At 34.9% G+C, this 116,402-nt stretch overlaps 2 protein-coding genes across 2 annotated transcripts in view; both read left to right on the top strand.

Moving 5' to 3' along the window:
- LOC111502180 (uncharacterized) overlaps positions 1 to 827 on the top strand; it is a 13,356-nt gene extending 12,529 nt beyond the window's left edge. Inside the window, exon 5 of the mRNA XM_023156192.2 lies at positions 263 to 827. Within this exon, the coding sequence (XP_023011960.2) occupies positions 263 to 696 (434 nt within the window). The 3' untranslated portion in view covers positions 697 to 827. The remainder of the gene's footprint in view (positions 1 to 262) is intronic.
- A 23,452-nt stretch (positions 828 to 24,279) lies between these two features.
- LOC111502191 (fatty acid synthase) lies at positions 24,280 to 116,099 on the top strand. Its single transcript, XM_074182216.1, has 17 exons — positions 24,280 to 24,492; positions 34,149 to 34,337; positions 44,549 to 45,112; positions 51,441 to 51,676; positions 58,450 to 58,730; positions 59,421 to 59,767; positions 69,274 to 69,916; positions 81,340 to 81,592; positions 90,770 to 91,301; positions 94,784 to 95,759; positions 100,905 to 101,190; positions 105,411 to 105,609; positions 107,468 to 107,755; positions 107,810 to 108,250; positions 112,999 to 113,330; positions 114,296 to 114,476; positions 115,812 to 116,099. Exons 1-17 carry the CDS (start codon positions 24,357 to 24,359, stop codon positions 115,985 to 115,987), a joined length of 6,060 nt encoding a protein of 2,019 aa, XP_074038317.1. The 5' UTR covers positions 24,280 to 24,356; the 3' UTR covers positions 115,988 to 116,099.
- Positions 116,100 to 116,402: the final 303 nt, after the last annotated feature.

Below are 116,402 nucleotides of genomic sequence, written 5' to 3'. Positions count from 1 at the left end.
AAATCGTTAACTTTGAATTTGAACATTTTTTACAGATAATTTATTACAAAATGTGTACCATACAAAAACTTGACACTATATGTATCCTAAATATAAGCTTACATCGACAAAAAATCCTTGTGTAGAATATATGAACCTGTTAAACATATCCAATAAACTACCTAGCAGATTCAAAACAATGAGTAACCTTGAGGAATTCAAACATCTGGTTTTCAAACACATCCTAGAAATAGAAATGTTTCAAATGACATTACTTTTTCAGGTTTCAGCTGTGGCATATGCGAAAAGTGGTTTCCAACAAGATCGGCTCTTGTTCGTCATGAACGTATCCATACAGGTGAACGACCTTTCCAGTGTGAAGTATGCCAAAAGAGTTTCGCTCAAAAGGAGATCCTCTTTAGGCACCTGATGACACACACAGGCCAAAAACCGTACTCCTGTCCCCAATGCAACAAGGGATTCACGCAGAAAGAACCTCTTCGAGCCCACATGCGGACTCACTCTGCAAACGGAGCTTCTGAAATAATTTTGCACTACTGCTCTCTATGTCCCAAAGTTTTTTGCCATGCTTCTGGTCTGAGCAGACATCTAGTAACGCATACTGGGAAAACATTCAAGTGCAGAGACTGTGATAAATCATTCACCGATAAAAGTTCTTTAAGGCGACATCATTGGCAAACAAACCATCAGCCATAAAGCTCAGTCTAAATCTATATGTATATGTATGTATATATTTAAATATGTGCATATATGCCTATTTGTATGTAAGTGTGTATATAGTTCATTCATTCACAAATTGGGCTTGAAATAAAGCTTGTACAGGGCGATTCGTATTTTAGTTTCCTCGCCTACTCACAAGATATGGCGACATCTATTTTTTTTCATCGAAATATGTTGGAATATTTATGAATGAATAGGTATATATGAATTATTAATTTAATTATATTATTATATTTCTCAGAGTTCAACTATACCACATATATCATAGTAACACTTTAGTATATTGACTATAAAAGATACTAATGTTCACAATTCACAACATTTATTTGATTATTTATTTTGCAATGAAAATAAAGTGAGTAGTAAAGAGAAACAAATAACAAATTTACTCTCGAATTCAGTTAATTGACAATATCTCATGTCCAATGAATTTGTGTGTTACATTGGCAACACCTTCGGTGTAATCAGTTCAGAGTGAAATAATGAGTGTCCTAATTGAAAAAGAGTAATGATTATAATAACGTTACCTGTACAAAAATAAACAACAAAATGGTATTATGAATTATATGTACCCCATATTTGAGAAACAACCTTTATGCCAATTCCTCTACACAGTTCCAAAATTTCCCCATCGTTATCATCACTAAATGAATTTTGGGGTGTACATTGCCTCATTGTGCTCGATGCTCTCTGTGTTTCCATGAGAGTCGATGTATCTTGAGAATTTTTTTTATCTAGAATCGACTTCGGATTTGTAATTCAAATTGAAAAAAAAACTGAGATCAACACAAGGAAACGAAGGAAAAATCTTTTAAAAAATGGTTTGCAAATATTTTAACTGTATTGTTATATCAGACAATGCTCTGTGTCATTGTAGGAAAATGGAAAAAATTCCAACTACAGCATCAAGGATATCTGAAATTCAAGACTTGCCAAGTTCTAAAAGTGGAACTTTTAACATTGATGAAATGGCTAAGGCTCAATAAAAAATTGTTTTAAGGCTACCACCATATCACTGCGAACTTAGTCCCATCGAGTTGATTTGGGACACAAAGAAATTTTTTTGCAGAGCATGATACTACATTTGAATTTGTTGAAACATCTGGGAAAACATCTATAATGCGATATCTTCTATTGCGTCAGAAAAGTGAAATAATGCATTGATCAGATGCAGCAAAGCAAAAATGTGAAAATCAGACAATATTATGAAACAACGAATTGAACAATCTGTAATGAATGTAAATGATGATACATCTTATGACGAACTAGAATGGCAACAGTAAATAAAAAAATCGTTACGCAATATAAATATTTGTGGGAAAGAAAGTTTTTGGCCGTCTACTTCCTCTATCTTGATACAAAAAACGTGGGAATCTTCCAAAGGAAAAAAAAGATTCATTTTCAAAAAATTAACTCTAGATCATGCAAAGAAGTAACTTTCAGACACAAACTAGAAAAAAGCCCTCTCGAAACAGCTATTTTCATATAAACATTGAATTACACGAAAGAAAAATACTTTTGAAACAAATACTTTTATATGAACGATGAATTATGCAAAAAACACTTTTTTCCATTCCATTTGTATTTATTTCACTTCTAAGATTAAAAATTCCTTTTTGTTATTTATTTGTCAATGGCTAAATCATTACCTTTTAACCCAAGGAATTAAATAAAACCATAACGACACATTTATATGTCATAGAGACTTTAAAACTGTTTAAAGACAGTGTACTGCACTTAGTAGTATTTACAATTTTTATAAACATACTTAATAAGTTCCTGACAAACATCTTGATTTAAATTTTTTTATTTTATACCATCAGATTATTTTTATATGTACTTTTGCGTCATCTTGTATAATATGTTTAATATATTTTTTTCAAATTTCCGATGAAATTAAGGTGGTAAAAATGCAATACTTTAAATATTTCAAAAATTCTTAATTTGAATACATTCTAATTCCAATTGGTATTCCAATTTTTGTCCTGATTGCGGCCTTGGTATACAGTTTAGGTCACTTTGTTGCATCATCGCCTTTGATAATGTCTACCTCGGTCGTGGATTGAACGTCAGGCATAAAAACTTGCAGATGAAACCCGTAAAAAGCTTCAACACTATCAGTATCAACAGGCTTTTTTAAAAAACTCGAACGAACTATAATTCAATGAAACACTTTTCAATACAGAATAGACGTTTACATCTTGTTTTCCTCTTTCTTACTTGATGCCATATAATAGGTCAAAAACTGGAGTTCTGGAAAAGTTCAGTTAGTTGCTCTTCCTAATCCTTCTTAAAATAATAATATCAATTGCAATGCACTACTGAACACTCAGAAAGTTACCTCATCAAAAAACTATCCTGTTCAGTACCATGATGCTGAAAACCATACTATAATCCCATTGTTAACTACATATCTATAGGAAAGTTATAGAAGGATATGAACATACTGTTTGACTGCTTGGTTGTTTAATAATTGTATTTTTTTTAAATCACCAAATATGTCAGTTAAAATTATTTCGTTGGTTTACTTTGCTTTCTATCAGTTCAGTATCTTGAACTAAACTGACCGGTCTCGGCGTTCGAAACCATTAAATAGCCTCTATATTAATTTTTAAGCTCCAGAATGATTTATCTTTGTTGCAAGTACATTTTGGCACATATTTTCGTCCTAAAGATTCAATACTGATAATTGATGAGTACTACCCAATTCAAATAATTTTCATTTAGGTGTAACCTCTTTCGGTACAATAATTTGGTTTACTTAAGTCACACCTGTGTGGACCTAGTATAGCAAATAAGTTACTTTGTCTTTCAAAAAGATGAAGCAATAATTAATTCATTTCAGTTAATTTGACAATTTAATTGATCTCACAATGCATTGAAAATTGCCTGTAAAACCAAACAAAATGATCTTGACTTGAAAGAGAACTGAAGATGATCCTTTGAATGAAAATATAGGTACCAACCGGTTCTTATGAATATATCTACATTTCTTCAAGTTTAAGAATTTTTTAAGTATATAGATGTTGCAGTTCCAAAGTTGAATTTTTTGAGCATTTCCTCATACCAATTCAAACGAGCCTACTTTTCACATTTAAATGTTTATGCAAAATCTATGGTATGTAAAAGAATGCTTTTATCTTATGGTTTATTACAGGCTGATCTTCACTCTACAAACCAGTTACAAATAGTCTTTTCTGGTGCTTCATTACCACAAGTTGAACTAAACGATTCTATACATATGTATAAATTGATATGTGATAAAAATGCAATACTATAAATCATAAGACTCATTTGAATGAAAAGTATACAATTTTTCATCCCCGACAGAAACTAAGACAACTTAATTCTTTTTAACAAGTAGGTAGCCCCGATATTTCATAACGATTTATCTCAGCAGGACGAAGTTCCTCAGAAAATGTCCAAAAAACCTAAAGGAGTATTTGTATGAAAGTTCGGATGTAGAATCTTCACCAAATACACAGTCGAAGCATGTTACATGAACTTTCCACTAGAATTTTGAGGTAAAGGTGTGGACTGATCAAAAAATGTTTCATATAAAAGTTTCAGATGTCAAAGCGTTCAGACGGAAGCGTTGTCAAGAACTATTACCACTATTCGCATCCAAATTTGGGATCAATGTGTTTTCAAACTATTACTCGAAAATATTAGCTTCCATATTCTTATGATAGTTAACATTGCAGTGCTCAAGTTTTTTCCACATAGTTTCAAAGAATTCGGAACCCATCTTTTACCTCCTCCGCAATGCAGAATGATTAGTCGCGATCCTTTGTTTGCAGGCATGATAGGCGTACACATTCTCGAACCATCAGTCCACCCTTTCGTAACTGTGTCGTGAGTGTCATACCAAGTTTCGTCCAAATAGAAAATTTGCCGTTGTTCTCGTCTATATTTAGTTATTTGTTCTAAGATTTTGTTACGCAATTCCACTATTCTTCTGCTTTTTATAACTGCTTGACGTTTGTTTATTATTTTAAATCTAAATCCTAGTTTCTTTATCCAATTCTGAAGAGTTTTGTTACAGCAGCTCACGTTATGGCCAGAAGTATTCAATTTCTTTCTTATGATTTCAGTTATAGGAATCTCATTGCTTTTGTAACAGTCGTATATTGCTTTTTTCAATGATTTTATTAGATGAACATCTAAAGGTTTTGGTCATCCTGTATCACATCGCTTCTTGTGTTCATCAAGTTTGTTTTTGACTATTTCACGTACAGTTGAGAAAGGAATTTCGGTCAAATCTGATGTTGCTTGTAATAGTTTGTTTCCCTCGAATCAATATTCAAATGCATCCGAATCTCTTTCACTGGTATCTTTTTTTCGCATTGTTCATCATCGCTATTGGAATCACTACACTGGAAAAAGTCTGCGTTGTTATCACAGTCGTTATTACTATTAGTACTTGTCCAAGGACGCCACATTTTAAATAGATAACAAAAAATTTAAGTAATTATAACTGCACCAATATCGAATTTCAACATTCAAATCGCGTTCAGATCCTGAAATGAATACGACGGCGAAAACATTCCCCGATTTCCCAGCATTCTATTTGTCACCGTAACATGACTTCAAATTTAATTTTATGACTCTTCAGCCAATCATGAAACTCTATTAGTAAAAATTATCCAATACGAACCGCCAAGTCTACAGTCCACGTGGACTAGTTCGCTGCCGGTTCGTTTCTATGTATTGGTTTTTTTAGCCTTTGTGAATGCCGCCAACTTTAACTGTGCACAATATCGTTTACTTTGACTATACTTGGTGGAGTTTTTGAGAATCATAAATAGGGAAAGATTGAGTTGCTTTTATTCACTCGATTATCATGGCCGTGACAAAAAATGTTAAATGGTATCAAATTTTACGATCAAAACTTGATATAAAAATACAGGTCTGTAATTGAAATTTCAAAGTTAGGAGTGCTACAAGTCGGGTGAACCCTGTTTGAAAACTTGACATTCAATTTTTGATTAATCCCATGATAGTTGCTGCGGCAAAGTGTCAAGAGATTTCCAGTATCTGCAAATAAAGACGATATAGTAGGAAACTTCATTTCGAAATTTTCGGGTTTTTCCGAATATTCCCGGAAACAAAAAACTGGGGTAAATTTGTCGCTATCATTCAACAGTACCCAAAAATCGTCAAGTTTACCAGAACTCAACCTTCTCTCTATCTCTTGCCGTATATACAATCGAATTTGATTAACCTTGTAAGCGGTGAATTGGCGTAGTGTCAGTGCATCCGACTTGAACCATGAAACAGGAGTAACAAGACGACTTTGAGCTCAAGTATACAGGGCGATCAACTTTAATGTATATTAAAAAACAGAAATGACCACCATACCGTAGTCGATACTTTTAGTGAACATGATGCAAACTATCTTACATATACCTGCCAGAGGACGAAACACGCGCTTCTGTCCTCAGGGGGCTGGATGCTAAATCACTAGTCGACGACGATCTGGAGGAAAAACACCACATCCAAGTGGAAAATATACTTATATAAAATGAGGACTGAAGGGAGGCTCTCATATTTAATTATCACAAATTAGGATATTACCTTGAACCACATGTTACTAGCATAATGTGACAAATTAAAAAAATTACTGTCTTGAACAAATTAATTTCCAACAATATTTCACTATCATAAACTAATTTATTCACACTCAGCAACTAACGCGTACTTTATTTCCACTATTTGAATTCCTTGTTTAACCGCTCGATTCACTTTCTGAACTCAACTGCCCTCTTGGGACGAGAAGCCGGCCATATATATCGGTAACGATCGTTCTAGAATTCTATAGTCGTTTCGGTACTCAACTAGAGTTTAATCGGCGGTTTCGTTACAATACTATACATGCGAGTTAAATGGGAGCTCTGTAATAACACTAGGAAACTTTACCAATGTCACCGATGCCAACTTTGGTGACATGCTACCTCCAACTATAACAGGAAGTGTACATGCCTTAAATGCGCTGACTATCACCCGACGATGTACGAATGTATATACCAAAAAAAAAACAAAAAGTGAAAACTTCAGGGAGGAGTCAGCGCAGTGCCTTAAATGTGCAAGTCGACATCCCGCTCCGGCACTACAACGTGAAGCGTGGTGTGAGGGAATTCCACTCAGCAAATCTGTTGCGTTCACCCAATCCGAACAGATGGAGACAGGAGAGCAACCTGCTCCCGAGCAAACGGGACATCAACACTCACGCAAATTAAGGATCACCACCTGTACCAATAATACCCTCCAGAACAAGTCGAGTCATCGGAACCCTTTCGAAATGGCTGAACATGGGGGAGAGATCTCCCAGGGTTTTAAAAAGTTGGTTCATTAATTAACATGAACGAGATGTTGAGATCGATCAACGATCTCATTCGGCTGCTGGAGGATACTACGAGACCTCTGAAAAAATGGAGAGCTTTTGTGGAGTTTCTCCAAAACATTGATAATTACAATTTATAAGATTGTCCACAAGCTCTGTTTCGAAGAGACGACAAAATCGTATCTCCAAAAGCGCCTGCTAAATCAGATAATCACAACTTAATATCGAAAGTTTTAACCCGGTTTTTTATCGTCCGCTTTTTCCGGGAGTCTCTGTCACAAATCTTATCATCAGCGAATGTAATCTTTGATAGACTTCAATATCAACCTCAGGATAAGTGGTACATAAGCTTTAGGCAGGAGGTGCCAGAAGAAACTACAGCCGACTGAAAGTCTATATCACAACTGGCGAGTTCTCACTACCATACTACCATCGTGAGAGACGCTCTCCACTGTCTCGACGGGGTCGTGAGGGCGAGTCTTGTTCAGAGTTTCCCCTTCCCTTCCCTTCCCTCTCCACTCCCTAGGATTATCTACAGTTGTATTATACATAGATGCAATGTATACAGTGCATTTCTTTGATGTCCCCCCCCTTTTATTTTTTGAACGGGCCAACTCACAAAATAGAAATTTGGGATAATGAAATTAATGCATGAATACTTTATTTTGAAGTGAAATAGACAGATGAAACTTTCAAGATGGAAAGGTGGTAATTGGAAAGGTGGGTCTTGTAACACATCTTTTTGAAGCTCCTGAGAAATGCTTTACAACCCTAGAATATAATGGCAATATCTTCAACTACTACAAAATGGCGGAACTTTTAATAATTTTCTGAATATCGATATTTCTAGAAATATTCCTTTTTATTTGTCATATGGCAATTCCAAAAACCCGATAAGGTTTGTTAAGTTATTTTTTGTTTATAAAAACGACAAAAAAATGTCAGTACGACAATGAACATCATTATTCAGTAAGAATATTCTCATTTAGTTTTTGGTTTTACTAGTACAAAGGTATCACGTCAAAAATCTCCAAAATGGTAAATTCTCGTTCTCGTCCATTTGAAGAAAAAATTGAAGTGATTTTTATTTACGGGGCGACGCGTAACTTTCACGAGATCGAAAGGATTTTCGATGTACGTTTTCCGAATCTTCCTATCTATAGAAAAAATTTGAGGGAACTTGTATCCAAATTCAGAACTACCGGTAGTGTACATAACAAAAAGCCCCAGGTCATCCGTCCATTCCGGAAGAACAGCAAGTGCAAATAATTGGTGAGATGGTGGTAAATCATGAACAGTCTTACTTATTCCGTCGCGAATGTTTGTGAGGTGCACTATATTAACTGAAGATGACCCTGATCGAAGAACAGAATTCTGCGAAATCATGACGGAAATGCAAGGCATCCTATCTATGTCCACAATATTTGTTTTAGTGACGAATGTACTTTTTTTTCAAACGGCAATGTTCACAAACAAAATTGCCGTTATTGGAGTGACACCAACTTCCACGTTTTCCAGGAAACACATACCCAATATCCAGAAAAAATTAACGTTCGGGCAGGAATATTGGGAAACCATATGGCAGGACCTCTATTTATTGATCAATATTCAACTGTATTTGAATTTGCTGGAAATTCTGTTGACCCTCTCATCACTGAAATCGTCGAAGCGAATCCAAATGAATTCGATATGGATTTTGTTTTCCAAAAAGATGGAGCACCACCACATTACTCCAGACAAGTAAGAAACTATTTGGATACTACTTTTCCTGGTCGTTGAATTGGCCGTCGAGGTCCTACAAAATTGACAGCCCGCTCGCCAGATTTGACACCTTTGCACTTTTTTATGGGCCGATTTGAAGCAAAAGGTGTACGAAACCGAGCCTGCTTCAATATTGGATATACGGCAGATAATAATGAATATTTGTTGAGAGATTGACGTTACTGTGTTCGAAAATGTTCGGCGTAAAATATCGAATAAGCTGTTCATATGTCAAGAAGTTCAAGGCAACCATTTCGAGCATCTTCTGAACTGACCTCAATCTTATTACCTCATATTGTGTAGTTAAATGTCAATGTATTCAGGCAATTATTAAAAGTTCCGCCATTTTGTAGTAGTTGAAGATATTGCCATTATATTCTAGGGTTGTGAAGCATTTCTCAGGAGCTTCAAAAAGATGTATCACAAGACCCACCTTTCCATTAAATGTTTTTTCCCAGATGGCGCCCAGTCGCCATCTTGAAAGTTTCATCTGTCAATTTCACTTCAAAATAAAGTATTCATGCATTAATTTCATTATCCCAAATTTCAATATTTTGAGTTGACCCATTCAAAAAATAAAAGGGGGGACATTAAAGAAAAGCACTGTATATTAACTTTGTAAATGAATATTTTTTATTTTGGTTTTCATTTTGACTCATGATCAAAAAAAACCTTGACCAGTTTATTTCTGGAGATAACTTATCTAGTCGAAGTTGGTTTGATTCTGCACTAGGTGGCTCGGGATGTTATCAACATTGTCTGCCTAGAACACAACGTTAATGACCAAGCAGCCAATGCCATTGACACTCATGTAAAAAAAACCTTGTACATGGACAACCTTTTTAACTTATCAGGAAATACACACAAATTTAATAGGTTATAGGCGTGATAGGTTCGGATAGTATAAAGTCATTTTCAATGAAGTAAACATCCAGATATTAGTGGAGAGCCTCACTCTTTAGCAGGGGAGCATACGATGCAAAATGGGGATTTACTCGAGCGTCATTGAGACATATTAGGTTACAAAGCTTAAATGATAAGAAGAAAAAAATGTTATATAATATAGACCTTTTCATCGGTGGGGGAAGCGGCTATAGATTTTTAAATATGTGAAAAAATACTGTTTCGTGGGCATACTCGAGCGCGTCAGATATTGATAGCATCAATGTCCTACGTATTTTTAATAATGTTGGTGTGTTAATCTGATCGTTTGCATGATGTGGGTGGTTGTACGTAAGGGTTAAAAGTGAAAAGAAAAAAATGTAATCGAGCGCGTCAGATTTTCTAAGGGGGTGTTAAGTGCAACAAAAAAAGCTCTCAGTCAATAATCTGACGATTTCGATCTGACGCAAACTCGCAGCCATTATTATAATGTGCAAAAAAAATCGCCATTTTTAAATACTCAAGCGCGTCAGATTAAGATATATATGGTTCATCTTTATGTTTTAGACGTGTTGTCTCATAATCTGACGATTATCTAGAGGGATTCGCTTAATCTGACAAAAACAATATTTTATTTAATTTTTTTGAAATTCATTGAACTTAATTAATTGAAAAGCTCAGGAAATAGCATGCAAATAAATAAGTATATGTTTTTTAAGTAGAATACTTGTATTTATTAGAAAATAATTTTAAAAAAATGCTCAAAAAAATTTAATTTTTTATAATCAATTGATTAATTAATGAAGAAAAGAGAAATGAAACTTTCTATGTTTTTTACCACTTTTATTTGTAACTAACGTTACTGCAGTTTCGTTCTATAAGGACATTTTCAAACTTATAGATTGTATAAGTTTGAAAATATTTATAGGACGAAACTGCGGTAACGTTAGTTACAAATCTGTTTAAATCTGTTTAAAATCTGTTTTACCGTTAATCAGCTGCCGCCCCCATACGAACGACAACTCTCAGAAGTTGAGAAACTTGTGCGAGCTAAGGACTAACGAGGTCTTACCTTTAAACGTGTGATTCCTAACACGGTTGCAGAATCATTCCAGCTTCAACCAGATAAATTCTCTCGAGAAAAATATCTGGTCGAAGCGGGAATCGAACACACGACCTTCCGATCGTGAGTCGGACGCACTACCAACGCGGCCAATTCCACAACAAACACAACAAATAAAAGTGGTAAAAAAAAGAAAGTTTAATTTCTCTTTTCTTCATTATGATTTCCTACCACGTAGTAATGGCTACATCCATCAATCAATTGATTAATGAATCATCATCTAATAGATAGAGAAAAAGTGAATAGAGGAATAGAAACTTGGAGAGGGAAATATAGGTATCACACAGCTGCACGCATTAAACTTTATTGACGAATTTTTGTTATTTCAGCTTGCGGAAATCGTCAGATTATATATTTTTCGTTATCCTTGAATTATTTCTTTCAAAATAAAAAAAAATTAGCTACGCTCGAGAATGTCGAAATTACGTTATTTTTTACAACTTTGCTGCCCTTCCCTTTCTTTACGTCACTCTCAAATTGTCAGATTACTGGAATATACACTTTTTAGCAGGTAATTAACTCACCCTACCTTAATCTGACGCGCTCAAGAATTTCTGATGATCAATTTTTTTTTACTAATATGATCCTTTATCCCTCTAAGGTGGCCTTATATATGGGCCTTATATTTGGTGGAGGTACTTAACGGGTACAAAGTATCCCCCTGTATATTAATCTGCCGCGCTTTAGTAAATCCCGAAATTCCCACTTGGGCTCCCCTATTACTTGGGAATGGTGAATTTTTGTTAGAGTAGGTTGAATTGCAATGAATAGACCTATATTGCTTTCATTGTATACCTTCATATGCCAGAAAACAAAGTTTCCTAAAGGTGATACTGAATAAATTATTCACGACTTTCATTGTTTTTTGGAATAATTATCTACTGACGAATTAGATTTTGCAAATATATGAATATTGCATGTTTACGTAAATATGTTTTGTAATTTGATAGTGTTCAGAAAATACTAGCAAAATATTGTCAGGAATATCGAAAGTACTTGATTTGAATAAAAATTATGAAAATATTCAAGTACAAACAAATGAACATAAAAATGTAGTCTTCCAAATAATTGTTTAACATTTTTAAAAAAAATATCTTCGAAATATCTACAAAATTTATTCAAAACAACAAATTTCAGAATATGGATCCATATACACAAGTTAGTGAAATGTATTCATTAATGGACATACTGCGCATGTTTCTGAGCAGAAAAATAACTTAGGTATTATATTATTTGGTAGATAGGGTGAATCTCCAGAAACTGCATCGATCGATTGTGGAAAAATTACAATTAGAAAGAATCTGAAAATTTGTCAATATACTAAAGTCGATGGGGGATCTCGGTTAAAATATTTTCAAAATGGCGGCACTTCAGGTTATACTGGAAGTAGCTGTCAACTTCGTTATTTTAAATGGAACATCCTATATATTATTACTTTTTTTTATTCTACATCAGAATCTCAATACTTTTTGTGTATTATGTTCTTTATCTGCGTCTAACGGGTTTTGACATATATATGTCAAAACCCGTTATCACTTTTTTCCTATAAGGAAACCCTATCATTATGTTTTGTAGAGGGGAACCAAATTCAATAGACTGTAAGAAATTTCTATAATTATTAATACAGGGTGATTAAGAAAGAATAATATGAATGAAATTTATTAAACCGTCTAAAGTAACTTTTTTCAAATGGGAACCCTCAATTTTCATGATTTTATTGTATTGAACTTTAAAAATAAGCGTAATTTTGTATGAGGATACCTATTCCGGAAATTACTACTTTTTGAAATATTTGCAATTTAATATTTTTCTATCGACATAATGTTTACTATACGGTTTCTAAATCCTGTCAGTTGGCCATGACGGCGTGGCATTAAAAAACAATCAATTGATACGATAATGTCAGTACTTGTTATTTGCAAATTGTCAATAAAGCATGCCGGGACGATTAAATTATACAAACAGTTGGCCGCGCCGTCACGGCCAACTGACAAAATTTAGAAACCGTATAGTATAAGTATTCTGTCTATAGAAAAATATTAAATTGCAAATATTCCAAAAAATACTAATTTTCGGAATAGGTATCATTTTACAAAGTTACCCTTATTTTCAATGCTTAATACGATTAAATCATAGAAATGGAGGGTTTCCATTTGAAAAATGTCACTTTGAACGGCTTTTTAAATATCATTTATATTCTTTTTTTTGACCACCCTATATTGATAATTATGGAAATTTCATATAAAGTTTATTTAATTTGGTTCTACTCCATAAGGAACCCGACCAAAACATTGGAGACAGGACCCGACCACGTGCGACCTTGGGGGAAAATAATAATAAAGTTGCTAAAGAGATGTTTATTAGTAGGAAAAGAACAAAGTTCGTTACAATAAAAATGAATCATTGGAGAGGTCCAGTTCATTTGTTTGTGACACTAAATGTCTGTTCTTCCACCTAGCCTTCACGAACTGTTTTTTGTGCAACTGTCCTATTTTCATAGTAAAATAGATAAAAACACATTTTGACATCTCTTGTCAGTTAACAATTTTCATGTTATCGCATTTGCTGTGAGTTGGCCGTGTCAGGTGACGCCGAATCACGGGGTTACCAAGAAACAGTATTGTTTACAGCTCACGCGTTTTATTTAAAGTCACATTTAAGGCTCTTGCTGGTGTTTAATGTCTTCCTCAGTAGTAAGAAATTGTGTGTTCCTGACGATATTGAAGAGGCTGCAAAAAAAACTTCAATTGAATTGTTACCAAAAAAATCGGCTCAGCAGTACGACATCGCATATTCTAATTTTCTTAGCTGGTGACTTAGAAACGTCGAAGGAAATTTCAGCAAAACCGTCTTCTTATCTTATCTAGAAGAGAAATCAAAAATATGGAACTCGTCAACTTTGTTGAGCAAATTTTCAATGATAAAGTCGAGTGCGCTCGTTAAAAATAGTGTTACTACAAGCAAATATTTCAAGTTAATAGCATTCTTAAAGCGGAAAAATGAAGGTTGTAGGCCCAAAAAATCAAAAACTCTTACGTTTGAATAAGTCCAGAGGTTTATAAATGAGGCGCCAGATGAAAAATATTTGAAGATAAAAGTTGCTACACTTTTAGGAATATGTGGAGCCTGCCGGCGTGAAGGGCTGTGCCATTTATTAATAAAAGGCATTAAAATAAACGAATAAATCATTGTTTGTTCAAATTTCAAATACAAACACGAAAATAGGTCGTTCTTTTTGCATTGTTGGAAAAAACATTGACTATTTTAATAAATACGTTGCACTAAGCCCTTTTTGTTATCAATCATCAACGTTTTTTCCTGAAATACAGAATTATGAATGCAGTGTCAACCCAGCTGGTATAAACACGTTTGGGAAAATTCCCTCTACTATTGCTGAGTTTCTGAACATGCCGGAACCAAAGGAATATACAGGTCACTGCTCCTTTGCTAGCAGAATCAGGAGCAAATATAACAGATATTGAGAAGCACGGAGGATGGAAGTCTACAATAGTAGCTGAGGGTTACATTGGTCTATCTATTTCTTATAAAAAGGCTAATGCTGAAAGAATAATCCCAACAGCTAGCTCCAGCTCTACAGAATCGTTCTCTTCACTTCAAGAATTAAATATTCAACGAAAGTCATTTTTTGTGGAGGAAAATCAGTTTTTCATCGAACTTTTTTGGGTATTTGTTACCTTCTACAATCTGAAAAATATGAAAATTATAATGGAGAACTTTATACAAGTGTAGAAAGGGCAAACTTTTTAGTTTACCCCGATAAGTTACTGCGTAAAATCAAAGTATTTTTCACAATGAAAAATGTTCTATTTATCAGTAAATTGTCTTATTTAACAATTTTGCCTACCAAAAAGGAATAACTGCAAATATCTTAGAATTTTTTTGTCCATTTCTGAAGACGGGGGCAGATTTTGGCATCCGAAACGTAAATATAAGTATTGTATTATTTCTTAGCAAAGTTTTTTGATAGGCAAAATTATTAAATACGACAAGTTACTGATGAATAGAACATTTTTCTTTGTGAAAAATACTTCGATTTTACGCAGTAACTTATCGGGGTAAACTAAGAAGTTTGCCTTTTCTACACTTGTATAAAGTTCTTCATTATAATTTTTATAATTTTCAGATTGTGGAAGGTAACAAATACCCAAAAAAGTTCGATGAAAAAAGAATTAAATGTTAATGCCCATGAAATTATCAACTCAGTTTAAATATATTACAAGGCTCTTCAACATGGCAAGGTATTAATATCAGCAGTTGTTCTAATTGTACTTTTCATAAATAATAATAATAATGTAACTGATGTCCATGATGAATCTTCCTTGAAAATTAAATGATTATGTTTTGTTTATTGCTATTGGGTCGAAAACAATCGTGTTGAAATACTCTTAACACTAGTGTTAAAATTATTTTTTACAGGCTTCTTCATAAACATCATCTTTCAATACTCTTGACAACCATTAAAATATCACTTTCAATGACAGTTGTAAGAAATAGCTATTTATGATATGAGTGCTAAAAGTAAGGTTTTATTTTTACACAAATATCATACAAAATTGTTGTACAACTGCCCTGTATTCATAATAAAATAGATAAATTTAATATTTCTATAAAAACACAGTTTGACATCTCTTGTCAGTTAACTATTTTCATGTTATCGCATTTGCTTTGAAGTGGCCGTATCAGGTGATGCCGAATCAACTGGACGAAAGAGTTCTCAAATAGTCCACAGTCCGTCTCGTATTTCTGATATGTACCGCTCTTGGTGGAATCAAATGCGCCAAGTCACTTGAATACTTCCCTTTCTTCGATGTTCCAGGCTATCAAGATTGCACGTGATGTTCGCGTCTCCAATCAGGCGGATAGCTCTTTTCTGGATGGAATCCAGCAACTCCAAAGAAGGTCTGATCTGAGCTTTATAAAGCATCAAAAGTTGCTGAGATGTGCACAGTTTTCTGGTTCGGATCCTCATTAAGATATGCAACCTCCTGCTGCCGGTGAAGATGTGCCTCCGTAGACGATGTCCAGGAATCCAAATGGAATGACGGAATGGAATGCTGTGTCAGCGTCAGCAAAGCAATATTTTGGATTCTTGGTTTTTTCTAATGTATCGTTGATATACAATAAAAAGAGGGTTTGAGACAATATGGATTCCTAGGGAACACCAGCGTTTATGGTAAAAGTATTCGAAAGATATCCATCGACGGACACTTGCAGGAAACGTTTTTTCAGGAAGCTGAAGAGCCATACACAAAAATGATCCGACAAGCCATAGCATCGAAGTTTGGCCAGAAAACCCTCATGCTACACACGGTCAAAGGCCTTAGAAATATCAAGCGAAATAGCTCTTCATTCTTCATGTTTCTCGATTGCGTTATTCCAAATATGGATGACATACGATAGAAGGTTGCCTGTTGATCTTTGTTTCCGAAATCCATATTGATGTTCGCTCAAAATGTTGAAGCCTTCCAAATATTTGAGGATATGGTGGCTTACGACTTTCTCCATGATTTTTAATATCACTGATAGCAAAGCGACTGGTCTATAGTTATCTTCCAACAAGAAGGAAAAACCCCTTTCTCATAGAGACAGGTTGAGAAGTGCAAAATACTGGTTCGGGTTCATTTGCGCTCTTTTCAAGTACAATGACGGGCATTTCGTCATGGCCAGACACCTTGTTGATATTGAGCTATTTCAAAATTCGTCCGACTAGACGCTGTCGAAAAGTAATTTTCGGAATTGTGGATTCTTATTTGGGAATAGTGGGTGGTGCCATTCCCAGGTAATCGACTGTGGAGTAGGACGCAAATTGTTCAGCTAGTAGATTTGCTTTCTTATAGCAGGGGAGCCCACGATGCAAAATGGGGATTAACTCGAGTGTCATTGAGACGCTTGAGATGATAAGAAGAAAAAAATGTTATATAATATATACCTTTTCATCGGTGGGGGAAGCGGCTATAGATTTTTAAATATGTGAAAAAAAAATTCTGGCACTCCTCCTTTGAGGAGTGCCAGAAGATGACAGTACTACCAACTGTCGAAAGTGCTCGCAGATAATTAATAGAAGACATAAAGCTTCAAATCCTTTTTGTAGAATTTAATATTGAAATACTCAAAATAAAGGAAAATTAAGTACTTGATAAAAATAGCTGCGTAAAGTACTTTCTTGGTTTTTTCTCATTTTGTCTTCAATCGAGGACCGCCTGCCCGGTACTGACGATGCCCAATAGGCTGAAACAGCTGTATACCGGTGGCTCTTAAATTGAAATCAATATGGGAATGATCAAAGAGTACTTATCTATTTATTTTTTGATTTTCATGGAATTATTTTCCAGCAGCTTGACTGCATTAACCTTTCTAGATTTCATATCATTTCTAGAAACATGTGGATTCGTTTTCCGATGGCATTTCAGGTTAGCTTCTCAAATTTCTGCTACCGCAGTTGTCGGTTGATTGGTCAAACCACCAACACTGACATAAAAACTTGGCAAGTTGACTTGGGTGTCACACCAATAGGTGGTTCCACTTATGTTTCGCTTGCGTTTACGCAGCTATTTTTATCAAGTACTTTCTTGGTTTTTTCTCATTTTGTCTTCAATCGAGGACCGCCTGCCCGGTACTGACGATGCCCAATAGGCTGAAACAGCTGTATACCGGTGGCTCTTAAATTGAAATCAATATGGGAATGATCAAAGAGTACTTATCTATTTATTTTTTGATTTTCATGGAATTATTTTCCAGCAGCTTGACTGCATTAACCTTTCTAGATTTCATATATATATATATATATATATATATATATATATATATATATATATATATATATATATATTGTATAATATAAAATAAATAAATAAAAGTGGTAAAAAACATAGAAAGTTTCATTTCTCTTTTCTTCATTATGATTTCCTACCACGTAGTAACGGCTACATCCATCAATAAATTGATTAATTAATCATCAAATTGATGGATGTAACCGTTACTATGTGGTAGGAGATCATGATGAAAAGAGAAATGAAAATTTCTATTTTTTTTACCATTTTATTTTGTAACTAACGTTAATGCAGTTTCGTCCTATATGGACATTTTCAAACTTAAACAATAAAGTTTAAGTTTGAAAATGTCCATATAGGACAAAACTGCAGTAACGTTAGTTACAAATAAACAATAAAGTTTAAGTTTGAAAATGTCCATATAGGACGAAACGTTAGTTACAAATAAAAGTGGTAAGAAACATAGAAATTTTCATTTCTCTTTTAATTAATCATCATCTTCATCACGAACGAGTCTCTGTGATCAGCTGTGATGGCATCATGGCAACCAAATTCATAGTGGGGACGGAATGAGAGAGTAATAGATAGAGAAAAAGTGAATAGAGAATAGAGGAATAGAAACTTGGAGAGGGAAATATAGGTATCACACAGCTGCACGCATTAAACTTTATCGACGAATTTTTCTTATTTCGGCTTGCGAAAATCGTCAGATTATATATTTTTCGTTATCCTTGAATTATTTCCTTCAAAATAAAAAAAAATTAGTACGCTCGAGAATGTCGAAATGACGTTATTTTTTTACAACTTTGCTGCCCTTTCCTTTCTTTACGTCACTCTCAAATTGTCAGATTACTGGAATATACACTTTTTAGCAGGTAATTAACTCACCCTACCTTAATCTGACGCGCTCGAGAATTTCTGATGATCAATTTTTTTTACTAATCTTAACCTTTATCCCTCACAGGCGGTCTTATATATGGAGCTCATATTTGGTGGAGGTACTTAACCGGGTACAAGGTATCCCCCTGTATATTAATCTGCCGCGCTTTAGTAAATCCCGAAATCCCCGCTTGGGCTCCCCTATTATTATGGCTGTTGTTGCAATTGAACAATCTGCTTATGTTAGTGGTGGAATTGCGGATTTTGTAAAGTTCTGATTAACAGCTTTAGCTACGGATCAGAACGATCTAGACCCATTGGGCATTGGCAAGCAGTTTATCCCTAATTCTACAGTGTCACCGATAAAGTCCGCATCAAATGGGAAACTTTTTTATTTATCGTTTTATGTGAAATTTGATTTTGGCAGTAGATTTTGCTTAAGAAATGATGTCAAATGGCGTCTACAAAATAGGTCACGTGATTTCCTTAACCTGTCAAAATTGACATTTAAAAAAAGGAACATCGAAAAATGACATTATTCTTCAAAATATCCAAAAATATCAAAGGATAAAAACATTTTCTTTTGTAATTTTGTACCCACACACCAAGTTTCAAACCCATAATAAGTATTTTATATTTTCACTATTTTTCCGCATTCCTGCTTTTTCTACTTATCAAAATTTAAGCACACCTGTACTAAATCATTTATTTTAACTAAACTCGTCACCGAATTTCTTTTTTTGTAATATAATTATATTTTAAGAGCCTTTTTGATGTTAAAAACAAATTTTGAAAAATAAAAGTTGTCAAACTTGATGCAAAGTTCATCTAGTTTCAACGGGGCTTTCCAAACTATACAGTACTTGAGTTTTTTAATGAGCAAATGACCTCATAATATGAATTAGAACAAAACGGAACATTATTGTTTTTTTAACAAAAAATACAGTGGAATTTAATCTCAATTAAAAGGAACTGAAAATAAACATGTACCTATATCTAATCGCAAAAAAACACGAAAAAAAGACTCACGACATTAAATACACTACATTTCTGTATGTCTTCCATCGCGTTCTATGCAGATAATTGTCCTTCTTGATACATCTTTTATTGAGTTGCTGATACTCACAGGGTTTATGTTTGAAATAGAGTTTCTAATAACAGTTTCTAGGTGATTTACGTCACGAAAAGGTCTTTGTTTATAAACGATTTGTTTTAAGTAACCCCACAAGAAAAAATCTAATGGGGTTAAATCTGGCGACCTAGGCGGCCATAATTGCTCCATATTTCCCCCAATAACTTTGCCCCTAAACATTTCTAATAGTTTCTCTTTGAGTTGTCTTGAACTATGAATAGGAGCCCCGTCACATTGATACCACAGACTGTGTCTTATTTCAACCGGCATATTGTCCACTATATCACTGATCTCAGTATTTAGAAATTGCAAATAATCCTGAGAAGTTAAATTGTGTCTAAAAAAGAATGGTCCCATTACCTGATTATTTAAAACACCGCACCACACATTTGTTTTAAATGAATATTGGTCCCGGCATTCTATCACAAAATGAGGATTTTCCTGAGCCCACCACCTACAATTCTGGGAACTGACTACGCCGTTCGATGTGAAGGTAGCTTCGTCGGTCCATAGGATTTTGTAAGGAAATTTTCTGTTTAATTCTACTTCTCCTTGGTACCAGAAAGAGAAATCTAGTCGAACATCGAAATCTCTTTCCTTTAAGGTATTTATAAATTTGGGTTTGTAGGGTTTGAATTTATTTTTATGTAAAATTGCTCTTACGCTTTCTCTTTTAACGCCAGTTCTATCTACAATATTGGTAATACTTGATTTTCCCTGTTCGATAACATCCAGGCAGACAGCCAACTGAACCTCATCATTATTGCGTGATGGATTATGACGTTTTTTAAAAGTATTTTCAACTGAACCAGTTAGTTTAATTTTTTTTAAAATCCTACTTACAGTGGATTGCTGTACATGTCTACCAGGATGTCTTGCGTTAAAAATATCAGCCACTTGTCGATGCGATGTGTTTTCACCACAAATTAGCACAATTTCAATTTTTTCTTGTAAAGATAACATATTATTTTCATTTTCATACATTACATTGAACGTTTTCTAAAACACATTATGTAGTTTCATATTTTTTCACAGCCTACCCAGTTTTTTTAAATTAGTGTTGTTAGCGGAGTAGGTAAATGTAAATACTATGAGTTTTTTTCTTTTATTGAATGGGCTTCAAGAATCACGAAATGATGTTTCCTAATGTTCCGTTTTGTTCTAATTCATATTGTGAGGCCATTTGCTCATTAAAAAACTCAAGTACTGTATAGTTTTGAAAGCCCCGTTGAAACTAGATAAACTTTGCATCAAGTTTGACAACTTTTATTTTTCAAAATTTGTTTTTAACATCAAAGAGGCTCTTAAAATATTATTATATTACAAAAAAAGAAATTCGGTGACGAGTTTAGTTAAAATAAATGATTTAGTACAGGTGTGCTTAAATTTTGATAAGTAGAAAAAGCAGGAGTGCGGAAAAATAGTGAAAATATAAAATACTTATTATGGGTTTGAAACTTGGTGTGTGGGTATAAAATTACAAAAGAAAATGTTTTTATCCTTTGATATTTTTGGATATTTTGAAGAATAATGTCATTTTTCGATGTTCCTTTTTTTAAATGGCAATTTTGACAGGTTAAGGAAATCACGTGACCTATTTTGTAGACGCCATTTGACATCATTTCTTAAGCAAAATCTACTGCCAAAATCAAATTTCACACAAAACGATAAATAAAAAAGTTTCCCATTTGATGCGGACTTTATCGGTGACACTGTATATATTTCTTGCACACTGCATTTTCGCTGGAAAGATGCATGTGTATTGAATGACATATGACATACATTTGAAAAAAAGAAAATAATACAAATAATGAAACAAAAACAAACATTAATTGGCGCTCCGGGGCGACTTGATTGATTCCTGAGGAGCATTTGCATTTTCAGCTACAGGAAATTGGTTAAAAAACTACAAGAGAAAAAAAATTAATTATTATCAAGATCATTTCACAAATACTACTCCAAAAGTACTGTGGAATGGTATAAAATCACTGTTACACAACAGAAGTAATATCAATAATAGTCAAAATATAAAAAATATAAGTTTTGAATAAGCATAAAACTGACGATTTATCTGAAATTTGCGAAATAATGAGTGATCATTTTGTTGCAATTGGAAAAAATTATCTTTCGCCATTCCAAATATTTCAAAACGATCTAAAAAACATTCAAGTATCTCATCTATGTTTTTAGACAATTAGGTTCAGCTGAAATTGAAGAAATAATAGAATATTTGAAACCAAGAAAAGCATCTGGGTTTGACGATATTAGTATAAATACTGTTGAAGCAGTCAAAACTGAAATGTCACCAATTTTATTCTTCATTTTTTTAAATCTTTTGAAAATGGTGAAATACCTAACATAACCTATTTATAAGAATGGCAAAAAATATGCTTACATAGATAATCCTTATAACTACGGACCAATCTCGGTATTATCAGCTTTTTCCAAAATTCCGATTATTTGGAAAACCATAATCTTTTATATAGTGATCACTTTGGTTTTCACAGGTCTAGAGACACAAAGGAAGCACCATTGGATATCATTTCAAAAATTCAAACTGAAATTGACAATAATAAAAAATGTTGCCTCTTGGCTTTAGATTTGTGTGAAGCATTTGATACTGTACACCATAATATATTGATCTCAGAACTGAACAATTTTGGCATTACAGGGATTATCCTTAATTGGTTTGTGATTTATATAAGTGATTAACATAAGAAAAATAAATTTTGGGGTACCGCAAGGATCTATTCTTGGCCCAGTCCTTTTTGTAAATATACATAAACTCATTTACAAATATACCTCTGAAGGGATCAGTTAAATTATTTGCCGATGATACAACAATTCGGATAACTTTTACAAAATTCATGATGATATAAAAACAGACTTGAAAACCATTTTAGGATAGCTTCAAGAAAATAAATCAACTCCAAATTTCCAAAAATCTTAGTATATGAATATTTCTAAAAGATTATTGAACAGTTGTACCAATCCTATAATTATTGATAATAAATCAATAAGTTAGTTATACCAATTCTATTGAATTCCTAGGATCATATACTGATGAAAATTCATCGTGGACAAAACATATTGAAATTATTCGAAAAAAAGTAGCACCCCTCATTGGTGCTCTATTCAAAATAAATGAGGAACTATATTCCTCTCATATACTCAGTCACATTATCTAATTCCTATTTGGAGATCAGCCAATAAATCCACAAAAAAACGTTTGAAATCTTTACAAAATAAAACTATTAAATGCATAGATACATTATTATCGTACTCAGAACCAACGGTGAATTTGTATAAACCAAAAAAATTATTAGAGCCGAACACAATATGCAAACTAAAATTTTGTTGTTTCATTCATTCAGTAATAAATAAATCAAAAGTTTCAGACATACATTTCATAGAAATCAATAATATGCATAGACAAACAAAATATTATCGGTTAGTAATATTAAATCTAATTTTGGACAGAAATCAATTTATCATGATGGAGTTATAATATGTAATACAATTCCTGAAAAAATAAAAAATCTAAAACTGCTCTCAAATTCAAAAATCAATTGAAGAAGTATTCAACGAATAAAAATAAAAAAACAGGATATATAAAGCCAGATTCATCCAAATATGTATTTTCATATCAATTATGGAAAATATCACATTTGACTGTTGGGCCATATTGATTGTTCAATTATTCATAATTTTTTATATTTTAGTTTTCAATATCTATAAACAAATGTAATCTTCACTGCTCACATTAATTCCTTGTGTTTTCTTGTTTGATATTTCATTATTTTGTTAAATTTATATCTTTAGTTAATTAAGTTAATCCCTATTCATGAACATCTAATGTTTCTTGGGGTAATAAAGACAATAACTACAACTAGTTTGCGGCATATGGTCAAAAACCAACATTTTATTGACTACCAAATAAAAAGTATGGTTATAAGTTTGAGCTTTCCACGGTTTGTGTGATTAACCGAGAGGTTAATGAACATGTTTAATGTTCGTTCTTTCGTATACTCCGAAATGTGTTTTCTCATATAGCTCGTTGAATTTTCCGTTCTGAATTGGAGCACTCTAAACTCCTCCGATGTTTCAATATGGTTTTCATTGTTCACATTATCCCCAAACAGACAGGTTTTTGCATCCTGCTCACTTTGTTAATAGCAGGAGCGTGTTTTATCTTTGCCGAGCAAACCAAAACAGCAAATGTTTTTATTCTAGCAGCACTCCTGGCCCAGAAGACGTAGTAATTAAACCATTTCAAGACCCCATAATAGTGAATTCAAGTTCACTAGTGTTAATCCCATACCTAATGGTGGTGTATAGCAATCTTTATCGTCGATTGGATGATTGTTTCTACAGAATCTCTTAGTACCGAGCAATACATCACCGTTATTGAATACGCCAACGAAAAAAATTGATATTATTACAGTTTCAGTTTTTGCTGCGTTTGCATTTGAATTTCCATAAAGGAATAAAGAACATGCCAACTTATTAGATAATACCCCCTCCTATCAGTTATCACTATGTCCTGTATAATTACGAACAACAATAGAGGTTAGCTATTTTTCATTTATTAATATTGATAACAGTCAACTGAATAAACACAATCCATAATTATTTGTTGAATTTGCGTCTTATATCCGTCATTTCGTAACTTTTGGCAGAACCGAAGTGGTGTTACACAGTGTTTCTCACAGCATTGCAGACACCATGAAGTACACTGGGAATATTGTGATATCGGGAATTTCAGGTCGATTTCCTGAATGCGAAAATGTCGAACAATTCAAGGAAGCCCTCTTTCAGGGAGTCGATTTGATCAGTGAAGACGACAGAAGATATCCAGCAGGTAGGTTTATTTTTAGTTACTACACGAGTACATGCAAAGACGGGCACTTCGTTTTAAAGAAATCGTCAGCGTCATTAATGGCATACGTCACTAGATACCTCTTATTATGAAAAACGTGACTCGACGATTACTCTTAGAAAAAACGACCTTTCTCATGAAGGAGGAAAATTATATTGTATTGTGAAAGAAAGTTTTTGGCTTTCTACTACTCCATCTGATACAAAAAAAGGGATGAGAGAATCTTCCAAAGAAAGGAAGGAAGTAATCAATTTGAAACTCTATACATGAATGTGTAGATCATACAAAGAAGTAACTTTCAGACACAAACTGAAAGAAAGTCCTCCTGAAACAGCTACTTTCATATAAACATTGAATTACACGAAAGAAAATAATTCTTTCGAAACAAATACTTCTATATGAACACTGAATTATACAGAAGATACTTTTCTCTGTTCAGTTTGTATTTCAAACATTTGTTGTGGAATAAGAATCAGATATCATTCACATGAGTTCTACTTTGAATAAATGGTAATAAATTGTACTCACATAGAACACTGTCACCCTCACTGGTATACACCGATGTTTCGCCTTAAGACACTTGCCCTAAGGCTCTTCAGTACCAAATTGGATAACTGGTATACATCGGTGTATACCAGTGAGGGTGACAGTGTTCTATGTGAGTACAATTTATTACCATTTATTCAAAGTAGAACTCATGTGAATGGTATCTGATTTTTATTCTACAACAAATGTTTGAAATACAAACTGAATAGAGAAAAGTATCTTCTGTATAATTCAGTGTTCATATAGAAGTATTTGTTTCGAAAGAATTATTTTCTTTCGTGTAATTCAATGTTTATATGAAAGTAGCTGTTTCAGGAGGACTTTCTTTCAGTTTGTGTCTGAAAGCTACTTCTTTGTATGATCTACACATTCATGTATAGAGTTTCAAATTGATTACTTCCTTCCTTTCTTTGGAAGATTCTCTCATCCCTTTTTTTGTATCAGATGGAGTAGTAGAAAGCCAAAAACTTTCTTTCCCAAAAAATTAATCACTCCTAAAAATATAACCCCTTCAATTCATATATTGTATTGATTCTGAGATTCTAACATGAGAACTTAAAAAACCCCAATACACCTGGAACTCAGCTTTTGAAGAAGTCATCTTTCACCAAAAATTGATTAAGGAAAATAATATCAAAAACGTTCTATGCAAAGCTGGAACTTTATCACAATATATGACTATTCAAAGAGTTGGTGTCAAAAAAGATCAACCATCACCGAGTCAAGTTCCCTTGAAGCTTTTACATTACATTTTAGTGCTTTCAGGATCAAACCAATAGCTAATGGAAAATGAGTCAGATTCTAATTCATTAGAATCTACAGGGTGTTTCTTAAGTAGGGTACGAATCTTCAGAGGGAGATTCGTTAGGTCGGTTTAAGAAAAAAAGTTTCTATGCACATATGTCCGGAGTTGCTACGTTTCTGAGATACAGGGCGTTGAAGTTTGAAAAAACGGTATTTAAGAAAGATCATAAATATCCTTACAACGATATGGTTGAAATTTGCTACAGTTATTTGAAGTAATAAGGTACTTATTTTCACCCTTTGAAGTTTCGTACCCTAGTTAGGAAACACCCTGTGTAATAAAATCCACAGATATTATACCAGCTGGGTAACTGGTTACAACATCTACCAGGCTTATGCAAGCTAAACAGATTTTTGTTCAAGAATCTTTCAAACGAGGTCCTAGTGTTTCTCTTCACTAGCGAATTATCGAAAATATAGTGTTATTAGAGCACACTTTCTCGCTTGCTACTGCCCTTTTATTTCCTCTACAAAGACTACCTTTCGACTATATAATAGTAATAAAAGAGAATGAGAAGGGTGCTACCAGCAAGACGAGAGAACCAATATCTCCTTACTTTAATTGGAATCTTTCCACATAAAAGAGTAATTCTGGCAATAGAAACTTGATATATTAGGTCAAAAACTTGATATTCTGTCATCTAAGTTACAACTTCAGTAAAATTGAAAGATCGTGCAATGGGAGCGATATGTCGCTACTGCTGAACTCTTGCTTTTCGAGTGCTTAGCTCTTGTGTTTAGTATCTTGAAGAATTGTCTAACAAAGAGTAACAGATGTCATGAGGGACTTGATGTTTTGTTAAGGAGAAAGCATATAGCTCTTTCCCTAGACCAGAACGTTTCTGTAGATTATATTGAAAGGATTATATTTTTAGGAGTGATTAATTTTTGGGAAAGAAAGTTTTTGGCTTTCTACTACTCCATCTGTAGACTCTCGAAGAGCTACTTCAAGATAGGATTAAGATGTTTGAAACTTGATCGAATTAGTCACTGTTATAATGTGCAAAAACAAGGATCGATGAAAACTTTGATTAGCCTATCGTCGACGATAATTGAAAAACTTCTGAAGGTGGATGGGAAAGCAGAATTTATATTGGTAACAGGTCTTTCAACAAAATAATGCAGCACCTTAGAGAGGGTGATGGACCAGATAGTGAGAGATTTTGCTATTAAACATGTGCCGCCGAAACTGTAGAACATTTGCTTTTCCCGGGCAAATCTCTTGTACTTATACAAAAGCCTCAAGTCTTAAAATTAATATTATAGTTCATTGACTGTTCAGTCAATGATTAATGATAATATGGAACCATGAAATCTGAAATCGCTACGCAAATTTCCATGCCCTTGATTTTTATACAACTTCGAAAGGAATTGGGAAAAGTCCTATTTTGGAAATATTTATAGATGATTTTGTAATTAGAAATACGAAACTATACAAGAGTTGAAGAAAGAAAAGATAAAAGAGATGAAAACACACTTCATTGTGATATTTTTACCGCAACATGTGTATTCCTATATAATGGCTTCTTCAAGCGCTTAACACCAATTCCAACACGAATAAAAGTCTCTAGTGCAAAAAATTACAATCTACAAATACAATATCGAGTCGAACTTTTAGTATTCATAAAATGTTCTGTCTATCTTCAATACCATTTGCTGTTAGACTATGTTAGTTGCCTACCGATCAAAATTATCGAGAATACGCCTCCCGATCGATTGCGAATTCATTCATCTTTATTAGGCCAAGGCTACTACATAAATAATTTATAGTTTCATATACCTGTATTCAAATGTTATAAAAAAGCGTTCGCTAACAATCTTAGGTCAAAGGCCAGATCAATGTCTCTATTCTTCACTTTTTTGTTTGAAGTAGTGATTATTTTCCATATCTTTTATTTATTCAATTACTTTTAGTTTTTAATAGGTATGTATTTTCAGTTCGATATTGTTAACGAACAAATGATACTCTCAAACTTTACCAATTAAGTGGCTCATCATTGACATCTTTGTTATTGGTTATGACACGAAATTATTCGAGTAGAGTTTTTTCATCCATTGAGAAACCGTAAACAAAAAACAATTGAGTAGTGTTTTTAATCACTACATTTTGCTTCTAATTTCTCTAAAACTAACCTTACTAATCAACCATGGATAATCAACGTATGACAACTAACCCTGTAAAAAATGCACAGAGTACCAACTCAATAAAAATACATGTGCTCCAAATGAAAACCTTATCTGCTATGATCCATCGGATGTGCTAATATTCATAAACTGTACATAGAAGATCAAACAAGCAGAAGGGGCATTCCGGGGCGACGCATAACCTGCCAACCTCTCCTCAAGCATGCTTGTTCTCAACATTACAAGCTTTGATGTAAAAAATCATCTCTCTGATGTTCCAGAGCTCATAAGAAGGGTTGCCAAAATTTTCAACAAAGTCTCCATATTTGGGAAGAGATCATAACCGCAAATTTGAATGCGGAGACTATACAAATTTTGGGTCTTAATATTTTCATTGAGCTCCAATTTGAAATCTATAGATGCAACTCTGTAACTACAGTAAAAGCAGGAACGCCAAAAAAATGAGAATGGGTTCACATTGATATAGTCTTCGGATATTCTAGCACGTAAACACATAACTCGAAAAGGTTTTTATGATATACACAGAAGGTTATAATCTGTTAGGTCAATCGTTAACACTTCTAGAAGTAGAGTGAAAACAGTCCTCCGAAAATGTTTCTATCCAGACATTTTTTAGGTAATTATTGCGAGGAGCATTTTTCTGTATACATAGCATAGCATCTGATGCTATGCTATGTAAAAGAAAACGTAAATTACTCATTGTTAAATAAGACAAAGCTGATAGGAACAGTCAATTAATCTTACTATGCCTATTAGTACTGACATATACCGTTAATTACATTGCTTCTCTTAAGAATATTTTTAATACCGATGTTTGATTTCATCGTTAAGAAGAGTAGGAATTTAACAATTTATCAAATTTTGGTGAATTTTCGTTTGTCAAAATTCTATTAAAATGGGCTTGGCCTGCCACGCAGAAAGTCGCGTTTTCAAAGTTTGGCAGAGTTTCGTGATATCAATATTCAATAAATGTAATCAAAATCTGACGTAATATTACCAAGACAAACAAGTTGCTGAGTCGAAGAATTGGTTGGATATCAAATCAGCATCACGTTGCTGTAGCAAAGAAAATACAGCTTGTCAATAAATATGGGAAAATATTTAGAAGTAGAAAGCTGTATACATCTTCATAAATTAAGGATCAGACAAACTGCCGTTTTTGAAGAGCACACGGGACGAATACGATTTCGTAGACCAGAAGTCTAATGTTGTTTAACATTCTTGAAGAAAGGTCATGTAATTGTTATGGCTCAAATAACCCTTGAAAAAAAGTGAGATTTGTACTTTGAGTTTACTCAAATTCACTTAATAGATCCACAAACAACAATATCTGCTAGTCTCTAACAAAAAAATTCAACATGAAAACTTCATCAACAAACATTGAAATTATTACCAAAATATTCAAAGAAGGAGAGGAACCAATTTCTGTCATCCTCTGAAACAAATTTATCAACCATAATAAAATGCAGAAGTACTCAAATAACCTTGCCAACAAAAGCTAAACAAATAAAATTGGTACAAACAAGTCCCAAATGTGAAAATCACTGCATATAATTATACCTCCTACTTGGATTCAATTGCAGTTCAAATAGTATAGAGTGGTATATACAGGGTGTCCCTGGACTTCCTCTTTTCCTCTCGGGAATGTATAGATGGGGTCAAAATATCACCAGTACTTCATATAAATTTTTTTCCTAAAATCCTTCGTTATCAAGTAACTGGCCCTCGAAGTTACAAAATGAAAAATGTTTTTCTTTGATAACTTTTCAAGTGGATATTCAAAATCATCCAAATTTTGGTAATTGACTGAACAAATGAATTCCTTCGATGAGCTTTCATGCAGGAGTCAGTTGTTTTGCTACAAAGTCAGGAACGGACTACCCCCGATGGTCCACACCCCAAAACTTTGAAATGACAGATATTTTTCAATATTTTTCAACAAATTAAGGTTACTTGGACAATTTTATGAATAAAAGTACTCGTGTGGAAAGTCGATCGGAGCAACGAGTCTTGATAAAAATGTAGTTTCACTCGACGACATCAAACCCGCTCGTCCACCATTATTTGAAATGAATAATTATCAAAGCAGAAATAATAATGATAACGTTAATTCAACAACATTTATCCTGAGATGTCTACCATTATTCGAAAATATTAGTTTTTAAGGAAAATGGAAATGATAGGTAAAATGTTCATAACGAATTTTTATAATGCAAACACGTTTAACTAACGAAACTCAAGAGCCTCAAGAGCAAACAGAAATGAAAAATCCGCTACAGAAACTGCTCGATATGACCACCTTCTCTCTCTATACATTTTCTTAGTCTGCGAAGACACCCTCTCTGTACTTGAAATAGCATTCCAGGGTCGTTTCGTATGGCTTCACAATGTAATGTTATTCTATTCAACAATGCATCTCTTGTGTGAATAGGTGTAGCGTAAACAAGGCTTTTCAGATGCCCCCACAGAAAGAAATCCAATGGATTTAAATCCGGAGACCGCGATGGCCATGAATATGGCCCACCTCTACCAATCCATCTATTGTGGAAAATATGGTTCAGATGGTCACGCACAATCAAACTAAAATGAGGAGGAGCGCCATCATGCATAAACCACATATCTCTTCGGGTTTGCAATGGAACATGTTCCAAAAGTCCATTCAAATCGTTCTGAATGAACTCCAAATAACGTTCTCCATTCAATCGGTCCTGTAGAACGAATGGTCCTATAAGATGGTTTCCTATGATACCAGCCCAAACATTCACGTTGAATTTCCGTTGGTGTTTGGTTTGCAATATCCCATGGGGATTTTCTTCGGCCCATATATGGAGATTATGAGAGTTGATAACTCCATCTCTACTGAAACCTGCTTCATCAGTGAATAAAACTCGATTAATAAAAGTCATATCCTCTCTTTGCCTATCCATGAACCAATTGGCATATTCCAGTCGTGCTGGAAAATCTTGAGGTGTCATGGCATGTACCTTCTGGATGTGAAATGGGTGGAGCAGTTGTTCCCTAATTATTCTATGAATAGTGGACTTGGATGTATGGAACTGTTCTGATAGATTTCTGATGCTCATTGAAGGATCATCAGCGACGGCTTCCAAAATATTTTCCTCCAATACAACGGTACGTACAGTCCTAGGAGCGCCCTCACCACCTCGTTTTGGCAAAACTGTACCTACAATAATATCGAAATAAAACAACGTGCTCAAATTAATTATCAATTATTACATACCTGTCTCCCTCAAGCTGCGATCGACACGCTCGAATGTTTCTCTTGACGGTACCGTTCGATTGGGAAAATACTCGGAATACAGACGACAAGCTTCTGCAGCATTACAAAATGCTCGTCCATAAAATACATGCATATCTGCATATTCATTGAATGTAAACTGTTCGGCCATATCAAAAAAATTCAAAATATCCTATAGAATATTGGCAATACAATGATAGTCATATGACAACGCACCACTCAACAAAACAAAATCGCATTCCAGTTTCTCATTTTTTATCAAAACTTTCTAAAAGGTTTTTTTGTCAACATCTGTGAAAGAAATGGAACATATTTTTCACCTGATCATGTGCAGCCGTTTTTGTAGTTCATTCGTTTGCTTTTTATTAGTATAGTAAATATTTTTTCCGATGTGCGTTTTTTCAGCTAAATTTAGATTCGTGTTAAAGAATTTCTCCCATAAAATTATAATTATCAGTGAAACTCCTCAACAGTTTAGCTGTGAAGAAGAATTTGAAACATTCGAATGTTGAGTTTCATGAGATTCAGATAACTGATCAACACGAAACGTGATTATTCCACACGTATTATGTACATACAAAATATGGAATGAATTCGATATTTCATAGTAGAGTAGCTTGTTAGTTTAAAAACACCACGAATCTACAGAACTTGATATTTCTTTTGAAAAAATATCTGCTATCACAATTGTGACTTAAACTTCCATATAGGTACTGTACTTTTTGTTTACGACTTCATTTTAGCATACTTTGTATTATTCCTGTTATAAATGTTGTTGAATTAACGTTATCATTATTATTTCTGCTTTGATAATTATTCATTTGAAATAATGGTGGACGAGCGGGTTTGATGTCGTCGAGTAGAACTACATTTTTATCAAGACTCGTTGCTCCGATCGACTTTCCACACGAGTACTTTTATTCATAAAATTGTCCAAGTAACCTTATTTTGTTGAAAAATATTGAAAATTATCTGTCATTTCAAAGTTTTGGGGTGTGGACCATCGGGGTAGTCCGTTCCTGACTTTGTAGCAAAACAACTGACTCCTGCATGAAAGCTCATCGACGGAATTCATTTGTTTAGTCAATTACCAAAATTTGGATGATTTTGAATATTCACTTGAAAAGTTATCAAAGAAAAACATTTTTCATTTTGTAACTTCGAGGGCCCGTAACTTGGTTACGAAGACTTTTAGGAAAAAAAGTTATATGAAGTACTGGTGATATTTTGACCCCATCTATACATTCACGAGAGGAAAAGAGGGAGTCCAGGGACACCCTGTATATATATATATATATATATATATATATATATATATATATATATATATATATATATATATATATATATATATATATATATATATATATATATATATATATATATATATATATATATGGAGAAATGTACGGTAAAATAGTAAAAAAGTCAAAAATCAAACTCTGCTTTGCTTAGCCAAGCTTCCGCTTCTAATGGGAAGATTCTTCAGGGCAGTAAAAATGAGCGAAAAACAATAAATTGAACATATAAATTGACGAGAAAGTTATACATGTATAGGTAAAATAAAAAATCGATCGATAAGCGATCGATTGTATATATATATATATATATATATATATATATATATATATATATATATATATACAATCGCGAACTGTTGTATATATATTATATATATATATATATATATATATATATATATATATATATATATATATATATATATATATATATATATACAATCGCGAACTGTTGTATATATATTATATATATATATATATATATATATATATATATATATATATATATATATATATATATATATATATATATATATATACAACAGTTCGCGATTGTATCTTCCATATTCCCTGTTTCACTATCACTGTCGTCATTTAAATCAATAATGAACTTTTCCACCGTTAATATGGAAGGTTCCAATCTCCATATAGTCTTTTTCAACTGAAATAACTTTTTCAATCCTTTTCTGCCAGTCTTCTTCCAAATCAACTCGATGGGATTGGAAAAACAAAAATAGGGAGGAAGTCTTAGTATGGTGTGTCCATTCTTTTCAGCAATAATCTCAAGCGCATACACTTTTTCAAATGTTTTTATCTGTAACTTTTCAAGTAGTTGGTTTTTGGTATCTTTCCTCGAATTTTTATTCGGTAGTTTGATGAGCTGTCGCGAATGATAGGAAGCGATGTCAAGAACTATTACACTATTCGCATCGAAATTTGGGATCAATGTGTTTTTAAACCATTTCACGAAAATATTAGCTTCCATGTTCTAATGTTAGTCAACATTGCAGTTCTTAAGTTTTTTTCCACATAATTTCAAAGAATTCGGACAGAATCTTTTACTTCCTCGGCAATGCACAATGATTAGTCTCGATCCATTGTTTGCAGGCATGTTAGGCATATACATTCTCGAACCGTCAGTCCACCCTTTCGTAACTGTGTCGTGAGTGTCATACCAAGTTTCGTCTAAATAGAAAATTTGCCGTTGTTCTTGTCTATATTTAGTTATTTGTTCTATGTATTTGTTACGCAATAACAGTGCACAAAATCGTTTACTATACAAGTAGTAACACTCTGAAGTCAGTGTGAAAAGTGTTTTTATTTATTCTGTTTTTCGAAATATTTGTAATGATTATTCAAATAATATTTTTCATTACCTATTTTATATAAATTCAAATAAGTACTTCTAGAAAACACCCATGTTGTAACATTGAAATATTGATTCCAAGTGAAAAAGTGAAAAACCTAACTGAGTAGCCCTCAACGACTTTTTCTTAAAAATCTAGCAATGATAATGATAATAGAAAATTATTATGAAACGTTATATTGAGTTCAACGTAACATAATTGATTGATTTGTTGCAGGTTTGGCCGGAACACCAAGAAGATTAGGAAAAATACCGGAAATCAAAAAATTCGATGCGGCCTTCTTTGGAATTCATCCAACCCAAGCTGACTTTTCCGATCCCCGTCAGAGGTTATCACTCGAAGCAGCCTACGAATGCATTATAGACGCTGGATTCAATCCAACTGAAGTGAGAGGGAGTAAAACAGGTTCGTGTTGAAAAAAAGTTTATTTCAAATATTGATTACCTCAACTTCACCAACATGTGATGGATCACTTACATTGTCGCACAGAACGATTAGACGCTAGCCTGCTTGATTTTATACGGGTCATGCAAGGTAGAGTAATATGAGAGGCCCGTTTTTATTGTCGAAACAAATTTGATTTCATATAGGCATGTCCAATGCGCATCATTGGCAACTTTCTTTTCGTTATAGAGACATTGCTCAATGGAACAAGAAGTACAGTAGAACACCGCTGATAAAATTCAAATTTTAAATGAATTAGCACGTTTTCACATCATGAGAAACGTGATGCGCATGTAATACAGGGCGTTACAACAAAAACTTTACCTCCCATGTAAGTCAGAAACGGACATGTAATCGAAAATTTCAAAGAACCCGTCAATTTTTATTTCTAGAGGGACTAATTCTGTTATGAAAATCATACCCGAAACCCAACCCCTGCAGTCAGCAACTAAACCCCTATTTTTTTCAATGGCATGGGGGGTCGAGTGATACATCATTTGAAAGATCTTTTGTCTCTATATTACCTTTGTAAATGTTTTCGAAATGTTGAACGTTTTATTTAAAAAGAACCAGAAAATTCGCTGTTGTTCATTTTAATGAAGAAATCAACAACAAAAAAATCAACGGATATACTGTTCAAAATGACCTCTACCTAGTAGTTCCATACAGTAATACAGTTTTCTCTCGAAAGCATTCCGTACATTATTTGAGTCAGCAATCGGCATTCCTGAACAATTCGTTGTCACAGGTCTTCTAGATTTGTAGGCTTAGTAGAGTACACTTTCGGATTCAGGTGTCCCTACAGAAAAAAGTCCATCGGTGTGAGATCAGGCGATCTAGCTGGCCACTCCACTGGACCCCTTCTGCCGATCCAACGCATTGGAAAACGTTCGTCCAAAAACTGTCTCACCCAAACATCAAAATGTGGGGGTGTATTATTCTGCTGGAATGTTATTTCATTTTCTACTGAATTGTTATCATTTTCCAAAATTTGTGTAATTATAGAATCTACACAGTCTTGTAATAGATTTAAGTATGTGTCTCTATTGAGATTACTTTCAATGAAGAATGGTTTAACAATATGATTACCAAGAATGCCGCCCAGATATTCAATTTTTGTGGAGTTTGTGAAAGGGTTTCCATCACCAGATGAGGATTTACATTGCTCCAATAACAACAATTATGTCTATTCACTTCACCATTCAACATGAAAAAACTTTCGTCTGAAAAACCTGTATTGTATAATAGGTTTTGGTTGTTGGTCAATTTCTCGCGCTGAACACTTCAAAAAACTGAAGTCGACGATCAGGATCATCTTCGTTTAATTCCTGAACTAACCTTATTTTGAAAGGATGGAATTTGTAGGCTTTCAAAATCCAAGAAATACTAGTAGCTGATACACCAGACTCTCTAGCTACTTGTCTGATAGATTGTCGATTATCTATTTGTACATGTCCTGAAACTGCAACTTCAACTCCGTCATTTCTGACAGGACGGGATACTTCATGTTTTCTGTTGTGAACAGAAACTAAAGTTTGAAACTTATCAAATAACTGTTTAACGTATTGATGGCTCACGTTGTGGTCTGAATGATTCATATTATAAATTCTTGCAGCAGGTTTAGCATATTCATTTTTTCGATAATGATTGCAACAATTTCTATTCTTTCTTCAGTAGAATAAACCATGTTGGAACACAGTGAACAAGAATGACTGAATAATAATTCGTGAAGTGACAGTGGCCAACTATCTACTTTTTGTTCTGCGACAACTAGATTTTACAAAAACTACCAGTGCAGAAAAAACTAATAGTGTCGTCCATTTCAAAATGTTTACTACTAATTAAACAAATTCTACAAATTCAGAAGACCTGCGACAGAGAATTGTTCGGAAATGCCGATTTATGATTCCAGATATCTTTTGAAAGTAGACTGTATTATTGTATGGAACTAGATAGATGTCATTTTGAACACTTTATTCGTTGATTGTGTTGCCGTTGATATTACTTTTGTTAATTTCCTCAGTAAAATGAACGACAGCGAATTTTCTGTTTTTTCATATATAAAACTTTCAACATTTAATTCCTGAATAACGAAACCAATTTTGAAAAAAGTTACAGAAATAAGAGAGGGACAAAAGGCCCTTCAAATGATGCATCACTCGACCCCCCATGCCATTGAAAAAAATAGGGAGGGGTAGTTGTTGACCGCAGGAGGGTGAAGTTTCCCCTAGAAATAAAAATTGACGTGTTCTTTGACATTTTCGATTACACGTCTGTTTCTGACTTACAGGGGGGTCGTTGGAAGGCCCTGTATAGTCGGCTTGTAACAGCGGAGTTTTGAAGTAATGAAAATTAATTTGAGTTAGAATTGAGTTGAGTTAGAATTTCGTACCGAAGGTTTTTAGGTTTTGCAGAAAAACTGGTACGTGATATTGTTTGACTTTGTATTTGCTGCAGATGTTGTGTCATAAAGGTGAGAAATCGTGAAATAAAAATTCATGCCAGAACACAGTGAAGCTGCGAGAGGCTGTAAGACTCGTAGAAGGAGCTATTAGGTGTAAGGTGCGAGCTGCTGCCGAATTAAAAATTCAATATAATAATGATCATAATAATAATGAAACGTCTTAGGTAGGCAAATCATCGTTTTGGGCCCCACCACCTTGCCTCTGACCCCTCCGAGCCCCTTCCTCGATTATTGGGAACCAAGTGTTGGGTCCACCGGGTGGTTAGTCCTGTGGACCCACGGCCGGCACCGGAGGGAGAATAGAGTTCTGGTGTCGCAATTCACTAAAGGCCAAGGGTGTTAGGGGCCATCCCTGCTCAATAACATTGGAGACCTTGGCTTATCAAAGCGCCTGACGTTCGCTTTTCTCAGGTCGAGTGGGCTGAAGTCGGAAACTGAGGTGTCTTCAACACCTCAGTTGATTTGATGGGTATAGAGGTTCCTGACACAAGGTGCAGGGCCTGCTGCGAGGCGCCCGAGCCCCTAATGCACTTGGTATCAGCATGTCCAGCATATGCGGTCTCGGCCTATATCCATCGACATAACGCGGCCCTAAGAGTGCTATATTACCATCTACGGCACTCTTACGGTATTGACGAGTCACCGGTGTTGCCCTACGCTACGGGGGGTATTGAATCCGTTGTGGAGAACGAAAAGTGACGAATTTATTGGAACTATTCGTTCCCCACCCTCAGGCTCATACAAGCTAATAAGCCTGATGTAGTCCTTCTCGATCACCAGAGCAAAAAGATAATTGTCGTGGAGTTTTTAGCTCCTGGCGAGACGAATATCGTCAGAAAAGAGGAGGAAAAACGGATAAAATATCGAGATTCTCTCTTCGAAGTCCGCAGACTCTATCCAGATCACTCTGTCAAGATGGTTGTTCTGATTATTGGAGTCCTTGGTGGAATGATGTCCCCTCTACTCTTGAATCTTAAAATCATACCGGCTTGCCGCACTAAGGCATAAATCTTAGCCGCACAGATGCAGAAGGCTGTCATTCTTGGCTCACTGCGCTTGCTCAGGGCACGTGATTCTCGGACCCAATGATCACTTACCCCACGGTGTGGGGAGTGGTCATTGGTTGATAATGCTGGCGCGCCCTCCCGAATGTATCGGGGCTTCGGGGAATAGTGCCTGACCAGCGCACACTACGGTGAAAAAAAAATGAAACGTCTTTATTCACCTGAAGTAAGTACATACAGAATATATAAAAAAATATTGAGGTGAATGGGCGGAGTGTTAGTAAAGCTGTTTTTGAAGGCAACTTCCGAAAAAATAAATTGAAATGAATAAAAGAAAATTACAGTACATACACACATTTTCAAAAAATAATTATTACTCGGTCACCAAATCTTTTGCGTAAACTAATGAGCTACAGTCAGTAGGAGGAAAGTGAACTACTTAAATGCTCTTTGAGAATTTTTTAAAGCTTTTCAACGTGTAGAATCTGAATTCACTGGACAGATTGTAGAATTTTACTGCGTTTAAAAACAAAAGACATGTGTTCAGGAATGACCAGCACTGACCTGTTTCTAATGGAGAAAGAATTCAATTTTCTTATTAAATACTGTGGCATTCCGGTGTTCAAGAGTTTGTGTGTGTTTGTGAGTAGGTGCAGTGTCCTGAGTTTCTCTAGTTGCAATCAACCTGATACCTTCATGACCTGTGATATGTGGTTGTATTTTCGAATGCCAAAAGAAAAACGAAAGCAACTGTTTTGGATTCTTTGAAGATGAAGGGAATCAGAATGAAGTAACGCCGGACGATAAATGCTAACGTAATGCTAAAAAGGTCGGAAAACAGAAATTGACAATTATAGGCAGATTTCGTTGATTTCATCCTTTTCAAAACTCTTTGAGAAAATAATAGGTAATAGAATTTTGATGTATATTGAACAAAATGACCTATTCTGCAATAATCAACATGGTTTTAGGAAGAGTAAATCAATTGAATCTGCATCTTATCAACTATTGAACTATATTTATGCACAAGTGGATAATAATAACCTGTTTTTTTCACTTTTTTTAGATCTATCAAAAGAATTCGATACTGTTTCTTCCAAATTTCTATTGAAAAAATTACTAGTAATGGGCTTTCCCAATAATAGAATCGTACATGGAAAACCGTAGTTTGGTGGTTAAATGTAATGGAATTACATCAGTTCCTTATGAATGAATTATGTGACAATCTGATATGAATTCAGGCAATGACTTGCCTGAATTCATATCAGATTGTCACATAACTATGTACGCTGACGATACTACAATCACTGTTTCTGGAAAAAATGAGAATGAATTATCGATGAAAATTAATTTAGTTATTGACGAATTCAGTAGTTGGTGTCAACGTAACAAACTGATTTTAAATAAATCTAAGTCAGTGCTGATGAAAACATTTGTTAGGAAGGATTTCTGTTGTAATTTAGTCACTTTGAACGACATAAAAATATCAAAAGAAGTTGATTTTCTTGGAACTATTTCAGATGAGAATCTCACCTGGAGAAGTCACAAACAAAAAGTGTGCAGTAAACTCAATTCCGCTTATTATTCGATCAAACAGTTGAAACATTGTTTAGATAGGTTTGGTTTACTAAATGTTTACTTTGCGAATGCATACTCCCACATTAGTTTCAACATAATGGCTTGGGGATGTGCAAAGGAATTTTCTAGAGTTTTCATCTCTCAAAAAACAACTGATAAGATTGATATTCAACCTGGGGTACCAAGAAAGTTGTAGACCCGTTTTCAAAAGAGAACGCTTGTTGACTGCACCCGCAATTTATATAATGAAATGTGTCATTTTTGTGCACTGGAACCTTGACTTGTATATAACGAACTTGAGCATTCACGGTCGTGATACTCGATATGCTACTGCTCTGGGGGTCCCTTCACATAAGAGTGATCACTTCAAAAAATCTCCATTATATAATGCCATAAATTTTTATAACAGACTGCCACTTTCTATAAAAAGATTGAATTCTTCAACTTTGTTCAGTAAGAAAGTTAAAAACTTATTACTGGACAAATGTTACTATAGTCATAAGGAATATTTAGAGGATTCTTTCACAGAAGGATAATAAGATATATAATCGTTCTAAATTTTCACTTGCTGTTTTGAGTTTCAGTGTTCTGACTGGTGATTTTATCGTTTTTTTTAAATATGTGTGTACATGTTTGTAAATATATGTATATATGTAAATATATACATATGTATATTTATTTGACTACGGCAAGCAAAATTGCCACATTTTTTTATTCATTTTTTAATTAGCATTTTATATATCTATATGTACCTATACCTTTGTATATGCAAATATTAATTTTTATTCAAGCTTTGATCCCATAATTTTATTCATAAGTGACGTACTGTTTTCTGTAAATAATCATTGACCTACCATATATACGCTATGTATCACAAATGGTGAATAAATATTATTATTATTAATATGAAACTTTTGAAATGATCCGTGGATCATTCCAAACAAATCAAACGGATTACCATCCGATTGATTTGTTTGGAAAGTCACGAGTTGGAAACAGTTGCCTTAAGATATAAAATGTAATACTACAGGGTAATTGATCAAATCAATCGATTTTTCTAAGTTCAGATGAAATATCTTTGAATATGTTCAATGATGACGAGATGGATCTTTCAGTGTGCACTTTTAGAACTCCAAAAGCTAAGGAATTTGTTCTAGTAAAATTCATTCAGACAAAGTGAAGAGTGTATCTTATTGCCAAATATTTACAGATATACACGAAAATATCGAATATGATAGTTATCAATTATTTGTGTCAGAGTGCGAAAACTGGGAATACCTTCTATTTTCCATTGGAATCAGATATGGGGAAAGTTATTGCTGGATATTAAACGGGTCCAAGTCTGACAGACAAGACAAAGTGACAAAGTAATATCTATTTTTGCCTAGAAATTTATCAAGCAAGTATGATTTCAGGTAATATATTTTATCTGATTTACAGGAGAGAAAGATCTAATTAGACATCCCCTGGAAGAGTGTCAGATTTTCACCGGCCAAAAACCTCTCCCCGTCACTTAGCACTCTCATTGGAATCGTTTGCACATTACTTTAGTGAGAGAGCTGTCTATCCCATGAATGGGTTTTTCAGTCGATTCTGTCTTCTCTTTCATTCATTTCAATGATGGATCTCATCACTCCATATACTTTTCTCCATCCATCTTCATACGATACCATGAATTCTAACATAGTCCTTTCTTCGAAAGGACTATGTTAGAATTGGTATTCCTGCCAAATACTATTCCATCTCATACATATGAAAAGTGTGTGCTCTGCATCATCCATTTCTTCACAGAATGGACATTCCTCACTTTCCCTCAGTCGATTAAACAAGTATTCCCTGAAGCAGCCTTGCCCAGAAATTTGCTTGTATTATGAAAAAGTCCACTTCACCATATGGGCTACACGTTCACTCACTTATATTGGTATCAACCTATATGTCCATCTACCCGTTTTTCCGTTTGTCCACAAGTTGTGTCAACGTGACATAAGGTGGCTTCTTGCGCTTATTCTATCACTGTATATTTGTCTCACCTTTCTTTAATGAGGAGTTCTATAGGGGGTATTCCAGCTATAACCCCTACTGCATACACTCAATAATGCTCTTCTTTTGGATGATCTAGCTCCTCCTATTATTGGTATGAGGGAGGACAATGCCCTCACTGTTAATTCCACTTCTTGCGAAACTCTTTTCGATGTGTTCAGCGATGGTCAGCTTAGTATCTAGCCATACTCCTAGGTATTTTACTGCAACACCGCAACACCTCAAACATCAAATTGGAGATGCCTCAGCATAGCAGTTATAAATTGTTAAATCTGACATCATAACATACGAGAAGCTATGACTACTACCATACTTTTTTAATGTAAGCTTGTTGCCTACTTTGATAGTTGTGTTTAACTTTTCGTCACAAAAAAGTCTTTTCGGTTCCTCACAGCATTCTTTTTGGGTTCGCTCATCAGAATCACCTCAGCTCCAATGGTTTTTGCAGTTGCAGGTGCTGAATTATTCTGAAAGTGTTAATTTGAAGAACTTTAACCATGATCTTGGATCGAGTTTTCTGTCGATATAGGTAGCTTAGATTTTTTTCTTACATTTTCCCACCGGACAATTCTGACTTCAGAGTGGTGGCCTTCCTCTTTGCAATAAACACAAAAAAGATTGTTTTCACAATCTGCTGCTGGATGTCCTGCTTGGCCGCATTTGATGCAGAGTTTCTCTCTGCATCAAATGTGGCCCCAGCTCCCAGCACTTGAAGCACTTATTGTTCTTTTTTTTCTCTAATACTCTTGCTCCAATGAATCCATTATAACTTTGACCTACGGTACATTAGAACAAACGAAGTGTTGTCGAAAATTGCAAAAAATGTTAGGCTACAGGTAGATTTTTGGTCAAATTTGTCTCGTCAATTATGAACTGTTTTATAAGTTCAAAATAGAGATTATAAAAATTTAAAAGACTGAAGGAAAATAAAATTATTTTTTCGTTCCATTGTACCCTAGCTGTCCCTATAACACACTGTATATCGAGCAAATTGATATTGCGTCTCAGGCAAAAGAACTACTAAAGCTGTCTGTTGTGAAGGAGCAGCCATGCTTGTTCGAATTTCGCTATTCTTCAACTCAACCACGTTTAACAAACATTACAATTATTTTTAGGTAAAATTAATTTTTAATTGAATTTCTACTATTGTCGAACGTACCTTTACTCTCCATTGGATGAATTTTTAGTAATTGCGGGGTCAAGATTGGTACAGTCATTCAATATTACAGATCCTATACTTGTAGATTCTATAACCCTAAGGTCATGATAATGACGATTACATTCAATGGAAATAAAAAAAAAATGCTGTCAAGTATTATGAATGAGTCAATTTCGGTCCCGACAAAACTAACGCTGTAAATACCCAACATTCGCAGTTACATTCAATATCTTACGTTGGTGTAGAGGCTAAGGACAATGTCTACCGCGCGGACGATCCAGGTTCGAATCTCATAACTATAAACTTTTTTTAATTAAAATCACGTGACAAGGAGGTCTGAGCGCTGATGCGGAATCCCAAGGGGGCCAAGGGCGGAGTACTAAGGGAGCTGATAGGTTAGGTGGAGTACCAAGGGGGCCGAGGGGCGGAGTTCCACGCTTGAATCGCTACGATACTCGTTTCATCCTGCGTCGATGACGTCACACGTTTCCCCCACTCCTGTTTGAACCAAAAATTGCAAAAAGTTTAGCCTCATAAGAAAATACATGGGATTTTGAGCTCGTGGTCTCTTTGTTCATCTACTGGTAGGCACGCTGAATAATTTTTCCTGTTTAACTTTTAGACTCGCCTACGGTATATTGAATGAAAACCGTAGGCGAACAATATGCGTTCTTTAACGCGAACAAGATACAAAACCACTTTAAAGTTGGGATTTGTTACAATTGAAAGAAAATGACAAAAGTTTTTCTTTGCAAATAAATCATTCCACGACCAAAATTTTCATATTTTGAATGATGACAATATCAATTGACATACATTTTCAAAAAACGATGAGGTCGTGAACCCAAGGCTCATTCATATTCAACTATACTTGATGGAATTGACAGTTACATCATGAAAATCCATAACTCATTCAAGTAACACTTTATTTTGAGATATCCACTAGACAGTTTACAAAACCGTTTACAATTCGTTGTACAATAGTTTTATGAAGCATTTTCTGTTTAAAACAGATTTCAAACAGCTTTGTTTCCATTTTCTGTTTCAGTCCTTACAGTAACTGTAAATTCTTTATTGTGATTTTCTCTTTAGAAACACATTTGGCCAAATTAAGATTAAGTGAATATCACTGGAGTTTTTTCCCAACACCAAACCGTTATTTCAACAACTCGACACGTGTTTCGATCACCAAGTGATCTTCTTCAAGAGAAAGATCAAACTGCATCACAAGTTGAGATTAAGCGTTGAATAATAAACAACCATCCAACCCTCGTAAATTTTGACACTATAAACCCTCGTTGAAAGGACACTTTCCAAGCTAGGAATGTGTTTGTTGGTTTTCATCAGCATGTAACCGACGTCATTCTATCAGGTAATGTTGAATATATTTTTTTATGAAAAGGTCTTCCAATGCTAACTATAGATTCAACAAATTCGTCAATAATAGTCGCAACAAATGTGATTTGATATTAATTAGAAGAAAATAATTGTACAGGATGGTAAATGGAAATAAGTTCTTGAACTTTCAGATAATTCAGGTCTTTGGTCAAAATTTTAACATATATACCGTTACACCCATAACACGACTGAATAGTCGAATAGTACAGAAAAAAATTGCCACTTGAACGATGTGGAGTTTTTTCCACTTGATTCTTGATCCGAAAAAATATTCACAAACGACGCAAGTGACAAAATAGATCCCCAAAAATAGACTACTATCGTATCTGACAGTCATTCTTTGTGATCCACCATTTCTCGTAATTGCATCTATAGTAATAAATAGGTAAACATAATGGTACTCTCATAACTAAACAGGGCCTTACTTTCTCCTTTCATAAAACTATCAGTTAGTGACAATAAAATTTAAAAACCATATAAAGTTTAATATTCTTACTTGCTATCGATTGATTCTGCGAATTTATTGAAGGTGTCTACTTCGCAATCGCAAACTTCACATGCTTGGAAGAAATCCGAAAACAGGAAACCAGAGGATACTCCAATATCGGCTTATGTCTAGCTATCGCGGCCAATAGATTGTCCTATTGCTTCGACTTCAAGGGTCCAAGTTATGCGCTCGATTCCACATCATCAGGTGGGCTGTATGCAATGCTGAATGCAGTGAAAGACATCAGAAACGGAATAGTCGACAGCGCGTTAGTGTGTTCCTCCCATTTAATCCTAGATCCGGAGGTGACGGTTGAATACATGAACATGAATGTTTTGTCCCCTGAAGGCAAATCAAAGGTTTTCAGCGCAGACCGAAACGGTTACGTTCGCTCTGAGACGATAGCTTGCTACTTTCTTCAGAAGGAGAGCGATTGTAGACGGATGTATGCTACGGTCCTCGGTGCTCATGGTTTGTCGGAAGGTTTCAAAAAGGGAGAGGAAATTTACCCTTCCGGTGAGGAGCAGCTGAGGTTGTTGAAAGAAGCGTATGCGGCAGCCAACTTGAGTGCCAGTGACGTTGCTTATATAGAAGCCTTCGGATTGGGTGAGTTGTTTTTCACATCATGTAATATTGGTTCTGGTATGGTGATTTCAGTATAGGATTGTAAACGCAGATAAAACAATTTTAAAATCAGGATAAAGCCGTTAATTCGTACATAAAAGATTTAAGTGGTACACCAAAACATATTTAAAGATGATATATTGAGTTTCTTCTTTTTGAAAAATCCAAAAATTATATTTTTGGATATCACAAGGATATGATCTTCTTTTCTTCCATATAAAAGAAAAGGTATTCTAACATATTACAAATTATCAAAGATAATTTTTTCTCCATAGTGTATTGTTTCTATTCAAAAACCGGCTAATAAATATTTTTTTTCAAAATCGACTCTGACTCGAAAAACTAATTAGATTTGAACCCACTATAGTTAACATAATATTCTTCGTTTCACATAACTCATAATAATTTCATGTGATGAGGTTTCCAACTATTTGAAAATAATTTAAAAAATAAATAAATGAATAAATTCTCTAATAGAAATCGGTTCATCATTATGGCATTAAAAAAAAATCAGTTTAAATAGATGTTTATCTGATTTTTTTTGGAGATATTCTGAAACCCAAACTTGAATGAATGAGATTCTGACTTAATTTGGATAATTTCAGTCGTTATCATTTACTTTTTGCACTTATATTCTTATTTGTCAAATATTCAATATTCCCGTTATACAGGCCGTTTCTTTTATCATGTGGTAACATTGCCATATTCTAAACGTAACAGATACGAAGCCGATTAAATGGGGAACGATGTAATAATAAATATTCGATAAAACGTTTCGTGTCAACATGGCCACAATCCACTTTTTTTTTAAACGGACTTGTCTTTTTTATTACAGATATTGATGAAGCGATAAATTGAAGACCTCTTTGTTGAATGCACATAAGTTGTCGGTCAAGATAATTTCTATGGCAATAATAGCTGTAATATTAATACCTGTATCTTTAATTTTTTGTTTGAGATGGTCGATATCTGTACTTGATGTTGAAAATACTTGATCTTTCATGTATAAATCTGGGTATCGTGCTGGCCAGTTAATTGGTCCATTATTTCCAATCTATTTCCTTGGGTATATTGCATCTAAATGTACCCTTACTATTGCTGCATTATGGGAAGGAGCGCCGTCTTGTTGAAAATATTGTATTTCATGGCGGATATTCAGTGGCAATTCATCTAAGTAGCCATCGAATTCATTGAATAGAAAATGAAGATACATTTCACTATTCAAATGATCATTGTAAAAGAAAGGGCCAAAGATGTTTGTTCCCACAATTCCCAACCAAATATTCATTCCGAACCTTTCTTGGAAGTTGGTTTCCCTATATAAATTCTCATTTGACGGTAAAAGAGATAAGACCTCGTTAGTTCTTAGCTCGCACAAGTTTCTCAACTTCTGAGAGTTGTCGTTCGTATTGGGGCGACAGCTGATTAACAGAAAAACAGATTTTAAACAGATTTTTTTGTACCTATTCCTATACCTAATGGATATTTCTGTTAAACCAACCATTGTTAGTGAATTTTGGTTCGTCCGTCCATATTATTTTTTTGCATATATTTCCAACTTTCCTATTTCTACGTCTCAACCATTTCGCAAATCGTAGGTACTCTCCTTCCGTAATCCCTTTCATTGAGGTGATGAACTTTGCGTATCCTGTAGCATTTAGATTTGTCCTTTTTCAAAATAGTTCTGGTGGATTTTACAGAAGTCTGCATTTTCGTGGGCAATTTTTCGCAAAGAACAATCTTGATTAGCATACTTTTTTAAACTGGCCAATCCCAAATTTTAAAAAAAATGTTTCCACTTTGTAAATTTTTATGTGGTAATATTTGCTTACCCATAAAATTTATTTGATTCCTCACACTTCCAGTAACCACACATTTTCTTGTTTTCTTTTTGTCAAATGCACCATAGTCCCTCAAATTTCTGTCTAATCGTCTAAACATTTGGATGTTTGGAATACGACAATTCGGGTATAGGTCAACATACATATTCCTTGACAAAAGATGATTTCTATTTGATTTAGCATAACTAAATAGCATATCAGTCTTTTCATCATCATTTACCATCTTAAAAGCTAATGCTTTTAAGATGGTAAATGGATTGAGATGCTATTTATTTGATCATACCAAATTATACAACAATCCAATTTTTACCAAAAACTGATATTTTCGTTACTTCCAGGATTGAGAATTATAAAAATATTACGAATTATAATTGATTAGGAAGAAATAAGCCTTGGAAGAAGTACGGCAATACAAAAATTTCCAAAACGAAAAAGTACGAGTTTTCGTTGTGTTAGGGTACCTACCAGTCAAATTTATTGGGTTGTCTGAATTATATTTTGAAGAAATCGAAACAATTTACAAGAAAAGTAACGACAGGACCGTAATTTAAAATTGTTGTCATTGATGATGGAAGTTATTTCAAATGAAACGCTATAAAAATATAAAATGTGATACATTCTTAGTTTGTGAATTTATTGCTTAATCAATATCTGTAATAAAAAAGACAGGTCCGAATTTACAAAAAAAAGTTGATGATGGCCATGCTGACACGGAACTTTTCAGCGAATATTTATTATTACATCGTCATAGTAAACTTCGAATACAATAACAGTTTCCTTTTCTATTTTTTGATATTCTCCGAAATAACAACTCCACTCGAAAAAAACAGTATTTTTGGTTTTCCCCGTATAACTCGAGAAGGGCGATAGTCCTCGTCAAGTATCTTCGACCATTTAATCGTCTTCGTATCTGTTACGGTTTAGAATATAACAATGTTACCACATGATAAAAGAAACGGCCTGTATATCTTCAGTAAGTTCGTAGACACTTCGGTCATAACGTTACCGTAGTAAATTAAAAAGGGACGTACATTTTCAGGAGAGATTAATTTTTGGGAAAGAAAGGTTTCGGCTTTCTTCTTCTTTATTTGTATACATCGATTAGATTGATAACATGGAATTATTCAAAAACATTGACTCTTCTGCAGTCAATTGCAAATGTGGCTGGGTAATAAGCTGAATCCTGATGAGTGGGGAGATTTTTGAATAATAGTTTGGAGCCTACCCTGACTTTACTTCTATCGGCTCCAGAGAAGCTGTTGAATACAATTTTTGTAATTGCAGAAAAGGCTGCACGAACAATTGCGGGTTCAGAAAAGTTTGGATGTGATTGACAAAGGTCAGTTACATCCTCATCTATTTCGGAGGAATTTTCATCTGTTGCATTTGATTGAGCATCCGTGAGAGTGTCTTTGACGATAGGTGCATTCTGCCGAATAAAACAACCCAACTTTTCTGTACCCACAATTGTTAATGCAGCCTTTTCTGCAATTACAAAAACTGTATTCAACAGTTTCTCTGAAGCAGGTGGAGAAAAGTCTGGATAGTCTTCAAAATATTATTCATCAATTTCCAGACCCAGTCATCAGGATTCAGCTCATTCCACCAATCCACAAAAATCGAGCGAGAAGTAGGAGTGGGTCACGAGAAAGAGAGCTGAGAAGAAGGAAGAGGTGATGATGAACAATTTAATTTTCTTGCTGCTTCAATTTTCATTTCTTAAATGAAAGCAAAGAACTTAGGATAATTAGGGATAAACTGCTTTCCAATCCCAACAAGTCGAGATCCTTCTGGTCGGTAGCTAAAGCTGTTAAACAAAACTTCACAAAATCCACAATTCCACTGCTAACACAAGCAGAAGGTCCAATTGCAGCAACAGTCATAGGAAAAGCAAATCTACTAGCTACTGGCTGAACAATTTGCGTCTCACTCCACTAACTCCACTCCACTTCACTCGATTTAATGAGAAAGGCACCAACCACTATTCCAACACTAGAATCCAGAATGCCGGAAATTACTTTTCGACAACGTCTAGTCAGGCCAATTTTGAAACAGCTCAATATCAACAAGGCGTCTGGTCCTGATGAAGTGCCCGTCATCGCACTTAAAAAGAGCACCAATGAACTCGCACCAGTATTTCGTAAACTTTTCAACCTGTCTTACAAGAAAGGGTTTTCTTTTCTTGTTGGAAGATTGCTCGCAATCAGCCTATTCCCAAACAATAACTACAGACCAGTCGCTTTGCTTCAACATTTTGAGAGATCATCAATACGGCTTTCGGAAACAAAGATCAACAGGCGACCTTTTATCGTATGACCCCATATTTGGAATAACGCAATCGAGAAACATGGAAAGTCAAGAGCTTTTGCGCTTGATATTTCCAAAGCCTTTGACCGTGTGTGGCATGATGGTTTGCTGGCCAAACTTTGATGCAAGTAGCCGTCGATGGATATCACTCGAATACTTTTACCATCAACACCGGTGTTCCCCAGGAATCCATATTGTTCCCAACCTTCTTTCTATTGTATATCAACAACTTATTGCTTTGCTGACGACAGCACCCTTGTCTCGTCATTCCATTTGGATTTCAAGATATTTGCTGCAGATACATATCTTCACCGGCATCAAAAGGGTGAATATCTTAATGAGGATCTACAAGTGATTTCCAATTGGGGTGAAAGTAACCAGGTTCAATTCAATGCCACGAAAACCCAGGCATCGGTTTTCTCCAAAAAGATAAATGTCTCCGAACCGGATATAATGATGTCAGGAAAGACAATTCCGCTTTGTGTTTTGATTAGCCTGTTAGGGGTTAAAATGGAAACCAATATGTCTTCGCACAATCATGTCGCTGGAATTACAAATGCTGCTTCTCAAAAGCTTGGAATACTGTTCAAAACCAGAAAACTATACACGCCTCAGCAACTTTTCATGCTTTATAAACCTCTGATCAGACCTTCTTTGGGGTATGGTTCACATGTATGGAGCTCCGCCCCCAAGCATATCCTGAAGCTGCTGATTTATAATCAGAAAATAGCCATCCGCCTGATTGTAGACACGAACGTCACTTGTAATCTTGATAGCCTGGAACATCGAAGAAATGTTGAAAGATTTGTCTCTTTCATAGATACTTTCACGGGAGGTGTTCAGGTGATTTGCACATTTGATTTCACCATGAGCGGTACATATCAGAAATACGCGACGGACTGTGGCTACTTATCGTTTTGATGTTCATCTCAGTACACGTCGAACTTCTCTATTTGAGAACTCTTCCATTTGGAAAACTGCGTTTATGTGGAATAAACTTCCTGAGAACTTCCTCAGAGGTTTTCATAGAGTGCTTATGTTTTGCCCCTAAAAAAAAGATAGAAAAATGAGAAATAAATAACTTGAAAATTTTGCTAATCGATTTTGCTCTCCTTCAGATTTTCATATTAACTCATCAGCCTCTTATAATCGAAGTCGGAGGACCGTGACTACTTTACTTTATTCAGAAATCACAGTATTCTTTCAAAGTAAAATATTGGAAAATCCACTCACATGGGCCAAAATTCTGGTTTATATACCCGCACTATTTATAGAAAGCATTTTGGTGCTATGTTTTGAAATGCCTTCACTGATTATTTTTTGCAAGTGGGAAGAATTTTAGCAGTTATATATTTCTGTATATTATTTTCCGTTACTCCTACTTTAATTCCTGAAGAGAAAAGGCAGATTTTTTATTATCAGAGTTAATTTCCCTTTGTGGTTTTTCTCTCGATTTATCCATATGCCTTTTTTTTTGTTATTGTTTGTGTTTCCTAATGTGTCACCAAGCGTTCTGTGTTTGTTTCATTGTCATTCCTAGTATGAACTTCGTAAATGAGGGATGCACTGGGTGCGCCTTTTCATTTCTTTCGTTCGTTCACAATTTCACTGAAGTGAAACTGTTTTTTTTTGAAAAGAAATATAATTATGAGTAACTCCACAGCTTGGTAATATGTAAATTTTTTCTGGACTTTTTTATCATTCCAATGTTTTCATTATTACTATTGAGGATTCATTCAAAATCATCAGTAAACCAAGCAGTTTTCGAAAATTTCAAAGACGGTGATTGTTTATAAATAAGATAAAAAACGGTTCCAGGTGTGAACCCTGTGGCTTTCTGAAGTTGTTTATTAATGTGTTGATGCCCCATATTTCAAACTATTTGTTCTGTTTTGTAGGCAACCCTTGATGAAACCGTAATTTTGTTTCAAAGTTTACTAAATAATTTCGACTAGAAAATTATCAATTGTGAAGGATTGGGAAATGATTGAAAATTAAATTCTCCACACTTTACTTTTCACCGTTTTTAATTTTTTTTTATAAATTGTATTTTGAATGAATTGAAGTATGAATTGTTATTGTGTTTTGTTTAATCTTTGAAATTAAACTTTCGAAGAATCATAGAAAAATTGGTTTGATGTTGTATTTTTTCTTGTGATCAGGCACAGTAGTTGGAGACTCACAGGAATGTTACGCTTTATCTAAATTTTGCGAAGGAAGGAAAACACCACTTCATATTGGTTCTGTCAAATCTAACATGGGAATGTCAGACACTGCATCAGGATTGGCATCCCTAACCAAAATAATCCTGGCGATGGAAGTAGGAGTTATACCTGCGAATTTACATACCCAAAATATCGACATGACGTTGCCAGGTATATCAGACAACAAACTCAAGGTAATCTCTTTTTCTGTACATATGTGCGTGTATCTCAATAATTCAAATATTGATGGAATATCGTAGATATTCGATACGAAGGATAATTGCAGAAAATAACTTTCATCATTCCTTGGCGGTATTTGTTTCTTAATTTTTCAATTGAAACAGTCTTGCGGAAAATTCAAAACATGTATGTGATGTAATGGGCTGATACTTGATGAGAATCCATGATACAGGTACGCTATACAACAGCTTCTTCAGGCGTATTCATACTGAGTATGTATCTTGTGAAAAACTCACAATAAATTGTTACTCGAATAATCCAAAATGTTTCAAATCCTGCCAAATTTTGATAAAAAGAAGATTCTATGAGATTTACAATCTTTTCTTGAATCAGCTGAGATCTGTATTACTTTATAGAAAGAAAAATGAAAATCAACTTTTTGGGCAAGAGAAAATTTTTCAAATCACATACTCATCAACTGATAATATGTAAACCCATAATTAACGAATTTCAAACCTACTGAAACCTTACTCATACTCATAATAATCATCCCAAAAATACCTTAAATCAAAATTTAAAAAGTTTCAGTCACAAGCTTTTGATTTTTGAAGTAATATTTTCTCATGGGAGGGTAAACCGCTTCATTACCTAACGCGTTACAGAGCCATGCTGTCTGGATTCCCTTACTCTCACCCATATGTCAGCAGAAGACAGGCTCCTCCTCTCTCGTCGGACAGAAGCTCAGTGTTTAGTTTGTGTTAGATATGAACTGTTGTCATTATTATAAAAATCTAACCAGCAAGCACGTAATATTCTTTTATTATGTGAAACGTGGCTCAAAAATGATGATACTAATTTGTGTATGTACATTATTAGTATCATTATTTATTCCTTCGAAAGTAACAATTTGCTTAAGGTAGCTATAATATTAAAATATTGAATGAAATATTTTATTAATAAATAACCTTTCCTTACCTTATCATATTTTTATATATAGTATAAAACTTGAGTAGTGACCTAAGCTTTTCTCAAGTTATCTCTTCTGTCGGACGTCCCAAAACGCACACGTTTTTTTTATATTTGAATATATATGACTTGGTTGATTTTGGTATTTATTAAACAAAAAAAACATGAACTAATTCCAAATTAGGATTTCGCTATACCTCAATCCCCTCAAATTATACGTTGAATTATTATTCAAAATTCTATAATGAAACTATTTGTGGTATAGTAGAAGTAAACAATATTGTGCACATTTGAAGTTAGCGGCACTTTCAAAGGCCAAAAAACCCAATACATAGAAATGAACCGGCAGCGAACTAGTCCACGTGTATTGAAGACTTGGCGGTTCGTATTGGATAATGTTTACTAACCGAGTTTTATAATTGGCTGAAGAGTCATAAAATCAAATCTGGAGTCATGTTACGGTAACGAATAGAAATCGGGGAATGCGGGGATGGTTATCGCCGTCGTATTTAGTTCAGGAACTGATCGCGATTTGAGTGTTGAAATTCGATATTGGTGCAGTTATAATTACTTGAAATTTTTGTTATCTGTTCAAAATGTGGCGTCCTTGGACAAGTACTAATAGTAATAACGAGTGTGATACCAAAGCAGACTTTTTCCAGTGTAGTGATTTCAATAGCGATGGTGAACAATGCGAATAAGATTCGGATGCATTTGAATATTGAAACACAGAGAGTATGTTTCAATGTGTATAAGGATCTTTATCTCAAGTTTGGTTTCGAAGGAAACAAACTATTACGAGTACAAGCAACATCAGATTTGACGGAAATTCCTTTCTCAACTGTAAGTAAAATAGTCAAAAACAAACCTTATGAACGCAAGGCGCGATGTGATACAGGATTACCAGAATCTTTGTATGTTCATTTATTAAAATCATTGAAAAAAAACAATATGCGACTGTTACAAAGGCAATGAGATTCCTACAACTGAAATCATAAGGAAGAAATTGAATACTTCCGGTGATAACGTGAGCTGCTGTGACAAAACTCCCCAGAATTGTTTAAAGAAACTAGGATTTAGATTTAAAATAAATAAACAAACGTCAAGCAGTTATGGAAAGCAGAAGAATAGTGGAATTGCGTAACAAATTCTTAGACCAAATAACTGAATATAGACAAGAACAACGGCAAATTTTCTATTTGGACGAAACTTGGTATGATACTCACGACACAGTCACGAAAGGTTGAACTGATGGTTCGAGAATGTGTACCCCTAACATGCCTGCAAACAAAGGATCGCGACGAATCATTGTGCATTGCGGAGGAAGTAAAGGATGGGTTCCGAATTCTTTGAAATTATGTGGAAAAAACTTGAGGACTGCAATGTTGACTATCATTAGAACATGGAACCTAATATTTTCTAGGAATGGTTTGAAAACTCATTGATCCCAAATTTGGATGCGAATAGTGTATTAATTCTTGACAACGCTTCCTATCATTCGCGACAGCTCATCAAAGTACCGAACAAAAATTAGAGGAAAGATGAAATACAAAGTTTTTTAATGGATAACAATTTGTATTTTGAAGATTACTATCCCAAAAGACAACTACTTGAAGTTTTACAAACAAAAACATTTGAAAAATTGTATGCCCTTGAGAGTATTGCTAAAGAGTATGGATACACCATACTGAGACTTCCCCATATTTTGGTGTTTTCAATCCCATCGAGTTGGTTTGGGGAAAATTGAAACAAAGCATCAGGCGCAAAAATAATTTTCTAAAGTTTGAAAAGAAGGTAATGGAAGCTAATTAGACAAGAAGTATCACCACCGAAGAAGACTGGCAGAAAAGGGGTGACACCCAAGTCAACTTGCCAAGTTTTTTTACCAGCAATATTAATTTTATTTACAAAAATGAGAAGTTGAAAAAAATTACAAAATTGAAGAAACTAAAAGTTAAACTTTCCCTCGGTTATCTTGAAGGCGGGATTTTGTTCCATCCTTTACATAAAAGAGGACGTATGCTTCTCCACTCACAAGCGACTTTGGTGAAATTGGTGACACGTGTGAATCGTTGTATTTGTGCCACGCGCTAGTATACGGGTGTCTGCAGTATGCTGTATAATGTCCTCTGTTAGTAGTCCCACTGTGATTTAAAAGTGCATATAGATTATAACAAGTAGCCACATTTTCTCCTGCAAAATTGTCCATATCCAATCCTTCTAGAGGAAATTCGATGACATCATTCAATTTGCCTCTACTTTCCGTTGGAGAGAATCTTTTTAAATGTATTACTAAAATATAGGGAAACTTGTGGATTGATAGGGACTTTATGCATTTTCTCCTTTCCTTGCATTTCGAACACGTCGGTTTTTCAATTCCATCATTTTTATGTCAGTGTTAATGGTTTGACCAATCAACCGACAACTGCGGTGTCACACCAATAGTGGTTCCACTTATGTCTCGCTTGCGTTTACGCAGTTATTTTTATCAAGTGCTTTCCTTAGTTATTCACGTTTTGTCTTCAATCGAGGATCACCTGCCCGGTACTGACGATGCCCAATAGGCTGAAACAGCTGTCTACCGGTGGCTCTTGAATTGAAATCAATATGGGAATGATCAGAATGGTACTTATTTATTTATCTTTTGATTTTCATGGAATTATTTTCCATCAGCTTGACTGCATTCACCTTTCTCGATTTATATATTTATATATATGTGAGAAAGTAGTATAGTATTGTTATTGATAGATAGATAGATAGATAGATACTTTATTCATGTTGTTACACAAAAGTGTTTATACATACGTCACATAAAACAGTTACAACAGAAAGTAAAAATGTGAAAATTACAGCGAATAATTAAGTTATTTAAAATCCATTACAATCAACACCATTTGTCAGACAATAAAAACATATTCAAACACAAATATGTATAGCTTTGTATACTTCATAAATACATAAATTCAGTTACTTGATTACAAATAGGGTATCGGATATGAAAAGTAATTGAAATACTCTTCAAAGGAGTAGAAACATTCCTCGATCAGAATACTCTTTACTTTCTTTTTGAAGTTGCTCAAACTCAACGTTTCGTTTTTCAGATTCTTAGGAAGAGCGTTAAAAAATTTTATCGATAGATACAGAGATGATTGTTTGATCTTAGTTGTTCTAGGCTTTGGCAGTCTTATATCACTTTTTTCTCTTGTGAAATATTCATGTACCTGCTCATATTTGACGGTATCACCACGAATATTTTTATTTTTTATATAAATCAAACATTCATATATGAAACAAGAGGGAAGTGTAAGTATCTTAAATTTTTTAAATAGTGGTTTGCAATGATTATTATAATCAACCCCTGCCATAATTCTTAGAACTCTTTTCTGCAGGACAAAAATTTTGGCTGTATGACTTGATGCACCCCAAACAACTATAGCATACGTCATTGCTGCGTGAAATATTGAAAAGTAAGATACCCTGATGAATTCTTCAGTTAGCTTGCCCTTCAATTGTCTAATAATAAAAGTTGCCGTCGATAACCGTTTGGATAAATGGCTAATGTGTGACAAAAAATTTAAACTGACGTCTAGATGCACTCCTAATAACTTAATATTATTATTAGCTATCGTATTGTTCAGTGTGAAAGAGATTCTTTGTGTTTTGTCCAGATTTAATGTCAGATAGTTGCTTTTGTTCCATATTTTCAGTAATTCTTCAGATTCCATTATATTTTGTTCGACAATACATTTGTCCCCGTTACAATGTATGATGGAGACATCGTCAGCATAACTAGTTACATGTATATTAGTTGGTTTGGACAAATTGAACATCATATCATCAACATAGATTATAAAAAGTAGAGGACCTAAAACAGAGCCCTGCGGAACTCCATGTTTCATTACAACAAAATCCGAGATATTGTCTTGCCACTTGACTCTTGATTTCCTATCCATAAGATAGGATTTGAATAATTCCAGTTCGTTTCCCCGCACTCCATAGTACTCCATTTTATTTATCAAAATTTTATGATTTACAGTATCAAATGCGCGGGAAAGGTCATAGAGATTTGCCATACAACATTGTTGATTCTCGAATGAGTCTAATATTTTTTCATATGCTTCGCACAAAGCAGTAATTGTCGATCTGTTTGACCTATAACCGTGTTGGAATTTTGTTAGCAAGCTATTTGTTTCAAAATAAGTCTGTTTTTTAAAATAATTTCAAAAATTTTTGCTAATATTGGAATGATTGAGACTGGTCTATAGCTGCTTGTGTCCTCAAAGTTTCCCTTTTTATGTATAGGTGTTATTTGAGAAAGTTTGAAAATTTCTGGAAATAAACCCTGTTCTATACAGGAATTCATCAGGTTTGTCAGTGGCTCGATCAGAAAATCCCTTATCAGATTTAATAATATGCTGTTCAAATTAAACACATCCATTGCTGGTGATTTTTTGAGGTTACTAATAATATCTCTAGTTTCACTGACAGTAACAGAAACAGTAACAGTAACAAAAAGATTTTTGTGTGGATGGGGCAAACTTCAAGAAATTTTGAAAATCTTGATCATTTACACCAACGAAATCTGTTAAGAGTTCTTCAATAATATTAACAAAATATTCTGAAAATTCATCCGAAGTCACGTCCGATTTGTAGTTGCTAGTCCTTTTAGTCGCTCTAAAATTGTGATTCTTATATAATCAGAAATGATTATTAAATAACGAAATCAGTTAGCAACCTAACTATATTATTGAATGGGAACTGTTGGAAGGTAGATTGCACTATATTGTTTACTTGAACTATACCTACTGAGAATATTAAATTGAGAAGGAACATGAATGAAATAGGGCTGTATAAAGGTGAGCCTGGGTCCATGCAACACAACAACAGCAATGGTTCACAGTACACAAAAGAATAACACGATAACAAAATAACGAGTAGAAAAACATATGATTCAGGATCAACCAACAATGGCAATTATAGTTAACAAATTGAGGAGAAAAAAGAAGGCATTTTCGAAACTATAATTACTTAAGAAATACAAACAGAGTGTTCTGAAGGAATAGGAAATTTGAAATGAAGAAGTCGCACTATAACTATAACTACGTTATTCATAATTATAATTTAACGCAAAACTAGGGCTCCGCACCCCCTTTACGGCATGGACACTTCGTCCCTGAAGCCAGTATTCTATATGATTTTTTTTAAAGTACTTATTGAATATCAATTTGAAAAAAGATGGATTACGGTGTTATCCGAACATAAATCCCGTCAGGAATTTTTTTCTTGATTTAAAAGTTATATTAACTATTATTAACTCCAAATTAAATTATGGTACCATAGTATTCCTTAAGTTAAGTATTATTATTATATACAGGTTGATTCACAGTTGATGGTACATTAGCCGTTTCTGGTGAATGTAACACCGAATCACTCCGAAAATTCAATGGAAAGCATATTTTATATTCGGACATTCGCTACCCAACTAAAATATTTTCGACAATGCGGTGTCGCCACTTCCATAAGAAAGTAGTAGCAACTTTTATTTTTCAAATGAAACAACATCCTGTAAATAATATCATTTCTCGAATCCACAACAATTACTCAACAACTTTTCTTGATATTTTCCTATACCTATCTGTTACCGTTTTCGAAATATTTATTAATTTCAATTTTTTTCTTTGACTTAAGGAGTACTATGGTACCACAATTCTTTCCACGATACCACGATATTATTTCTAACTACATTCCACATTTTCTTTTTGAATATTCCTTCACAATTCAAGTTCCCATTTTTCTTTTTTCAACCGATGTCATATTTTAGGTTGTAACAGAAAATCTTCCCTGGGAGGGCGGAATTGTGGGATGTAATGCATTCGGACTGTTGGGAACAAATGCTCATGTTATATTGAAATCAAACGAAATAAAAAAGAAACCGAAGATCGGCCAGAGACCCAAAAATAGATTATTTATTGCTTCCGGAAGGAACCCTGAAGCCATATCACATTTCTTCCAAGGTGTCATGAAGCATCAAGATGACGATGAATTTGCAGCCCTCGTAGACGAAATTCACCGGACTAATATTGAAGGGCATCAAGTAAGAGGGTGAGTGAAAGATAGAAAAGCCGTTAAATTATCAGAAAACTCAGACTAAAAACATTAACCGTCACACGAATGTACATATCCCTCCTTGTTGTCTACCACTTATAACGAATGAACAGGGTGTTTCATTGAGAAATGCGCATACGTTATGGGCAGATGAGCCACATCCAGACGGTTCTAAATAAACTATATTTGATGGTTGAAGAGAATAAAATCAGAGCTGTTAGGCCATGGTTCAATATAATCTGAAGTACCAAATATTTCGTCTGCTACTGTGGCAGATAAATATGAGTCGTTGCTGAGACTTTGAGATCTGATTTTCGTTCTCGCAGTCAACGCATATACCACGGATGATGTCCGCCGCAGTATATGACGAAACGTTTGGTACTTCAGGTTCCTTTTGTCCACGGCCTAACAGACCGGATCTAGCTCTCTTCAATCGTGACTCCTGCCGAGAAAGACTATGTTCTCATATTAAATGGTTCTTAGATCCCTGATAACCAAGATACAAGGTGGTTTATCAATTTTTGTTCAATGTTATTAATTTTCACGAACCTAACTCTTATATCTTTGAATTCCTGCCCTAATGGAAGATTTTTAAATATTTCATACTATGATTAGATTTGAGATATATCTTATACTGAATAGTTATTTTTTTTAATACTTAATTTATTCATTCTTTATTTTTTACAGTTATATGGTTGTAGGGGATCGTGTCGTAACTGAAATTGAGAAATTTAAAATGAAAAACCGTCCAGTCTGGTTTATTTATTCTGGAATGGGTTCCCAGTGGACGTCAATGGGCAAAGATATAATGAACAACAAAATATTCAGAAACACTTTTATGCGCTGTGCAGAAGCTTTGAAACCTTACGACATCGACCTAGAAGCTATTGTGACTAATGATTCACCAGAATTATTTGACAATATTCTCAACTGCTTCATTGCCATAACTGCCATACAGATTGGTTTAACCGATGTTTTGTTCGCATTAGGAATTCGTCCAGATGGATTTGCAGGACACTCAATGGGTGAAGTAGGTAGGGATATGGATTTTAAAGTAATATTTTTTATAGATTTTCCTTTGAAAGTTTATGTAGGCAGATTCAAATTGAACGCACATCATTGAAGGATCTGTTATTATTGAAGATACGAAATCATTCAATTTGCATTGAAAATTCAATCAACAAATAATTCTTCTTTTTTTGGAACCATTTTCAAATTTTTTTGTTTCACCTGCACTAATTTTTGTTTTATGTTTTATTTTCTCATCTTACATTTCAATTTTCGGAGCGGTTGATGTAGCAAGTATCCATATCTTTATTCATATTTATATTACAACTATGAGGTTCGTATGTATGTATGTATGTATACAGATGTAACATAAGTACGTTAAAATATTCAAGTGACGTATTCCTGAGACAATTTTAAGAAAAAAAGTTTATATGAACTTGTGTCCGAAAATGCTTCGTTTCGGAGATACGGGGGTGTTGAAATTGAATTTTTTTGTTCGCTTTTTGAAAATAACTTGCAAAAAATAAGTTATTTGCACGAAATTCGGTACCCGGGGTTTTTTGACGTGGGAAATCATAATTTAGTAATAATTTTCATGTAATATCTAGAGGGCGCTGCGTACGCTGTCATTATTTATTATGAATTGCCCTAACTTTCTTGACAGTAAACTTTTGGTACTTTTCATGAAAAATTCCCACACCTTTTCCAAGTAAAAAAGGTACATTTCCTCAACAATGCTGGAGGTGACCGTTTTCGAAATATTTACAATTTTCTATATCGATGCATATTACTTTATAGCCAAATTTGATTTCAATAATTTTTGTCACTCTCAGCTTACAAATTGAGGTAATTAAATCGAGTAGGCTATGAAATTTTGTTTATAAAAATAGAATTTCGCTCTCACATTTTTAACTATCAATTGACAAATTCACAGTTCGGAGTTTATAAAGTGATTTTTTGGTACCATGCCTGACTTTACGAATGCTGAAATGGCTGATATGGTTTTTGCATACGACTTGGCTGACGGAAATTCAAGCGAGGCCAGAGGCATCTATCAGGAAAGGTATCCCCAACGCCAGACTCCTTGTGCAGCGACATTTGCGAATCTTTTCCGGCGACTTTTCGAATCTAGAAGCTTTCAAACAAATTCTGCGGTAGGACGGCTACGGACTACAAGAACTGTAGAATTGGAGGAGGCGGTTCTCGAAGAAATTAGTGAACATCCAGAGACAAGTACAAGAAAAATTAGTCAAACTTCAAATGTGAGTCACATGACAGTTTACAGAATTTCAAAGGAACAACAATTATATCCTTATCATATTCAGCGTGTCCAGGCACTTACGCTACGTGATTTCCAACCACGTATCGAATTTGCTCAATAGCTTCAAAGAAAAGTCGAACAACATCCGCAAATTTTATCGAAAATCCTCTTCACAAATGAGGCTAATTTTTCAAGAAATGGTATCATGAACTTCCATAACAACCACATCTGGACGCAAGATAACCCACATGCGATAACGCAAACTCATTTCCAAGACAGATTCTCTTTTAATCTATGGGTAGGCATAATTGGCGATTATTTAATTGGGCCCTATTTTCTCCCCTTACGTTTGAATGGAGATGCTCACCTACATCTTTCGCAACACGAGCTTCCCCAACTTATGGAAGATGTTCCCATTGGTCTCCGAAATCACTCTTAGTTTATGCACGATGGAGCTCCTGCTCATTTCAGTGTGATAGCAAGAAAAAACTGCGTCGAATTTCTTTTAAGTCTAATCAACAGTTCGTTGGCCCTCAGACACTTCCCTAGAAGGTGGAAGCATGCGATCGTCGTCATGCTCCCAAAACAGGGTCAGAACCTGCTGTTCCCGCAGAACTATCGCCCGATCAGTCTACTCTCGTCGGCGGTAAGCTGGCTGAAAGAGTTGTACTGCAAAGACTCAACGAAGAAGTTGAGGACCGAAATGTTCTGCCTAACGAACAATTCGGCTTCAGGAGAGATCACTCCACTGAGTTACAGGCTCTAAGGTTGGTCGAAAACACCATCAGCGAGCTAAACACTAACAAAAAAGTACATATTGTGCTGTTAGACATTTCGAAGGCTTTCGACCGAGTATGGCACGAAGGTCTTCTGCACAAGCTAAACGCGTTCGACCTACCTCGGGGCCTGATCCGGTGGATCGGGTCTTTCCTGAAAGACAGAACTTTTCAGGTCAGAGTAGAGGGCTCTCTGTCTGACAGCAGAGAGATCCTCGCTGGAGTGCCACAGGGGCCGTGCTCTCTCCGACGCTGTATTCGCTCTATACCAGCGACCTGCCTAGGTCCGAACGAGTGAAGATATCCCTGTACGCCGATGACACGGCTCTTCTCTCATCTTCCATGGGTCGAGAGCTCGGCGTCGTCTACATGCAACGTGCATTGGACGACCTCGAGCGCTGGTACCTCGATTGGAAGATCCGAGTAAACCCGGAAAAGACTCAGGCGATAACCATGGGAAGATTACTATCTTCTCCGGCCAGAAAAGTGAGAATCTCTGGAAGGGAGATTGACTGGCAAGCGCGGGTAAAGTACCTCGGCCTTTTGATAGACCGTAGGCTCACTTGGAACCCGCACATTATGTACGTCAAATCTAAGATCGAGGGTCGGATAGCCAGTCTGTACCCTCTGATAAATAGAAAATCAAAGATGAGTTTAAAAAACAAAATTACGATCTGTAACACGATGTTCAAGCCTGTCATCATGTACGCTTCAGACGTCTGGGGACAAGCGGCTCCGTCCAACATTTCCATTTTGGAAAGGTTGCAAAATAAGTTAATTAGGATGATTGTGAATGCTCCTTGGTTCGTGCGGAATGAAGTCATCCGCAGAGATTTGCAGCTGCCTTCCATTCGGCAGTCCATTCAGTCGAGGAATGAGAGAGTTTTCGAAAAAACGGAAACTCATGAAAACCCGTTAGTTAGGGAAGCCACAGATTATGCTGTAGACGACCCCTCCCGATATAGAAGGCCCCGACACTCTGTCGAATGAGGCCCTCATGTCCCCCGTTAACGGATGAATAACTTTTTCATCCATCCCACCCCAGCCAGGTAGGGGTATCCCGTGAAGGGCGGCACTGATGTCTAAGGACTTCATGCCGTCATCAATTCAGTCATGAACCCATTGGTCCCTCTCAAGACCAACAATCAGCCAAAAGGGTAGGGGAGCTGGTCTCCAAACCTGGATGAAATCACGATGACATTCTGTTGATAGCAAGAAATTTTTTAGACGTAGCATATCCCTAACGATGGATAGGAAGAGGAGGCACGGATCTCAATCCCGTCGATTTTTTTCTTTTGGGGGCACCTAAAATCACTAGTTCATGCTATCCTCATTGAAAACTAGGAAATGTTGAGGAATCGCATCATAGCTTGTTGCGAAACGATAAGAAACACTCCTGACATTTTTCAACGGGTGCGGAAATCTTTGATGAGGAGAACAGAAGCTTGTATTACTGTTGGGGTCGTCACTTTGAACAGGTGTTGTAATAGTTGTTTCGTTCAATTTTTATATGTTTATTTTCCTAATAAATAACATAGTACTTCTCCGAATTGTTTTTTTTACAAACTCCGAAATGTAGCAATTTCTAATTGAATAGTTAAACCTGACAATTTTTTTTTTAATTTGTATTGAATAAGCAGTTCGATAATGCTCAGTTTAGAAGAAGTCTGTACGGGTATACTGCGTATAAAGTTTGATGAAAAGAACTAAAATTGCAAAAAACTTATGACAAAAACCTACCATGTTTTGAAAAATTTCAACAATCTGTATTTCGAAAACGTATCATTCTTCGTTAAACATTTCATAGGAGAAAGTTGTTTATTTTGACGAGATCCACTACATACTTAGTTTTTGTAAGGTTCTCAGCAACTTCACTTAGCGCCCTAGGAGCTAAATAATATGCATCGATATAGAAAATTGTAAATATCTCGAAAATGATCACCTCCAGCGTTGTTGAGGAAGTGTATATTTTTTACCTGGAAAAGGTGTGGAAATTAGGTTTTTTCATGAAAAGTACTAAAATTTTACTGTCAAAAAAGTTAGGGCAATTTGAAATAAATAATGACAGCGTGCGTAGCGCCCTCTAGATGTTACATGAAAATTAATACAAAATTATGATTTCCCACGTCAAAAAACCCCGGGAACCGAATTTCGTGCAAATAACTTATTTTTTGCAAGAGTTATTTTCAAAAAGCGAACAAAAAAATTCAATTTCAACATCCCGTATCTCCGAAACGAAGAATTTTCGGGCACAAGTTCATATAGACTTTTTTTCTTAAAATTGTCTCAGAAATACGTCACTTGAATATTTTAATGTACTTATGTTACACCCTGTATACATACACACGTACAAAAATGTGTTGTCTCATCCAGAGACATATATATTTTTCATAGTAACTTCACCAGTATTGAATAGTTAAGGTTGGTGGGTTGAAACTACTTTTGATTTCTTTGTGTCAAAAATTGCAAATACATCATTTACATATCGGATCCAAGTCCACGAAAAGTAATCTGTTTCCAGTTTTGTTCACAATTCCAATCTGCAACAGGGGGACAGTGGATTTCGCATTGCCGTGCCTTCATGCTGTCTGTAGAAGCAATCGTTACACGCAGATTTGTGTTGGTTGTATGTAGTCTTTGTAGTCTCTCCACTGAGAAGATTCCTCAAATATTCAATAGTTTTTGATAAAGGGACCCTTGGAAACAACAATGATACATCAAAGATAATTTCCGTATGAATCAAGATTCACAATGGATTAGGTGACATTTAAAAAAAAATAATATAAAAGTAGTTTTCAAGACTTTTTGCTCACTTCAACGAATTTTGAAATTCACTGAAGATCAATTCATTTATAATTATCATAGGAGGTATTTCAGGACAAACATCGAAGCAGACCAAAACGGAAAATTTGAAATGTTGCGTCTTGCATAAAGGTGCAGTAATTCATAATGAGCTGCCAACCAAGTTTAAATATAAAATATGTCCTGAAATTCAAAGTGAAAAGATTCATTAGATAAATAGTATTTACACATTTTACAATTTATCTTTGCACATTGTTGTTGCTTTTAATTAATTTTGATCACTTAGTATGTTTGTATAATCGTTCATGGTTTTTATAAAAAAAGACGATTCTGACATTGACAATAGTTTGGAAAAGATATAAAAATAAAGTTAGTGATTTTAAACGTTTGATTCCTGGTTTATTTCGACTTCAAATAAGAGTAGTTCACCGTAGGACTGACTAGTCCAAACTAGTTAAACACATGTTGAGTTTGCGTTTCCCTAATAGGTAAACAATTTAAGTGAATAACCCAAATTTTTTAATTATTGCCAGTATATCATACAGACGTATTCAAAGGTTCAAAGAATAAATTGTTCAATATGATTCGTTGATTTCTAATATTGATGATGAAGTAGCAAACATTGTTCATTTGACCGTCAGGTACTTGTGATGCACTGTTTGGCAACTTTAGTATAGTAATGAATATTACTGGAGTTTTTCCCCAACACCAAACCGTTATTTTACCACCTCGACACGTGTTTCTATCACCAAGTGATCATCTTCGTTTCGGATCTTAATAATACTACCATTTTTTTTCTGCTCATCAAAACACATATAATATATTTTTGTTGTAGATATGTTTCAGATAATCATAAAAGGTTTTCTTATTCGAAGTTCATTGTAGAACACCCTCATAGCAATGGAAAAAATATGAATAGGTACCTAAAAATGAAAAAAACTCTCAAAAAATCCCGAAATATAAAATTGAATTTAATTTCTCAGTATGACATGAACGTCTACGATTCAAAAACTACAACAAAAATACAGGTCCGTTTTAAAAATTTAAAGATGGAGGTGGCCCAAGTCAGATGACACCCTGTATAAAAGATTCATGGATATATTCTGAGAGCCCACATCAAGTGCCAATAGCAAAATGTGGACAGATTTTCAATATGTCTGCGACTAAAGAAGATATAGGCAAAAAAAGTATTTGGTATTTTTTGGTTTTTCCTGTATATCTTCAGAATCAAAAGAGCTATATTCGATTTCTTTACATCATTGAATAGGTCACAAAAATACGCAACTTTGTCATAATTTAACCGACACTCTATCTCTTATCGTTTACGAGAGCCCAATGTACAGAAACGAATTTTTGTATATATATTTATACAGGGTCCTACAACAGTGGCGCGGTGTTCCATATCTCTATATAGGAAGCAGATAGGAATCTAATTTTCTATAATATTACCTTATTGCTCGAGCTCGACAAAATAAAAATATTGGCGGTCACACAGGGTGTTCGATTTTTTCTGGGCGGATCCCAACTGTGTCTTTTTAAATGGCAACCTATATTTTTTATCGCTTTTTCGGTTTCTTCATAGAAAATAAAATAAACTTTATGTATATCTGCACTTCGAAAATATTGACGGTTTTCGAGATATCTAGCATGACAGGTTTTTTTTTCCAATATTCGTCACTCAGAATATTTGAAATTATAAAGTGGTGCCAAGTCCAGTTGAAATTTTTTTTTGGTCGAATATTCTACATTGGTAACTCTCTCAAACGATATATCTGAAATCGACCTGTGATATACAGGGTATGAAAAACCGCTTGCCAAATATTGTAAATGAAAATTTGCCAAATCTTCCTTAAATTAAATGGAACACCCTGTATATTATTGATCCATAAGAAGCGCCAACGAAACCTCTACAAATTTCATTAAGTATTCCCTATGGCTAAGTTCAATAGTTTTGCTTAAATGAGCATTTCTTTCGAAAAATGGATGGAAAATGATGGATTTCGCTTTGAAAAAATGACCATTTTTCGAAAGAAATGCTCATTTAAGAAAAACTATTGAACTTAGCCATAGGGAATACTTAATGAAATTTGTAGAGGTTTCGTTGGCGCTTCTTATGGATCAATAATATAGAGGGTGTTCTATTTAATATAAGGAAGATTTTGCAAATTTTCATTTACAATATTTGGCAAGCGGTTTTTCATACCCTGTATATCACAGATCGATTTCAGATATATCGTTTGAGAGAGTTACCAATGTAGAATATTCGACCAAAAAAAAATTTCAACTGGACTTGGCACCACTTTATAATTTCAAATATTCTGAGTGACGAATATTGGAAAAAAAAACCTGTCATGCTAGATATCTCGAAAACCATCAATATTTTCGAAGTGCAGATATACATAAAGTTTATTTTATTTTCTATGAAGAAACCGAAAAAGCGATAAAAAATATAGGTTGCCATTTAAAAAGACACAGTTGGGATCCGCCCAGAAAAAATCGAACACCCTGTGTGACCGCCAATATTTTCATTTTGTCGAGCTCGAGCAATAAGGTAATATTATAGAAAATTAGATTCCTATATAGAGATATGGAACACCGCGCCACTGTTGCAGGACCCTGTATATATATATATATATATATATATATATATATATATATATATATATATATATATATATATATATATATATATATATATATATATGTATATATATATATATAACTATATATATATATATATATATATATATATATATATATATATATATATATATATATATATATATATATATTTTGATTGATGCAACTAATTTTCCTTTATTTTGAGTATTTCAATATTTAATTCTACTAAAAGGATTTGAAGCTTTATCTCTACTAATTCTACTAATTATCTGCGAGCGCTTTCGACAGTTGGTAGTACTGTCATCTTCTAGGCCCTCCTCAAACTGAACTGGTCATCCTGTTGTCTACCTCTTTATACGGTCAGAGCGTCTTAACTCAGGTATTTCAGGTACTTTAGGTAAATTTGCCTGTATTTGTTCTACATCAGGTACTCTTCTTCGTGTTAGATCTTCTTTAGGAATGTGTATGGTTTTGTTTAATATATTGAATGTGAGATCTTGTTGTGTTTTGATTTGTACTTGTTCCTCGATAAGTGATTTATGACTGTTGAATTTATGGATGTTCAAGTTTCCCCAAATGTCCATGCGGTTTCCCTTGTTGACTTGTTTTATGAGTTTTACGTTCTCTGGTGGGGGGAAATTATGTTTGTTTTGTATGGCGTGTGTTGCAAGGTTTGATGTATATACTGTTGGATTTATGTATGCCTATTTGATTGTACCTTTGGATCACTTTTTTCTTGGTTTGGCCGATATAGAATTTGTTGCAGTCCGAGCATTGTATACTGTATAGCCCGTTTTGGTTTTTGTCTTCTTCTTTTTCATAGTTGTTTATTTTTTGTGTTATCTTCGTGTTCGCCTTGTATGTGATGTTGATGTTCAGTGGTTTGAAGATGTTTGTTAGATTTTGGTTTGGTGTCCTACGTACGTAAATGCTGTCCATCGTTGTGTTGTTTTGTCTGTTGGGGTGGCTTGATCCTTGTTCTGTATTTTTTGTTTGATTCTATTTTCTAGTTTATCTATTGTCTTTTGGGTGTATTTGTTTTCGTTCGCTATTTGGTATATGATTTTCCATTCCTTGTTTCGGGCTTCATTGCTGAGTGGTATCCTTAACATTCTATATATGAATGCGTTATAGGCAGCCATTTTGTGTGATGGTGGATGGTTTGAACTTGCGGGTATGGTGGAGCTTGTTTGTGTAGGTTTCCTGTATATTGCCATTTGAAATTGTGTTTTGTTGTGGTTATGTCCAGGTAGTTAAGTTTTGATTTGTGTTCTTCCTCAATGCTGAAACATAGTTTTTGATTTATTTCGTTAATTTCTTTTTTTATTTGATCTATTCTTATTCTATTGTTTTGTGATATGTACAGTCCATCGTCAACGTATCTGAACCATTCTCCTTTTTCATCATGTGTTTTTAATATTGTTAAGATTTTCTCATCTATGGTTTGCAGGTATATTTCGGATATAATGCTAGATAGTGGGGTTCCCATCGCTAGTCCATCTGTTTGTTTATAAATTTTCCCTTCAGATTCGAAATAATTTTGATTTAATCATAGATACCTCTTATAGGTACCGCGTCTTGAGTGTCTTGAATCAATTTCATAGTATTGCCTTATCGCTACTAGTCTTGAATTAATATTACAATGCGTTCTTATGTAATAGTCAGGTAAATTTAATAATGAATATATTATTTTAGCAAGGTATATAGTATACTATTAGATATTAGCCTACCATCGTTATTCATAATATTATTATGTTTCAATATTACTGGAGTTTTTCCCAACACCAAATCGTTTACGTAATAGTTATTACTACACCAAAGGTTCCAAACAGTGCATCACAAATTATTATGTTTACTTATTTATATTATGTCTATGGAATGGTTTTGTTGCAAAATATGATGGGCGACTGCTGATTTTTCTGGTCTTCCATATTTTAGGTGTGCTAAGTGTTCCTTATATATTATTCTAATAGATCTTTTTGTCTGACTATAATATTTTGCATAGCAGTCCTTACATTTGATTTCGTAAATTTCAGACTTTTCCGAACTCTCGTTAGTTTTTTATTTTTAGGATGCGGCTATTGTGACGGCACCTTCACACCTGAAGAGGCCATATTGATATCGTATGCCAGAGGACTAGCTAGCGTGAGCAAAAAATTACCACCTGGACTGATGGCAGCTATAGGCCTATCAAAAGAAGAGACTGAGAAGCTTCTTCCAGACGACATCTTCGTAGCTTGCCATAATAGCGCCCAAAGCGTAACAATTTCAGGACCAAAGTCTTCGGTGGAAGATTTTGTCAAAAAATTAAGTGACCAAGGAATTTTTGCCAAGCTTGTCAAGAGTGGAGGTATTGCGTACCACACTAAATATCTACACTCCATCGGGCAAGTTATGTTGGACTTTTGTAACAAGGTATTTCCGAATCCCAAACCAAGAAGTTCCAAATGGGTATCTACTTCGATTACGGGAGAACATCAACCCTGGATGGACTATAATTGTGCACAGTACCACTATAACAATTTCATGAATCCTGTCCATTTCAATGACGTTTACCAAAAAATACCAGATGGCGCTTTAGTTATTGAAATTGCGCCTCATGGTTTATTACAATCTATTTTGAAGAGGGCGCTGGGACCCGAAACAATAAATTTGAGTTTGTTGAACAGGTCTGCGGAGGATAACGAGCAATTTTTTTTGACTGCCATTGGAAAGTAAGTGATATGATTTATTATCAGATACAATTGGAAAACATCGTATATCGTTTGTAAATATTTCGAGTGATCATCAGAGGGATACAAAACATACAGTGTGGTTTATTGAATACGCAACAAATGTGTTTTTTATGTTTTACAATCAAAATATGTTCTTCGTCAAAAGTTCATATGCCTATTCTATAGATAGATACAAGCTTTATTTACCTTCAAATACAAATTTCTGTTACGAAAGCAACATCATTTGCTCATTCAAGTGAAAATCGCTGCAAAAAATCTCAAGTACCCCACATATATTTCATTCACATAAAAAATTATGAAATATGACAGATGAACACTTTCCAACACACTATACGAGGTATGTTCAAAAAATAAGGTGAATTTTAATTTTTTTCAAGAAGATAGATACAAGCTTTATTTACCTTCAAATACAAATTTCTGTTACGAAAGCAACATCATTTGCTCATTCAAGTGAAAATCGCTGCAAAAAATCTCAAGTACCCCACATATATTTCATTCACATAAAAAATTATGAAATATGACAGATGAACACTTTCCAACACACTATACGAGGTATGTTCAAAAAATAAGGTGAATTTTAATTTTTTTCAAGAAATATTTATTTGTTTTTCAATATTTTTTGCCCCCTTCAAAGTAGTTCCCTCAGATATAATACACTTGTGTCGGCGTTTTTTCAAATCCTCGAAGCAGTTCTGAAATGCACTTTCAGTATGTCCTTGAGCTCTTTCAGCGGTAAACGCCGTCCTATCATGCGTCTCTTTAATCTTGGGAAAGAAAAAAGTCTCCGGGGGCCAAATCTGGTGAATACGGTGGCTGAGGCATGATTGAGATGTTGTTTTTGGCCAAAAAATTTTGAACGGGCAATGACAAGTCAGCAGGTGCATTATCATGATGATAATAATAATAGCTTTATTGTCCAACAGTTACCCATTTACAGGGCAATATAAAATTTTATTCACAATACTTAACCATAAACGAAAAATAAAATGAACAAAATAGAAAAACTAATTCTAATTACCTACCTACTTCAAGTACACGTTAGCAATTCTAATAATTTTATGAAGGTTAATGAAGAATAAATCACCATGGGCACAAATGCTATTGAAATTTGTGCACATAACATATATTGGGGAATTGGGCATAATGTTAGTTCTTGCTCTAAGAGGTCTAAAAATGGATTGAGATCGTGAAGCTGGCCGTGGTACATTGAAGTTAATTTATTCAAGAATTTTGGGACAGTCAACTCTCTCATTCACTAACTTGAATAAAAATATGAGCGACGATGCGATGCTCTAACTAAACTAAAAAGTTCCGAACGTTCATATATGACATCATTACTGATACCTCTCTCAGGGTAAGAACCATCTACTCTGAAAATTAGAAATTCACAAAACTTTGTTTGAACTCTTTCAATGGCTATATTATGAATCCCATAGAATGGACTCCAGACGATACTTGCATATTCTATCTTCGAACGTACGTAGGTGAAATACAACAGCTTCATGGCTCTAATATTAAGAAAGTTTCTGCAATTTCTAACAATGAAACCATAAGCTCTGAGAGATCCGGAAACTTTTTGTGAAATATGTCTACCAAATGTTAATTTATGATCGAATATTACCCCTAGGTCTTTGATCTCATTACATCTCAGCAGATCTGAATCCTGTATTACATACGGGAATGTATAAACCTTTTTTTTTTCGACTATAACTCACTACTTTGAATTTATCCACATTGAGTTTCAATTTATTATTGCTACACCAAGCAACAAGAAATTCTAATTGAGATTGAAGATTTACACAATCACCTACTTTCTTAATTAAAAATCTGTTTAAAATCCGTTTTTCCGTTAATCGTCTGTCGCCCCCATACAAACGACAACTCTCAGAAGTTGAGAAACTTGTGCGAGCTAAGGACTAACGAGGTCTTACCTTTTAACGTGTGATTCTCAACACGGTTGCAGAATCATCCCAGCTTCAACCAGATAAATTCTCTCGAGAAAAATATCTGGTCGAGGCGGGAATCGAACCCACGGCCTTCCGATCGTGATCGGGTGCACTACCACCGCGTTCAATTCCACAACATGGAATGACTTGATGACTTGAAATTATTTTCTATAATTTCAAGTCAACCGCGAAACATAACCGCTCAACTTTCACATAAGTCATTATTAAACAATAAAAACAAAAGAGGACCTAGGTTGGAGCCCTGAGGCACACCAGAAGAAGTTTTATATATATATATATATATATATATATATATATATATATATATATATATATACCGCGTGTCCCACATTTTATGTGACAGGAAATATCTGGTTTGTTGAAAGAGTAGAAAAAATGTTTCATACAAAAACCGAATTTCAAAAACCAAACATGAAATGATATCAGAATTTAACGTAGCATCTGAATATGTAATGATATACAGGGCGTTCTATTTTAAAAAATGGAATTTTGGTCTGTAGCACCTACACCAAACACCCTGTATATTTAAAAATTATATCAAAATATAGCTCTCATGAACTCCTAAAACTTTTGTATGAAACATTTTTGTGTATCTCCTTCAACAAACCAGATATTGCCTGTCACATAAAATGTGGGACACCCGGTATATATATATATATATATATATATATATATATATATATATATATATATATATATATATATATATATATGATGCAAAAACCATGAATTGTTTTCCACAATACCGAGAGTTTTCTTCGTATTGCTCTTCAACTGGGACGATTGGACTTTGGTTTCGATATCATAACCATATACCCATGATTTGTCACGCATTTCATGAGCCAACAGATATGCCGACATCCTCAGCCACTTCTTTAATAGTTATTCTACGATTGTCCGTAACAATTTTCTTCACTTTCTCATCATTTTCATTGGTTGTCTATGTGTTGAGGCGTCCAGAGCGTCGTCATTCACGTCTTCTCGACCTTCTGTGAAGATGTTGTACCACTTGTAAACATTTTTCTGACTCAGAGTACAATCACCGTATGTCAGTGTCAACATTTCAAATGTTTTTGAGCACTTAATTACATTTTTCACACAGAATTTGATGTAAATTCTGTGCAAAATGGCTGAACACGCCAAACACTTTATACTTTTATGCCTCTCGCCAACAAACTAAACATGCTTAACAGCTGAAAATGTAAACATATCGAATGTAAGTATCCCGCGAAATTTGAACATTCACCTTATTTTTTAACAAACCTCGTATACCTAATATATTCCTCACTCTTCGACAGTGCCTTCTCCGACAATGTTCAGCATTTTACTTTCATTGTTAAATCTTTTTTTTTAATTACATTTATTTAATGTCGCCAATAACCTCGAGGGTTATTGGCGACAATTCAAATTTCATAGAAATATTGATTTCGTACAATAAATTTTTATATACGGTGCAGCAGCTTTATACATCGTAGGAAGGCAATTAGTTTTTCATAGTTACAATTTTGTCCTAACGCTGCTTCAATTGAAAGGGGGATGTCGTACTCGACTCTCTCGTTGTAGTAAGATGCGCACTCAGATAAAATATGTTTGACACTTATGGCACACTCACAAAATTTAATCTTCAATCATCTGTATAGAGGACAATTCTGATACGTCCATAAAGTCTAATCAATTATGGGTACGAGGAAAATTAAACCCAATATTGATCACTGTGGAATTCCATGAGTTTCTTTGTTGCTGATGATTTTGAATTATTAGAAATCGCATATTGCCTTCTATTTAAAGGTATGAAATATTCTCTTTTTTCGTTATATCATTGAATTCATTTAATAATTTTTATGATGTCTTACAGATATTTCTACTATTAGATATCCTGCGATCATATATAGTGGATTCTGTCACATTTATCTTTTTGATATAGATCGATTTCAAGTTTTTACTTTGTTTTCTACACTCCTGGTGGTCATTGCGAGAAAAAAACTATTTGAGATTATAATAATAATAATATCTATTCACACAAGAAAATAATTACAGAGTGCAATTTAACAAATGCAGCATTATTGTGAATAAACAAAAATATACCACGGAAGCAGCAGGTATAGTCTATCCATTCCCAATTGGAACGATAATAAAAATAAGAGTACAGTCATAAACATTTTTTGTCTGTGGCCCCTGGTAGCCCAGATAGTTAGTAAACGTGCTATCAAATGTAGTTGAGGAACAACACTCGGCTAGCTGGACTGACTGAATACTAATTTTTTGTCCGTTTCACAATATTTCTTTATCAGTGCCGTGTGTTCGTGGGGTTAGGTAAGGTAGTGAGTGGTTTTGCAAACCACATTTTTGAAAACTTTTTCTAGAGATCAATTACCCTAACACCAAACTGACATTTTTCCACTCGACGCGCGTTTCGCTATCAAGGTTAGCATCTTCAGGAGAAGCAAATTGATATTGAATCTAAAGACAAGGGTTAGCTGTTTATATACCTAAAGTTTTTTGGTCCGATGTGGACTTTGTTTGTTAAATGATGATTATCCTAATTGATTTTTCGGTAATTAACTAGTGGAACCACTACCTGCAAATTGATTTGTCAACAATAGATTAAAAAGCGGAAAAATTAATTTGCAGGTAGTGGTTCCACTAGTTAATTACCGAAAAATCAATTAAGATAATCATCATTTAACAAACAAAAAAACTTTAGGTATATAAACAGCTAACCCTTGTTTTTAGATTCAGTATCAATTTGCTTCTCCTGAAGATGCTAACCTTGTTAGCGAAACGCGCGTCAAGTGCAAAAATATCAGTTTGGTGTTAGGGTAATTGATCTCTAGAAAAAGTTTTCAACTTTTACACCAAAGGTTCCAATCTCATCGTTTAAACCGATTTTTGTGAAAATCTTAGTGTTTTTGAAAGAAATGATAACATTACGTGTGAGGAATCTGTGTCAATCGACAGGGATCCGGAATTTGAAAATATGGACTTACATGTTCAAGTTCAGCGAGTAATTTTGAGTATTCAAGAATGCTTGAAGAAGGAAAACTGTCACACTTCACAGAATGCTATTGTGAATAGAATATGCGAGTTAACGAAACTATCTCGTTCGACAGTTCTTCGAGTCATCAAAATAGGGGATGTCATTGACCATGCAATGAAACGAAAACAAAGGAATAAAAAATTCGCAAACGTTGATGGTGCTACAAAAGATGTGATTCGGCGAACAATTTATGGTATATAGGTACCAAAAAAATGAAGTACCAACCTTGGAAATGATTTGGTATAAATTACTCGACTATCCCGATTACAATTACAAATCTTTAGAAACTCTACGAGGTGTCTTATTGTCTTGTGGTTTCAAATATAAAAAATTGAACCATCGGATGGCCTCAAGAATATTTGAGGCGAATCAAAAGCTACCGAGAATCCAGCAGACATATAATCTACCTCGACGAAACTTGGTTTGACACCCATGATATGGCTGGGTAGACGAAACTAAGTATTGTGCTTTGAACACACCTTCTTCAAGGGGAAAACGTGTTATAATTTTGCATGCCGGGAATGGAAGTGATTTCGTACCTAACGCTTTGCTTCTGTCGGCCAAAAATATTAAAGATTCGTCTGCTGATTACCACGAAGATATGACTGCGGCTTTATTCGAAACCTGATTCAGTGAGCAGCTTCTCCCAAATATTCCTCAAAACTCGGTTATTGTTATGGATAACGCTTTGTATCATTCTCGGTTATTGCCTACAATACCAAACAATAACACAAAAAAGCAGATATTGTTGATTTCATGCGAAATCATGACATGGAAATACCTGAAAAGATTCCAACGAAAAAGGTATTACTGGTGACTATAAAACAACGTAATTTCAAAAAAGTGTGTATTATTGATTCGGCATGTGAAACGCGTTTGCCTCCATACTATTGTGTGTTCAATCCAATTGAAATGGTTTGGACCACAATGAAAGAAAGCTTGCGGAAATGTAATCAGTCACCGACTTTGAATGCTGTAGTGCTTGACAATATAAGGCGAGTGGTGAATGAAGTAGGTAATAGTGATGTGTGGAAGAACTGTATATATATATATATATATATATATATATATATATATATATATATATTCATTTTTTTTTATCGGTCAAGTACACTACAGAATTATTATAAAATCCCAAACGGTACGTCAAGAAAGTTTCAATTGTTGAAACCAGTCAAGCATTAGAGTTCAGTTATGAACCCAACAAGTAAAATCCTTAATATAACTATTATAATTGCTTAAAAATAAATAAACCTATTTATTTTTTATCAGTCCTATACACCACAAACTTTTAATAAAATACTAAATGGAACATAAAAAAAATATTAAAAAGACAAAAATAAGCTTAATGACATTCAACACTAATGAATAATTAAATTATAAAACTAAAACGTAACTATGTACATTACAGAATTGTAACAAAGTCCCAAATGTTACATCAATGTGCAAACAAACCCTAGAGTCAAGTTATTACTTCATATTAAATAAAGGTATGCATTTTCATTTGTCAAATAGTGCTTTAAGTTCAAATTAAAAAAAAATACATGTACGAATACTAGAATAAGTTATGAGTATTAAAAGAAATAATAAACGACTATTCAGAAGTTTAATGAACAATCTTTTGATGAAGTCGTCTAATTGCCATTTTTTTGAATTTTAAATATGACAAATGAAAAAGATCAAGTTCTGAAAAGTATGTATTGAAATTTTTTTGAAGGCTACAACTTATTGCCATCGAGCCATAGTTAGTCTTGTGGAATCGCAACCCAAATGAAAAAATGCGATTGCTTCTTAAGGATTTTGAGTTAACAGAAAGGCAAAGGTCATCTAAAATAGCTGAACAATTGTAGTGGAAGTTTATTATTTTATGAAGGAATAGAACCACTGCAAGTTTACGTCTGTCCTCAAGTGATAATAAATCTAATACAGACAGCCTCATTTGCGAGGTAAATCTATAGTAGGGTAGGCCAAGTTTCCAAATTATATATTTAGAAAAGCGATTTTGCACTTTTTCAAGCCTCTCTTTATGACAAGAATAAAGAGGACACCAAATTACACTATTATATTCCAAAATACTCCGAACCAGTGAAAAGTTTATTGTCTTTATAGCATCATATTCTGTAATATGCCGGGTATTCCTTTTGATGAATCCGAGCATTCTGAATGCTTTATTACAGATATTATTGATATGATCAATAAAGCTTAGATCTTTATCGAAAGTAATTCCCAAATCGCATAAGCTTTTGACAGTTTGAAGAGTTGCATCATTAATGGAGTAGTTTTCAATGACAGGCTGTCTCATTCTATAAAATCTCAACACATTACATTTCTTAATGTTAACTTTTAGACAATCAGTATTACAGTAGGTACAAAAGCTATCTAGGTCATTCTGTATACATTCAATATCATTGGTAGATTGCACTGTTTTGAAAAATTTAAGGTCGTCCGCATACAGAGAGATATTACAGTGTTTAAACACTGATTTAACATCATTAATAAAGAGTAGAAATAATATAGGACCAATGTGCGAACCTTGCGGAACCCCTGAAGTTACATGAATTGTTTCTGACACACTGTCAGCTATTCTCACATTCTGCGATCTACCGGAAAGGTAGGATTCAATAAATTTCAAGTATCTGCCCGTTATTCCAAGATTATTGAGTTTTAAAATAAATAGTACATGACAAACTGAATCGAAGGCTTTAGCAAGGTACGTGTAGATAACATCAACTTGGAACCCTTGCTCAAGCTTATTTGTGATGAAGTTTTGATAGACACCCAAATCGGTGGCAGTAGACCTTCCCTTGTAGAATCCATGTTGTTCATCTATTATGACGTGTTTGAAATTATTGAATATTTCATCCGTAATTAAAGATTCAAATACTTTGGAAATACAAGAAATTTTTGAGATACCCCTGTATTTCTGAATATCATTTCTGTTTCCACTTTTGAATACTGGAGAAAGGAAAGATTTTTTCCAAACACCTGGAAAAATCCCTGTATCAAATGATCTTTGAAAAAGTATTTTAAGGGGATGTGATAAACTGTGACAGCAATTCCTTAACAATACTGGTGGAATTCCGTCAGGACCCGCGCCCTTTGAGACATCTAGGTTTTTCAATTTATTTTCAATTACCACTTCACTGAAGGTGTGGAAAGATAACGTGTTGTTAATATCGTAATTGGTATGGACTGGTACATAATTTTGAACAGGTGAATGAATCGAAAAGCAAGATTTGAAATGTACCGCAAAAGCATCGGCAATAGTTTTAGGGGTGTTAAAGTTCAACCCATTATATGTCATAATAGTAGGTAACCCTTTATCTTTCCTCAATGAATTGAAAAATGACCAGAAATATTTGATATATATATATATATATATATATATATATATATATATATATATATATATACAAATAAATATATTTATAAATATATATATACATATATATATATATATATATATATATATATATATATATATATATATATATATATATATATATATATATATATATATATATATATATATATATATATATATATAAATATATTTATTTATACAGTGCTAGTCAAAAGTCCCCTCCCCCCTCGTATCTTTTGAACGGGTATACTTCTAATAATGAAATTTGGAGGGTGGAAATAAACGGATGTAGGCTTCTTAACTGGTCATAACAAGTGACGCAATAGTCATAAATGACGTCACAAGGCCACTGTGACCAAAAATTTTAAATGGGACCCTATGGCAAGTGACAGCTCGTTTGAAAGGTATTGAAAATACCTATTCAGTCATACCAATTTTGTTTGGGTTTCGGCTGATTTTGATTGATAAATTGAAGAAATACGAAAATTATAGTTTTGCATTTAATTAATAAAGATTTAAGAACCAGTTCTTATAATAAGTATTCAAAATGTGCTCCATCTACTTCCTGGCAGTAATGCATCCTATTGCTAAACTCTTGTCGTACTCGTCCCAGTGTGTCAGCGGAAATTGCCCTACATTCTTCAACAATTCGTTGTTTCAGAATGGCAATACTGTCAGGTGCTGTAGCGTAAACCTTAGATTTCAAGTACCCCCATAGAAAAAAATCTAATGGTGTAAGGTCCGGTGACCGAGCTGGCCATTCGATCGAACCTCGTCGTCCAATCCATCTACCACGATATTCTTCATCTAGGTAACGTCTTACTGCACCGTAATAGTGTGCAGGAGCACCATCTTGTTGAAACGTTATTTCCAAGTTGTCGAATTCATCTGGATTATCTTCTAGAATTTCAAGAATTAACGCCTCAATATCAGTTTGTAACATCTCCAGATACAATTCACCGGTTAAGTTAGCATTGAGAAAAAGAGGCCCAACTATGTGGTTTCCCAAAATACCTGCCCAAACATTTACTTTTTCTAGAAATTGAGTATGTTTTTCACGAAAGATGTGAGGATTTGTGTCACTCCAATACCTCACATTTTTTGAGTGTTAACATTTCCATTGAGAAAGAAAGTACTTTCGTCACTAAAACAAATTGTCTGTATGTAGCCTGGTTGTTGGTTCATTTTATCGGACATAGTTTCACAGAATTCTAGTCTTCGGTCGGGGTCATCATCTGAAAGTTGGTGCACCATTTTTAATTTGTATGGATGAAATTTGTTTTTAGCCAACACCCTATGTACTGTCGTTTGACTGACTTCACAGATAGACGCAACTTGGGCTGTGGAAGAAGTAGGGTTCACTACCATTTCTCCAAGTATGTCAATTTTTTTGTCATCACTAATTGTTGGTCGACCAGATCGTTTGGCATCTTGAACACTACCTGATGCTTCAAACTTCCGAAGAAGCTCCCTCAAATAAACCCTCGATATAGGGCGATCGGGGTACCTCTCATTAAACAGTCGTTCCGCTGCATGGAAATTGTTTCTACATTCACCAATTATTAAGATAGCTGCTACTTTGTCGGCTACAGTACGTACCATTTTGCCTATGTAAACACTTAAACGTCTCGTTAAACAATAGCTTAGGTAAATTTTCAAGGTATAAACACTTTTGACAAGTAAATAATTCAAACACGTCAACCTTTTTGACAATGAACCAGAGGCGTACTTTAAAATCTTCATTAATTAAATGCGAAACAATAATTTTCGTATTTCTTCAATTTATCAATCAAAATCAGCCGAAACCCAAACAAAATTGGTATGACTGAATAGGTATTTTCAATACCTTTCAAACGAGCTGTCACTTGCCATAGGGTCCCATTTAAAATTTTTGGTCACAGTTGCCTTGTGACGTCATTTATGACTATTGCGTCACCTGTTATGACCAGTTAAGAAGCCTACATCCGTTTATTTCCACCCTCCAAATTTCATTATTATAAGTATACCCGTTCCAAAGATACGATATATATATATATATATATATATATATATATATATATATATATATATATATATATATATATATATATATGTATATATATATATATATATATATATATATATATTAAACCTTCTCATACCTATACTACGAGACAAAAAAATGATTATTTAGTCATCGCGGCATCCGCCGTACACAAACTTGCAGTCGTACCCAACCACGTACACTGTCTTTTACTTTTTCTTGTACTTTTGTGGTTGCCTCAACTGCAAATATGTGGTTCGTGTACGGCCGGACTTTGGATACTACTTTTCCCGGTCGAGGCCGTCGAGGTCCTACAGAATGGCCAGCCCGCTCGCCAGATTGATTGAAGCAAAAGGCATACGAAACTGAAATTGCTTCAATATTGAATATACCTACGGCAGAGAATAATAAATATTTGGAGATGTATTGACGTTACTGTGTTCGAAAATGTTCGGCGTGAAATATCTGGCAAGGCATTTCGAGCATCTTCTGAACTGACCTCAAGTTTTTTACTTATTTATTTAATTTAAATTTTTTTGTCTGAGATGACGTTCAGTCGCCATCTTGAAAGTTTCATCTGTCAATTTCTCTTCAAAATAAAGTATTCATGCATTAATTTCACTATCCCAAATTTCAATTTTTTGAGTTGACCCGTTCAAAAAATAAAAGGGGGAACATTAAAGAAATGCACTGTATATAAATATCCTTTCATAATTTGAAATAATGTATAATATGTTTTGATTGGTTTCCGGGTTTTGCCGTGGCCTACTTTGGTTATAATCTCCAAACGTTTCAACGGCAACTGCGGCAGCCATCTTCAGTGGCGTGGTCGAAGTACTCTTTTCGACGTATCAACTGAAATGTTTAATAATTTCTCAAATATTTTTCAAATAATTTGTAAAATTTCAGCAAACTATAATTCGAAAAATCTAAAAATTGTCTACTGACATTACTGTCCAGTGTTTTGAGATACAAATTGCTTCTGTTTGACAACATTTTTACTATTTTCAGGATATATCTTGCTTGGGAACAACCAAATTTGAGAAATCTCTACCCAGGCGTAACTTTCCCTGTCAGTCGAGGAACTCCAATGTTGTCGCCTTTAGTAAAATGGGACCACGCAATAACTTGGTTCACCACTGCTTGGACACACGAAGATTATTTCGGTAATATAGTAACGGTCAACTTGTCGAATGAAAAATACTCCTACCTCGAAGGACATAACATCGATGGGAGAGTATTGATGCCTGCTACTGGATACCTGGTAAAATATTTTCCTTTTTTTCCATATTTCATTTAAAAATTTTGTTGGGTTTTTCGTGAGTTCACAAGTAATAACCGTCCAATAAAACAAATTGAAATAGCGTGGTGTTTTCGGGTTCTAACAATAAATGAAGCACTACTTTAACTCGATAACTGAGGAAAATTTTTTTTTGTCCGACTCAATTCGTGATTTCAAAAAAAGTTGAAATATTATTTCACAAACTATGCAAAAATTGGCTTCTACTCAACTTGATATTTGCCTAATTCAGTAAAGACTAAAGACGAGTGGTACATTTACTTATAATCCAGTTTTTCACACTGCCTCCTCCTTTAAGTACTTTCATTTTGTAAAACCTCTCGGTATTATCTCTCCTTGTCACTAACCTGAGAAGTGATGGCCCAGTTATCAGCTAGCTAGTTACACTCAACTCTGCGAAACTTTATTGTTATTTACATTTTACAACCCCGTATATGTAATTTTCCCAATTGAATTAGACTGGCGCCCATAAGTTATAAGCCAGTGCTCCAATAGTAAAAAGTCACGTAGACGTTTCTTGATGATTCCCCATCTGGAATTGCATTTGCAGATGTGAAATTTGCTACCCTCTGAACTCAGTTTACCATGATCCACAAAGCATTACTAATCTAACACCAGACAGCGCTATTTCAAACCGCCATCCGCAGTGCTAATTTGAATCACAATCGCGATGCTAGACCCACTGAAAGGCAATCACGGGTGAGTAAAAACGATGACATCTCCCTTTTCGAAAACGCCACCTATGGGATAGACAGAAGACTCAATCCCTGAAAATATCAATGATAAATGAGGCATATGATGGAATTGGCCGATACTTGATGACAATCCATAACTAACATATTCAAAAACACTTTTTTGTGAGATTTTCACTAAACGATTTTACAAAAACGCAACACGTGTTTCGCCATACAATGTCTTTACTGTAAAGACACGTCCGAAGAAGCCATTGTATGGCGAAACACGTGTTAAGATTTTGTAAACTTGTTTTTTTTTAATACGTTTGATAAATGAGGCTTCCCAAGGCGGTTCATTGCATCTTTTATTTTCGAGGATCAGGTCTTCTGTCGATCCCAAAGATGGCATCTTCGTAGATAGAGATGGCATCGCCTTCACTTGTTCATACTTGTCCTTTAGAGTCAGTTGAGTTTAACAATGCATTCATGTTTCAGCATAGCATCATTGATGAGCCCTATACTAGGTTGAAACAGATCGATCTGATGTTGAATATCGAATGTTTTGTTTTTGAGCTCTGATTTTCATCTAGTTGTGAAAGCTGCAGCAACAGATCGCCCTGGGGATCGCCTCGTTGATTTTTGATATTTGACCTCGGAGATGGCGTCTTGCTAATGGAAGAAGTAATGGCCTTCACGTTCATCAGCAAGGGCTTCTAAAGTTACTGAATTTATTCTGTCAGGCATGAATTCAAGTTTTTTACTTTCCAAATGAAGCGACCTTCTAACCACAAACCATACTTCAATAAAACTTGAGAGCAACTGATCACCATTGAAAGCTTTTCACAGCAGTAAATAAAATACATAGTTCCAATTAAACTGATGAAAATTTATACTATACTAGTTGAGGACCGCGGCCTCGTCCGCTTAGAATTTGGTTTGTTACATTAAGTTTCGTGACATATCATTTTAAACAAATAGTTACAATATTTTTTTATTAACCCAAAACTTCAGGTTTCCAACTCCAAAACTGACGAAATTGAATATAATCTTTGAACCACTATTTTTCCACCTGGAAATTCTCTTTCTTGATGCTTATTTTTATGATATACAAAGAACCTACCTGTATATTTCAAGATTCTAGGTTAAGTAGCTTCGGCTGTACGTTTACATAAGAGCGGGCAACAGCTAGTAATTCATATATTTACTTCAAAAATACAGTAACTAGAAAAATATGCCAACTGCACTGAGTGATGAATAGCTTCGAGAATCAAATTATGTTACCTATAAAGAAATTCGCAAAACTAACACAACTGTCAACGACGTCTGCCCGCACTCGTCTGCCCGCGTTCGGGTCGAGTTAATGGCGAACACGCTTCATTGCTTAGACGGCCACTCTACCCCCGCGCGTCGTCTTCCAGTAGACACGACGCGTAATGGCTTACTGCGTCCCGTCAAATTTACCTTATCGTGGTAACTTTTAAACGATTCGTCCAAATTTCTTAGTGTAAGAGACAAAGTTTATCTCTATTAAATACTTGAAACGACAGTTGTATCAATTATTATTAGATTTTGACAGATATTCTGAAATGTGCATTGTAAAAAAGTGTCCAACTCAATTGTATTTATGGTTTAGTATTTTGCATATAGTGGATAACACATAAGAGGTACATATATGCTGTCGCGGACTTTTATTTAGAATTATTTAGGATAAACAATCTTACGGTACATTATATGTCTTTGGTTGGTTATCCGATTATTAGCAAAATTTGCAGCCAAAAACTTGGTGAAAATTGCAGCGTTGTAAGGCTAAGCCCGTCGTGTTGAAAATATATTTTTCTGAGCTCCATTAGTGGCAATTCATCACCAAGAAGTTCAATGTTTTGCCTTAAAATTTCTAAATACTTCTGAGATGTGACAGTGCCATTATAAATGAACGCCCCCCCCTAAGTCTACCTCTGAAAATACCTGTCTACACACTAAATCAAATTTCCTTGACTTCTCCGCTCCACAGTAGAATGAGGATTGACAAAAGCTTCGTCTATCCAAATTCAAATTAACGAAAAATCAAACACTTGATTATAACTTCCCAGGAACCACTAACAAACAGACATGCGGCGTTCGAAATCTCCTGGTCTGAGTTGATGAACTCTTCTAGTACCGTATGGCTTGAATTTGTGTGACTAACATTAGTTAGTTTCAAAGATGAATCTAGCAAAACATCAAGTGTGCTACATTTTTGGAAAAGTAATTTTAAGCTCTATATTGAAATATGCAGGAACATTGAAAAAAATAGTTTTCCATCCATAACTATTGATATCTCATTTGAAAAAATAAGTTTTTTACACCATTGAATCCTACGAAAAAAGTGATTTGGAAATGTTAGAAACAGAAACAGACAGAACAGTTAGAAACAGAAACAGACAGAACAGGTAGAAACAAACATTTTGGAAAAACATGCTACAACTCAGAAACCATTATAGATATCGATATGCGGTTTTCACCATTGAGTTTGTCATAAAATTTGACCGTCAGACACAGCCACCAGTTTTCATCTATCTAGTTTGAAAACAGATTTTTCCCCTTTTAAAAGTGTCCAATTTAGCCCACTCTGTACAAGATGTGATCCAGGAACGTGAACAAAAATATGTATTGACAATATTCCAAGTTGATACAGTTGAGATAGGCCTGTCAGAACATAATTGACGATTCATAAAAGTTCTTGGAAAAAAACTCTTAATGCTCAAAAAAGGTTCTGTAATTCAATTTCTCAACATTAGCTTCGAGCGAGTTCAAGAGGGAATTTCAGCTGTATACTTGGTAATTTTTTCAAATGCGATATCATTTCTGATATTGGTACTTTCTGAAAATCATTTCTGACCATTTCACTTAATCTTTGTTATGAGCATTCTTCTATAGTGGAAAAAGTCGAGGGCAAAAAACTTTACATAAAAATTTTCAATAATGACTTGAAAAAAATGCGTATTACTGTATCGACTCTGAAAACTATCAGCGATACAAGTAAGTCTTATGATACACTGTTTGGAACCTTTGGTATAGTAATGAATTATATTGGAGTTTTTTCTCAACACCAAATCGTTATTTTTAACATCTCGAAACGTGTTTCGATCACCAAGTGATCATCTTCAAGAGAAAGATTAATCTTGCTCTTGAAGATGATCATTTGGTGATCAAATGGGTGGAAAAGACAGGCTTCTAAGGCTCTCTGAAATGGCATGGTCACATATACACATTGACTTCTAAGCTTCATAACTAGTTATACCTATTGAGACAACTCAATGTTGCTGTTTACTACAGAAAAATCCTTGAAGCCCTCTAAGAGATGTGCCTGTGCGAAAGTAGTGATTCACATTGGATTTGAATTGCTGGAGATTAAATCCATTTGGAAAAACGTTCTTAGGAAGTTTATTCCACATAAACGCAATTCTACGAATGAAACAGTGAACAGTGAAGTTCGAGGTGCACTGAGTCGATCCTCAAAACGATTAGCAGCCACAGTCCGTCCACTCTTGGTGGAATTAAATGTGCCAAGTCACTTGAACACATCTCCAGTCAGGCAGATGGTTCTTTTCTGGATGGAATCCAACAGCTTCAGGGAATACTTAGGGGCGGATCTCCATACATGAGAACAACACTCCAAAAAGGTCTCATCTGAGCTTTATAAAGCAACGAAGAATATTGAGGTGTGTACAGTTTTCTGGTTCGGAACAGTTTTCTGGTTCGGAACAGTCTTCCATGTTTTTGGGAAGCAGCTTTTGCAATTCTAGCGACATGATTGTGCCGAGACATATTGGTGTCCATTTTAACCCCCAACAAACATCGAAGCAGAAAGGGGAATTATCTGACATTTATTTTTTCGGAGAAAACCGATGCCTGGGTTTTCTGGCATTAAATTGAACCTGGTTATTTTCACCCCAATTCGAAAAAATTCGAAGATCCTCATTAAGATATGCAACCTCCTGCTTATGGTGAAGATGTGCATCCGCCAACGATGTCCTGGAATCGAAATGAAATGACGAAACATTTTATTTCATATGGAGACTTTTTTCATGAATTTAAATGTTAACGGGTTATATACATATTTCATCAGTTCGGATTTCCATTGTCTAATATAATACAAATTGATTGGATAACCCAGAAAAAAATCAAAAAGATTAACCGAAAATAACAATTTTATTAAACAAAAAACTGAAATTACCAAGAAATAACATACAAGCAGCAACCAAACAAATAAAAATTGAAATAATAATAAAAGCTGAAAAAATTGAAAAATTAAAAATATTATTAACAAAAAATGAAAAAATAAAATTAAAAGAGTTCAAATCCAGTTATGTCACAACGTTTCGATTGTTAGTATCCACAATCGTCTTCGGGTGATAACTGGACTTATTCCTCCGGGATCTGACTATTTATAGGCCATTCGAGTGCTTTCACCTATCTCCTCTTTCCGCTTCATTGGTTTTGGCGGGAGATGACCGTTTGGCGGGAGTTGGTCGTTTTTCGCTTGATTAGAGCTTTCCATATGCGAAAAACGACCAACTCCCGCCAAACGGTCATCTCCCGCCAAACGGTCACCTCCCGCCAAAACCAATGAAGCGAAAAGAGGGAAGAGAGGATACGTAAAAGCACTCGAATGACCCGAAGACGATTGTGGATACTAACAATCGAAACGTTGTGACATAACTTGGTTTGAAATCTTTTAATTTTATTTTTTTTCATTTTTTGGTAATACTATTTTTAATTTTTCAATTCTTTCAACTTTTATTGATATTTCAATTTTTATTTGTTTGGTTGTTGCTTGTATGTTATTTCTTTGTAATTTTAGTTTTTTGTTTAATAAAATTGTTATTTTCGGTTATTTTTTTTATTTTTTTCAGGGTTATCAAATCAATTTATATTATATTAGACAATGGAAGGGTGAACTGATGAAATACACCATGAAACATTGTCAACCACCTTCAAACAAACGGGTTATATATACCATTATTGAAATTTCTGTGATATCAGCATGAAAATGTCTACTGCCAGAGATATTTCAAAAATAACGTTTTTATTGCGTTTTGTGTTATTTGGATCCCATGTATAATTAATTCTCCCTTCCAATGAATTTCTCACACTTTCTTCTTAGATTTAGTTGTCGTGAGTGTGATTTTACTTTGAATCACGAATGAATCAGAAACTGTTTATATGTTTCCTGAATTTTACAATTTGGCAATGTTCATTATTTGTATTGTCCCTATTGGTCAATCGAACAAGAAGCGGGACTAGGCCCGTGACGTCACGAGCTTAGAAAATCCGATTTTTAATAATTAATTACGGGAAAACAACGCAGTTTAGAGAGCTGCAACAAAGTACACTATTTTTCAATTTGAAATTGCTATCAAATGAACTATAAACCAAAAATCATGAAACAAGTTCATTGTTCAGCTGCGTTGCTTTGAGAACAGCCTATTTTTCTCTATTCCATTCCCATATCTGTTATGGTATAAGGCTTTGGGGTAACTCCAGTCTATCTTCTAAAATTTTCAAGTGTCAATAAAATCTATACGGATAATTGCTGTTGTTGGTTTATGCGATTCTTGCAGACATTTTTTCGGTGAATTGAAAATCATGACAATGTTTTCTGTATATATCTACGAGTTTCATTTATATATTTTTAAGAATATTGCAAAATAATTATCATCTGATATTGACCCGGTTTAGGCTTTCTACATCAGTTAGTAATTCCCTTGATTTGAACTTGTTTAAAAAACTTCAAAATGAGGTGAAAAATATGAATCATAGGAAATTCAGAAAAAAACAATCAAATGATTTTTCATTAAGATCTCTTTTTAGATTCTTGACGGAAATAAACTTGGCCACCTGTACTTTTACAACAATTAGTTTTTATGTAGGTACATTTTCTCAAACTTCTAGTTTCTCATCATGTATTAGTACAAGTAAAGTTTAGCAATTATTTTTATATGTACTACGTTTAGGACAGTTTTATTATGCTTGTGATATCAGTAACTCTATTTATATATTTTTTTATCATGTTTATAAACACTGTGTACCCTCTCGCTGGGTATGTTCATGTATTACAACTTGTTACAAATGTTTTCAACATAATGTAGTCAAATAAAGTACCTATCTAATACACCCACGCGGGTCGAAGTGAATGGTTCGAAATACCCACTTATTTTAGACTTACCTTAATACCTAATTCGTGACCATTTTGTCAATTCAAATAGTTGTCGACATTGTTTTTCATTTGTTATTGGAAATGAAACTGTTTTGTCAATTTTGTCAATTGAAATAGTTGTCGACATTGTTTTTCATTTGGTATCGGAAATAAAACTGTTTCATTTTGTTGAACTATACTTATAGTAAATTAATAATAATAATATTTATTGATTTCTTTAGGACATCCTAAAAGACATACATTATTTTAAAAATATATAAATAAATAACATATGAATATCAAAAATGATGAATGATAGAAGAAAAAAAAAAAGAAACGCATTTTTCAATGATTCCAGAATGGTTTCAACATGAGGATGTACATAACAAATATATTACAAAACAGAAAAAAGAAAAGCAGGAATGAGATTTTATATAGTTCATGAGTTTTTCTTTGAATTGAAAAACATTTATTGCATCTTTCAACGAAAGTGAGAATTTGTTATACTCATTCAAACCTTTATAAAATAAAGACTTCATCGTACCAATTTAGTTCGAGGAAGGTGGAATTTTTGGGAGCTACTCGCTCTCGTTAAGTAGTTATGGATTTGAGATTTATATACAAAGAATTCTTAAAAATAAGTTGGAAGCAAGTTATGTGTTAGTTTGAAAAAGAATATCATTGCTAACTCGTACAGTCTCTGGGAAACAAGACAGCCACTGCAGTGTACTTAACATTTGTGATATACTGGTATACCTATTCACTTGTAAAATAATCCACATTCCACGATTCTGTAACTTTTGTAAGCCCGATACCTTATTTTGGTCAAGTCAAATGAGTATAAAAGACTAGCACAATAATCAAAATGGGGTTGGATTATACAATTATATAATGTAACTTTTGAGTACATCGAAAGCTGAGATGAAATTTTTGGGAAAAATATATTTGTATAGTAATTTTTTGTACATAGAATCAAAATGAGCATGAAGGGATAAACGATTATCCGCCATGAAACCTAAGTATTTGAATTCACTATTAGGAATTAAAAGGGTTATTTATTTATTTATTTCACTCTAACAGGCCTGGTGGCCTCATTACAAGGATGAATTTTAAGAAATATATATGAATATACAAGCACTTGAAATGATATAATGTAATATGGGGATGTATTATTATCTAACAAAAAGCAGTACCTCAGTACAACTCGCAACTACACAAATAAAATAAGAAATAACAAAAAAACTAAATGCTAGGACTAGGTTTTTCCTAAGTCTTTGTATTCATGCACTCTTTTTAGCGATTCGTTCTTCATGCGATAGTCAAAAGAAAGGGGATCCCTTTGGCGGGTATTTGTCATAACTTGGCATTTTTTTTAGGTTAAAATCTAACTTACATCGAACACTCCAAACCAATAAACTATTCAAATCTTTCTGTAGGGCGGAGCAATCTCTGACTGATCTCACCTGTTTCAAAATTTTACATCATCAGCAAAAAACAAACATTTGGAGTGCTCGATATAATCCAGCAAGTCATTAATAAATAACAAAAAGAATAAGGGCTATAAGTTTGAACCTTGGGGTAAACCTTGCTGTAAAAGCATAGGATTTGCCTGAGGTATTTCCATCATGGCTAACCACAAAGTATCGGTCCTGAAGATAGTTCCTAAAAAGATTCATAATATTGTCGGAGAGTCCAAATCGATATAACTTTTGCAGCAAAACACCATGGTCCACCCTGCCGAAGGCCTTGCTAAGATCCATGAATATTGTGTCCAGTTGAACCTTATTTTCTAAGGAGTTATTTGCTTCGTTGGTATATAATAGCAAATTTGTGTTGATAGATCTGTTGGACATAAACTCGTGCTGTTGCTCAACTAAGGCACCTTCTCTATATACAGCCGTACAATTTCATCGGGATTATCTTTTCAAATAGTTTACAAGGAGCATACATAATAAATATCGTTCTGTAATTTTTTATATTACGTTTGTTTCTTGTTTCATGAACTGGTGTGCAAATTGAAGTTTCCCATTGCGTCGGAAAATCAGCATTGTTGATTATGATATTAAATATGTGGAGTAGTGGGTGACGTAACCATTCATGGCAACCCTTCATTATATACGGCGGTATACCATCTACACCTGCAGATTTTTTTGGCTTTAGTTTCTTTACAGCATCATCAAAGTCAGATTTCGAAAAATCTTTCTCAGAGAAAAATATTTTTCATTAGCAATTTTTTACTTGCGAAGTTCATAAATAGTTCATACAAAATCATGACTTTGAATTTTTCAGGAAGTAGTCTGGGAAGTTTTGGCAAAAATGTTGATGAAGTCAATAGAAGAGCTCCCAGTTGTAATGGAAAATGTGAAATTCAAACGTGCCACCGTTTTGCTTCCAGATGAAGATGTCCATTTTCTCGTTAATATTGTGAAACAATCCGGCTACTTCGAAATATTCGAAGGAGGTTCAATAGTCGTTACAGGAAGCGTAAAAGTACCTGAAAATGTGCATGCGGAATTCTCCAAAATCAAACCTGAAATAGCCCATGAGGATGGTTATTCCAAAATGAGTAAAGAAGATTTGTACAAAGAATGCCACTTACGGAGGTATATGTATAAAGGCATTTTTAGAGGTATCACAGAATGCGACATCCAAGGCGTTCATGCGAAAATTGAATGGAATGGAAAATATACCAGCTTCATGGATGCAATGATACATACTAGTATTGTAGTAAGTGATAGTAGGGCTTTAGCTCTGCCTACTAGTCTGAGGCGAATTGTTATCGATCCAATCAGTCATTCAGAGATTGTCGGTAGGAATAATGGTGAGTACATGGATAATTTGTTCTAAAAGAAACCGAAACTTCCAACATTCATTTATATAACATTCACCCAAACTTTTCAACTTCGGATACTTTGAATCACAAAAAAATATTGAATAGAGACAGAATGTTCTGCGGCCTTCCTTGTTGTGTTATTTATTATAGTTCAGAAATTTGCTCGTTTATAACCGAAAGTAGGGTAGACTGGTTATGATTAAAACAGTTTAGCTTTTATAGTTAATAATTTTGTTGTTCATCAGTGATGATTATGATACGTGAAATTCAAATGTGAAGTTTTAGCTACGATATGGCTGACGTATTCAAAAAAAAACTTCATTGTGAGGTTTTCACTGAACAGTTTTACAAAAACGCAACACGTGTTTCGCCATACAAAGGCGTCTTCGGGCGTGTCTTTACTAACCATATTCTAGATATTCATTGCTTTATATACCTAATTTTACAATTTGAAGTACCTACATTTTAAATACTCGAGTTTTACCTAAGTTTGTTATGAATTAAATTACCTGAGCTTATGTGCCAGTTTCCACATTTGAAAAAATATTTAGTAATAAGAAGATATTCAATTGTAATTGGTCATTTAGTAAATTACCCGAATTCTTGAATGTATTGATTTCTAAACATTCTACCATTTTTTATTCTGGTAAGGTTAAACGGAGAGAGATATCGTCATTTTCTTGAAGAAGATTGGCATATTCCACTGGAAGTGCCGCTTAGACTACGAAATGAAATGTGGTTGATGCATGACGGGGCCCCGGCGCATTTTAGCATTCAAGCGCAAGAATTTTCAGATCAAACTTTCGGCAACCATTGTATAGGTCGGAAAGGGGCCTCAACAATGGCCTCCTAGGTCACCAGACCTTAACAGTTTGGATTTTTTCTGTGGGGATACCTAAAATCTTCAATTTATCAGACACATATCTGAAATGAAGAATTGAGAAATCAAATAACTAACTGTTGCAGATCGATTCAAGATACTCCAGAAATTTCCCATAGAGTGAGTGAATCAATGGAAAGAAGATTGGAGGCTTACTTACAGGCAGGAGGTAGACATTTCGAACATTCATTGTGATTTTGAGTTAGATTCAGATCTAGTGTTCCGTTGATTATTATTGTTTTTAAGTTGAATGAAAAAAACAATCAATATTTTTTCACTGTTCGACAAAAGCATGCATCGAATAATTTAAATCAAAATATCTCGAAAACGGCTGTTTGTAGCGAATTTTGACAAGCAATTTTTCTCTAGAAAATGTGATACATATATGTACGACAAAGTTGTAACTCCCCAAAAGAGATGAAGATCTGTAGGTGGCGCCTACATACAATTAAATGTCAAACTAAAACCAAATTAGAATTTCTCATATTAAAAAGTCCCCAAAGACCAATTTTTGTCCAAATATCGACATTATTTCAAAATTTATTCACCAGTAAATACATAATACATTTTCAACATCCTGTATCTCAAAAAAACAGGGCTTACGAACCCATGCTTGTGTGAACTTTTTACCTTATAAATAACTGAGGAATTGTCTTGTGAAATATCGGACATAACCTCAAAATGGCTCCCTCTCAAATGCATATCCGGCAGAGTGGAATGATTAACGGAAAAACAGATTTTTTTAAATGTTGAGATTTTGTTGATTATTACATTCATTTTCATAGATTCACACTTTCATATAGCCTCAAAGAAAAAATCAAAGAATTCAGATTTAGGGACGTAGTGGCCAAGACATTTTCCACCTCTTTTCATTTCCATTTTCTTTGATAGGTATTTGTTAAAAATTGCCGTACTTGGTGGCAAAATGTGGTTGAGCATCATTTGATCTTGGCAAGTTTGAAGATACTGCTTCTAGGAAGACAGTCCATAAATTAATACTGAACTAATGCTTAATGCGATCGTTTCTTACTACTCGAGGGGTTTCTACTGGTCAATCGTATGAATTGTATATAGTTGAAATGAGATACCCTGAACAAGTCATCTGTTGTTGAGACTATAAAAAATCGCTGAACTCGTTTTCAAGGTAACACATTTCTACGCAGAAATCCCTCAACCACCCCTTTCCCATAAAAACCCTCATGTCAAAACTGCAAACTAGAAATAATAGTCGAATGACACCTCATTCGACTATTATTTCCAATTCGGTATCCAAATCTGTAACATCTTTTACATTACAATTATAAAATACTTTTTCAAGTTCAAGTTTTGGAACGTGTTGACCGTAATTCATTTTTGTTATACACCTCATGTTTCTCGGTTTCCCTTACCTAATTTATCGAAATTTCCCGTAGTGGAGTGATTCATATTCCAATCTGGAAGGCAAAATTCATACCCAATGTCCTCAAACACTGTTTCGGAGTTTTGGATAACCATATCAAAGGACCGTTCTTTTTAGAAGAACACCTAAATGGCGAAAGATATTACACTTTTCTCAATAAACAAGTTATAGTGAGCATTAACAATGCCATCCAGATAGATCCTCTATTGCAAATGTAGTCTTTCAACAAGATGAGGCTACTCCTCGTTGCGTAGTACCAGTGTGACAGTTCCTCGATAACTTTCTAGATGAATTGGAAGGTGGTTCCAACAATGGCCACCCAGATCTCCCAATTTGCCTTCACTGAATATTTTCCTATCATTTACTTTTTAAATAAAGTCAACGAGGCGGAGTCAATTACTGTAGGTACATCATTATCAGGTGCTCATGGCTACATCTGATTTTCTTCAGAATGTAAGGAAACGAACAAAAACATGCTTATACCCATTATATGCAAGTTGATGGTGCTTAATAATTTTTTTTTCGCAATTTCACTTCCTAGTTTGAAATTATATATTTATTTCTCTCTAACATTCTGACGAATACAGAATCGAAAGACCTTCTAAATAAAGTGTCACTCATCAAATCAAATTAAGAAAATTCAGCTTCGACTCTTCCAAACATTTTTCTACAAAATATTACTCATGGTTGACACAAAGTGGAATAATTGCTTGAAATTAATGCTGTGGTCTATGATCTGACGGACCTATATTGCGTGTGGGATCTCCTTCACGTCACAAAAGTATTTGGTTGCCATCATAAATTGGGAGTGTTCCTTCCTGGAAGGCCTTCAAGGTATGCATTGTGTATGGTCAGGATTGTTGTCTCTATTTGGATAGCGCTAATGACCTATGGTTTTCCTTGAATCCGAGACTTACATGTATTCGGATTGAAAGTATGTTTCTTGAAGTTATGTAAATAATTTGCAAGTCACTTTTCATGGTGTTTTCGGCTTATTTGATACAATTCATATCCTAATCAATACTAATTCGGATATCAGCCACATGGCCATTCTGCAGTGTGCACAAAAATTATTTTGTTTAATTGTTCTCAATTATAACATTCAGTTCAAGTACCATTTCTTTCTCTAAAGAGTGAGAATACAACAAAACGTTTTCAACTAAGCATCACGTTTCCAATTTCTTGTTTCAGAACTTCCACTAGAAAGTAATCGTTACTGTGGCATAGTGAGAGCCGGAGGAATTGAAATAATGGGACTGAGAACCACTAAAGCGCCTAGAAGACAGCAAATTCAATCTGACCCCTGCCACGAAACCATGGACTTCATTTATTACACTTCTCCGTTGAATAAACAACTTAATCTGGACACCTCCCTGAGAATAGCCTTGCAAATAGTCATCCAAAACACTGCTGGTCTCTGTAAGTCACTGAAAATATGTCAAACCGGCCAACTTTCCACTGAAATAGATCTGCAGGCCACCATCAAAGGAATTCTGGACAAACAAGTTTTATGTCTAAGCCAATATTCACTTCAAGAACCAGCCCCCTCCTGCCAAAACCAGTTCGATATTGTTGTTACGGGAGAAGGTTTCAAACTGGATGAGGTAGTTTTGAACAGTCTCACTGATACCGGGTTCATTCTCTGGATTGGAACCATTCCCGATGAATTAGCTGATGAATTAATAGAGATATTTCAAGGGGGCTCTGATTCTGCCGCCGTACAACTACTTCGTCGAAAACGAGAACTGCCGAAGGATCGTCATATTATCAAGGTATCCAATAACGAATTGTCTTGGTTGAAGGAACTACAAGAATTATACGCTAAGGAAGACACTGTATATCTTATCAGTGAAGGAGAACCAACCAGTGGAATTGTAGGTTTGACAAGGTGTCTTCTAGCCGAACCGACCAATCTTAGTTTCCGATGTGTGTTTATTGACCAAGAGGATGTCGTTTTCTCAATGGAGGACGAAATCCATCGCAATCAGTTAGAGAAAAACCTTACTTTCAATGTGTTAAGAAACAATAATTGGGGTACTTTCGTTCATTTACCTCTTGGAGAGATCAAACCAGTGGAAACTGATAATGCGTCCATTTCGCTCGAGAATCTTGGAGATTTGTCCAGTATTAAATGGGTACAGAGGCCAGAACCAGTGCCGTTTCATGGGTGAGGGTTTTCATTTTTTTTATTCGATTACCTCCATAGGACGTATGCATTCATTTAGTGATTTTAGGATAAATATCAACCTCGAACCATCAGAGTCAGAATAACGTAATAAAACTATTAGATATGAACTGGTTCTTGCATGATTTAACATTAACCATAACATTTGTTTATAATGAGTTATTTAAGACAATTCGAATGATAATAATAACTCGACGTAAAGACCCGAAAAATGATGCATCTCTATAGGAGTTTGCATTCCAAATCGTCCTTTCCACGGTTGTACTTCCCCCAGGGAGGCCGTGAATTTTTGAGTCTATAGCCTCTACATGACAGAAAGTCGTCAGGAGTTCGGATCCCCTTCTCTGCATGGTCCATAACCATGAGAGAGCAGTAATTGGAGCATTTCTCTTTAGGGCAGCTGCCCGAGCAGCTGATGAACTAGGTATAGTTTTCGACACTGAACGAGGTGACCACAACTCTGTCACCGAGTTGGAACCCGTTCAGCAAAAAGCTCAGATAAAAGCTGCAGAGATCACCTTACTTCTGCGGAAACAGAAGGATAAGCCAATGCATGGGCTGAAGTGGGCTGAAGTCGGAAACTGAGGGGTTCATCATGGCTTGCCAGGATGGTGTCTTCAACACCTTAGTCTACCGCAGTCGCGTGATGGGTATAGAGGTATAGAGGTGCAGGGCCTGCCGCGAGGCGCCCGATACCCTAATGCACTTGCTATCAGCATGTCCAGCATACGCGGTCTCGGCCTATATCCATCGACATAACGCGGCCCTAAGAGTGCTATATTACCATCTACGGCACTCTTACGGTATTGACGAGACACCGGTGTTGTCCTACGCTCCGGGGGATATTGAATCCGTTGTGGAGAACGAGAAGTGACGAATTTAATGGAACCATTCGTTTCCCACCCTCAGGCTCATACAAGCTAATAAGCCTGATGTAGTCCTTCTCGACCACCAGAGCAAAACGATATTTGTCGTGGAGTTTTCAGCTCCTGGCGAGACGAATATCGTCAGAAAAGAGAAGTAAAAACGGATATATTTTCTCTTCGAACTCCACAGACACTATCCAGATCACTCTGTCAAGATGGCTGTTCTGATTATTGGAGTCTTTGGTGGAATGATGTCCTCTCGAATCTTAAAATCATACCGGCTCACCGCACTAAGGCAGAAGTCTTAGCCGGAAAGATGCAGAAGGCTGTCATTCTTGGCTCACTACGCTTGCTCAGGGCACATGAGTCTCGGACCCAATGATCACTTACCGCACGGTGTGGGGAGTGGTCATTGGTTGATAATGTTGGCGCGCCCTCCCGAATGTATCAGGGCTTCGGGGGATAGGGCCTAACCAGCGCACTACGGTGGAAAAAATAATAATAATAATGTCTTTTATTTTACAAGGTAAAAAAGAAAGTACATAAAGAAAAATACAATGGGTTTGGTAAAATCCCGGAGCGGAATTCAGGAAAGAAGCATGTGCAACACGCCGAATCCTGCTCTTCCATTCAACTCCTTTACAATATACAAAACTTAAAGTATTCATAAAACATATTAAGGTACAAAAAATATAGTGCCTATGTAGTAAGAGAGAGAGAGAGAGAAAAAAAAATTACAGGAATAAAAGAGGGGTAATTCATTATGATTACAGAATGACTTGAATTTTTGCATTTTATACGAGACTTTAGTTGTACGATAGCTGTTTTCATATTGCCAGTTACGAGCCTGTAGCTTGAAAAGTAGCAGTTTCAATTTTTTTAGGTGTGTGGAAAGACTATTGTAATGAGTGTAGATAGAAAAACTGAACGATCTCTTAAACAGTGCTGTACTGTGGTGGGGGGCAGTTATTGTATTTTTGTGTTGGATATTCACTTCATGTTCATTTTCACGAAATCGAACTTCATCATAAAGATATTGCGGTGATTTGTTGATGATTATATTGTGAAATAAGGTTAGAGATTGCAATAAGAAACGATTCTTCATTGACATCCATTGCGACTGAGAAAGCTTATGAGAAATATGCTGGAACTTACGGATGCTATAGATGTAGCGTAAACAGGAATTTTGGACTTTTTGTATCCTTCACAAATCTAGACTATCCAAATAGGGAAAATATACAGGTAAACAGTAGGTGCACTGTGAAAGAATGAAAGTCTGGCATATGTTGGTTTTTGTATGAGTATTTAGGTATGCTCGGTGAGGGGAAATTAATCTTAAGTTCGCGTCAGCTCTCTGGATATATAATGAAACTTGCTTTTTGAACCTGAAATTATTATCGAACATCAAGCCGAGATTTGTTGCCTCCGGTACTATATTTAGAGTTATACCATTCAGAGAAATATTTACTTGAGGTAAATAACTTTGGCATAATAACTTGGAACCAAACATAAGAATCTGCGTTTTATTAGAACTAAGTTGCAGTTCGTGTTTCACAGAAGAATCATAAATGTTTTGAAGTTCAGTATTGATGTCAGCAACAGCTGCATTCAGCAATTCTGGTTTAAACGGTACATAAAGTTGGGTATCATGAGCGTGAGCATGATATTTACAGAGATTGATCTTAGTCAGTATATTTGAGGTATATAAACTGAAAAGCAAAGGCCCAAGTATAGATCCTTGCGGAACACCGGACATTAATCTCACCGATTCAGATAGTTCGCCTTATAGTTTAACCATTTGTTGTCTTTTTGTGGAGTATTCTTGCGTCATCTTAACGGCTGTTTTAGATAAGCCAATATAATTGAGCATGGATATAAGTATTTCTGGATTCAATGAGTCGAATGCTTTACTGTAGTCCAGTAAGATCAATAACGAGATATCTGTATCTGTTGCTGCCAATATATCATCCGTTATTTTAAGCAAAGCTGTTGTACAGCTACGTAGAGGCCTAAATCCCGACTGAAAGAGATAGCTGACTTCCTTCAAGAAACATACGGGTTCTCTATAAGAGTAACTTTGGGAGGGGTACACTTAGAAAATGTAATTTTTGATCCCTCCAAGTTTTGTTCGTTATAGCAGATGTTACGAAATAGACACATCCTACTTTTAATTTTACTGACCTTCATTTCTGATATCTCCTAGAGCTTTTTCATGTCTGGCTGGTTGTGTAGAGCTATGCGGTACGTTTTTGCCGTCCGCTCTGTCGAACTGTTGGGTTGAAGACCCTACTCTACTATCATGTTGGGTCAACAAATCTCTACGTGGTGTATATTCATTGAATTCAAGGCTACCTCACGCTAAGTTTGTAAATATTGACGAACCTTCTTTCCCTCTCCTTCAAAATCGATGTGAAACTAATCTCATCGCCGTCAGGCTTTCACCAATATGAACCTGCATAAGTTCCGGTTTGACGTCTCACCGCAACACAAATTCTGTAATGCCCATTGCGACCTAGGGGTTCAAATTTGGACCTGCTGATAGCTGGAAATTGGAAGATAGAGGTGCTTCTGAATTGACGAATTGGTTAATGCTTTCGCGGTCGAGATTTTCAGTGTTACTATCTTCATTCGGGTTTGAAGACTGCTTCTGAATCATGTTTGCCCGTTTCTCTTCACTTATTATGCTTAGCCATTTTGCCGCCAAGCTTTCCTGTAGTGGAGATCCTGCTAGTACATGTTTTGAGATATCGTCTCTCAAAAGTGATAGTAGCATTAAACTCCTGTTTTCCAGTACAGTGTCTTGATTCATTTCAGGGGTACTTCTTTCGACAATACCACCACTGGGTGTTGTTTGGGGTGCGTTCAGCGCCTCTGTGAATGGAATGATGAAAATCTCTGGATCCCTTCATCCTCCCTTTATCGAGACTGCCGTAGATCGAGTATTTTTGATAAATTATTTCACCTAGGAAAGGGTTTACAGTGATGAAATCGGGTTTCATGCATCTTGATCACCATCAAGTCATGAAAAACTCCGAGCCTAAGAAAAGAAACGCTTTTTTTTGTTCGAAATTGGCTTTATTCATCAGCGTATTCTCCTTCAAGAGCCACACAATCATTCCAGCGCAGCTCTAACATTTAAGCGTCAAAGAGGCCTCAGTTTTATAGCAATAACCTCTTCATTCGAGCGAAATTTCTCACCAATGAGCATTTTTTGAGATCTGCGAACAGCCAGTAGTCGCTGGAAGCCAAATCCGGCGAATATTGTATAATATGCGGAGCATATCAAAGCCCATTTCGTGCAATTTTGCCATCTTTTTCATTGTGACACTGTGCTTTGTCTTGATGAAGCAGCACTTTCTTTTTCTTCATTTTGAGTCGTTTTTTCGCAATTTCGGCCTTCAAACGTTCTAATAACGCTATATAATATTTACTGTTGATGGTATTTCCCTTCTCAAGATAGTCGATGAATATTACACCACGCACACCCCAAAATACCGAGGCCAAAACTTCTCCAGACGATTGTTGTGCTTTCGAGGGCTCTGGAAGAGTTTCACCAGTTGCCATGTTTAAACATGGCTAAATACTGTTCAGAATAATCAAGAGTTTCTTGTTTTTGGCCAACAGTGAGCTCGCGCGGCACCCACTTTGAACAGAGCTTTCTCATAGTTAAATGCTCATGCAATATAGAGCCAACACGTTGATATCTTGTCAATGTCAGTTAACTCATGCAACTTCACTTTTCAGTTATCCAAAACGATTTTGTGAATTTTTTAATGTTTTCTGGTGTTACTGCCTCATCGGTGTCTCTACGACCACGTTTGAAATCAGCAAACCAACGTTCAATTGTTGTTTCTGATTGGAGTCCTAGTAACACTTTTCAAGCTGTTGCTTTGCTTGAACAGTATTTTTTCCCATCAAGAAGTTCTGTAAAATTAAAATACGTAGTTTTTTTGATCCATTGTTTTGAAAATAACAAAAGTAGTGTCACTTTTCTTCTTGTTTGAATTCCTTTCTTTCAAAATGTGATTTTGGTACAGCAAGAAATTTGCCTGTATCTTCTTGGTTTCTGTTATAAATCACTCTAACCACACTTTTTTACAGCTGCCGTTGGGCAACACAGTCTTATCTTGTATTCTTTATTCAATTCAATTAATTGTTCCAATAAGGAATGATATGGACTATAACTTTCTACAAGGACGTGTTTTAAAACACGTCCTTAACCGTCCTTAACCAAACTGATATTCGTTATTCAATCTTTCAGATGTAATAATCAGCCGTTGGTGCATGTTTACTACTCAGCATTGAACTTCAGAGACATAATGGTAGCGACAGGAAAGATATACTTTGACGACAAAAATCCAACCACGCCCGAGGTAAATATAGGTTTGGAATACTCTGGAGTGACTTCTTCCGGAAAAAGAGTGATGGGAATAGTTGGAGCCGAAGGGATGGCATTACAAGTGCGAGCTCATCCCACATTATTATGGGATGTACCTAAAACATGGAGCCTGGAAGAAGCTGCGACAGTCCCAGTCGTATATGCAACGGTAATTCATTTGAATTTATTATTTCGAAACAAGTGCACCAGGAAAAACTCCTATGTATTTTTTCCAAAGTAGACTTCTAAAACAGGAAAACCAACTCATGTCGCAGCCGATAATGTGTCGAATAAATTGCTTTCAAATTTATGCATATGTTCAGTTATATCACCACGCATCGAGGTTTTTGTACTGTTCTGAAGATCTGTTCCAGATACACGGATGTTCGGATTTTGTTGTTTTACTGTTATTGCTTAAACAAAACAAATATTGAGTAAGTTTCGATATATTATGAAGGTATCAAGTTTTGAAATGAGTACCGAGTTCCGAATCGATTTAAAAAAAAATTCAATGTTTCAAAACTAAATATGCCGTGTGACACAGACTTATGGTACACCCCCCTTTTTTCTTCATTCTTTCACCTATTTTTACGGAACTATTGATATTGATTATGCTTACAAAGATGCACTTTTTGACGTAATTTTTCCGGAAATCTAATCAACGTTTAATTTTCACATAGAACACCCTGTATATTATTACATTTTTGAAATCTACACAATTTTCTGAATCTAATGATACCCCATAATTGATATTTTAAGTGTTAAGACGCTCTAGACAGCCATGAAAATTATTAAGTATTTTCGCAATTTAATAAAGGTAAGTTAATGAGGTGGCTATGAATTACAAACAACTTTTGACATTTCTATTAACTGACACTGTTTGTTAATTACTGAACACATTGTTGTCAATCGGATTTCTAACAGAAATGAGTAAAAAATGCCATAAGTGTATAACAGAAACGAGAAAGTAGATATGCTATTGATTTATGGGGAATGTCGGCAAAATGCAGTTGCGGCTCACCGGGTATACTCGGAGCGATATCCCGCCGACAATGTCCGGCTAGAAATTATTTCAAGCGTCTTGAAGAGGAGTTCAAACGTGAGCCTGATCATAATGAGGGTAATGAAAATTTTATTACATCTGAAGAAATGGAAATAAATGTCCTCATGAGGTTGGAAATCGATAAAACAGTATCTCTTAGGCAGCTGGCTCTTGAGTTGGATATCAGTCGTGAAAGTGTAAGAAGAATTGTAAAAAAACACAAGTATCGATCTTTCAAATATCAACTTCATCAACATCTGTATGACGCCGATAGCGTAAGAAGGGTGGAATACTGCAGATGGGTTCTACACAATAATGTGCATCCCAATAATGAGTTTTTGAAAACAATTGTATTCTCAGATGGGTCAAGATTCACCAATCTTGGTTTCTTTAATAAACAGAATACCCAATATTGGGCACAAGAAAATCAGAATTTGTTTCGGCAGAGAAATTTCCAAAAACGTTTTGGATTCAATGTCTGGTTGGGAATCGTAGGGGTTAGGATAATTGGCCCTATAATATTTGATGGTCCTTTGAGTAGTGATGGATACCTAGGTTTTTCAGAAATGAAATAGAAGGATATTTCGAAGATTTACTGCTTAATCTGGCAAATCGACTGTTTTTTCAGCAGGATGGAGCACCTCCCCATAATTGTAGGATAATGACAGAGTACCTTCGTGATAGATTTGGGGAGCAATGGATTGGAACACATGGTCCTATAAGGTGGCTTGCTAGATCACCCGACTTAACCCCGTTGGGCTTTTTCATTTGGGGTCACTTGAAAAATATTGTCTACGCAACTTCCCCAACAACCCGCGAGGACCTGGAAGTACGAGTAAGACAAGCAATTCAGAATATAACGCCTCAACAATTGCCCAGTGTGATTCAAAATACCGCGAAAAGAGCTCGAAAATGCCTGGATGTTGACGGTCTACATTTCGAACAGCTGTTATGATTTATTTGTGTATTTTAAAAGAGTTTTGTTTCCTAAATGAATTACAATATGAGAAAATGAGTATCTAAGTTTCATTCCATACAATGATGTTGATTCGGTGTGTTGACGTAATTGAAATAATATTAATTCTTTTCACGTTCATGTCCCTCTAGATCAAAAAATAAACCGAGCGTCTTAACACTTAAAATATCAAGTATGAGGTATCATTGGATTCAGAAAATTGTGTAGATTTCAAAAATGTAATAATATACAGGGTGTTCTATTTGAAAATTAAACGTTGATAAGATTTCCGGAAGCTCTCATTTCTGTTATATTCATCATTATCATTCAATAGTGCTCGGTTTTAATATTTCCAGTAATAAAATTATGTGTTCAGGTTTACCATCTATTTTGAAATTGAAGAGAAACTTAAGAGGGTATTCTATTTTTTTCTGACATTGTTTATCGATCTATTGCTAAATATGTACCAGGCTTGTATACATAAGTGCAAAATACTTCAAATAAAATGTCATTCGATTATTTCCATATGAAATTTTCGGTATGAGGGTTGTTATTGGGAGGGAATGTAAAATATGCTCCCCTGAAACGAAAGTTTACGTGTTTCACGATTTTGTAAAGTCTCATTATCAACTAATGACCTGTTTCAATTGGAGAAAGCTGCACATCTATCTCAAGAAATGTGCATGAAACAGATCAGAAGGTGATTACCATGAGTAGACAATTCTACTCATATCCTGTTGGATTTTTTAGCTACCATTTCGATACTGGAATTACCTTTTCCTTTGTTTTCATGATCTTTTATCATGGTTCGGTTAAAACGTGTCATTCAATCCCAATCGACTGAATCTCTGGAATAGGAATATCACTATCAAATTATCACTATTGTGTTTATGGGATTGATCTCTCCTTTGGGACGATGGGTATTTATTGTGTATCGTCTGAGACGTCAATTATTTACTAGAACCTTTTTTTCTGAAAGCAATACCAGACGATTAGAAGGAGATTCTTCTCAGAATGCCTTCAAATCTGGATGATCTAATTTGCACATCAACAATATTTTTGACCTGTCTCTATATACAATATCAAAATGTCCGATTCAGTTTGCCATCAAAAATATGTTTAGAAAACGGTTTCGGTTTATCATTTTGGACTCTTTTTGATGATCTCCTTTAGAGGATTTTAAGGGAATATAATTGTATAAGAAGGAAGCTTCAATTATTTGAAAATCGCCCTAATCTCTAGAATTTCTGTTTGAACTACACCCAACTACCCATCGGGCTGATGACACGTCCTTCTTATTGAGTTCTTCTTCTTGTGAAGGGTTATCTGACCAGACTGATATCGCAGTTGCTAATATGCTTAATTACTGCGCCAGAAACGGCCTCGTACTAAATAGTAATAAATCTAATACCATTGTTTTCTCGCTTAGAGAAATGGACTGCAGTAGGTATATTGGTTAGAGCTAATACTAAATCTATTGTGCAGAAAAAATCGGTCAAATTCTTAGGGTTGAATATTGACTCCCAATTATCCTGGAATGATCATATTGACTCTATTTCTATTGAATTATCCAAGCATTGTTTCGTTATTTGGAATCTCAGAAATTCTGTCCCCATTAATATTTTATTAAGCTACTACTATGCCTATGTTTACTCAAGTCTAAATTATCGCTTAGTCTGCTACGGTAACGGCAGCAAATTGAATGATCTGTTGATTGTTCAAAAAAAGATACTAAGAACCATGTGTTTTAAAAAATATGGTGATTCTTGTAAGCAGTTATTTACTGAGTTACAAATTTTAACTGTGATATCCATGTATATTTTAAATTGTGTCATTTACATTAAGAATCATTACCATGAGTTTCAGCAAAGGGATACCAACCGCATAGCTGCTGGTTATACTCTCAAGCAATATTATAATCTGATAGTTCCTGTACACAAATTAACATCTGTATCAAACGGACCTCATGTTATGTCTATAAAGATATTCAATGAACTTCCAGCATTCATTAAAAAAATTTCAAATCTCATGAATTTCAAAAATAGCGTTAAAAATATTCTCTACAAAAATGCCTTTTATTCACTTGATGAATATTTTCAAACTGATCTGGCTGCTTGACATCACGATTGTTTGCTTGTTTACTATTCCACTGTTTATAATAAGTTTTTTTTATTTGTTTTATATAATCATCTCCTACATCTGCTATTGATTTGATTTTTGTATGTATATTGCATATTTTATCACTTGATATTTTTCAACTCCAATCTTTACTGTGTATGTGACGATTTCTATGCTTGTAAAAAAGTCTCATGGAAAATAAAGTATTGTATTGTATTGTATAAACTATTTATCAGTCATTGAACAATTTCTTCAAACATATATTATTTTTCAGTGTTACTACGGAATGATTCTAAGAGGAAAAATTAAAAAAGGAGAGTCGATTCTGATTCATGCAGGTGCAGGAGGAATAGGTATCGCCGCTATTTCAATTGCTCTTAGCTTGGAAGCTAAAGTATTCACGACAGTGAGCACCCAGGAAAAGAAAGATTGTATCATGAAAATGTTTCCAAGTCTTGAAGACAAAAATATAGGTATGTCAGGAATGGATTCATTATCTTATTTAATTTTTGTAATTTCTGTTTGAGTTTATGATAATTTTTATAAATCAAGAATTATCGGAACGTCTTACACTTTATTTAGGATATTTTTGTTCCTGTTCCTTGGTATTTGCAATATTTTCATCATAGCTACTACAATTTTGTAGTATTCGATATTTTCCCTTCGATTTTTTCAACAACTGAAATATGTGACAACACTGAGGTCACAATTAATCTAATCTTCAGTTAATAACACACTTATTAACATTTTTGGACATGTCTGAAAACTACAATAAACCTTGAAGAACAAACAAAGCTCCACTATTTCCGCAGAAAGGAAGGAACCTCTCATTACCAGAGATAAATCTTCTCATATACCTCAATTGATGGTCTTCCAAAAATACCCAAACCTAACATTCGACTTTGCTCTATCGTCAGCGCCTTTGGATTCCCCACACAGGCTTTCGTAATATACCTAACAAAAATCCAACGACCACTAATAGAACAGTCCTTTTCATACAATCATTTTATAGAAATAGCAAAATCTTTCAATATTCAATAAACAGGTACCCTCATGAGCTTTGACATGGCGTGCCTTCCATATATATTCCAATATCAGAAACATTAACCGTTTTCAAAACCAAACGTCAAATTTCCCCAATACTCTCAATTTCGACACCTACTGCATATCCAGCACATAGTTGCTTCCTCAATTCAACAAACAAGTGAAAGGCATCTGCATGGATATGTTCTGTCTGTTTTTTCGTTAACCAGCTGTTCCCCCCCTACGAACAACAACGTTGTGCGAGCTAGGGACTAACGAGGTCTTACCTTTTACATGTGATTCTTAACACGAGTTGGACGATAGGAAGTGAAAATCGATCGTCCGGCCTTGCGGTTCGAACCACCGGTTCACACAGCGGTTGATTAAGTGAGTGAGGCAAACCACCCACGTCAATCTTTCAGGCTATCCTCCCACCATTGGAAGTTTCGTCAATATCAGTAAATCTTGTCATAAAAGCCTTTGAGATCAGAGTGCCATTAACCATCTGATATTCTCAAACCCATGCGTTTGTTTCGAAATGTATATGACGTTTCGTTATGAGGTCCTATGAGTTAGATAATCTCGATACATCTATGAACTACATCAATTGCCAACACTACGATCAGAAATTCAGAGTAGGGCGTTCTAATTCCAAAATACATCAATCTGTTCTAACAGTGATTTCCAGAACCCAATTTCATTCAATGTTCTCATTCCATCCTCTATGCATACACAGGATATCAGCAAATTATCAGTGTACGTTCAAAACTCTACCACACCTCGGCGAACATAACACCTTATCAATGGTTCTCTGAAATAACGCCAGAGAGTTGGAAAGCCTAAAAGGGACTCTCAAATACTCCAATCCGGACCATGTTCTATTGGCCGATCAGCAGATGTAACTTTAGGATGAGCAATAACTTTTTCAACCGTTTTAATTTTTTAATATAAAGCACACAGCAATGTGAGTTTATATTTACACTAATTTAAATTATACTTGGTAAAAAAAAACTAAACGGCGGTAAAATTTATTAGAATTACCAGTCTTACAACATTTTATTTCATTGCCAACCCCATTACATTAAAATAATGTTGCCAACTTCAAAATATTTTAGTAGTTTAAAATGTATCTTATATATTTTGGTACATAAACTTTATTTTTACTTAATAGAGTGAAATGTGAAAAATTGGTGGGTGATACAACTGATATAGCCTTTTTATTAGTTGAATATTAGTTAATTAGTTAAACAACAACTGTGAAACAACACTCACAATTTCATAGAATTCAATTAACTTCAACTGTTGCAGGCAACTCCAGAGATAAATCCTTCGAGAAATTAATAATGACTGAAACAAAAGGTAAAGGGGTGGACCTGGTGTTGAACTCTTTGGCAGCAGATTTGTACCAAGCATCCATAAGGTGTATAGCGAGGAGGGGCCGGTTTTTGGAAATTGGAAAAGTGGATGCTGTCAATGATACTCCCATCGACTACAGTGTGTTCCTGAAGAATAGAAGTTTTCACGGTGTTCATTTGGATGGTATATTCGCTTCTGAAAACGAGGAAGCCAAAAAAATTCAAGCCTTGCTTCAAGAAGGTATTTCATGAATCTTTACCTAACAAGTAATGAACTACATTATTTTTTTTCAAGGTATCGAAAAAGGCGTTGTAAAACCATTGCCTTCTACAGTTTACAACGATCATGGTGTAGAGAGTGCTTTCAGATTCTTGTCGTCTGGAAAACATAAAGGAAAAGTTCTCATTCAAATGAGAGAAGAAGATGCAAATCAGTTGCTCACTAGGACGATTCCAGCTAGTCCAAAGGTCTACTTTGATTGTAATAAGTCGTATATTTTGGTGGGAGGTTTAGGCGGTTTCGGTTTGGAACTCGCAAACTGGATGATCAGGAGAGGCGCCACCAAAATTATTCTGAACTCCAGAAGGCAAATATGGAATGGCTACCAAGCATTACGATTGAAATATTGGTCATCATTGCCAGGAATCACCGTTAAAGTCAATACAAATGATAGCAGCGATCTAGATGGTGCTAAACGTTTAATTCTTGATGCAGAAAAGCTTGGACCAGTTGGTGGTAAGGATTAAATTCTTACTATCCTATCCTTACACATATTCAAATTCCTCTGATGCCTTAACTGTTTACGTATATTTTGGTTTTATGAGGACACATTAGGAAAGAAATAGTCAGAGACAGTCAAAACTATAACCATGTTTACACAAGTATAAGCGTATAACATTCATTGTTATAGCAGTCAAGGTTCTAACATCCACTCGCTGGAAAGTATTCACACGGATCAAGCGTAACTACACAATTACTTTTACAAACATATCCTTAACTAACATTGTTACCATTATAACGTTGTAGTGAATAACAAATGTTTACCAAAAAAGTTCAAAACAATGAAGCAAGTCATTTTCCAAAGTGAAATATATTAAAAAAATTAAGAAAATTTCACGAAGTAAGAATTGAAGTTAATTTTAAGAAACCGACATTATTCATTAGAAGACACGAAGGAAGTTAAAGCAAGATTAAAAAATACAAACCCTTCAAAAAGCATCATCGAAGTTGAATCAATTTCCACAAAATAAAAAAAATTCAAGTCATTCCACAATTAAATGGTAGAACAAAAGTTCGATTGAAATAAATGAATACAAATTGCAACAAAATTTATGCCTAAAGTTTATCATATCTGTAATTTCCTTTGATACTTTATTTTTCAAGAAAAATACCAAATTTTACTTTTTGTCATCTATTACCCTTCTGACCATCAACGACAACAACTTTTTTTAAACATTCACAGCTAAGTAAATGAAACAAAAAAAATATACTGAATAAATAATATATGAATTACATATATTTGTAAAACAAGTAGCCAAGAGAACATCTCGAGTCAGGCACATTTTTTTTATATAATGATGGAGAGGTGGGAAGCGAAAACTTTTCTTTCCCGACAATAAAATATTCTTTCAAATAATATTTGCTAACTGACTAGAACGCAAATTCAGCGACCTCCATTTGGCTCGATCAAGAAACGGAGCCACTTTGGGACGCAGCTAAATCAACAATTACTAATGTATTAGCCTATCGATTGACAAATGATTCCTATGAGGATACCGCCAATATCCTTTGAGTTGCAAGACCACCAAATTCACACTAATTAGTTGCTATCTCTGTTTTTTACTTGAATATGATCGCGCTGTCTTTTGGAAGATTCCCGAACTGTTTTGTATCAAGATGGAGAAGTTGAAAATTAAAACCTTCATTTCCCGGATCGATGATGTAATGAATTCGCCTAATTTCTTGAGGATAGCAATGTCTGGCAGATAAATAAACGTTTTTTATGTTTCACGATGTCATTAACAAAATAGTAGGGGAGAGTGTTCCACAATCAGACACAAAATAGATTTTGCTAAATATTAACCTTATTTATTGAGCAAACGTAAATATGATTGTCACTTATACAAATTAAGGCTGTGCATAAGGTTCTATGGTAATACATACATCATTAACCAAAAAAATAATTCAAAAAAAGTTTGTTTGAAAATGAAAGGACAGTTGTCTGATTGTGGAACATACATGTTCCACATCCAGACACGGCATGTTCCACAATAATACAGAAGTTTTAGTACTGTTTCAACGAACTTCTAAGGCTGAAAAATTAACTTCAAATTTGATTGTTGCCGTTTTGTTGTTCCCACGCGTGATGGTTTTGGTAACACCATCCTAATATTTTCCAAGCATACCAAAGAGACGTCTTCTATTTCGGGGTAAATGAAGCTGTTATCATACTTAACGGAATTTCTCAGAAATTTAACTTCACATTTCTTATCTCTTTCACATAATACTTCAGCTATGTAATAAATTTTTTCCTTTTGTCTATAAATTCTATCAAAATAAAATCGGCAACTTCTGGCTCTTTATTAAGCTTATCTAGAAGAGGTTACAGTTACAAACATCGCCGCATTCTCATTTTCTTCGTCTGTTGAGTCTTCATCGAATCCTACTTTTCTTTTCGTGATATTTTTCTTCTTCAAGCTTTTTTTTTCCTCTCTATCTGTTAGTTTCCAGGGCGATCTTTTCTGGAGTGTCGGTGGCGATAATGTTTTTACCTTTTTCTCTCTTCTTTCTCTGATTCTTTCGTTCTTCAGCTTTTGTGTATCCTTTGAATTCTTGCGGACTTACGAAAGTTTCTGTGTTTTGATTTTGTGTGGGAGTTGTGTGTGTGTATTAACTGATGCTGAAAGTGAGGAGACTGACATAATATTTTCTTCAATACAGCTTGATGTTGATGGTTGATTGGGATCTATATGTGGTCGGGCTTTTTCATTGTTTTGATCCACATTTCTAGCAGTTACGCTACTAATTGCGAAGTCGTCATCTGTAAATATGAATTTAACGAAAGGATAAATCCCAGTTTTTCAAAATCCGGATTTAATATTAGCTGGCGTCATCAATTTTTCTAATGCATTATTAACACAGCCAGCTATATCAAAAATAGAAACGGGTATCCCAAGGTGTTCTAAAAGTCATGTTTGTAATGTAGAATGATTTGAACGAAAAAAACACAGAGACATCTAACGGATGTATCTTGTTGGAAGTATGCGGTGGTAAGGTCAAAATGATCATTTCATTTTCCTTTGCTAGATTCATTCCTGCTATCGTCAGATGACTCTCGTGATTGTCAAAAATCAGGAGGGAAGGGTTTTCTTTTGTGCTGGACGTATGTTCAATGAAGTGCCTCACAACGCTTGGAAACAACTCACGAGCCATCCATCCAGAGTCGGAAACCAATCCCAAAGTACCATACGGTGCTCCATAAGTCACAATTTCAACGGCACGAATTATATTCCACAGTCAGACAGCGTCTGATTGAGGAACACGAATGCTGTCTGAAGGTGGAACTTAAACCGTAATACAAAATTAAATTCAACTGTGAACTCAATACATAACCTACAAAAGTAAACTCGCTCATAAAATGTCAATAAAATAACCAAAAATCTGATCAACAGATTGTTTTTGTACTACTAGTTCCGAAAGAAAAATTAAGGCTTATAATATCAAATCAAGAATAGAAAAAACATACCTAGGAAAATAAGTTTTTTGTTGAAAAATGCTCAAATCCAAAAGAATAGCGTTACAACTTTGTTTACCAAAACTGCGTGTGTAACCCTACTACCCGAACGAAAAACATCGAACTCGCGGCTGTAATTTTAAAATTACTTGCTTTGTCTGATTGTGGAACATGTCTGATCGTGGAACATTCTCCCCTACTCGTATTCAAACCTCGGGTTTGGAATACTAGAGCAATGAAAGCCAATTTACATTCGAAAATTTGTACTTCCAATTAATTTGATACTCTTCATTTCCACAACAGATTCGAAATATTTTAGAGTTCATCACAACATCCACATATCGTTACGACTCTTTCACACGGGGAGCTTCACGTCTCTCGCTCTTATACGGGGGCGTTTATCACTCCTACCTCCCGCTCATTCGCACCGGGAGCCTTTTTAGCTCCTGGCTGCTGGCTCCTTGAGGTCTTCAGCCGAAAGGGTAGGGGAGCTGGTCTCCAAATCCTGAATGAAATGAAGATGATCGTCCTTGAGGTCAGTCGTAGAATGGATCGCACGCGAAGTGTTGCTATATACATTCTCTACCGTCGACACAAATCTCGACGACAGAACCGTCAACGATCAAGAATGGGATGGATGAAGTAACGCAATTTACGTTGAGCACCTTGCAGACTTCCACCCAACTTTTTAGGACTTCATTTCGGTCCTTATGAATGTCGAGACTTTTATCCCAAAGAGCGAGTCGGTTGCAGACAGCACTAATTAACAGCTCCACATGCCATTATAAATAATGTGAAGCCTCAACTAGGAAGAGCCATTTTCACTCCTCGTGTGGAAGCCTCAACTCATCCTTTTACATTTTGTGGAGGAGAACGTTGCTCCCCGGCTCGAGGTGCAAGAACATGAGAGCTCTCGTCTTACGAGACGTGGCGGCTCCCGCTGTTCGTCTGAAAGCTCCATTGGACTCCATTTTGGCGCTAAGAGTCTTCCTCTCTCTCGGAAGCGGGAGACGTGAAGCTCCAGGTGTGAAAAGGCGCTTAGAGTACTACCCATCTTCATGGTGGGTCAACAGTTCGTTTGGTGAGATTCTAACCTATCAGACCTGATGCATCTAATTGTTTTATTGCTGTCAAAAACAGATATGAAATACAATTCATGAGAGTTTTCTAGTGAACGTGCTCCAACCTCCGGTGTATCATTCTCAGTGGGAGCAGGGGACCGGAATTTCAAATAATTTTACAAATATGCTTCTAATGATCTCGGAATCGTCCAACAGACGAATTATGATACATATTTCTATTGAGTTGCATTGTTTTGCGAGTCTTTCGACACGTATACTTTCAAAAACATCTAGAGGCGTCTTATCAGGTGAGCTAGTGGGCCAGGGGGCAAAATTTCGCAAAAAATAAAAAATGAAAGCCCTTGACTTTGTATTTATTCAAATTCCGCATTCTCCGCAATGAAGGTGATATATTCTTAAACAGTTGAAAATTATCAATGAATTCATAGGGAGTGGTATCAATTAATTTGCGATAATCGATAAAGGAGGTCACAAACTTGTTAGAACTGTCAAAGAGCAAGTTTTCCTTAGAGCCACTCTTTAACCTTTCCTTCAAATGTCAACTTTGATATTATGAAGTAGTTAGTAGACTAAAATGAAATACAGAAATTTTTATTTTTGATTTTCACGGCATAAATTCGAGCTTATTGTATATGTATCAACTGCTCAACTATTTCATTTGATTTTAGGTATTTTCAATATGGCATTGGTTCTGAGAGACGCAATCTTCTCTAATCAGACGGAGAAAAACTTCGAAGACGTATTCAAAGCGAAAATTTCATCAGGTTTTAACTTGGATACTGTCACCCGTCAGCACTGCCCGAACCTGGATATTTTTGTGGTATTTTCTTCAGTGGCGTGCGGAAGGGGAAACGCCGGACAGACGAACTACGGTATGGCGAATTCCGCTTTGGAAAGGTTATGCGAGAAAAGAAAACGAGAAAATCTTCCCGGTCTCGCCATCCAGTGGGGCCCAATTGGAGATGTCGGAATACTTGCCAATGTAGATTTAGAAAACACGGTGAGAAATAATAAGAATGCTAGCCAGGGTTCCTCCTCAAAAAAGCCCAATAATAGAAGTTTTGAATACGTTATATACGTTATTTGATTCCAAGAAACTAGTAGCAACAAATGTTCATAAAGGGAATGTGTACAAATAAATATTCGTTCATGTACATTAAATTGAGAGTGGTTGACATAGTGGACCATGATCATTGAACATGAATGATGATTCTCAGCCATATATCTAGTTGCTTCGAAAGTATATCTTCTTTCGAGTAATTCAATGTGCATATGCAAGTACTTATTTCAGCAGGGCTTTTTCTTCCAATTTGTAACTATAAGTAACTTCTATGCATAATATACAAATCTGTATTAAATGTAATAACTTTATCCTCCGTTAGGTAGTTTTCCTACAATTTTTGTATAAAGATGGAGAAGTGGAAGTCAGAAAGCTTTTTTCCCATATATGAACTAATAATGATTGTGGACATCTAAAACATAATTGGATGAAACGAGTGGTGATATTCCTAAACTCTTTTGATACCATCTTGACAATATACGCGCGTAACAAACAGATTGAAAACTTGTATTGATAATATCAGTATCAAATCCGAAGAACGATATACTTCAGCTGTTATTGACTTCTGCTTTTTTGAGCATCCTGCTCAATTATGCAACATCCACAATCATGTATAACAAGACGATGAAATGAAGTATTTTAATGAATCATTAATAGCTCATTTATGTATTCGTTTATTTCATTGGGGAATTACTCGATAGCCGAATTCTTAGGATTTGATGAAACATCATAAGTTATACTCATGCACTATGTCTCAAATGATTTTTGTGAAATTTCACGATAAATTTTTTATTTTTTACATATGAGCCGTTTGGATAATGTGCTTTTCAATTCAATTTAAATGATTGAGATCACAACTTTCCGGTCTCCCAGAACCAGAATAATTTATGAATACTTTTTTCTAGGGTTTGATGGGTATGCTACCTCAAAATATAACTTCTTGTCTGAATTCCTTAGAGACATTCATGTTACAAGATAGTCCAGTAGGTTCTAGCATCGTTTTAGCAGAAAATGAAGAGTCTTCCGGCGCTGTGAAGAAGACAATAGCAGAGACAGTTGCTCATATCTTAGGAGTTAGAGACATCAGTACGTATTACTCATAAATTAACAATAAATCTAGTACTATAGACTAAACTACTACGGTCAGCGAAATTTTTGGACATCTACTTCAGTTCTCGGTTTTCCTCGATGAATGTATTGCGCAGGTCTCAATACGGTATAAGCTTAACCTCTCTATGGGCTGAATAGATTTCACAGTCGATTTTCTGGTAGAGGCACCACCCAAAATTCTCACAATAGAATCCACGATGTTGGAAATTACTTTTCGACAACGTCTAGTCAGACAAATTTTGAAACATATCAATATCAAAAAGGCGTCTGGTCCTGATGAAGTGCTCGTCATCGTACTTGAAAAGTGCGCGACATATTTTGCAGACATTTCAACCTGTCTTACAAGGAAGGGGTTCCCAAAAAGGGCAAGAAAAATCTTCTAAATAACTATAGCCGTGAACCACCATATCTTTAAATATTTGGAAGGCTATTAACATTTTGAGCGATCATCAATATGGCTTTCAGAAACAAAGATCAACAGGCGACCTTCTATCGTATGACACCCAAATTTGGAATAACGGAATCGAGAAACATGGAGAGTCAAGAGCTTTTGTGCTTGATATTTCTAATGCCTTTGGCCGTGTGTGACATAAGGGTTTGCTGGCCAAACTTCGATGCTATGGCTTGTCAGATCATTTTAGTTCATGGCTCTCCGGCGTCCTGAAAGAACGTTTCCTGCAAGTGGCCGTCGATGAATATCTCTCGAATACTCTCATCATCAACGCTAGTGTTCCCCAGAGCTCCGCCCGTAAGCATACTTTGAAGCTGCCGGATTCCATTCAGGAAAGAGCCATACCCCTGATTGGAGACACGAACATCACTTGCAACCTTGATAGTTCAGAATATCGAAGAAAGGTTGGAGATTTGTCTCTCTTTTGTAGATACTTTCACGGGAGATGTTCGAGTGACTTGGCACATTTGATTCCACCAAGAGCGGTACATATCAGAAATATGCGAAGGACTGTGGCTGCTCATTGTTTTGAGGTTCAACTTAGTATACCTCAAACTACACTGGAGAACTGTGTTTATGTGGAATAAACTTTTTGAGAACGTTTCTCGAAATGGATTCATACTCCAGCGATTCAAATCCAATGTGAATCGCTACTCTATTTGAAGACAAACAGTATTATTTAATGTTTTCTGTTTTTCAATTCATACTTTCAGTTTATGTAATTTAGATTTGTTACTGTAAGTTCTCCACTTAAAAAACATGTCTCCATTAAAATTTTCTTTATAATTCCTTTTTCCCCGTATATATCTTTTTCCTTATCGCACTGAATAAACTAGCACTCATCGCATGTTTTCTTTCAGAACTGGTGGACAAATCATCAACTATATCCCAGTTGGGAATGGATTCCCTGATGGTGACTGAAATCAAGCAAACTCTTTACCGAAACTTCCATCTAGACCTCAGTATTGACGAAATCAGATTACTTACATTTGAATATTTATTGGGACTTGAAGAAAATAATACTAAAGCCAGTTAGAAATGAACTGATGATAACTGTGTGAATTGTTGTTTGTTTATCACAATGAGACTTGTAATTGAACATAATCTTAAGCTATAATAATATCAATAAATTATATGCTTTGATAGTACACCTCATTTATCTTTCATTTGATTTGATTATCCCTGACGGTAACATACTTGCAAAGAGGAAGTACTTGCCATTAAACACTTGATAGACTGTTGATAGGTCGTCGAAAACATTAAAGAGTCGAATGTTATGTTTGAAAAATATTGGACATAACTAGATTTTCCTGATTAATTTCTGCTGCCCCTATTATCAACACAACTTCCAATATTTTTTTTAATTGATCTGCTTCCTGTATATTTGTAATGTTTTTATCATTTTTCTCGACTTATAGTCGACAGAGTTAATACATCAAATATAATTCAGT

Source organism: Leptinotarsa decemlineata, unplaced genomic scaffold, assembly GCF_025532065.1.
Source record: "Leptinotarsa decemlineata unplaced genomic scaffold, Ldec_3_MD MMD2_tig00026328_RagTag_RagTag, whole genome shotgun sequence".
Classification (NCBI taxonomy): Eukaryota; Metazoa; Arthropoda; class Insecta; order Coleoptera; family Chrysomelidae; genus Leptinotarsa; species Leptinotarsa decemlineata.
Note: the sequence above shows the minus strand (reverse complement) of the source record. Positions and strands in the feature narration are given on the sequence as shown.

Excerpts from the sequence above, each read along its gene's own strand:
- LOC111502191 (XM_074182216.1), top strand. The coding sequence starts at position 24,357 with ATGAAGTACACTGGGAATATTGTGATATCGGGAATTTCAGGTCGATTT. Across the intron at positions 91,302-94,783 it reads GATTGTCGGTAGGAATAATG|AACTTCCACTAGAAAGTAAT; the intron begins GTGAGTACATGG and ends TTCTTGTTTCAG. Across the intron at positions 105,610-107,467 it reads TCTTGAAGACAAAAATATAG|GCAACTCCAGAGATAAATCC; the intron begins GTATGTCAGGAA and ends CAACTGTTGCAG.